Source organism: Thunnus thynnus, chromosome 2 (assembly GCF_963924715.1).
Source record: "Thunnus thynnus chromosome 2, fThuThy2.1, whole genome shotgun sequence".
Classification (NCBI taxonomy): Eukaryota; Metazoa; Chordata; class Actinopteri; order Scombriformes; family Scombridae; genus Thunnus; species Thunnus thynnus.
In genome coordinates, this window is record NC_089518.1 from 3,768,596 (window position 1) to 3,912,774 (window position 144,179).

Here is a 144,179-nt window from a genome sequence, read left to right on the forward strand (position 1 = left end):
ATTTGACATTTACATAAAAACATGTCCTCCAGCGCATGTCGAAGTGTTGCCCAGTCGAAGGTCTTTTGTCAGTGACTTGTAGATGTTTCCGGACTCAGGCTGTTTTCAGACAAATCAAGGAGAGAAACATCACTTCCTTTGTGCACTATTTTGCCTTCAGCTGGGACTGCTGCGTTGAAATGCTGTAGGGGGCGCTATCGAGCCAGTTTGCATCACTGAATGAATATTTTAAAGTAGACATGCTCAGGCCTGGATTGATATCAAACCTGTGAAGTTTGAGGTAGATCCAACCGTGTACACTCAAGTTATATCAATTTCCTCTGTCATGGCGAAACATCAAAAGTCAACGCCACGCCACGGCGTTGATCATACACTAGTCTAGATGACACACACTGATTTTGAAGTCCTTACGATGGATTCTGTAGGAGGAGTTCTTTAAAATACAAGGTATGCGAAATGGCCAAGAAAAGGCCAAAATGTACCATTTTTTTCAAGATGGCCGACTTCCTGTTCGACTTACAATAAGGCTTCAAGAGGCTTTTTTGTGCGTGTTGACATTATACATGTGCCCTGTGAATTTCATCTTTCTACGTTAATCTGGAAGGCGGGGCTGCAATTTTGAAATTTTAAAGGGGGCGCTGTTGAGCCATTTTGCCACGCCCATTCAAAGTGACCACATAGGATTTGAGCTGACATCACTCTAGACATGTGTGTCAAGTTTCATGACTGTAGAGCAATCCCTTCTCCCTGAAAAACAGTATCGTATTTCATGGCGAAGGATGTGTCGCCATGGTAACAGCATTCAGTTTTGGGTCATGAGCTGCCAAATGTAGCATCACCAAGGTCTTGTTTATTAGCTGACTTAATTTCAGGTGCATCAGCCAAATTTCCTAGGAGTAATTAGACAAAGTACGACACATGATACTTCCTGTTGCCAGTAGGTGGCGCTATGACTTTCGCTAAATATGAGACTGAACATGTGTTCAGATCGGGACTCTTAACAAGCATATGAAATTTGGAAAAGATCAGACCACGTGGAGTCAAGTTATAAGGCATTGAAATTTCATGGCGTCACATCGAAATTCGCCGCGTCGCCATGGCAACACCTTTCGACGAAGGGTCACCAACTTCATAATATAAGATCTCCAAGGTCTTGAGGCTATTCTCTGTAAATTTCAGCTGGATTCCATCACCGTGCTGCCCACAGGGCGTCAGAGCGTAAAACATGTAACTTCCTGTTGCCAGGAGGTGGCGCTATGACTCATATCCTGTATTGTCACATGGACCCGTTCAGGGCGAGACTCTTATGAAGCACAAAAGGTTTGGCTCTCTTAGGATCATGTATGCCGGAGTTATAGCCGTTTCATTTTTTAAAGGGGGCGCTGTTGAGCCATTTTGCCACGCCCATTCAAAGCGACCACACAGGATTTTAGCTGACATCACTCTAGACATGTGTGTCAAGTTTCATGACTGTAGAGCAATCCCTTCTCCCTGAAAAACAGTATCGTATTTCATGGCGAAGGATGTGTCGCCATGGTAACAGCATTCCGTTTTGGGTCATGAGCTGCCAAATGTAGCATCACCAAGGTCTCGTTTATTAGCTGACTTAATTTCAGGTGCATCAGCCAAATTTCCTAGGAGTAATTAGACAAAGTACGACGCATGATACTTCCTGTTGCCAGTAGGTGGCGCTATGACTTTGGCTAAATATGAGACTGAACATGTGTTCAGATCGGGACTCTTAACAAGCATATGAAATTTGGAAAAGATCAGACCACGTGGAGTCAAGTTATAAGGCATTGAAATTTCATGGCGTCACATCGAAATTCGCCGCGTCGCCATGGCAACACCTTTCGACGAAGGGTCACCAACTTCATAATATAAGATCTCCAAGGTCTTGAGGCTATTCTCAGTAAATTTCAGCTGGATTCCATCACCGTGCTGCCCACAGGGCGTCAGAGCGTAAAACATGTAACTTCCTGTTGCCAGGAGGTGGCGCTATGACTCATATCCTGTATTGTCACATGGACCCGTTCAGGGCGGGACTCTTATGAAGCACAAAAGGTTTGGCTCTCTTAGGATCATGTATGCCGAAGTTATAGCCGTTTCATTTTTTAAAGGGGGCGCTGTTGAGCCATTTTGCCACGCCCATTCAAAGCGACCACACAGGATTTTAGCTGACATCACTCTAGACATGTGTGTCAAGTTTCATGACTGTAGAGCAATCCCTTCTCCCTGAAAAACAGTATCGTATTTCATGGCGAAGGATGTGTCGCCATGGTAACAGCATTCCGTTTTGGGTCATGAGCTGCCAAATGTAGCATCACCAAGGTCTCGTTTATTAGCTGACTTAATTTCAGGTGCATCAGCCAAATTTCCTAGGAGTAATTAGACAAAGTACGACGCATGATACTTCCTGTTGCCAGTAGGTGGCGCTATGACTTTGGCTAAATATGAGACTGAACATGTGTTCAGATCGGGACTCTTAACAAGCATATGAAATTTGGAAAAGATCAGACCACGTGGAGTCAAGTTATAAGGCATTGAAATTTCATGGCGTCACATCGAAATTCGCCGCGTCGCCATGGCAACACCTTTCGACGAAGGGTCACCAACTTCATAATATAAGATCTCCAAGGTCTTGAGGCTATTCTCTGTAAATTTCAGCTGGATTCCATCACCGTGCTGCCCACAGGGCGTCAGAGCGTAAAACATGTAACTTCCTGTTGCCAGGAGGTGGCGCTATGACTCATATCCTGTATTGTCACATGGACCCGTTCAGGGCGGGACTCTTATGAAGCACAAAAGGTTTGGCTCTCTTAGGATCATGTATGCCGGAGTTATAGCCGTTTCATTTTTTAAAGGGGGCGCTGTTGAGCCATTTTGCCACGCCCATTCAAAGCGACCACACAGGATTTTAGCTGACATCACTCTAGACATGTGTGTCAAGTTTCATGACTGTAGAGCAATCCCTTCTCCCTGAAAAACAGTATCGTATTTCATGGCGAAGGATGTGTCGCCATGGTAACAGCATTCCGTTTTGGGTCATGAGCTGCCAAATGTAGCATCACCAAGGTCTCGTTTATTAGCTGACTTAATTTCAGGTGCATCAGCCAAATTTCCTAGGAGTAATTAGACAAAGTACGACGCATGATACTTCCTGTTGCCAGTAGGTGGCGCTATGACTTTCGCTAAATATGAGACTGAACATGTGTTCAGATTGGGACTCTTAACAAGCATATGAAATTTGGAAAAGATCAGACCACGTGGAGTCAAGTTATAAGGCATTGAAATTTCATGGCGTCACATCGAAATTCGCCGCGTCGCCATGGCAACACCTTTCGACGAAGGGTCACCAACTTCATAATATAAGATCTCCAAGGTCTTGAGGCTATTCTCAGTAAATTTCAGCTGGATTCCATCACCGTGCTGCCCACAGGGCGTCAGAGCGTAAAACATGTAACTTCCTGTTGCCAGGAGGTGGCGCTATGACTCATATCCTGTATTGTCACATGGACCCGTTCAGGGCGGGACTCTTATGAAGCACAAAAGGTTTGGCTCTCTTAGGATCATGTATGCCGGAGTTATAGCCGTTTCATTTTTCATGGCGAAGGATCGAAATTCGCCGCCCAGCCACGCCCCCTAGGAAAGACTAATGAGAATTGTTTTAATAACTTTTAATCTCCTATGCCTGTAGATGATACGGACCGAATTTGAAAGTCCTGGGGTCAAATCTCTAGGAGGAGTTCGTTAAAGTATGCGGGCTGGAAATGACAAAATCGGTGCAAAATTTCAACTTTGATACAAAATGGCCGACTTCCTGTTGGAGTTAGGCTATGTGTCCTTGAGACTTTTTGGTGCGTCTGGTCATGATACATATGCATACCGAATTTCGTTCTCCTACGACAATCTGTATCGAGGGGCTCAATTTTCTTGACTTTCTAGGTGGCGCTGTCGAGCCATTTTGTCCCGCTTTCTTTCGAGACCCATAAAATATCGAAATTTTCGCCAGTCCTGACATCTGTGCAAATTTTCATGAGTTTTCGTGCATGTTTAGGCCCTCAAAAATGCGTTTGTTTCGGAGGAATAATAATAATAATAATAATTCCTTCAGTTTCAATAGGGCTTCGCACCGGTAGGTGCTCGGGCCCTAATTAAAGCTGCAAGCAGCGTTGGACGGGCCTTCGCGCCCTTGCGCACGTCGGGCAGCGGCGCAGTCAGTTGAGCTTGTGGGAACCAAGAAAACGTTTGGAGATGATCAGTGTGAGAGTCTTTTTACACACAATACTAACCAGTGTCTCTCTGTGAGCCCACCCCTCTGTTCACAGACAATTATGAATTATGAAATCAAAATATTGTTATCCTTAATCAATAATTCAGGTACCAACTGTAGGATCTGCGAAGAACACAGTTAATTATTTGCTATAATTATCAATGATCAATAATAATTAATTATAACAATTAACAGAATTATTAATATGAACTAACAGATACGAAGCACCACCCCGAAACCGGGACCAATAACCGAGCAAGGTAGTCTCATAAATGGGAGTTCACCTGAATGTTAATATCTGAGAGATAATCATTCAAGGGTGAACAAAGAAGGGTTGAATTCGAGCTCTGACTCCTTCAATCAGCCACTTTTCACAATATGTTACCAATAATGACTAAAGAACTTCTCTTTAAAGATATAACAGTGTTTATGAAACTTAGCAAAATTAACAAAGTTAACAAATGCTTCACTCAATAAATAGCTATTCTAAAATCTAATTCTACCAAACAAAACACAAACAGCTTTGCACAGGGTTGGACACTTGCAGGTTGGACACTTTTGTCCCACGTTATCTGACCATCAGATGTGCAAAACGATGTCGGTGCGTGTATCTGTGCGCGCGTGAGTATGGTATTAGTCACAAGAGAGGGAGGAGGGAAAGCGATGGTGAGAGAGAGAGAAGCAGTTCTTTTTCCACAGAGAGCGCACGTATGGACGGCAGTCTGTAACGCACGTTGTCTGGTTTCAGATCGACAAATCAGTTTACTTTCTCACTCACGGCAGCACAAACACAGTAGTCCCGAGCGGGACAAACACAAAATAGTCTAGCGTGGTGAACACAACTAACAGGCAGCAAACAGGCAGCAGCGGAGCGTTAACTGCAGCATGACCGAAAGAAGCACAACCAGTTAGCCTCTGCTAGCCTCTCAGCTAACCCCGGCTCTCTGTTTAGATCCAAACGGAGCACCGAGTCCCGATTTGTTATTTAGGTTAAAGCGGAGAACAGGCAGCAAACAGGCAGCAGCGGAGCGTTAATTGCAGCATGACCGAAAGAAGCACAACCAGTTAGCCTCTGCTAGCCTCTCAGCTAACCCCGGGTCTCTGTTTAGATCCAAACGGAGCACGGAGTCCCGAATTGCTATTTAGGTTAAAGCGGAGAGAATCAGCGGGTCTGTCGGCCAGCTCAGTGAAGTGAAACCTGCGGAAAAAACACCGTGACCATCAAGGTAAAACAGGTCGGCGAAAACACGGCAGCTGGCTCTGAGTGGAGTGGCAGAGAGAACAGCAGAGACGACTCGGCGAAGACGCGCAGGGCAGAGCCGGTCCACGTTATCCCGAAGTAACTTCATTTCCTCTTTCTCGGGGGAATTTGAGGACGCTGGTTGCAGCAGCGGTCTCTCTCGGGTCCAGGAATGTGTTCGGGTGAACACGGGCAAAGTCTCGTCTCGTCCGACGAGGGGAGTCTTCCATGAGGGGAAAACATGTTCGTAGGGTAGTCAAGCTAACTCACAGGGGAACAGGAGTTACCCCTAGCTCAGTGACATAGGAAAGACGTGTAGTTTGGGCGTGCTCGCTTATAAAGGGGTGGTGATGTCATGGCTGCGTCCTCAGGACGCTCCGCTGTGCAGGAGCGTCTCCGCCAATGAGGGACCGATGTTGACTGGTCCCTGCTGAGGTGTGAAAATCGCAAAGCATCCTTGGAAATGGAGTTTGCTCCACCCTCATGACAGGTCCATTACAGTTTTAATACGGAGCTCCGGAACTCCAGCCTTCCTGAGTTTTTCCCTCATATAGGCTATAGTTTTTCTTAATCATTACTACAATATTTGATCACATGTGTAATAGTCTCCTCAGCCAAGTTAGAAAAAATATGTGCATGTATGAACAACAGCAATTGGAGAAGATGACAGTCAAAAAGTAATCATGTTAAATAATCATGATCTCAATATTGAACAAAAATGATTGTGATTATAATTTTTGCCATAATCAAGCACCCCTAAAAACAGCAAATTGTGATTTACATACACACACACACACACACAATTTAAATATGTATGTGATAAATTGTAAATATGTATGTAATGAATTGTTTTCTTTAAGAAACTCTTACTTGAACATTTTTCAGTGTGCTCCTAAAGTTATATGTATGCTCCTAATTTCTGTCATTTAGGAGCACATGTACTCCTTGAAAAAAAGTAAGGATTGAACACTGCTGTCAGATATGTAGAAGCATTAAGTAACTGGAGTGTGGTGCAGTCCAAGGGCTTCTGTCACAGGCAGTAGATGTTTACTTTACCCATCCCCCCCCCTCCCATTCTCTCTCTCTCCCTCACAGTTGGAAGGAAAGATTTCAAAGTGATCTTCTTGTGAAAAATTCTCATAAATCCCATAACTTTGGCCAAATCCTACATAAAAATATCATTTTTTTGTAGGAATTTTCGTCGCGAATCCATTGATACAGGTTTGAAAGTGGTGGGACTTATAGTTTAGACGCCAGATGCCCCAGTTTGGCACAAAGTCCATGCCCAGAATTTGCCTCCCCATTGGTTTACATTGTAAGGTGTAATGTCGCACTCCAACTTTCAGGGCTTACTAAATCAAAACCGTTCGAGTTATTACAAAGTTTTTAATAACTTTTGCTCAACACAGTGTGATAAGTCATGTATTAAAGTTTGAAGCTGATACCATTAACGCCCTAGGAGGAGATAGCGTTTATTCAAGGTCCAAAATTGGCAAAAAATCGTATATTGAAATTGACATTGCGGATTTCCTGTTGGATTTAGGTCAGGGGTGTCAGCGTATGATTTGAAGGTCTTGATGAGAAGAATAATTAAGTTTTGGTTTGATCTGTCTACGACATTCCTACGGGCCGTGATGGCCATTTTAGATACATAGGTGGCGCTAGAGAGCACATTTTGGCACTTTGGGGTTTAATTTTTACATTTTATCAAATTTTTCACCATTCCTGATGTGCGTGCCAAATTTGGTGAGTTTTTGAGCATGTTTAGGGGGTCAAATTTAGAGTTAAAGTGGCGTAACAAGAAAGAATAATAAAGAAACAAACGCACGAAAAACAATAGGGTCTTCGCCCTTTGGGCTCAGGCCCTAATTAAAGCTGCAAGCAGCGTTGAACGGGCCTTCGCGCCCTTGCGCACAGCGGGCCGCGGCGCAGTCAGTTGAGCTTGTGGGAACCAAGAAAGCGTTTGGAGATGATCAGTGTGAGAGTCTTTTTACACACAATACTAACCAGTGTCTCTCTGTGAGCCCACCCCTCCGTTCACAGACAATTATGAATTATGACATCAAAATATTGTTAACCTTAATCAGTAATTCAGGTACCAACTGTAGGAATCTGCGAAGAACACAGTTAATTATTTGCTATAATTATCAATTATCAATAATAATTAATTATAACAATTAACAGAATTATTAATATGAACTAACAGATACGAAGCACCACCCCGAAACCGGGGCCAATAACCGAGCAAGGTAGTCTCATAAATGGGAGTTCACCTAGAATGTTAATATCTGAGAGATAATCAGTCAAGGGTGAACAAAGAAGGGTTGAATTCGAGCTCTGACTCCTTCAATCAGCCACTTTTCACAATATGTTACCAATAATGACTAAAGAACTTCTCTTTAAAGATATAACAGTGTTTATTAAACTTAGCAAAATTAACAAAGTTAACAAATGCTTCATTCAATAAATAGCTATTCTAAAATCTAATTCTACCAAACAAAACACAAACAGCTTTGCACAGGGTTGGACACTTGCAGGTTGGACACTTTTGTCCGACGTTATCTGACCATCAGATGTGCAAAACGATGTCGGTGCGTGTATCTGTGCGCGCGTGAGTATGGTGTTAGTCACAAGAGAGGGAGGAGGGAAAGCGATCGTGAGAGAGAGAGAAGCGGTTCTTTTTCCACAGAGAGCGCACGTATGGACGGCAGTCTGTAACGCACGTTGTCTGGTTTAAGATCGACAAATCAGTTTACTTTCTCACTCACGGCAGCACAAACACAGTAGTCCCGAGCGGGACAAACACAAAATAGTCAAGCGTGGTGAACACAACTAACAGGCAGCAAACAGGCAGCAGCGGAGCGTTAACTGCAGCATGACCGAAAGAAGCACAACCAGTTCGCCTCTGCTAGCCTCTCAGCTAACCCCGGCTCTCTGTTTAGATCCAAACGGAGCACCGAGTCCCGATTTGTTATTTAGGTTAAAGCGGAGAACAGGCAGCAGCGGAGCGTTAATTGCAGCATGACCGAAAGAAGCACAACCAGTTAGCCTCTGCTAGCCTCTCAGCTAACCCCGGGTCTCTGTTTAGATCCAAACGGAGCACGGAGTCCCGAATTACTATTTAGGTTAAAGCGGAGAGAATCAGCGGGTCTGTCGGCCAGCTGAGTGAAGTGAAACCTGCGGAAAAAACACCGTGACCATCAAGGTAAAACAGGTCGGCGAAAACACGGCAGCTGGCTCTGAGTGGAGTGGCGGAGAGAACAGCAGAGACAACTCGGCGAAGACGCGCAGGGTAGAGCCGGTCCACGTTATCCCGAAGTAACTTCATTTCCTCTTTCTCGGGGGAATTTGAGGACGATGGTTGCAGCAGCGGTCTCTCTCGGGTCCAGGAATGTGTTCGGGTGAACACGGGCAAAGTCTCGTCTCGTCCGACGAGGGGAGTCTTCGATGAGGGGAAAACATGTTCGTGGGGTAGTCAAGCTAACTCACACGGGAACAGGAGTTACCCCTAGCTCAGTGACATGGGAAAGACGTGTAGTTTGGGCGTGCTCGCTTATAAAGGGGTGGTGATGTCATGGCTGCGTCCTCAGGACGCTCCGCTGTGCAGGAGCGTCTCCGCCAATGAGGGACCGATGTTGACTGCTCCCTGCTGAAGTGTGAAAATCGCAAAGCATCCTTGGAAATGGAGTTTGCTCCACCCTCATGGCAGGTCCATTACAGTTTTAATACGGAGCTCCGGAACTCCAGCCTTCCTGAGTTTTTCCCTCATATAGGCTATAGTTTTTCTTAATCATTACTACAATATATGATTACATATGTAATAGTCTCCTCAGCTAAGTTAGAAAAAATATGTGCATGTATGAACAACAGCAATTGGAGAAGATGACAGTCAAAAAGTAATCATGTTAAATAATCATGATCTCAATATTGAACAAAAATGATTGTGATTATAATTTTTGCCATAATCAAGCACCCCTAAAAACAGCAAATTGTGATTTACACACACACACACACAGAGTTTAAATATGTATGTGATCAATTGTAAATATGTATGTAATGAATTGTTTTCTTTAAGAAACTCTTACTTGAACATTTTTCAGTGTGCTCCTAAAGTTATATGTATGCTCCTAATTTCTTTCATTTAGGAGCACATGCGCTCCTTGAAAAGAAGTAAGGATTGAACACTGCTGTCACATGTGTGAAAGCACTAAGTAAGTGGAGTGTGGTGCAGTCCAAGGGCTTCTGTCACAGGCAGTAGATGTTTACTTTACCCATCCCCCCCCTCCCATTCTCTCTCTCTCCCTCACAGTTGGAAGGAAAGATTTCAAAGTGATCTTCTTGTGAAAAATCCTCATAAATCCCATAACTTTGGCCAAATCCTACATAAAAATATCATTTTTTTGTAGGAATTTTCGTCGCGAATCCATTGATACAGGTTTGAAAGTGGTGGGACTTATAGTTTAGACGCCAGATGCCCCAGTTTGGCACAAAGTCCATGCCCAGAATTTGCCTCCCCATTGGTTTACATTGTAAGGTGTAATGTCGCACTCCAACTTTCAGGGCTTACTAAATCTAAACCGTTCGAGTTATTACAAAGTTTTTAATAACTTTTGCTCAACACAGTGTGATAAGTCATGTATTAAAGTTTGAAGCCGATACCATTAACGCCCTAGGAGGAGATAGCGTTTATTCAAGGTCCAAAATTGGCAAAAAATCATACTTTGAAATGGACATTGCAGATTTCCTGTTGGATTTAGGTCAGGGGTGTCAGCGTATGATTTGTAGGTCTTGATGAGACGAATAATTGAGTTTTGGTTCGATCTCTCTACGACATTCCTACGGGCCGTGGCGGCCGTTTTAGATACATAGGTGGCGCTAGAGAGCACATTTTGGCACTTCGGGGGTTAATTTTTACATTTTATCAAATTTTTCACCAGACCTGATGTGCGTGCCAAATTTGGTGAGTTTTTGAGCATGTTTAGGGGGTCAAATTTAGAGTTAAAGTGGCGTAACAAGAAAGAAAGAAACAAAAACACGAAAAACAATAGGGTCTTCGCCCTTTGGGCTCAGGCCCTAATTAAAGCTGCAAGCAGCGATGATCGGGCCCTCGCACCCCAGCGCATGTCGAAGTGACGCTCAGTCGAAGGGCTTTTGTCAGTGACTTGTTGTGTAAAGTTTGAGGCAGATCCAACCGTGTACACTCAAGTTATATCAATTTCCTCTTTCATGGCGAAACATCAAAACTCAACGCCACGCCACGGCCAAACCATCATGATCATACACTAGTCTAGATGACACACACTGATTTTTAAGTCCTTACGATGGATTCTGTAGGAGGAGTTCTTTAAAATACAAGGTATGCGAAATGGCCAAGAAAAGGCGAAAATGTACCATTTTTTTCAAGATGGCCGACTTCCTGTTCGACTTACAATAAGGCTTCAAGAGGCTTTTTTGTGCGTGTTGACATTATACATGTGCCCTGTGAATTTCATCTTTCTACGTTAATCTGGAAGGCGGGGCTGCAATTTTGAAATTTTAAAGGAGGCGCTGTTGAGCCATTTTGCCACGCCCGTTCAAAGCGACCACATAGGATTTTAGCTGACATCACTCTAGACATGTGTGTCAAGTTTCATGACTGTAGAGCAATCCCTTCTCCCTGAAAAACAGTATCGTATTTCATGGCGAAGGATGTGTCGCCATGGTAACAGCATTCAGTTTTGGGTCATGAGCTGCCAAATGTAGCATCACCAAGGTCTTGTTTATTAGCTGACTTAATTTCAGGTGCATCAGCCAAATTTCCTAGGAGTAATTAGACAAAGTACGACGCATGATACTTCCTGTTGCCAGTAGGTGGCGCTATGACTTTCGCTAAATATGAGACTGAACATGTGTTCAGATTGGGACTCTTAACAAGCATATGAAATTTGGAAAAGATCAGACCACGTGGAGTCAAGTTATAAGGCATTGAAATTTCATGGCGTCACATCGAAATTCGCCGCGTCGCCATGGCAACACCTTTCGACGAAGGGTCACCAACTTCATAATATAAGATCTCCAAGGTCTTGAGGCTATTCTCAGTAAATTTCAGCTGGATTCCATCACCGTGCTGCCCACAGGGCGTCAGAGCGTAAAACATGTAACTTCCTGTTGCCAGGAGGTGGCGCTATGACTCATATCCTGTATTGTCACATGGACCCGTTCAGGGCGGGACTCTTATGAAGCACAAAAGGTTTGGCTCTCTTAGGATCATGTATGCCGGAGTTATAGCCGTTTCATTTTTCATGGCGAAGGATCGAAATTCGCCGCCCAGCCACGCCCCCTAGGAAAGACTAATGAGAATTGTTTTAATAACTTTTAATCTCCTATGCCTGTAGATGATACGGACCGAATTTGAAAGTCCTGGGGTCAAATCTCTAGGAGGAGTTCGTTAAAGTATGCGGGCTGGAAATGACAAAATCGGTGCAAAATTTCAACTTTGATACAAAATGGCCGACTTCCTGTTGGAGTTAGGCTATGTGTCCTTGAGACTTTTTGGTGCGTCTGGTCATGATACATATGCATACCGAATTTCGTTCTCCTACGACAATCTGTATCGAGGGGCTCAATTTTCTTGACTTTCTAGGTGGCGCTGTCGAGCCATTTTGTCCCGCTTTCTTTCGAGACCCATAAAATATCGAAATTTTCGCCAGTCCTGACATCTGTGCAAATTTTCATGAGTTTTCGTGCATGTTTAGGCCCTCAAAAATGCGTTTGTTTCGGAGGAATAATAATAATAATAATTAAAGCTGCAAGCAGCGATGATCGGGCCCTCGCACCCCAGCGCATGTCGAAGTGACGCTCAGTCGAAGGGCTTTTGTCAGTGACTTGTGTAAAGTTTGAGGCAGATCCAACCGTGTACACTCAAGTTATATCAATTTCCTCTGTCATGGCGAAACATCAAAACTCAACGCCACGCCACGGCCAAACCATCATGATCATACACTAGTCTAGATGACACACACTGATTTTTAAGTCCTTACCATGGATTCTGTAGGAGGAGTTCTTTAAAATACAAGGTATGCGAAATGGCCAAGAAAAGGCGAAAATGTACCATTTTTTTCAAGATGGCCGACTTCCTGTTCCACTTACAATAAGGCTTCAAGAGGCTTTTTTGTGCGTGTTGACATTATACATGTGCCCTGTGAATTTCATCTTTCTACGTTAATCTGGAAGGCGGGGCTGCAATTTTGAAATTTTAAAGGGGGCGCTGTTGAGCCATTTTGCCACGCCCATTCAAAGTGACCACATAGGATTTTAGCTGACATCACTCTAGACATGTGTGTCAAGTTTCATGACTGTAGAGCAATCCCTTCTCCCTGAAAAACAGTATCGTATTTCATGGCAAAGGATGTGTCGCCATGGTAACAGCATTCAGTTTTGGGTCATGAGCTGCCAAATGTAGCATCACCAAGGTCTTGTTTATTAGCTGACTTAATTTCAGGTGCATCAGCCAAATTTCCTAGGAGTAATTAGACAAAGTACGACGCATGATACTTCCTGTTGCCAGTAGGTGGCGCTATGACTTTCGCTAAATATGAGACTGAACATGTGTTCAGATCGGGACTCTTAACAAGCATATGAAATTTGGAAAAGATCAGACCACGTGGAGTCAAGTTATAAGGCATTGAAATTTCATGGCGTCACATCGAAATTGGCCGCGTCGCCATGGCAACACCTTTCAACGAAAGGTCACCAACTTCATAATATAAGATCTCCAAGGTCTTGAGGCTATTCACAGTAAATTTCAGCTGGATTCCATCACCGTGCTGCCCACAGGGCGTCAGAGCGTAAAACATGTAACTTCCTGTTGCCAGGAGGTGGCGCTATGACTCATATCCTGTATTGTCACATGGACCCGTTCAGGGCGGGACTCTTATGAAGCACAAAAGGTTTGGCTCTCTTAGGATCATGTATGCCGGAGTTATAGCCGTTTCATTTTTTAAAGGGGGCGCTGTTGAGCCATTTTGCCACGCCCATTCAAAGTGACCACATAGGATTTTAGCTGACATCACTCTAGACATGTGTGTCAAGTTTCATGACTGTAGAGCAATCCCTTCTCCCTGAAAAACAGTATCATATTTCATGGCGAAGGATGTGTCGCCATGGTAACAGCATTCAGTTTTGGGTCATGAGCTGCCAAATGTAGCATCACCAAGGTCTTGTTTATTAGCTGACTTAATTTCAGGTGCATCAGCCAAATTTCCTAGGAGTAATTAGACAAAGTACGACGCATGATACTTCCTGTTGCCAGTAGGTGGCGCTATGACTTTGGCTAAATATGAGACTGAACATGTGTTCAGATCGGGACTCTTAACAAGCATATGAAATTTGGAAAAGATCAGACCACGTGGAGTCAAGTTATAAGGCATTGAAATTTCATGGCGTCACATCGAAATTCGCCGCGTCGCCATGGCAACACCTTTCAACGAAGGGTCACCAACTTCATAATATAAGATCTCCAAGGTCTTGAGGCTATTCTCAGTAAATTTCAGCTGGATTCCATCACCGTGCTGCCCACAGGGCGTCAGAGCGTAAAACATGTAACTTCCTGTTGCCAGGAGGTGGCGCTATGACTCATATCCTGTATTGTCACATGGACCCGTTCAGGGCGGGACTCTTATGAAGCACAAAAGGTTTGGCTCTCTTAGGATCATGTATGCCGGAGTTATAGCCGTTTCATTTTTCATGGCGAAGGATCGAAATTCGCCGCCCAGCCACGCCCCCTAGGAAAGACTAATGAGAATTGTTTTAATAACTTTTAATCTCCTATGCCTGTAGATGATACGGACCGAATTTGAAAGTCCTGGGGTCAAATCTCTAGGAGGAGTTCGTTAAAGTATGCGGGCTGGAAATGACAAAATCGGTGCAAAATTTCAACTTTGATACAAAATGGCCGACTTCCTGTTGGAGTTAGGCTATGTGTCCTTGAGACTTTTTGGTGCGTCTGGTCATGATACATATGCATACCGAATTTCGTTCTCCTACGACAATCTGTATCGAGGGGCTCAATTTTCTTGACTTTCTAGGTGGCGCTGTCGAGCCATTTTGTCCCGCTTTATTTCGAGACCCATAAAATATCGCAATTTTCGCCAGTCTTGACATCTGTGCAAATTTTCATGAGTTTTCGTGCATGTTTAGGCCCTCAAAAATGCGTTTGTTTCGGAGGAATAATAATAATAATAATAATAATAATAATAATAATAATAACTCCTTCAGTTTCAATAGGGCTTCGCACCGGTCGGTGCTCGGGCCCTAATTAAAGCTGCAAGCAGCGATGATCGGGCCCTCGCACCCCAGCGCATGTCGAAGTGACGCTCAGTCGAAGGGCTTTTGTCAGTGACTTGTTGTGTAAAGTTTGAGGCAGATCCAACCATGTACACTCAAGTTATATCAATTTCCTCTGTCATGGCGAAACATCAAAACTCAACGCCACGCCACGGCCAAACCATCATGATCATACACTACTCTAGATGACACACACTGATTTTGAAGTCCTTACGATGACATCTGTAGGAGGAGTGCGTTAAAATACAAGGTATGCGAAATGGCCAAAAAAAGGCGAAAATTGACCAGTTTTTCCAGATGGCCGACTTCCTGTTCGACTTACAATAAGGCGTCAACAGACTTTTTTGTGCGTCTTGACATTATACATGTGCCCTGTGAATTTCATCTCTCTACGTTAATCTGGAAGGCGGGGCTGCAATTTTGAAATTTTAAAGGGGGCGCTGTTGAGCCATTTTGCCACGCCCATTCAAAGCGACCACATAGGATTTTAGCTGACATCACTCTAGACATGTGTGTCAAGTTTCATGACTGTAGAGCAATCCCTTCTCCCTGAAAAACAGTATCATATTTCATGGCGAAGGATGTGTCGCCATGGTAACAGCATTCAGTTTTGGGTCATGAGCTGCCAAATGTAGCATCACCAAGGTCTTGTTTATTAGCTGACTTAATTTCAGGTGCATCAGCCAAATTTCCTAGGAGTAATTAGACAAAGTACGACGCATGATACTTCCTGTTGCCAGTAGGTGGCGCTATGACTTTCGCTAAATATGAGACTGAACATGTGTTCAGATTGGGACTCTTAACAAGCATATGAAATTTGGAAAAGATCAGACCACGTGGAGTCAAGTTATAAGGCATTGAAATTTCATGGCGTCACATCGAAATTCGCCGCGTCGCCATGGCAACACCTTTCAACGAAGGGTCACCAACTTCATAATATAAGATCTCCAAGGTCTTGAGGCTATTCTCAGTAAATTTCAGCTGGATTCCATCACCGTGCTGCCCACAGGGCGTCAGAGCGTAAAACATGTAACTTCCTGTTGCCAGGAGGTGGCGCTATGACTCATATCCTGTATTGTCACATGGACCCGTTCAGGGCGGGACTCTTATGAAGCACAAAAGGTTTGGCTCTCTTAGGATCATGTATGCCGGAGTTATAGCCGTTTCATTTTTCATGGCGAAGGATCGAAATTCGCCGCCCAGCCACGCCCCCTAGGAAAGACTAATGAGAATTGTTTTAGCAACTTTTAATCTCCTATGCCTGTAGATGATACGGACCGAATTTGAAAGTCCTGGGGTCAAATCTCTAGGAGGAGTTCGTTAAAGTATGCGGGCTGGAAATGATAAAATCGGTGCAAAATTTCAACTTTGATACAAAATGGCCGACTTCCTGTTGGAGTTAGGCTATGTGTCCTTGAGACTTTTTGGTGCGTCTGGTCATGATACATATGCATACCGAATTTCGTTCTCCTACGACAATCTGTATCGAGGGGCTCAATTTTCTTGACTTTCCAGGTGGCGCTGTCGAGCCATTTTGTCCCGCTTTATTTCGAGACCCATAAAATATCGAAATTTTCGCCAGTCCTGACATCTGTGCAAATTTTCATGAGTTTTCGTGCATGTTTAGGCCCTCAAAAATGCGTTTGTTTCGGAGGAATAATAATAATAATAATAATAATAATAATAATTCCTTCAGTTCCAATAGGGCTTCGCACCGGTCGGTGCTCGGGCCCTAATAATTCCTTCAGTTTCAATAGGGCTTCGCACCGGTCGGTGCTCGGGCCCTAATAATAATAATTCCTTCAGTTTCAATAGGGCTTCGCACCGGTCGGTGCTCGGGCCCTAATAATTCCTTCAGTTTCAATAGGGCTTCACACCGGTCGGTGCTCGGGCCCTAATAATAATAATAACTCCTTCAGTTTCAATAGGGCTTCGCACCGGTCGGTGCTCGGGCCCTAATAATTCCTTCAGTTTCAATAGGGCTTTGCACCGGTCGGTGCTCGGGCCCTAATAATTCCTTCAGTTTCAATAGGGCTTCGCACCGGTCGGTGCTCGGGCCCTAATAATAACTCCTTCAGTTTCAATAGGGCTTCGCACCGGTCGGTGCTCGGGCCCTAATAACTCCTTCAGTTTCAATAGGGCTTCGCACCGGTCGGTGCTCGGGCCCTAATAACTCCTTCAGTTTCAATAGGGCTTCGCACCGGTCGGTGCTCGGGCCCTAATTAAAGCTGCAAGCAGCGTTGGACGGGCCTTCGCGCCCTTGCGCACGTCAAGCCGCGGCGCAGTCAGTTGAGCTTGTGGGAACCAAGAAAACGTTTGGAGATGATTAGTGTGAGAGTCTTTTTACACACAATACTAACCAGTGTCTCTCTGTGAGCCCACCCCTCTGTTCACAGACAATTATGAATTATGAAATCAAAATATTGTTAACCTTAATCAATAATTCAGGTACCAACTGTAGGATCTGCGAAGAACACAGTTAATTATTTGCTATAATTATCAATTATCAATAATAATTAATTATAACAATTAACAGAATTATTAATATGAACTAACAGATACGAAGCACCACCCCGAAACCGGGACCAATAACCGAGCGAGGTAGTCTCATAAATGGGAGTTCACCTAGAATGTTAATATCTGAGAGATAATCATTCAAGGGTGAACAAAGAAGGGTTGAATTCGAGCTCTGACTCCTTCAATCAGCCACTTTTCACAATATGTTACCAATAATGACTAAAGAACTTCTCTTTAAAGATATAACAGTGTTTATTAAACTTAGCAAAATTAACAAAGTTAACAAATGCTTCATTCAATAAATAGCTATTCTAAAATCTAATTCTACCAAACAAAACACAAACAGCTTTGCACAGGGTTGGACACTTGCAGGTTGGACACTTTTGTCCCACGTTATCTGACCATCAGATGTGCAAAACGATGTCGGTGCGTGTATCTGTGCGCACGTGAGTATGGTGTTAGTCACAAGAGAGGGAGGAGGGAAAGCGATCGTGAGAGAGAGAGAAGCGGTTCTTTTTCCACAGAGAGCGCACGTATGGACGGCAGTCTGTAACGCACGTTGTCTGGTTTAAGATCGACAAATCAGTTTACTTTCTCACTCACGGCAGCACAAACACAGTAGTCCCGAGCGGGACAAACACAAAATAGTCTAGCGTGGTGAACACAACTAACAGGCAGCAAACAGGCAGCAGCGGAGCGTTAACTGCAGCATGACCGAAAGAAGCACAACCAGTTAGCCTCTGCTAGCCTCTCAGCTAACCCCGGCTCTCTGTTTAGATTCAAACGGAGCACCGAGTCCCGATCTGTTATTTAGGTTAAAGCGGAGAACAGGCAGCAGCGGAGCGTTAATTGCAGCATGACCGAAAGAAGCACAACCAGTTAGCCTCTGCTAGCCTCTCAGCTAACCCCGGCTCTCTGTTTAGATCCAAACGGAGCACCGAGTCCCGATTTGTTATTTAGGTTAAAGCGGAGAGAATCAGCGGGTCTGTCGGCCAGCTGAGTGAAGTGAAACCTGCGGAAAAAACACCGTGACCATCAAGGTAAAACAGGTCGGCGAAAACACGGCAGCTGGCTCTGAGTGGAGTGGCGGAGAGAACAGCAGAGACGACTCGGCGAAGACGCGCAGGGCAGAGCCGGTCCACGTTATCCCGAAGTAACTTCATTTCCTCTTTCTCGGGGGAATTTGAGGACGCTGGTTGCAGCAGCGGTCTCTCTCGGGTCCAGGAATGTGTTCGGGTGAACACGGGTAAAGTCTCGTCTCGTCCGACGAGGGGAGTCTTCGATGAGGGGAAAACATGTTCGTGGGGTAGTCAAGCTAACTCACAGGGGAACAGGAGTCACCCCTAGCTCAGTGACATGGGAAAGACGTGTAGTTTGGGCGTGCTCGCTTATAAAGAGGTGGTGATGTCATGGCTGCGTCCTCAGGACGCTCCGCTGTGCAGGAGCGTCTCCGCCAATGAGGGACCGATGTTGACTGCTCCCTGCTGAAGTGTGAAAATCGAAAAGCATCCTTGGAAATGGAGTTTGCTCCACCCTCATGGCAGGTCCATTACAGTTTTAATACGGAGCTCCGGAACTCCAGCCTTCCTGAGTTTTTCCCTCATATAGGCTATAGTTTTTCTTAATCATTACTACAATATATGATTACATATGTAATAGTCTCCTCAGCCAAGTTAGAAAAAATATGTGCATGTATGAACAACAGCAATTGGAGAAGATGACAGTCGCAAAGTAATCATGTTAAATAATCATGATCTCAATATTGAACAAAAATGATTGTGATTATAATTTTTGCCATAATCAAGCACCCCTAAAAACAGCAAATTGTGATTTACATACACACACACACAGAGAGTTTAAATATGTATGTAATGAATTGTTTTCTTTAAGAAACTCTTACTTGAACATTTTTCAGTGTGCTCCTAAAGTTATATGTATGCTCCTAATTTCTGTCATTTAGGAGCACATGTACTCTATGAAAAAAAGTAAGGATTGAACACTGCTGTCAGATATGTAGAAGCATTAAGTAACTGGAGTGTGGTGCAGTCCAAGGGCTTCTGTCACAGGCAGTAGATGTTTACTTTACCCATCCCCCCCCTCCCATTCTCTCTCTCTCCCTCACAGTTGGAAGGAAAGATTTCAAAGTGATCTTCTTGTGACATATCCTCATAAATCCCATAACTTTGGCCAAATCCTACATAAAAATATCATTTTTTTGTAGGAATTTTCGTCGCGAATCCATTGATACAGGTTTGAAAGTGGTGGGACTTAAAGTTTAGACGCCAGATGCCCCAGTTTGGCACAAAGTCCATGCCAAGAATTTGCCTCCCCATTGGTTTACATTGTAAGGTGTAATGTCGCACTCCAACTTTCAGGGCTTACTAAATCTAAACCGTTCGAGTTATTACAAAGTTTTTAATAACTTTTGCTCAACACAGTGTGATAAGTCATGTATTAAAGTTTGAAGCCGATACCATTAACGCCCTAGGAGGAGATAGCGTTTATTCAAGGTCCAAAATTGGCAAAAAATCGTACTTTGAAATGGACATTGCAGATTTCCTGTTGGATTTAGGTCAGGGGTGTCAGCGTATGATTTGTAGGTCTTGATGAGACGAATAATTGGATTTTGGTTCGATCTCTCTACGACATTCCTACGGGCCGTGGCGGCCGTTTTAGATACATAGGTGGCGCTAGAGAGCACATTTTGGCACTTTGGGGTTTATTTTTTACATTTTATCAAATTTTTCACCATTCCTGATGTGCGTTCCAAATTTGGTGAGTTTTTGAGCATGTTTAGGGGGTCAAATTTAGAGTTAAAGTGGCGTAATAATAAAGAATAATAAGAAGAAAGAAACAAACACACGAAAAACAATAGGGTCTTCGCCCTTTGGGCTCAGGCCCTAATTAAAGCTGCAAGCAGCGTTGGACGGGCCTTCGCGCCCTTGCGCACGGCGGGCGGCGGCGCAGTCAGCTAAGCTTCTGGGAACCAAGAAAACGTTTGGAGATGATCAGTGTGAGAGTCTTTTGACACATAATACTAACCAGTGTCTCTCTGTGAGCCCACCCCTCTGCTCACAGACAATTATGGATTATGAAATCAAAATATTGTTAACCTTAATCAATAATTCAGGCACCAACTGTAGGATCTGCAAGGAACACAGTTGATTATTTGCTATAATTATCAATTATCAATAATAAATAATTATAACAAATAACAGAATTATTAATATGAACTAACAAATACGAAGCACCATCCCGAAACCGGGACCAATAACCGAACAAGGTAATCTCATAAATGGGAGTTCACCTAGAATGTTAATATCTGAGAGATAATCATTCAAGGGTGAACAAAGAAGGGTTGAATTCGAGCTCTGACTCCTTCAATCAGCCACTTTTCACAATATGTTACCAATAATGACTAAAGAACTTCTCTTTAAAGATATAACAGTGTTAATTAAACTCAGCAAAATTAACAAAGTTAACAAATGCTTCATTCAATAAATAGCTATTCTAAAATCTAATTCTACCAAACAAAACACAAACAGCTTTGCACAGGGTTGGACACTTGCAGGTTGGACACTTTTGTCCGACGTTATCTGACCATCAGATGTGCAAAACGATGTCGGTGCGTGTATCTGTGCGCGCGTGAGTGTAGTGTTAGTCACAAGAGGGAGTAGGGAAAACGATCGTGAGAGAGAGAGAAGCGGTTCTTTTTCCACAGAGAGCGCAAGTACGGACAGCAGTCTGTAACGCACGTTGTCTGGTTTCAGATCGACAAATCAGTTTACTTTCTCACTCACGGCAGCACAAACACAGTAGTCCCGAGCGGGACAAACACAAAATAGTCTAGCGTGGTGAACACAACTAACAGGCAGCAAACAGGCAGCAGCGGAGCGTTAACTGCAGCATGACCGAAAGAAGCACAACCAGTTAGCCTCTGCTAGCCTCTCAGCTAACCCCGGCTCTCTGTTTAGATCCAAACGGAGCACCGAGTCCCGATTTGTTATTTAGGTTAAAGCCGAGAACAAGCAGCAGCGGAGCGTTAATTGCAGCATGACCGAAAGAAGCACAACCAGTTAGCCTCTGCTAGCCTCTCAGCTAACCCCGGCTCTCTGTTTAGATCCAAACGGAGCACCGAGTCCCGATTTGTTATTTAGGTTAAAGCGGAGAACAGGCAGCAAACAGGCAGCAGCGGAGCGTTAACTGCAGCATGACCGAAAGAAGCACAACCAGTTAGCCTCTGCTAGCCTCTCAGCTAACCCCGGGTCTCTGTTTAGATCCAAACGGAGCACCGAGTCCCGAATTGCTATTTAGGTTAAAGCGGAGAGAATCAGCGGGTCTGTCGGCCAGCTGAGTGAAGTGAAACCTGCGGAAAAAAGGAATGTAAGTAACTTCATTTCCTCTTTCTCGGGGGAATTTGAGGACGCTGGTTGCAGCAGCGGTCTCTCTCGGCTCCAGGAATGTGTTCGGGTGAACACGGGCAAAGTCTCGTCTCGTCCGACGAGGGGAGTCTTCGATGAGGGGAAAACATGTTCGTGGGGTAGTCAAGCTAACTCACAGGGGAACAGGAGTTACCCCGAGCTCAGTGACATGGGAAAGACGTGTATTTCGGGCGTGCTCGCTTATAAAGGGGTGGTGATGTCATGGCTGTGCAGGAGCGTCTCCGCCAATGAGGGACCGATGTTGACTGCTCCCTGCTGAGGTGTGAAAATCGCAAAGCATCCTTGGAAATGGAGTAGATGTTTACTTTACCCATCCCCCCCCCTCCCATTCTCTCTCTCTCCCTCACAGTTGGAAGGACAGATTTTAAACTGATCTTCTTGTGAAAAATCCTCATAAATCCCATAACTTTGACCAAATCCTACATAAAAATCACATTTTTTTGTAGGAATTTTCGTCGCGAATCCATTGATACAGGTTTGAAAGTGGTGGGACTTATAGTTTAGACGCCAGATGCCCCAGTTTGGCACAAAGTCCATGCCCAGAATTTGCCTCCCCATTGGTTTACATTGTAAGGTGTAATGTCGCACTCCAACTTTCAGGGCTTACTAAATCTAAACCGTTCGAGTTATTACAAAGTTTTTAATAACTTTTGCTCAACACAGTGTGATAAGTCATGTATTAAAGTTTGAAGCCGATACCATTAACGCCCTAGGAGGAGATAGCGTTTATTCAAGGTCCAAAATTGGCAAAAAATCATACTTTGAAATTGACATTGCGGATTTCCTGTTGGATTTAGGTCAGGGGTGTCAGCGTATGATTTGTAGGTCTTGATGAGACGAATAATTGAGTTTTGGTTCGATCTCTCTACGACATTCCTACGGGCCGTGGCGGCCGTTTTAGATACATAGGTGGCGCTAGAGAGCACATTTTGGCACTTTGGGGTTTAATTTTTACATTTTATCAAATTTTTCACCATTCCTGATGTGCGTGCCAAATTTGGTGAGTTTTTGAGCATGTTTAGGGGGTCAAATTTAGAGTTAAAGTGGCGTAATAATAAAGAATAATAAGAAGAAAGAAACAAACACACGAAAAACAATAGGGTCTTCGCCCTTTGGGCTCAGGCCCTAATAAAGAAACAAACGCACGAAAAACAATAGGGTCTTCGCCCTTTGGGCTCAGGCCCTAATTAAAGCTGCAAGCAGCGTTGGACGGGCCTTCGCGCCCTTGCGCACGTCGGGCCGCGGCGCAGTCAGTTGAGCTTGTGGGAACCAAGAAAACGTTTGGAGATGATCAGTGTGAGAGTCTTTTGACACACAATACTAACTACTTTCTCTCCGTGAGCGCACGCCTCTGTTTATCACAGATAATTATGGCTTATGAAATTAAAATATTGTCAACCTTAATCAATAATTCAGGCACCAACTGTAGCATGTATGAGGAACACAGTTGATTATTTGCCATAATTATCAATTATCTAAGATAATTAACTAATTATAATAATTAATAGAATTATTAATATGAACTAACAAGCACGGAGCACCACCCGGAAACCAGGACCAATAACCGAACAAGGTAATCTCATAAATGGGATTTCACCTAGAATGCTAATATCTGCGAGATATCAACATTCAAGGGTGAACAAAGAAGGGTTGAATTCAAGCTCTGACTCCTTTAATCAGCCACTTCTCACAATATGTTACACACAATAATGACAAAAGAACTTCTCTTTAAAGATATAACATTGTTTATTAAACTTAGCAAAATTAACAAAGTTAACAAATACTTCATTCAATAAACAGCTATTCTAAAATCTAATTCTACCAAACAAAACACAAACAGCTTTGCACAGAGTTGGACACTTGCAGGGGAATGCGTGTGTGTGTGTGTGTGTGTGTGTGTGTGTGTGTGTGTTAGTAGCAAGAGAGGAAGGAGGGAAAGCGATCGTGAGAGGGAGAGAAGCGGCTCTTTTGACCACAGAGAGCGCACGTACGGACGGCAGTCTGTAACGTACGTTGTCTGGTTTCTGATCGACAAATCAATTTACTTTCTCACTCACGGTGGCACAAAAGTAGCAGTTGTCCCGACCGGGAAAAACACAAAATAGTCTAGCGTGGTGAACACAACTAACAGGCAGCAAACTTAAAATACTCCTCAGAGTAAAGCAGAGAAAAATGGACTCGGCGGTCCGTCAACTCACACAACAAGAACAACAGCGATAAAGCTAAAAAGGCTAAATGCTAAACAACAGCAACTGATGCTGAAAAGAACACACAACTAACACTGCCTATGCCCAGACTTATGCCTCTTACTTGGTCGCTTCAGAAAGTGCGCAGGTTGTGTGTGTGTGTAGTCCGTCTTAATGTCCATCTTTGTTCTTGGCTCGGAGGCAGACGGTGCCGTTCTCGCACGTCGTCGAAAACACGGCAGCTGGCTCTGAGTGGAATGGCGGAGAGAACAGCAGAGACAACTCGGCGAAGACGCGCAGGGCAGAGCCGGTCCACGTTATCCCGAAGTAACTTCATTTCCTCTTTCTCGGGGGAATTTGAGGACGCTGGTTGCAGCAGCGGTCTCTCTCGGGTCCAGGAATGTGTTCGGGTGAACACGGGCAAAGTCTCGTCTCGTCCGACGAGGGGAGTCTTCGATGAGGGGAAAACATGTTCGTGGGGTAGTCAAGCTAACTCACAGGGGAACAGGAGTTACCCCTAGCTCAGTGACATGGGAAAGACGTGTAGTTTGGGCGTGCTCGCTTATAAAGGGGTGGTGATGTCATGGCTGCGTCCTCAGGACGCTCCGCTGTGCAGGAGCGTCTCCGCCAATGAGGGACCGATGTTGACTGCTCCCTGCTGAAGTGTGAAAATCGCAAAGCATCCTTGGAAATGGAGTTTGCTCCACCCTCATGGCAGGTCCATTACAGTTTTAATACGGAGCTCCGGAACTCCAGCCTTCCTGAGTTTTTCCCTCATATAGGCTATAGTTTTTCTTAATCATTACTACAATATATGATTACATATGTAATAGTCTCCTCAGCCAAGTTAGAAAAAGTATGTGCATGTATGAACAACAGCAATTGGAGAAGATGACAGTCAAAAAGTAATCATGTTAAATAATCATGATCTCAATATTGAACAAAAATGATTGTGATTATAATTTTTGCCATAATCAAGCACCCCTAAAAACAGCAAATTGTGATTTACATACACATACACACACACACACACACACACACACACACACAGAGTTTAAATATGTATGTGATCAATTGTAAATATGTATGTAATGAATTGTTTTCTTTAAGAAACTCTTACTTGAACATTTTTCAGTGTGCTCCTAAAGTTATATGTATGCTCCTAATTTCTGTCATTTAGGAGCACATGTACTCCTTGAAAAAAAGTAAGGATTGAACACTGCTGTCACTGCTGCAGTCCAAGGGCTTCTGTCACAGGCAGTAGATGTTTACTTTACCCATCCCCCCCCTCCCATTCTCTCTCTCTCCCTCACAGCTGCAGAGAAGATTTTAGTGTACTCTACTTGTGAAATATGCTCATAAATCCCATAACTTTGGCCAAATCCTACATAAAAATATCATTTTTTTGTAGGAATTTTCGTCGCGAATCCATTGATACAGGTTTGAAAGTGGTGGGACTTATAGTTTAGACGCCAGATGCCCCAGTTTGGCACAAAGTCCATGCCCAGAATTTGCCTCCCCATTGGTTTACATTGTAAGGTGTAATGTCGCACTCCAACTTTCAGGGCTTACTAAATCTAAACCGTTCGAGTTATTACAAAGTTTTTAATAACTTTTGCTCAACACAGTGTGATAAGTCATGTATTCAAGTTTGAAGCCGATACCATTAACGCCCTAAGAGGAGATAGCGTTTATTCAAGGTCCAAAATTGGCAAAAAATCATACTTTGAAATGGACATTGCGGATTTCCTGTTGGATTTAGGTCAGGGGTGTCAGCGTATGATTTGTAGGTCTTGATGAGACGAATAATTGGGTTTTGGTTCGATCTCTCTACGACATTCCTACGGGCCGTGGCGGCCGTTTTAGATACATAGGTGGCGCTAGAGAGCACATTTTGGAACTTTGGGGTTTAATTTTTACATTTTATCAAATTTTTCACCATTCCTGATGTGCGTGCCAAATTTGGTGAGTTTTTGAGCATGTTTAGGGGGTCAAATTTAGAGTTAAAGTGGCGTAACAAGAAAGAAAGAATAATAATAATTAAAGCTGCAAGCAGCGTTGAACGGGCCTTCGCGCCCTTGCGCACAGCGGGCCGCGGCGCAGTCAGCTGAGCTTCTGGGAACCAAGAAAACGTTTGATGATGATCAGTGTGAGAGTCTTTAGACACACAATACTAACCAGTGTCTCTCTGTGAGCCCACCCCTCTGTTCACAGACAATTATGAATTATGAAATCAAAATATTGTTAACCTTAATCAATAATTCAGGTACCAACTGTAGGATCTGCGAAGAACACAGTTAATTATTTGCTATAATTATCAATTATCAATAATAATTAATTATAACAATTAACAGAATTATTAATATGAACTAACAGATGGGAAGCACCACCCCGAAACCGGGACCAATAACTGAGCAAGGTAGTCTCATAAATGGGAGTTCACCTAGAATGTTAATATCTGAGAGATAATCATTCAAGGGTGAACAAAGAAGGGTTGAATTCGAGCTCTGACTCCTTCAATCAGCCACTTTTCACAATATGTTACACACAATAATGACTAAAGAACTTCTCTTTAAAGATATAACAGTGTTTATTAAACTTAGCAAAATTAACAAAGTTAACAAATGCTTCATTCAATAAATAGGCCTAGTTATTCTAAAATCTAATTCTGCCAAACAAAACACAAACAGCTTTGCACAGGGTTGGACACTTGCAGGTTGGACACTTTTGTCCGACGTTATCTGACCATCAGATGTGCAAAACGATGTCGGTGCGTGTATCTGTGCGCACGTGAGTATGGTGTTAGTCACAAGAGAGGGAGGAGGGAGAGCGATCGTGAGAGAGAGAGAAGCGGTTTCTTTTCCACAGAGAGCGCACGTATGGACGGCAGTCTGTAACGCACGTTGTCTGGTTTAAGATCGACAAATCAGTTTACTTTCTCACTCACGGCAGCACAAACACAGTAGTCCCGAGCGGGACAAACACAAAATAGTCAAGCGTGGTGAACACAACTAACAGGCAGCAAACAGGCAGCAGCGGAGCGTTAACTGCAGCATGACCGAAAGAAGCACAACCAGTTAGCCTCTGCTAGCCTCTCAGCTAACCCCGGCTCTCTGTTTAGATCCAAACGGAGCACCGAGTCCCGAATTGCTATTTAGGTTAAAGCGGAGAGAATCAGCGGGTCTGTCGGCCAGCTGAGTGAAGTGAAACCTGCGGAAAAAACACCGTGAGCATCACGGTAAAACAGGTCGGCGAAAACACGGCAGCTGGCTCTGAGTGGAGTGGCGGAGAGAACAGCAGAGATGACACGGCGAAGACGCGCAGGGCAGAGCCGGTCCACGTTATCCCGAAGTAACTTCATTTCCTCTTTCTCGGGGGAATTTGAGGACGCTGGTTGCAGCAGCGGTCTCTCTCGGGTCCAGGAATGTGTTCGGGTAAACACGGGCAAAGTCTCGTCTCGTCCGACGAGGGGAGTCTTCGATGAGGGGAAAACATGTTCGTGAGGTAGTCAAGCTAACTCACAGGGGAACAGGAGTTAACCCTAGCTCAGTGACATGGGAAAGACGTGTATTTTGGGCGTGCTCGCTTATAAAGGGGTGGTGATGTCATGGCTGCGTCCTCAGGACGCTCCGCTGTGCAGGAGCGTCTCCGCCGTGCAGGAGCGTCTCCGCCAATGAGGGACCGATGTTGACTGCTCCCTGCTGAGGTGTGAAAATCGCAAAGCATCCTTGGAAATGGAGTTTGCTCCACCCTCATGGCAGGTCCATTACAGTTTTAATACGGAGCTCCGGAACTCCAGCCTTCTTCCTGAGTTTTTCCCTCATATAGGCTATACTTTTTCTTAATAATTACTACAATATATGATTAGATGTGTAATAGTCTCCTCAGCCAAGTTAGAAAAAATATGTGCATGTATGAACAACAGCAATTGGAGAAGATGACAGGCAAAAAGTAATCATGTTAAATAATCATGATCTCAATATTGAACAAAAATTATTGTGATTATAATTTTTGCCATAATCAAGCACCCCTAAAAACAGCAAATTGTGATTTACATACACACACACACACACACACACACACACACACAGAGTTTAAATATGTATGTGATCAATTGTAAATATGTATGAAATTAATTGTTTTCTGTAAGAAACTCTTACTTGAACATTTTTCAGTGTGCTCCTAAAGTTATATGTATGCTCCTAATTTCTTTCATTTAGGAGCACATGCGCTCCTTGAAAAGAAGTAAGGATTGAACACTGCTGTCACATGTGTGAAAGCACTAAGTAAGTGGAGTGTGGTGCAGTCCAAGGGCTTCTGTCACAGGCAGTAGATGTTTACTTTACCCATCCCCCCCCTCCCATTCTCTCTCTCTCCCTCACAGTTGGAAGGAAAGATTTCAAAGTGATCTTCTTGTGAAAAATCCTCATAAATCCCATAACTTTGGCCAAATCCTACATAAAAATATCATTTTTTTGTAGGAATTTTCGTCGCGAATCCATTGATACAGGTTTGAAAGTGGTGGGACTTATAGTTTAGACGCCAGATGCCCCAGTTTGGCACAAAGTCCATGCCCAGAATTTGCCTCCCCATTGGTTTACATTGTAAGGTGTAATGTCACACTCCAACTTTCAGGGCTTACTAAATCTAAACCGTTCGAGTTATTACAAAGTTTTTAATAACTTTTGCTCAACACAGTGTGATAAGTCATGTATTAAAGTTTGAAGCCGATACCATTAACGCCCTAGGAGGAGATAGCGTTTATTCAAGGTCCAAAATTGGCAAAAAATCATACTTTGAAATTGACATTGCAGATTTCCTGTTGGATTTAGGTCAGGGGTGTCAGCGTATGATTTGTAGGTCTTGATGAGACGAATAATTGGGTTTTGGTTCGATCTCTCTACGACATTCCTACGGGCCGTGGTGGCCGTTTTAGATACATAGGTGGCGCTAGAGAGCACATTTTGGCACTTTGGGGTTTAATTTTTACATTTTATCAAATTTTTCACCATTCCTGATGTGCGTGCCAAATTTGGTGAGTTTTTGAGCAGGTTTAGGGGGTCAAATTTAGAGTTAAAGTGGCGTAATAATAAAGAATAATAATAATAATAATAAGAAACAAACAAACACACGAAAAACAAGAGGGTCTTCGCCCTTTGGGCTCAGGCCCTAATTAAAGCTGCAAGCAGCGTTGAACGGGCCTTCGCGCCCATGCGCACATCGGCCGCGGCGCAGTCAGCTGAGCTTCTGGGAACCAAGAAAACGTTTGGAGATGATCAGTGTGAGAGTCTTTTGACACACAATACTAACCACTTTCTCTCTGTGAGCCTCCCCTCTGTTTATCACAGGTAATTATAGATTATGAAATCAAAATATTGTTAACCTTAATCAATAATTCAGGCACCAACTGTAGGATCTGCAAGGAACACAGTTGATTATTTGCTATAATTATCAATTATCAATAATAATTAATTATAACAATTAACAGAATTATTAATATGAACTAACAAATACGAAGCACCATCCCGAAACCGGTAATAATAACCGAACAGGGTAATCTCATAAATGGGAGTTCACCTAGAATGTTAATATCTGCGAGATATCAACATTCAAGGGTGAACAAAGAAGGGTTGAATTCGAGCTCTGACTCCTTCAATCAGCCACTTTTCACAATATGTTACCAATAATGACTAAAGAACTTCTCTTCAAAGATATAACAGTGTTTATTAAACTTAGCAAAATTAACAAAGTTAACAAATGCTTCATTCAATAAATAGCTATTCTAAAATCTAATTCTACCAAACAAAACACAAACAGCTTTGCACAGGGTTGGACACTTGCAGGTTGGACACTTTTGTCCGACGTTATCTGACCATCAGATGTGCAAAACGATGTCGGTGCGTGTATCTGTGCGCGCGTGAGTATGGTGTTAGTCACAAGAGAGGGAGGAGGGAAAGCGATCGTGAGAGAGAGAGAAGCGGTTCTTTTTCCACAGAGAGCGCACGTATGGACGGCAGTCTGTAACGCACGTTGTCTGGTTTAAGATCGACAAATCAGTTTACTTTCTCACTCACGGCAGCACAAACACAGTAGTCCCGAGCGGGACAAACACAAAATAGTCAAGCGTGGTGAACACAACTAACAGGCAGCAAACAGGCAGCAGCGGAGCGTTAACTGCAGCATGACCGAAAGAAGCACAACCAGTTAGCCTCTGCTAGCCTCTCAGCTAACCCCGGCTCTCTGTTTAGATCCAAACGGAGCACCGAGTCCCGATTTGTTATTTAGGTTAAAGCGGAGAACAGGCAGCAAACAGGCAGCAGCGGAGCGTTAACTGCAGCATGACCGAAAGAAGCACAACCAGTTAGCCTCTGCTAGCCTCTCAGCTAACCCCGGCTATCTGTTTAGATCCAAACGGAGCACCGAGTCCCGATTTGTTATTTAGGTTAAAGCGGAGAACAGGCAGCAAACAGGCAGCAGCGGAGCGTTAACTGCAGCATGACCGAAAGAAGCACAACCAGTTCGCCTCTGCTAGCCTCTCAGCTAACCCTGGCTCTCTGTTTAGATCCAAACGGAGCACTGAGTCCCGATTTGTTATTTAGGTTAAAGCGGAGAACAGGCAGCAGCGGAGCGTTTATTGCAGCATGACCGAAAGAAGCACAACCAGTTCGCCTCTGCTAGCCTCTCAGCTAACCCCGGCTCTCTGTTTAGATCCAAACGGAGCACCGAGTCCCGATTTGTTATTTAGGTTAAAGCGGACAGAATCAGCGGGTCTGTCGGCCAGCTGAGTGAAGTGAAACCTGCGGAAAAAACACCGTAACCATCACGGTAAAACAGGTCGGCGAAAACACGGCAGCTGGCTCTGTGTGGAGTGGCGGAGAGAACAGCAGAGACGGAAAAATATTTTACCCTCGCCTTTTTGGTTGGCAACAACGGTTGGCAACCAGCATATTGGGTGCATTACTGCCACCCTCTTCCTGAGTTTTTCCCTCATATCAGCTATAGTCTTTCTTGATCATTAGTACAATATATGATCACATATGTAATAGTCCCCTCAGCCAAGTCAGAAAAAATATGTGCATGTATGAACAACAGCAATTGGAGAAGATGACAGTCAAAAAGTAATCATGTTAAATAATCATGATCTCAATATTGAAAAAAAATGATCGTGATTATATTTTTTGCCATAATCAAGCACCCCTAAAAACAGCAAATTGTGATTTACATACACACGCGCACACACACACACACACACATACACACACACAGAGTTTAAATATGTATGTGATCAATTGTAAATATGTTATAATGAATTGTTTTCTTTAAGAAACTCTTACTTGCACATTTTTCAGTGTGCTCCTAAAGTTATATGTATGCTCCTAATTTCTGTCATTTAGGAGCACATGTACTCCTTGAAAAAAAGTAAGGATTGAACACTGCTGTCACTGCTGCAGTCCAAGGGCTTCTGTCACAGGCAGTAGATGTTTACTTTACCCATCCCCCCCCTCCCATTCTCTCTCTCTCCCTCACAGCTGCAGAGAAGATTTTAGTGTACTCTACTTGTGAAATATGCTCATAAATCCCATAACTTTGGCCAAATCCTTCATAAAAATATCATTTTTTTGTAGGAATTTTCGTCGCGAATCCATTGATACAGGTTTGAAAGTGGTGGGACTTATAGTTTAGACGCCAGATGCCCCAGTTTGGCACAAAGTCCATGCCCAGAATTTGCCTCCCCATTGGTTTACATTGTAAGGTGTAATGTCGCACTCCAACTTTCAGGGCTTACTAAATCTAAACCGTTCGAGTTATTACAAAGTTTTTAATAACTTTTGCTCAACACAGTGTGATAAGTCATGTATTAAAGTTTGAAGCCGATACCATTAACGCCCTAGGAGGAGATAGCGTTTATTCAAGGTCCAAAATTGGCAAAAATTCGTATTTTGAAATTGACATTGCAGATTTCCTGTTGGATTTAGATCAGGGGTGTCAGCGTATGATTTGTAGGTCTTGATGAGACGAATAATTGAGTTTTGGTTCGATCTCTCTACGACATTCCTACGGGCCGTGGTGGCCGTTTTAGATACATAGGTGGCGCTAGAGAGCACATTTTGGCACTTTGGGGTTTAATTTTTACATTTTATCAAATTTTTCACCATTCCTGATGTGCGTGCCAAATTTGGTGAGTTTTTGAGCATGTTTAGGGGGTCAAATTTAGAGTTAAAGTGGCGTAACAAGAAAGAAAGAATAATAATTAAAGCTGCAAGCAGCGTTGGACGGGCCTTCGCGCCCTTGCGCACGTCGAGCCGCGGCGCAGTCAGTTGAGCTTGTGGGAACCAAGAAAACATTTGGAGATGATTAGTGTGAGAGTCTTTTGACACACAATACTAACCAGTGTCTCTCTGTGAGCCCACCCCTCTGTTCACAGACAATTATGAATTATGAAATCAAAATATTGTTAACCTTAATCAATAATTCAGGTACCAACTGTAGGATCTGCGAAGAACACAGTTAATTATTTGCTATAATTATCAATTATCAATAATAATTAACTATAACAATTAACAGAAATATTAATATGAACTAACAGATACGAAGCACCACCCCGAAACCGGGACCAATAACCGAGCAAGGTAGTCTCATAAATGGGAGTTCACCTAGAATGTTCATATCTGAGAGATAATCATTCAAGGGTGAACAAAGAAGGGTTGAATTCGAGCTCTGACTCCTTCAATCAGCCACTTTTCACAATATGTTACCAATAATGACTAAAGAACTTCTCTTTAAAGATATAACAGTGTTTATTAAACTTAGCAAAATTAACAAAGTTAACAAATGCTTCACTCAATAAATAGCTATTCTAAAATCTAATTCTACCAAACAAAACACAAACAGCTTTGCACGGGGTTGGACACCTGCAGGTTGGACACTTTTGTCCGACGTTATCTGACCATCAGATGTGCAAAACGATGTCGGTGCGTGTATCTGTGCGCGCGTGAGTGTGGTGTTAGTCACAAGAGAGGGAGGACGGAAAGCGATCGTGAGAGAGAGAGAGAGAAGCGGTTCTTTTTCCACAGAGAGCGCACGTATGGACGGCAGTCTGTAACGCACGTTGTCTGGTTTAAGATCGACAAATCAGTTTACTTTTTCACTCACGGCAGCACAAACACAGTAGTCCCGAGCGGGACAAACACAAAATAGTCTAGCGTGGTGAACACAACTAACAGGCAGCAAACAGGCAGCAGCGGAGCGTTAACTGCAGCATGACCGAAAGAAGCACAACCAGTTCGCCTCTGCTAGCCTCTCAGCTAACCCTGGCTCTCTGTTTAGACCCAAACGGAGCACCGAGTCCCGATTTGTTATTTAGGTTAAAGCGGAGAGAATCCGCGGGTCTGTCGGCCAGCTGAGTGAAGTGAAACCTGCGGAAAAAACACCGTGACCATCACGGTAAAACAGTCCGTAGAGAACTACCGTGTTCAGCTGCACAGATAGGAAATCCCTCGGCTGACAGGATGTACCACTCGGTGAGGAAAAATATTTTACCCTCGCCTTTTTGGTTGGCAACAACGGTTGGCAACCAGCATATTGGGTGCATTACTGCCACCCTCTTCCTGAGTTTTTCCCTCATATCAGCTATAGTCTTTCTTGATCATTAGTACAATATATGATGACATATGTAATAGTCCCCTCAGCCAAGTCAGAAAAAATATGTGCATGTATGAACAACAGCAATTGGAGAAGATGACAGTCAAAAAGTAATCATGTTAAATAATCATGATCTCAATATTGAACAAAAATGATCGTGATTTTTTGCCATAATCAAGCACCCCTAAAAACAGCAAATTGTGATTTACATATACACACACATACACACACACACACACACAGAGTTTAAATATGTATGTGATAAATTGTAAATATGTATGTAATGAATTGTTTTCTTTAAGAAACTCTTACTTGAACATTTTTCAGTGTGCTCCTAAAGTTATATGTATGCTCCTAATTTCTGTCATTTAGGAGCACATGTACTCCTTGAAAAAAAGTAAGGATTGAACACTGCTGTCAGATATGTAGAAGCATTAAGTAACTGGAGTGTGGTGCAGTCCAAGGGCTTCTGTCACAGGCAGTAGATGTTTACTTTACCCATCCCCCCCCTCCCATTCTCTCTCTCTCCCTCACAGTTGGAAGGAAAGATTTTAAAGTGATCTTCTTGTGAAAAATCCTCATAAATCCCATAACTTTGGCCAAATCCTACATAAAAATATCATTTTTTTGTAGGAATTTTCGTCGCGAATCCATTGATACAGGTTTGAAAGTGGTCGGACTTATGGTTTAGACGCCAGATGCCCCAGTTTGGCACAAAGTCCATGCCCAGAATTTGCCTCCCCATTGGTTTACATTGTAAGGTGTAATGTCGCACTCCAACTTTCAGGGCTTACTAAATCTAAACCGTTCGAGTTATTACAAAGTTTTTAATAACTTTTGCTCAACACAGTGTGATAAGTCATGTATTCAAGTTTGAAGCCGATACCATTAACGCCCTAAGAGGAGATAGCGTTTATTCAAGGTCCAAAATTGGCAAAAAATCGTACTTTGAAATTGACATTGCAGATTTCCTGTTGGATTTAGGTCAGGGGTGTCAGCGTATGATTTGTAGGTCTTGATGAGACGAATAATTGAGCTTTGGTTCGATCTCTCTACGACATTCCTACGGGCCGTGGCGGCCGTTTTAGATACATAGGTGGCGCTAGAGAGCACATTTTGGCACTTTGGGGTTTAATTTTTACATTATATCAAATTTTTCACCATTCCTGATGTGCGTGCCAAATTTGGTGAGTTTTTGAGCATGTTTAGGGGGTCAAATTTAGATTTAAAGTGGCGTATTAATAAAGAATAATAATAATTAAAGCTGCAAGCAGCGTTGAACGGGCCTTCGCGCCCATGCGCACATCGGCCGCGGCGCACTCAGCTGAGCTTCTGGGAACCAAGAAAACGTTTGGAGATGATCAGTGTGAGAGTCTTTTGACACACAATACTAACCACTTTCTCTCCGTGAGCGCACCCCTCTGTTTATCACAGGTAATTATAGATTATGAAATCAAAATATTGTTAACCTTAATCAATAATTCAGGCACCAACTGTAGGATCTGCAAGGAACACAGTTGATTATTTGCTATAATTATCAATTATCAATAATAAATAATTATAACAATTAACAGATTTATTAATATGAACTAACAAATACGAAGCACCATCCCGAAACCAGGACTAATAACCGAACAGGGTAATCTCATAAATGGGAGTTCACCTAGAATGTTAATATCTGAGAGATATCAACATTCAAGGGTAAAAAGAACGGTTAAATTCGAGCTCTGACTCCTTCAATCAGCCACTTTTCACAATATGTTACCAATAATGACAAAAGAACTTCTCTTTAAAGATATAACAGTGTTTATGAAACTTAGCAAAATTAACAAAGTTAACAAATGCTTCATTCAATAAATAGCTATTCTAAAATCTAATTCTACCAAACAAAACACAAACAGCTTTGCACAGGGTTGGACACTTGCAGGGGAATGCGTGTATGTATGTATGTATGTATATATGTATGTGTGTGTGTGTGTGTGTGTGTGTGTGTGTGTGTGTGTGTGTGTGTTAGTAGCAAGAGAGGAAGGAGGGAAAGCGATCGTGAGAGGGAGAGAAGCGGCTCTTTTTCCACAGAGAGCGCACGTATGGACGGCAGTCTGTAACGCACGTTGTCTGGTTTCAGATCGACAAATCAGTTTACTTTCTCACTCACGGCAGCACAAACACAGTAGTCCCGAGCGGGACAAACACAAAATAGTCTAGCGTGGTGAACACAACTAACAGGCAGCAAACAGGCAGCAGCGGAGCGTTAACTGCAGCATGACCGAAAGAAGCACAAACAGTTAGCCTCTGCTAGCCTCTCAGCTAACCCCGGCTCTCTGTTTAGATCCAAACGGAGCACCGAGTCCCGATTTGTTATTTAGGTTAAAGCGGAGAACAGGCAGCAAACAGGCAGCAGCGGAGCGTTAACTGCAGCATGACCGAAAGAAGCACAACCAGTTCGCCTCTGCTAGCCTCTCAGCTAACCCCGGCTCTCTGTTTAGATCCAAACGGAGCACCGAGTCCCGATTTGTTATTTAGGTTAAAGCGGAGAACAGGCAGCAAACAGGCAGCAGCGGAGCGTTAATTGCAGCATGACCGAAAGAAGCACAACCAGTTAGCCTCTGCTAGCCTCTCAGCTAACCCCGGCTCTCTGTTTAGATCCAAACGGAGCACCGAGTCCCGAATTGCTATTTAGGTTAAAGCGGAGAGAATCAGCGGGTCTGTCGGCCAGCTGAGTGAAGTGAAACCTGCGGAAAAAACACCGTGACCATCAAGGTAAAACAGGTCGGCGAAAACACGGCAGCTGGCTCTGAGTGGAGTGGCGGAGAGAACAGCAGAGATGACTCGGCGAAGACGCGCAGGGCAGAGCCGGTCCACGTTATCCCGAAGTAACTTCATTTCCTCTTTCTCGGGGGGAATTTGAGGACGCTGGTTGCAGCAGCGGTCTCTCTCGGGTCCAGGAATGTGTTCGGGTGAACACGGGCAAAGTCTCGTCTCGTCCGACGAGGGGAGTCTTCGATGAGGGGAAAACATGTTCGTGGGGTAGTCAAGCTAACTCACAGGGAAACAGGAGTTACCCCTAGCTCAGTGACATGGGAAAGACGTATATTTCGGGCGTGCTCGCTTATAAAGGGGTGGTGATGTCATGGCTGCGTCCTCAGGACGCTCCGCTGTGCAGGAGCGTCTCCGCCAATGAGGGACCGATGTTGACTGCTCCCTGCTGAAGTGTGAAAATCGCAAAGCATCCTTGGAAATGGAGTTTGCTCATGGCAGGTCCATTACAGTTTTAATACGGAGCTCCGGAACTCCAGCCTTCCTGAGTTTTTCCCTCATATAGGCTATAGTTTTTCTTAATCATTACTACAATATATGATTACATATGTAATAGTCTCCTCAGCCAAGTTAGAAAAAATATGTGCATGTATGAACAACAGCAATTGGAGAAGATGACAGTCAAAAAGTGATCATGTTAAATAATCATGATCTCAATATTGAACAAAAATGATTGTGATTATAATTTTTACCATAATCAAGCACCCCTAAAAACAGCAAATTGTGATTTACATACACACACACACACACACACACACAGAGTTTAAATATGTATGTGATAAATTGTAAATATGTATGAAATGAATTGTTTTCTGTAAGAAACTCTTACTTGAACATTTTTCAGTGTGCTCCTAAAGTTATATGTATGCTCCTAATTTCTTTCATTTAGGAGCACATGCGCTCCTTGAAAAGAAGTAAGGATTGAACACTGCTGTCACATGTGTGAAAGCACTAAGTAAGTGGAGTGTGGTGCAATCCAAGGGCTTCTGTCACAGGCAGTAGATGTTTACTTTACCCATCCCCCCCCTCCCATTCTCTCTCTCTCCCTCACAGTTGGAAGGAAAGATTTCAAAGTGATCTTCTTGTGAAAAATCCTCATAAATCCCATAACTTTGGCCAAATCCTACATAAAAATCACATTTTTTTGTAGGAATTTTCGTCGCGAATCCATTGATACAGGTTTGAAAGTGGTGGGACTTATAGTTTAGACGCCAGATGCCCCAGTTTGGCACAAAGTCCATGCCCAGAATTTGCCTCCCCATTGGTTTACATTGTAAGGTGTAATGTCGCACTCCAACTTTCAGGGCTTACTAAATCAAAACCGTTCGAGTTATTACAAAGTTTTTAATAACTTTTGCTCAACACAGTGTGATAAGTCATGTATTCAAGTTTGAAGCCGATACCATTAACGCCCTAGGAGGAGATAGCGTTTATTCAAGGTCCAAAATTGGCAAAAAATCGTACTTTGAAATGGACATTGCAGATTTCCTGTTGGATTTAGGTCAGGGGTGTCAGCGTATGATTTGTAGGTCTTGATGAGACGAATAATTGAGTTTTGGTTCGATCTCTCTACGACATTCCTACGGGCCGTGGCGGCCGTTTTAGATACATAGGTGGCGCTAGAGAGCACATTTTGGCACTTTGGGGTTTAATTTTTACATTTTATCAAATTTTTCACCATTCCTGATGTGCGTGCCAAATTTGGTGAGTTTTTGAGCATGTTTAGGGGGTCAAATTTAGAGTTAAAGTGGCGTAACAAGAAAGAAAGAATAATAATAATAATAATAATAATAATAATAAAGAAATAAACACACGAAAAACAAGAGGGTCTTCGCCCTTTGGGCTCAGGCCCTAATAATAATAAGAAAGAAACAAACACACGAAAAACAATAGGGTCTTCGCCCTTTGGGCTCAGGCCCTAATTAAAGCTGCAAGCAGCGTTGAACGGGCCTTCGCGCCCATGCGCACATCGGCCGCGGCGCACTCAGCTGAGCTTCTGGGAACCAAGAAAACGTTTGGAGATGATCAGTGTGAGAGTCTTTTGACACACAATACTAACCACTTTCTCTCCGTGAGCGCACCCCTCTGTTTATCACAGGTAATTATAGATTATGAAATCAAAATATTGTTAACCTTAATCAATAATTCAGGCACCAACTGTAGGATCTGCAAGGAACACAGTTGATTATTTGCTATAATTATCAATTATCAATAATAAATAATTATAACAATTAACAGATTTATTAATATGAACTAACAAATACGAAGCACCATCCCGAAACCAGGACTAATAACCGAACAGGGTAATCTCATAAATGGGAGTTCACCTAGAATGTTAATATCTGAGAGATATCAACATTCAAGGGTAAAAAGAACGGTTAAATTCGAGCTCTGACTCCTTCAATCAGCCACTTTTCACAATATGTTACCAATAATGACAAAAGAACTTCTCTTTAAAGATATAACAGTGTTTATGAAACTTAGCAAAATTAACAAAGTTAACAAATGCTTCATTCAATAAATAGCTATTCTAAAATCTAATTCTACCAAACAAAACACAAACAGCTTTGCACAGGGTTGGACACTTGCAGGGGAATGCGTGTATGTATGTATGTATGTATATATGTATGTGTGTGTGTGTGTGTGTGTGTGTGTGTGTGTGTGTGTGTGTTAGTAGCAAGAGAGGAAGGAGGGAAAGCGATCGTGAGAGGGAGAGAAGCGGCTCTTTTTCCACAGAGAGCGCACGTATGGACGGCAGTCTGTAACGCACGTTGTCTGGTTTCAGATCGACAAATCAGTTTACTTTCTCACTCACGGCAGCACAAACACAGTAGTCCCGAGCGGGACAAACACAAAATAGTCTAGCGTGGTGAACACAACTAACAGGCAGCAAACAGGCAGCAGCGGAGCGTTAACTGCAGCATGACCGAAAGAAGCACAACCAGTTAGCCTCTGCTAGCCTCTCAGCTAACCCCGGCTCTCTGTTTAGATCCAAACGGAGCACCGAGTCCCGATTTGTTATTTAGGTTAAAGCGGAGAACAGGCAGCAAACAGGCAGCAGCGGAGCGTTAACTGCAGCATGACCGAAAGAAGCACAACCAGTTCGCCTCTGCTAGCCTCTCAGCTAACCCCGGCTCTCTGTTTAGATCCAAACGGAGCACCGAGTCCCGATTTGTTATTTAGGTTAAAGCGGAGAACAGGCAGCAAACAGGCAGCAGCGGAGCGTTAATTGCAGCATGACCGAAAGAAGCACAACCAGTTAGCCTCTGCTAGCCTCTCAGCTAACCCCGGCTCTCTGTTTAGATCCAAACGGAGCACCGAGTCCCGAATTGCTATTTAGGTTAAAGCGGAGAGAATCAGCGGGTCTGTCGGCCAGCTGAGTGAAGTGAAACCTGCGGAAAAAACACCGTGACCATCAAGGTAAAACAGGTCGGCGAAAACACGGCAGCTGGCTCTGAGTGGAGTGGCGGAGAGAACAGCAGAGATGACTCGGCGAAGACGCGCAGGGCAGAGCCGGTCCACGTTATCCCGAAGTAACTTCATTTCCTCTTTCTCGGGGGGAATTTGAGGACGCTGGTTGCAGCAGCGGTCTCTCTCGGGTCCAGGAATGTGTTCGGGTGAACACGGGCAAAGTCTCGTCTCGTCCGACGAGGGGAGTCTTCGATGAGGGGAAAACATGTTCGTGGGGTAGTCAAGCTAACTCACAGGGAAACAGGAGTTACCCCTAGCTCAGTGACATGGGAAAGACGTATATTTCGGGCGTGCTCGCTTATAAAGGGGTGGTGATGTCATGGCTGCGTCCTCAGGACGCTCCGCTGTGCAGGAGCGTCTCCGCCAATGAGGGACCGATGTTGACTGCTCCCTGCTGAAGTGTGAAAATCGCAAAGCATCCTTGGAAATGGAGTTTGCTCCACCCTCATGGCAGGTCCATTACAGTTTTAATACGGAGCTCCGGAACTCCAGCCTTCCTGAGTTTTTCCCTCATATAGGCTATAGTTTTTCTTAATCATTACTACAATATATGATTACATATGTAATAGTCTCCTCAGCCAAGTTAGAAAAAATATGTGCATGTATGAACAACAGCAATTGGAGAAGATGACAGTCAAAAAGTGATCATGTTAAATAATCATGATCTCAATATTGAACAAAAATGATTGTGATTATAATTTTTACCATAATCAAGCACCCCTAAAAACAGCAAATTGTGATTTACATACACACACACACACACACACACACAGAGTTTAAATATGTATGTGATAAATTGTAAATATGTATGAAATGAATTGTTTTCTGTAAGAAACTCTTACTTGAACATTTTTCAGTGTGCTCCTAAAGTTATATGTATGCTCCTAATTTCTTTCATTTAGGAGCACATGCGCTCCTTGAAAAGAAGTAAGGATTGAACACTGCTGTCACATGTGTGAAAGCACTAAGTAAGTGGAGTGTGGTGCAGTCCAAGGGCTTCTGTCACAGGCAGTAGATGTTTACTTTACCCATCCCCCCCCTCCCATTCTCTCTCTCTCCCTCACAGTTGGAAGGAAAGATTTCAAAGTGATCTTCTTGTGAAAAATCCTCATAAATCCCATAACTTTGGCCAAATCCTACATAAAAATATCATTTTTTTGTAGGAATTTTCGTCGCGAATCCATTGATACAGGTTTGGAAGTGGTCGGACTTACAGTTTAGACGCCAGATGCCCCAGTTTGGCACAAAGTCCATGCCCAGAATTTGCCTCCCCATTGGTTTACATTGTAAGGTGTAATGTCGCACTCCAACTTTCAGGGCTTACTAAATCTAAACCGTTCGAGTTATTACAAAGTTTTTAATAACTTTTGCTCAACACAGTGTGATAAGTCATGTATTAAAGTTTGAAGCCGATACCATTAACGCCCTAGGAGGAGATAGCGTTTATTCAAGGTCCAAAATTGGCAAAAAATCGTACTTTGAAATGGACATTGCAGATTTCCTGTTGGATTTAGGTCAGGGGTGTCAGCGTATGATTTGTAGGTCTTGATGAGACGAATAATTGAGTTTTGGTTCGATCTCTCTACGACATTCCTACGGGCCGTGGCGGCCGTTTTAGATACATAGGTGGCGCTAGAGAGCACATTTTGGCACTTTGGGGTTTAATTTTTACATTTTATCAAATTTTTCACCATTCCTGATGTGCGTGCCAAATTTGGTGAGTTTTTGAGCATGTTTAGGGGGTCAAATTTAGAGTTAAAGTGGCGTAACAAGAAAGAAAGAATAATAATAATAATAATAATAATAATAATAAAGAAATAAACACACGAAAAACAAGAGGGTCTTCGCCCTTTGGGCTCAGGCCCTAATTATTAATATGAACTAACAAGCACGGAGCACCACCCGGAAACCAGGACCAATAACCGAACAAGGTAATCTCATAAATGGGATTTCACCTAGAATGTTAATATCTGCGAGATATCAACATTCAAGGGTGAACAAAGAAGGGTTGAATTCAAGCTCTGACTCCTTCAATCAGCCACTTCTCACAATATGTTACACACAATAATGACAAAAGAACTTCTCTTTAAAGATATAACATTGTTTATTAAACTTAGCAAAATTAACAAAGTTAACAAATACTTCATTCAATAAACAGCTATTCTAAAATCTAATTCTACCAAACAAAACACAAACAGCTTTGCACAGAGTTGGACACTTGCAGGGGAATGCGTGTATGTATGTATGTGTGTGTGTGTGTGTGTGTGTGTGTGTGTGTGTGTGTGTGTATGTGTGTGTGTGTGTGTGTTAGTAGCAAGAGAGGAAGGAGGGAAAGCGATCGTGAGAGGGAGAGAAGCGGCTCTTTTGTCCACAGAGAGCGCACGTACGGACGGCAGTCTGTAACGTACGTTGTCTGGTTTCTGATCGACAAATCAGTTTACTTTCTCACTCACGGTGGCACAGAAGTAGCAGTTGTCCCGACCGGGAAAAACACAAAATAGTCTAGCGTGGTGAACACAACTAACAGGAAGCAAACTTAAAATACTCCTCAGAGTAAAGCAGAGAAAAATGGACTCGGCGGTCCGTCAACTCACACAACAAGAACAATAGCGATAAAGCTAAAAAGGCTAAATGCTAAACAACAGCAACTGATGCTGAAAAGAACACACAACTAACACTGCCTATGCCCAGACTTATGCCTCTTACTTGGTCGCTTCAGAAAGTGCGCAGGTTGTGTGTGTGTGTAGTCCGTCTTAATGTCCATCTTTGTTCTTGGCTCGGAGGCAGACGGTGCCGTTCTCGCACGTCGTCGAAAACAAGGCAGCTGGCTCTGAGTGGAGTGGCGGATAGAACAGCAGAGACGACTCGGCGAAGACGCGCAGGGCAGAGCCGGTCCACGTTATCCCGAAGTAACTTCATTTCCTCTTTCTCGGGGGAATTTGAGGACGCTGGTTGCAGCAGCGGTCTCTCTCGGGTCCAGGAATGTGTTCGGGTGAACACGGGCAAAGTCTCGTCTCGTCCGACGAGGGGAGTCTTCGATGAGGGGAAAACATGTTCGTGGGGTAGTCAAGCTAACTCACAGGGAAACAGGAGTTACCCCTAGCTCAGTGACATGGGAAAGACGTGTAGTTTGGGCGTGCTCGCTTATAAAGGGGTGGTGATGTCATGGCTGCGTCCTCAGGACGCTCCGCTGTGCAGGAGCGTCTCCGCCAATGAGGGACCGATGTTGACTGCTCCCTGCTGAGGTGTGAAAATCGCAAAGCATCCTTGGAAATGGAGTTTGCTCCACCCTCATGGCAGGTCCATTACAGTTTTAATACGGAGCTCCGGAACTCCAGCCTTCCTGAGTTTTTCCCTCATATAGGCTATAGTTTTTCTTAATCATTACTACAATATATGATTACATATGTAATAGTCTCCTCAGCCAAGTTAGAAAAAATATGTGCATGTATGAACAACAGCAATTGGAGAAGATGACAGTCAAAAAGTAATCATGTTAAATAATCATGATCTCAATATTGAACAAAAATGATTGTGATTATAATTTTTGCCATAATCAAGCACCCCTAAAAACAGCAAATTGTGATTTACATACACATACACACACACACACACACACACACACACACACACAGTTTAAATATGTATGTGATAAATTGTAAATATGTATGTAATGAATTGTTTTATTTAAGAAACTCTTACTTGAACATTTTTCAGTGTGCTCCTAAAGTTATATGTATGCTCCTAATTTCTGTCATTTAGGAGCACATGTACTCCTTGAAAAGAAGTAAGGATTGAACACTGCTGTCACTGCTGCAGTCCAAGGGCTTCTGTCACAGACAGTAGATGTTTACTTTACCCATCCCCCCCCTCCCATTCTCTCTCTCTCCCTCACAGCTGCAGAGAAGATTTTAGTGTACTCTACTTGTGAAATATGCTCATAAATCCCATAACTTTGGCCAAATCCTACATAAAAATATCATTTTTTTGTAGGAATTTTCGTCGCGAATCCATTGATACAGGTTTGAAAGTGGTGGGACTTATAGTTTAGACGCCAGATGCCCCAGTTTGGCACAAAGTCCATGCCCAGAATTTGCCTCCCCATTGGTTTACATTGTAAGGTGTAATGTCGCACTCCAACTTTCAGGGCTTACTAAATCTAAACCGTTCGAGTTATTACAAAGTTTTTAATAACTTTTGCTCAACACAGTGTGATAAGTCATGTATTAAAGTTTGAAGCCGATACCATTAACGCCCTAGGAGGAGATAGCGTTTATTCAAGGTCCAAAATTGGCAAAAAATCATACTTTGAAATGGACATTGCAGATTTCCTGTTGGATTTAGGTCAGGGGTGTCAGCGTATGATTTGTAGGTCTTGATGAGACGAATAATTGGGTTTTGGTTCGATCTCTCTACGACATTCCTACGGGCCGTGGTGGCCGTTTTAGATACATAGGTGGCGCTAGAGAGCACATTTTGGCACTTTGGGGTTTAATTTTTACATTTTATCAAATTTTTCACCATTCCTGATGTGCGTGCCAAATTTGGTGAGTTTTTGAGCATGTTTAGGGGGTCAAATTTAGAGTTAAAGTGGCGTAATAATAAAGAATAATAATAATAATAATAATAATTAAAGCTGCAAGCAGCGTTGAACGGGCCTTCGCGCCCTTGCGCACGTCGGGCCGCGGCGCAGTCAGTTGAGCTTGTGGGAACCAAGAAAACGTTTGGAGATGATCAGTGTGAGAGTCTTTTGACACACAATACTAACTACTTTCTCTCCGTGAGCGCACCCCTCTGTTTATCACAGATAATTATGGCTTATGAAATTAAAATATTGTTAACCTTAATCAATAATTCAGGCACCAACTGTAGCATATATGAGGAACACAGTTGATTATTTGCCATAATTATCAATTATCTAAGATAAATTAACTAATTATAATAATTAATAGAATTATTAATATGAACTAACAAGCACGGAGCACCACCCGGAAACCAGGACCAATAACCGAACAAGGTAATCTCATAAATGGGATTTCACCTAGAATGTTAATATCTGCGAGATATCAACATTCAAGGGTGAACAAAGAAGGGTTGAATTCAAGCTCTGACTCCTTCAATCAGCCACTTCTCACAATATGTTACACACAATAATGACAAAAGAACTTCTCTTTAAAGATATAACATTGTTTATTAAACTTAGCAAAATTAACAAAGTTAACAAATACTTCATTCAATAAACAGCTATTCTAAAATCTAATTCTACCAAACAAAACACAAACAGCTTTGCACAGAGTTGGACACTTGCAGGGGAATGCGTGTATGTATGTATGTGTGTGTGTGTGTGTGTGTGTGTGTGTGTGTGTGTGTGTGTATGTGTGTGTGTGTGTGTGTTAGTAGCAAGAGAGGAAGGAGGGAAAGCGATCGTGAGAGGGAGAGAAGCGGCTCTTTTGTCCACAGAGAGCGCACGTACGGACGGCAGTCTGTAACGTACGTTGTCTGGTTTCTGATCGACAAATCAGTTTACTTTCTCACTCACGGTGGCACAGAAGTAGCAGTTGTCCCGACCGGGAAAAACACAAAATAGTCTAGCGTGGTGAACACAACTAACAGGAAGCAAACTTAAAATACTCCTCAGAGTAAAGCAGAGAAAAATGGACTCGGCGGTCCGTCAACTCACACAACAAGAACAATAGCGATAAAGCTAAAAAGGCTAAATGCTAAACAACAGCAACTGATGCTGAAAAGAACACACAACTAACACTGCCTATGCCCAGACTTATGCCTCTTACTTGGTCGCTTCAGAAAGTGCGCAGGTTGTGTGTGTGTGTAGTCCGTCTTAATGTCCATCTTTGTTCTTGGCTCGGAGGCAGACGGTGCCGTTCTCGCACGTCGTCGAAAACAAGGCAGCTGGCTCTGAGTGGAGTGGCGGATAGAACAGCAGAGACGACTCGGCGAAGACGCGCAGGGCAGAGCCGGTCCACGTTATCCCGAAGTAACTTCATTTCCTCTTTCTCGGGGGAATTTGAGGACGCTGGTTGCAGCAGCGGTCTCTCTCGGGTCCAGGAATGTGTTCGGGTGAACACGGGCAAAGTCTCGTCTCGTCCGACGAGGGGAGTCTTCGATGAGGGGAAAACATGTTCGTGGGGTAGTCAAGCTAACTCACAGGGAAACAGGAGTTACCCCTAGCTCAGTGACATGGGAAAGACGTGTAGTTTGGGCGTGCTCGCTTATAAAGGGGTGGTGATGTCATGGCTGCGTCCTCAGGACGCTCCGCTGTGCAGGAGCGTCTCCGCCAATGAGGGACCGATGTTGACTGCTCCCTGCTGAGGTGTGAAAATCGCAAAGCATCCTTGGAAATGGAGTTTGCTCCACCCTCATGGCAGGTCCATTACAGTTTTAATACGGAGCTCCGGAACTCCAGCCTTCCTGAGTTTTTCCCTCATATAGGCTATAGTTTTTCTTAATCATTACTACAATATATGATTACATATGTAATAGTCTCCTCAGCCAAGTTAGAAAAAATATGTGCATGTATGAACAACAGCAATTGGAGAAGATGACAGTCAAAAAGTAATCATGTTAAATAATCATGATCTCAATATTGAACAAAAATGATTGTGATTATAATTTTTGCCATAATCAAGCACCCCTAAAAACAGCAAATTGTGATTTACGTACACACATACACACACACAAAGTTTAAATATGTATGTGATAAATTGTAAATATGTATGTAATGAATTGTTTTCTTTAAGAAACTCTTACTTGAACATTTTTCAGTGTGCTCCTAAAGTTATATGTATGCTCCTAATTTCTGTCATTTAGGAGCACATGTACTCCTTGAAAAAAAGTAATGATTGAACACTGCTGTCACTGCTGCAGTCCAAGGGCTTCTGTCACAGGCAGTAGATGTTTACTTTACCCATCCCCCCCCCTCCCATTCTCTCTCTCTCCCTCACAGTTGGAAGGAAAGATTTCAAAGTGATCTTCTTGTGAAAAATCCTCATAAATCCCATAAATTTGGCCAAATCCTACATAAAAATATCATTTTTTTGTAGGAATTTTCGTCGCGAATCCATTGATACAGGTTTGAAAGTGGTGGGACTTATAGTTTAGACGCCAGATGCCCCAGTTTGGCACAAAGTCCATGCCCAGAATTTGCCTCCCCATTGGTTTACATTGTAAGGTGTAATGTCGCACTCCAACTTTCAGGGCTTACTAAATCTAAACCGTTCGAGTTATTACAAAGTTTTTAATAACTTTTGCTCAACACAGTGTGATAAGTCATGTATTCAAGTTTGAAGCCGATACCATTAACGCCCTAGGAGGAGATAGCGTTTATTCAAGGTCCAAAATTGGCAAAAAATCATACTTTGAAATTGACATTGCAGATTTCCTGTTGGATTTAGGTCAGGGGTGTCAGCGTATGATTTGTAGGTCTTGATGAGACGAATAATTGGGTTTTGGTTCGATCTCTCTACGACATTCCTACGGGCCGTGGTGGCCGTTTTAGATACATAGGTGGCGCTAGAGAGCACATTTTGGCACTTTGGGGTTTAATTTTTACATTTTATCAAATTTTTCACCATTCCTGATGTGCGTGCCAAATTTGGTGAGTTTTTGAGCATGTTTAGGGGGTCAAATTTAGAGTTAAAGTGGCGTAATAATAAAGAATAATAATAATAATAATAATAATAATAAGAAACAAACAAACACACGAAAAACAAGAGGGTCTTCGCCCTTTGGGCTCAGGCCCTAATAATAATAAGAAACAAACAAACACACGAAAAACAAGAGGGTCTTCGCCCTTTGGGCTCAGGCCCTAATTAAAGCTGCAAGCAGCGTTGGACGGGCCTTCGCGCCCTTGCGCACGTCGGGCCGCGGCGCAGTCAGTTGAGCTTGTGGGAACCAAGAAAACGTTTGGAGATGATCATTGTGAGAGTCTTTTTACACACAATACTAACCAGTGTCTCTCTGTGAGCCCACCCCTCTGTTCACAGACAATTATGAATTATGAAATCAAAATATTGTTAACCTTAATCAGTAATTCAGGTACAAACTGTAGGATCTGCGAAAAACACAGTTAATTATTTGCTATAATTATCAATGATCAATAATAATTAATTATAACAATTAACAGAATTATTAATATGAACTAACAGATACGAAGCACCACCCCGAAACCGGGACCAATAACCGAGCAAAATAGTCTCATAAATGGGAGTTCACCTAGAATGTTAATATCTGAGAGATAATCATTCAAGGGTGAACAAAGAAGGGTTGAATTCGAGCTCTGACTCCTTCAATCAGCCACTTTTCACAATATGTTACCAATAATGACTAAAGAACTTCTCTTTGAAGATATAACAGTGTTTATTAAACTTAGCAAAATTAACAAAGTTAACAAATGCTTCATTCAATAAATAGCTATTCAAAAATCTAATTCTACCAAACAAAACACAAACAGCTTTGCACAGGGTTGGACACTTGCAAGTTGGACACTTTTGTCCGACGTTATCTGACCATCAGATGTGCAAAACGATGTCGGTGCGTGTATCTGTGCGCGCGTGAGTATGGTGTTAGTCACAAGAGAGGGAGGAGGGAAAGCGATCGTGAGAGAGAGAGAAGCGGTTCTTTTTCCACAGAGAACGCACGTATGGACGGCAGTCTGTAACGCACGTTGTCTGGTTTAAGATCGACAAATCAGTTTACTTTCTCACTCACGGCAGCACAGACACAGTAGTCCCGAGCGGGACAAACACAAAATAGTCTAGCGTGGTGAACACAACTAACAGGCAGCAAACTTAAAATACTCCTCAGAGTAAAGCAGAGAAAAATGGACTCGGCGGTCCGTCAACTCACACAACAAGAACAACAGCAATAAAGCTAAAAAGGCTAAATGCTAAACAACAGCAACTGATGCTGAAAAGAACACACAACTAACACTGCCTATGCCCAGACTTATGCCTCTTACTTGGTCGCTTCAGAAAGTGCGCAGGTTGTGTGTGTGTGTAGTCCGTCTTAATGTCCATCTTTGTTCTTGGCTCGGAGGCAGACGGTGCCGTTCTCGCACGTCGTCGAAAACAAGGCAGCTGGCTCTGAGTGGAATGGCGGAGAGAACAGCAGAGACAACTCGGCGAAGACGCGCAGGGCAGAGCCGGTCCACGTTATCGCGAAGTAACTTCATTTCCTCTTTCTCGGGGGAATTTGAGGACGCTGGTTGCAGCAGCGGTCTCTCTCGGGTCCAGGAATGTGTTCGGGTGAACACGGGCAAAGTCTCGTCTCGTCCGACGAGGGGAGTCTTCGATGAGGGGAAAACATGTTCGTGGGGTAGTCAAGCTAACTCACAGGGGAACAGGAGTTACCCCTAGCTCAGTGACATGGGAAAGACGTGTAGTTTGGGCGTGCTCGCTTATAAAGGGGTGGTGATGTCATGGCTGCGTCCTCAGGACGCTCCGCTGTGCAGGAGAGTCTCCGCCAATGAGGGACCGATGTTGACTGCTCCCTGCTGAGGTGTGAAAATCGCAAAGCATCCTTGGAAATGGAGTTTGCTCCACCCTCATGGCAGGTCCATTACAGTTTTAATACGGAGCTCCGGAACTCCAGCCTTCCTGAGTTTTTCCCTCATATAGGCTATAGTTTTTCTTAATCATTACTACAATATATGATTACATATGTAATAGTCTCCTCAGCCAAGTTAGAAAAAGTATGTGCATGTATGAACAACAGCAATTGGAGAAGATGACAGTCAAAAAGTAATCATGTTAAATAATCATGATCTCAATATTGAACAAAAATGATTGTGATTATAATTTTTGCCATAATCAAGCACCCCTAAAAACAGCAAATTGTGATTTACATACACATACACACACACACACACACACACACACACACACACACAGTTTAAATATGTATGTGATAAATTGTAAATATGTATGTAATGAATTGTTTTATTTAAGAAACTCTTACTTGAACATTTTTCAGTGTGCTCCTAAAGTTATATGTATGCTCCTAATTTCTGTCATTTAGGAGCACATGTACTCCTTGAAAAGAAGTAAGGATTGAACACTGCTGTCACTGCTGCAGTCCAAGGGCTTCTGTCACAGGCAGTAGATGTTTACTTTACCCATCCCCCCCTCCCATTCTCTCTCTCTCCCTCACAGCTGCAGAGAAGATTTTAGTGTACTCTACTTGTGAAATATGCTCATAAATCCCATAACTTTGGCCAAATCCTACATAAAAATATCATTTTTTTGTAGGAATTTTCGTCGCGAATCCATTGATACAGGTTTGAAAGTGGTGGGACTTATAGTTTAGACGCCAGATGCCCCAGTTTGGCACAAAGTCCATGCCCAGAATTTGCCTCCCCATTGGTTTACATTGTAAGGTGTAATGTCGCACTCCAACTTTCAGGGCTTACTAAATCTAAACCGTTCGAGTTATTACAAAGTTTTTAATAACTTTTGCTCAACACAGTGTGATAAGTCATGTATTCAAGTTTGAAGCCGATACCATTAACGCCCTAGGAGGAGATAGCGTTTATTCAAGGTCCAAAATTGGCAAAAAATCATACTTTGAAATGGACATTGCAGATTTCCTGTTGGATTTAGGTCAGGGGTGTCAGCGTATGATTTGTAGGTCTTGATGAGACGAATAATTGGGTTTTGGTTCGATCTCTCTACGACATTCCTATGGGCCGTGGTGGCCGTTTTAGATACATAGGTGGCGCTAGAGAGCACATTTTGGCACTTTGGGGTTTAATTTTTACATTTTATCAAATTTTTCACCATTCCTGATGTGCGTGCCAAATTTGGTGAGTTTTTGAGCATGTTTAGGGGGTCAAATTTAGAGTTAAAGTGGCGTAATAATAAAGAATAATAATAATAATAATAATAATAATAATAAGAAACAAACAAACACACGAAAAACAAGAGGGTCTTCGCCCTTTGGGCTCAGGCCCTAATTAAAGCTGCAAGCAGCGTTGAACGGGCCTTCGCGCCCTTGCGCACATCGGGCCGCGGCGCAGTCAGTTGAGCTTGTGGGAACCAAGAAAACGTTTGGAGATGATTAGTGTGAGAGTCTTTTGACACACAATACTAACCAGTGTCTCTCTGTGAGCCCACCCCTCTGTTCACAGACAATTATGAATTATGAAATCAAAATATTGTTAACCTTAATCAATAATTCAGGTACCAACTGTAGGATCTGCGAAGAACACAGTTAATTATTTGCTATAATTATCAATTATCAATAATAATTAATTATAACAATTAACAGAATTATTAATATGAACTAACAGATACGAAGCACCACCCCGAAACCGGGACCAATAACCGAGCAAGGTAGTCTCATAAATGGGAGTTCACCTAGAATGTTAATATCTGAGAGATAATCATTCAAGGGTGAACAAAGAAGGGTTGAATTCGAGCTCTGACTCCTTCAATCAGCCACTTTTCACAATATGTTACCAATAATGACTAAAGAACTTCTCTTTAAAGATATAACAGTGTTTATTAAACTTAGCAAAATTAACAAAGTTAACAAATGCTTCACTCAATAAATAGCTATTCTAAAATCTAATTCTACCAAACAAAACACAAACAGCTTTGCACGGGGTTGGACACCTGCAGGTTGGACACTTTTGTCCGACGTTATCTGACCATCAGATGTGCAAAACGATGTCGGTACGTGTATCTGTGCGCGCGTGAGTGTGGTGTTAGTCACAAGAGAGGGAGGAGGGAAAGCGATCGTGAGAGAGAGAGAGAAGCGGTTCTTTTTCCACAGAGAGCGCACGTACGGACGGCAGTCTGTAACGCACGTTGTCTGGTTTCAGATCGACAAATCAGTTTACTTTCTCACTCACGGCAGCACAAACACAGTAGTCCCGAGCGGGACAAACACAAAATAGTCAAGCGTGGTGAACACAACTAACAGGCAGCAAACAGGCAGCAGCGGAGCGTTAACTGCAGCATGACCGAAAGAAGCACAACCAGTTAGCCTCTGCTAGCCTCTCAGCTAACCCCGGCTATCTGTTTAGATCCAAACGGAGCACCGAGTCCCGATTTGTTATTTAGGTTAAAGCGGAGAACAGGCAGCAAACAGGCAGCAGCGGAGCGTTAACTGCAGCATGACCGAAAGAAGCACAACCAGTTCGCCTCTGCTAGCCTCTCAGCTAACCCTGGCTCTCTGTTTAGATCCAAACGGAGCACTGAGTCCCGATTTGTTATTTAGGTTAAAGCGGAGAACAGGCAGCAGCGGAGCGTTAATTGCAGCATGACCGAAAGAAGCACAACCAGTTCGCCTCTGCTAGCCTCTCAGCTAACCCCGGCTCTCTGTTTAGATCCAAACGGAGCACCGAGTCCCGATTTGTTATTTAGGTTAAAGCGGACAGAATCAGCGGGTCTGTCGGCCAGCTGAGTGAAGTGAAACCTGCGGAAAAAACACCGTGACCATCACGGTAAAACAGGTCGGCGAAAACACGGCAGCTGGCTCTGAGTGGAGTGGCGGAGAGAACAGCAGAGCCGGAAAAATATTTTACCCTCGCCTTTTTGGTTGGCAACAACGGTTGGCAACCAGCATATTGGGTGCATTACTGCCACCCTCTTCCTGAGTTTTTCCCTCATATCAGCTATAGTCTTTCTTGATCATTAGTACAATATATGATCACATATGTAATAGTCCCCTCAGCCAAGTCAGAAAAAATATGTGCATGTATGAACAACAGCAATTGGAGAAGATGACAGTCAAAAAGTAATCATGTTAAATAATCATGATCTCAATATTGAAAAAAAATGATCGTGATTATATTTTTTGCCATAATCAAGCACCCCTAAAAACAGCAAATTGTGATTTACATACACACGCGCACACACACACACACACACACACACAGAGTTTAAATATGTATGTGATCAATTGTAAATATGTTATAATGAATTGTTTTCTTTAAGAAACTCTTACTTGCACATTTTTCAGTGTGCTCCTAAAGTTATATATATGCTCCTAATTTCTTTCATTTAGGAGCACATGTACTCCTTGAAAAGAAGTAGGGATTGAACACTGCTGTCAGATATGTGGAAACACTAAGTAAGTGGAGTGTGGCCAGTCCAAGGGCTTCTGTCACAGGCAGTAGATGTTTACTTTACCCATCCCCCCCTCCCATTCTCTCTCTCTCCCTCACAGCTGCAGAGAAGGATATTAGTGTACTCTACTTGTGAAAAATCCTCATAAATCCCCTAACTTTGGCCAAATCCTACATAAAAATATCATTTTTTTGTAGGAATTTTCGTCGCGAATCCATTGATACAGGTTTGAAAGTGGTCGGACTTACAGTTTAGACGCCAGATGCCCCAGTTTGGCACAAAGTCCATGCCCAGAATTTGCCTCCCCATTGGTTTACATTGTAAGGTGTAATGTCGCACTCCAACTTTCAGGGCTTACTAAATCTAAACCGTTCGAGTTATTACAAAGTTTTTAATAACTTTTGCTCAACACAGTGTGATAAGTCATGTATTAAAGTTTGAAGCCGATACCATTAACGCCCTAGGAGGAGATAGCGTTTATTCAAGGTCCAAAATTGGCAAAAAATCGTACTTTGAAATGGACATTGCAGATTTCCTGTTGGATTTAGGTCAGGGGTGTCAGCGTATGATTTGTAGGTCTTGATGAGACGAATAATTGGATTTTGGTTCGATCTCTCTACGACATTCCTACGGGCCGTGGCGGCCGTTTTAGATACATAGGTGGCGCTAGAGAGCACATTTTGGCACTTTGGGGTTTATTTTTTACATTTTATCAAATTTTTCACCATTCCTGATGTGCGTTCCAAATTTGGTGAGTTTTTGAGCATGTTTAGGGGGTCAAATTTAGAGTTAAAGTGGCGTAATAATAAAGAATTAAAGCTGCAAGCAGCGATGATCGGGCCCTCGCACCCCAGCGCATGTCCAAGTGACGCTCAGTCGAAGGGCTTTTGTCAGTGACTTGTGTAAAGTTTGAGGCAGATCCAACCGTGTACACTCAAGTTATATCAATTTCCTCTGTCATGGCGAAACATCAAAACTCAATGCCACGCCACGGCCAAACCATCATGATCATACACTAGTCTAGATGACACACACTGATTTTGAAGTCCTTACCATGGATTCTGTAGGAGGAGTTCTTTAAAATACAAGGTATGCGAAATGGCCAAGAAAAGGCGAAAATGTACCATTTTTTTCAAGATGGCCGACTTCCTGTTCGACTTACAATAAGGCTTCAAGAGGCTTTTTTGTGCGTGTTGACATTATACATGTGCCCTGTGAATTTCATCTTTCTACGTTAATCTGGAAGGCGGGGCTGCAATTTTGAAATTTTAAAGGGGGCGCTGTTGAGCCATTTTGCCACGCCCATTCAAAGTGACCACATAGGATTTTAGCTGACATCACTCTAGACATGTGTGTCAAGTTTCATGACTGTAGAGCAATCCCTTCTCCCTGAAAAACAGTATCGTATTTCATGGCGAAGGATGTGTCGCCATGGTAACAGCATTCCGTTTTGGGTCATGAGCTGCCAAATGTAGCATCACCAAGGTCTCGTTTATTAGCTGACTTAATTTCAGGTGCATCAGCCAAATTTCCTAGGAGTAATTAGACAAAGTACGACGCATGATACTTCCTGTTGCCAGTAGGTGGCGCTATGACTTTGGCTAAATATGAGACTGAACATGTGTTCAGATCGGGACTCTTAACAAGCATATGAAATTTGGAAAAGATCAGACCACGTGGAGTCAAGTTATAAGGCATTGAAATTTCATGGCGTCACATCGAAATTCGCCGCGTCGCCATGGCAACACCTTTCGACGAAGGGTCACCAACTTCATAATATAAGATCTCCAAGGTCTTGAGGCTATTCTCTGTAAATTTCAGCTGGATTCCATCACCGTGCTGCCCACAGGGCGTCAGAGCGTAAAACATGTAACTTCCTGTTGCCAGGAGGTGGCGCTATGACTCATATCCTGTATTGTCACATGGACCCGTTCAGGGCGGGACTCTTATGAAGCACAAAAGGTTTGGCTCTCTTAGGATCATGTATGCCGGAGTTATAGCCGTTTCATTTTTTAAAGGGGGCGCTGTTGAGCCATTTTGCCACGCCCATTCAAAGCGACCACACAGGATTTTAGCTGACATCACTCTAGACATGTGTGTCAAGTTTCATGACTGTAGAGCAATCCCTTCTCCCTGAAAAACAGTATCGTATTTCATGGCGAAGGATGTGTCGCCATGGTAACAGCATTCCGTTTTGGGTCATGAGCTGCCAAATGTAGCATCACCAAGGTCTCGTTTATTAGCTGACTTAATTTCAGGTGCATCAGCCAAATTTCCTAGGAGTAATTAGACAAAGTACGACGCATGATACTTCCTGTTGCCAGTAGGTGGCGCTATGACTTTGGCTAAATATGAGACTGAACATGTGTTCAGATCGGGACTCTTAACAAGCATATGAAATTTGGAAAAGATCAGACCACGTGGAGTCAAGTTATAAGGCATTGAAATTTCATGGCGTCACATCGAAATTCGCCGCGTCGCCATGGCAACACCTTTCGACGAAGGGTCACCAACTTCATAATATAAGATCTCCAAGGTCTTGAGGCTATTCTCTGTAAATTTCAGCTGGATTCCATCACCGTGCTGCCCACAGGGCGTCAGAGCGTAAAACATGTAACTTCCTGTTGCCAGGAGGTGGCGCTATGACTCATATCCTGTATTGTCACATGGACCCGTTCAGGGCGGGACTCTTATGAAGCACAAAAGGTTTGGCTCTCTTAGGATCATGTATGCCGGAGTTATAGCCGTTTCATTTTTTAAAGGGGGCGCTGTTGAGCCATTTTGCCACGCCCATTCAAAGCGACCACACAGGATTTTAGCTGACATCACTCTAGACATGTGTGTCAAGTTTCATGACTGTAGAGCAATCCCTTCTCCCTGAAAAACAGTATCGTATTTCATGGCGAAGGATGTGTCGCCATGGTAACAGCATTCCGTTTTGGGTCATGAGCTGCCAAATGTAGCATCACCAAGGTCTCGTTTATTAGCTGACTTAATTTCAGGTGCATCAGCCAAATTTCCTAGGAGTAATTAGACAAAGTACGACGCATGATACTTCCTGTTGCCAGTAGGTGGCGCTATGACTTTGGCTAAATATGAGACTGAACATGTGTTCAGATCGGGACTCTTAACAAGCATATGAAATTTGGAAAAGATCAGACCACGTGGAGTCAAGTTATAAGGCATTGAAATTTCATGGCGTCACATCGAAATTCGCCGCGTCGCCATGGCAACACCTTTCGACGAAGGGTCACCAACTTCATAATATAAGATCTCCAAGGTCTTGAGGCTATTCTCTGTAAATTTCAGCTGGATTCCATCACCGTGCTGCCCACAGGGCGTCAGAGCGTAAAACATGTAACTTCCTGTTGCCAGGAGGTGGCGCTATGACTCATATCCTGTATTGTCACATGGACCCGTTCAGGGCGGGACTCTTATGAAGCACAAAAGGTTTGGCTCTCTTAGGATCATGTATGCCGGAGTTATAGCCGTTTCATTTTTTAAAGGGGGCGCTGTTGAGCCATTTTGCCACGCCCATTCAAAGCGACCACACAGGATTTTAGCTGACATCACTCTAGACATGTGTGTCAAGTTTCATGACTGTAGAGCAATCCCTTCTCCCTGAAAAACAGTATCGTATTTCATGGCGAAGGATGTGTCGCCATGGTAACAGCATTCCGTTTTGGGTCATGAGCTGCCAAATGTAGCATCACCAAGGTCTCGTTTATTAGCTGACTTAATTTCAGGTGCATCAGCCAAATTTCCTAGGAGTAATTAGACAAAGTACGACGCATGATACTTCCTGTTGCCAGTAGGTGGCGCTATGACTTTGGCTAAATATGAGACTGAACATGTGTTCAGATCGGGACTCTTAACAAGCATATGAAATTTGGAAAAGATCAGACCACGTGGAGTCAAGTTATAAGGCATTGAAATTTCATGGCGTCACATCGAAATTCGCCGCGTCGCCATGGCAACACCTTTCGACGAAGGGTCACCAACTTCATAATATAAGATCTCCAAGGTCTTGAGGCTATTCTCTGTAAATTTCAGCTGGATTCCATCACCGTGCTGCCCACAGGGCGTCAGAGCGTAAAACATGTAACTTCCTGTTGCCAGGAGGTGGCGCTATGACTCATATCCTGTATTGTCACATGGACCCGTTCAGGGCGGGACTCTTATGAAGCACAAAAGGTTTGGCTCTCTTAGGATCATGTATGCCGGAGTTATAGCCGTTTCATTTTTCATGGCGAAGGATCGAAATTCGCCGCCCAGCCACGCCCCCTAGGAAAGACTAATGAGAATTGTTTTAATAACTTTTAGTCTCCTATGCCTGTAGATGATACGGACCGAATTTGAAAGTCCTGGGGTCAAATCTCTAGGAGGAGTTCGTTAAAGTATGCGGGCTGGAAATGACAAAATTTCAACTTTGATACAAAATGGCCGACTTCCTGTTGGAGTTAGGCTATGTGTCCTTGAGACTTTTTGGTGCGTCTGGTCATGATACATATGCATACCGAATTTCGTTCTCCTACGACAATCTGTATCGAGGGGGTCAATTCTAGGTGGCGCTGTCGAGCCATTTTGTCCCGCTTTATTTCGAGACCCATAAAATATCGCAATTTTCGCTAGTCCTGACATCTGTGCAAATTTTCATGAGTTTTCGTGCATGTTTAGGCCCTCAAAAATGCGTTTGTTTCGGAGGAATAATAATAATAATTAAAGCTGCAAGCAGCGATGATCGGGCCCTCGCACCCCAGCGCATGTCGAAGTGACGCTCAGTCGAAGGGCTTTTGTCAGTGACTTGTTGTGTAAAGTTTGAGGCAGATCCAACCGTGTACACTCAAGTTATATCAATTTCCTCTGTCATGGCGAAACATCAAAACTCAACGCCACGCCACGGCCAAACCATCATGATCATACACTAGTCTAGATGACACACACTGATTTTTAAGTCCTTACGATGGATTCTGTAGGAGGAGTTCTTTAAAATACAAGGTATGCGAAATGGCCAAGAAAAGGCGAAAATGTACCATTTTTTTCAAGATGGCCGACTTCCTGTTCGACTTACAATAAGGCTTCAAGAGGCTTTTTTGTGCGTGTTGACATTATACATGTGCCCTGTGAATTTCATCTTTCTACGTTAATCTGGAAGGCGGGGCTGCAATTTTGAAATTTTAAAGGGGGCGCTGTTGAGCCATTTTGCCACGCCCATTCAAAGCGACCACATAGGATTTTAGCTGACATCACTCTAGACATGTGTGTCAAGTTTCATGACTGTAGAGCAATCCCTTCTCCCTGAAAAACAGTATCATATTTCATGGCGAAGGATGTGTCGCCATGGTAACAGCATTCAGTTTTGGGTCATGAGCTGCCAAATGTAGCATCACCAAGGTCTTGTTTATTAGCTGACTTCATTTCAGGTGCATCAGCCAAATTTCCTAGGAGTAATTAGACAAAGTACGACGCATGATACTTCCTGTTGCCAGTAGGTGGCGCTATGACTTTCGCTAAATATGAGACTGAACATGTGTTCAGATTGGGACTCTTAACAAGCATATGAAATGTGGAAAAGATCAGACCACGTGGAGTCAAGTTATAAGGCATTGAAATTTCATGGCGTCACATCGAAATTCGCCGCGTCGCCATGGCAACACCTTTCGACGAAGGGTCACCAACTTCATAATATAAGATCTCCAAGGTCTTGAGGCTATTCTCTGTAAATTTCAGCTGGATTCCATCACCGTGCTGCCCACAGGGCGTCAGAGCGTAAAACATGTAACTTCCTGTTGCCAGGAGGTGGCGCTATGACTCATATCCTGTATTGTCACATGGACCCGTTCAGGGCGGGACTCTTATGAAGCACAAAAGGTTTGGCTCTCTTAGGATCATGTATGCCGGAGTTATAGCCGTTTCATTTTTCATGGCGAAGGATCGAAATTCGCCGCCCAGCCACGCCCCCTAGGAAAGACTAATGAGAATTGTTTTAATAACTTTTAATCTCCTATGCCTGTAGATGATACGGACCGAATTTGAAAGTCCTGGGGTCAAATCTCTAGGAGGAGTTCGTTAAAGTATGCGGGCTGGAAATGACAAAATCGGTGCAAAATTTCAACTTTGATACAAAATGGCCGACTTCCTGTTGGAGTTAGGCTATGTGTCCTTGGGACTTTTTGGTGCGTCTGGTCATGATACATATGCATACCGAATTTCGTTCTCCTACGACAATCTGTATCGAGGGGCTCACTTTTCTTGACTTTCTAGGTGGCGCTGTCGAGCCATTTTGTCCCGCTTTATTTCGAGACCCATAAAATATCGCAATTTTCGCCAGTCCTGACATCTGTGCAAATTTTCATGAGTTTTCGTGCATGTTTAGGCCCTCAAAAATGCGTTTGTTTCGGAGGAATAATAATAATAATAATAATAATAATTCCTTCAGTTTCAATAGGGCTTCGCACCGGTCGGTGCTCGGGCCCTAATTAAAGCTGCAAGCAGCGTTGGACGGGCCTTCGCGCCCTTGCGCACGTCGGGCCGCGGCGCAGTCAGTTGAGCTTGTGGGAACCAAGAAAACGTTTGGAGATGATCAGTGTGAGAGTCTTTTGACACACAATACTAACTACTATCTCTCCGTGAGCGCACGCCTCTGTTTATCACAGATAATTATGGCTTATGAAATTAAAATATTGTTAACCTTAATCAATAATTCAGGCACCAACTGTAGCATGTATGAGGAACACAGTTGATTATTTGCCATAATTATCAATTATCTAAGATAATTAACTAATTATAATAATTAATAGAATTATTAATATGAACTAACAAGCACGGAGCACCACCCGGAAACCAGGACCAATAACCGAACAAGGTAATCTCATAAATGGGATTTCACCTAGAATGCTAATATCTGCGAGATATCAACATTCAAGGGTGAACAAAGAAGGGTTGAATTCAAGCTCTGACTCCTTTAATCAGCCACTTCTCACAATATGTTACACACAATAATGACAAAAGAACTTCTCTTTAAAGATATAACATTGTTTATTAAACTTAGCAAAATTAACAAAGTTAACAAATACTTCATTCAATAAACAGCTATTCTAAAATCTAATTCTACCAAACAAAACACAAACAGCTTTGCACAGAGTTGGACACTTGCAGGGGAATGCGTGTGTGTGTGTGTGTGTGTGTGTGTGTGTGTGTGTGTGTTAGTAGCAAGAGAGGAAGGAGGGAAAGCGATCGTGAGAGGGAGAGAAGCGGCTCTTTTGACCACAGAGAGCGCACGTACGGACGGCAGTCTGTAACGTACGTTGTCTGGTTTCTGATCGACAAATCAATTTACTTTCTCACTCACGGTGGCACAAAAGTAGCAGTTGTCCCGACCGGGAAAAACACAAAATAGTCTAGCGTGGTGAACACAACTAACAGGCAGCAAACTTAAAATACTCCTCAGAGTAAAGCAGAGAAAAATGGACTCGGCGGTCCGTCAACTCACACAACAAGAACAACAGCGATAAAGCTAAAAAGGCTAAATGCTAAACAACAGCAACTGATGCTGAAAAGAACACACAACTAACACTGCCTATGCCCAGACTTATGCCTCTTACTTGGTCGCTTCAGAAAGTGCGCAGGTTGTGTGTGTGTGTAGTCCGTCTTAATGTCCATCTTTGTTCTTGGCTCGGAGGCAGACGGTGCCGTTCTCGCACGTCGTCGAAAACACGGCAGCTGGCTCTGAGTGGAATGGCGGAGAGAACAGCAGAGACAACTCGGCGAAGACGCGCAGGGCAGAGCCGGTCCACGTTATCCCGAAGTAACTTCATTTCCTCTTTCTCGGGGGAATTTGAGGACGCTGGTTGCAGCAGCGGTCTCTCTCGGGTCCAGGAATGTGTTCGGGTGAACACGGGCAAAGTCTCGTCTCGTCCGACGAGGGGAGTCTTCGATGAGGGGAAAACATGTTCGTGGGGTAGTCAAGCTAACTCACAGGGGAACAGGAGTTACCCCTAGCTCAGTGACATGGGAAAGACGTGTAGTTTGGGCGTGCTCGCTTATAAAGGGGTGGTGATGTCATGGCTGCGTCCTCAGGACGCTCCGCTGTGCAGGAGCGTCTCCGCCAATGAGGGACCGATGTTGACTGCTCCCTGCTGAAGTGTGAAAATCGCAAAGCATCCTTGGAAATGGAGTTTGCTCCACCCTCATGGCAGGTCCATTACAGTTTTAATACGGAGCTCCGGAACTCCAGCCTTCCTGAGTTTTTCCCTCATATAGGCTATAGTTTTTCTTAATCATTACTACAATATATGATTACATATGTAATAGTCTCCTCAGCCAAGTTAGAAAAAGTATGTGCATGTATGAACAACAGCAATTGGAGAAGATGACAGTCAAAAAGTAATCATGTTAAATAATCATGATCTCAATATTGAACAAAAATGATTGTGATTATAATTTTTGCCATAATCAAGCACCCCTAAAAACAGCAAATTGTGATTTACATACACATACACACACACACACACACACACACACACACACACAGTTTAAATATGTATGTGATAAATTGTAAATATGTATGTAATGAATTGTTTTCTTTAAGAAACTCTTACTTGAACATTTTTCAGTGTGCTCCTAAAGTTATATGTATGCTCCTAATTTCTGTCATTTAGGAGCACATGTACTCCTTGAAAAAAAGTAAGGATTGAACACTGCTGTCACTGCTGCAGTCCAAGGGCTTCTGTCACAGGCAGTAGATGTTTACTTTACCCATCCCCCCCCTCCCATTCTCTCTCTCTCCCTCACAGCTGCAGAGAAGGATATTAGTGTACTCTACTTGTGAAAAATCCTCATAAATCCCATAACTTTGGCCAAATCCTACATAAAAATATCATTTTTTTGTAGGAATTTTCGTCGCGAATCCATTGATACAGGTTTGAAAGTGGTGGGACTTATAGTTTAGACGCCAGATGCCCCAGTTTGGCACAAAGTCCATGCCCAGAATTTGCCTCCCCATTGGTTTACATTGTAAGGTGTAATGTCGCACTCCAACTTTCAGGGCTTACTAAATCTAAACCGTTCGAGTTATTACAAAGTTTTTAATAACTTTTGCTCAACACAGTGTGATAAGTCATGTATTAAAGTTTGAAGCCGATACCATTAACGCCCTAGGAGGAGATAGCGTTTATTCAAGGTCCAAAATTGGCAAAAAATCATACTTTGAAATTGACATTGCAGATTTCCTGTTGGATTTAGGTCAGGGGTGTCAGCGTATGATTTGTAGGTCTTGATGAGACGAATAATTGGGTTTTGGTTCGATCTCTCTACGACATTCCTACGGGCCGTGGTGGCCGTTTTAGATACATAGGTGGCGCTAGAGAGCACATTTTGGCACTTTGGGGTTTAATTTTTACATTTTATCAAATTTTTCACCATTCCTGATGTGCGTGCCAAATTTGGTGAGTTTTTGAGCATGTTTAGGGGGTCAAATTTAGAGTTAAAGTGGCGTAACAAGAAAGAAAGAATAATAATAATAATAAAGAAACAAACGGACGAAAAACAAGAGGGTCTTCGCCCTTTGGGCTCAGGCCCTAATTAAAGCTGCAAGCAGCGTTGAACGGGCCTTCGCGCCCTTGCGCACATCGGGCCGCGGCGCAGTCAGTTGAGCTTGTGGGAACCAAGAAAGCGTTTGGAGATGATCAGTGTGAGAGTCTTTTTACACACAATACTAACCAGTGTCTCTCTGTGAGCCCACCCCTCCGTTCACAGACAATTATGAATTATGACATCAAAATATTGTTAACCTTAATCAGTAATTCAGGTACCAACTGTAGGAATCTGCGAAGAACACAGTTAATTATTTGCTATAATTATCAATTATCAATAATAATTAATTATAACAATTAACAGAATTATTAATATGAACTAACAGATACGAAGCACCACCCCGAAACCGGGACCAATAACCGAGCAAGGTAGTCTCATAAATGGGAGTTCACCTAGAATGTTAATATCTGAGAGATAATCAGTCAAGGGTGAACAAAGAGGGGTTGAATTTGAGCTCTGACTCCTTCAATCAGCCACTTTTCACAATATGTTACCAATAATGACTAAAGAACTTCTCTTTAAAGATATAACAGTGTTTATGAAACTTAGCAAAATTAACAAAGTTAACAAATGCTTCATTCAATAAATAGCTATTCTAAAATCTAATTCTACCAAACAAAACACAAACAGCTTTGCACAGGGTTGGACACTTGCAGGTTGGACACTTTTGTCCGACGTTATCTGACCATCAGATGTGCAAAACGATGTCGGTGCGTGTATCTGTGCGCGCGTGAGTATGGTGTTAGTCACAAGAGAGGGAGGAGGGAAAGCGATCGTGAGAGAGAGAGAAGCGGTTCTTTTTCCACAGAGAGCGCACGTACGGACGGCAGTCTGTAACGCACGTTGTCTGTTTTAAGATCGACAAATCAGTTTACTTTCTCACTCACGGCAGCACAAACACAGTAGTCCCGAGCGGGACAAACACAAAATAGTCAAGCGTGGTGAACACAACTAACAGGCAGCAAACAGGCAGCAGCGGAGCGTTAACTGCAGCATGACCGAAAGAAGCACAACCAGTTAGCCTCTGCTAGCCTCTCAGCTAACCCCGGCTCTTTGTTTAGATCCAAACGGAGCACCGAGTCCCGATTTGTTATTTAGGTTAAAGCGGAGAACAGGCAGCAGCGGAGCGTTAATTGCAGCATGACCGAAAGAAGCACAACCAGTTAGCCTCTGCTAGCCTCTCAGCTAACCCCGGCTCTCTGTTTAGATCCAAACGGAGCACCGAGTCCCGAATTGCTATTTAGGTTAAAGCGGAGAGAATCAGCGGGTCTGTCGGCCAGCTGAGTGAAGTGAAACCTGCGGAAAAAACACCGTGACCATCAAGGTAAAACAGGTCGGCGAAAACACGGCAGCTGGCTCTGAGTGGAGTGGCGGAGAGAACAGCAGAGATGACTCGGCGAAGACGCGCAGGGCAGAGCCGGTCCACGTTATCCCGAAGTAACTTCATTTCCTCTTTCTCGGGGGAATTTGAGGACGCTGGTTGCAGCAGCGGTCTCTCTCGGGTCCAGGAATGTGTTCGGGTGAACACGGGCAAAGTCTCGTCTCGTCCGACGAGGGGAGCCTTCGATGAGGGGAAAACATGTTCGTGGGGTAGTTAAGCTAACTCACAGGGGAACAGGAGTTACCCCTAGCTCAGTGACATGGGAAAGACGTATATTTCGGGCGTGCTCGCTTATAAAGGAGTGGTGATGTCATGGCTGCGTCCTCAGGACGCTCCGCTGTGCAGGAGCGTCTCCGCCAATGAGGGACCGATGTTGACTGCTCCCTGCTGAAGTGTGAAAATCGCAAAGCATCCTTGGAAATGGAGTTTGCTCCACCCTCATGGCAGGTCCATTACAGTTTTAATACGGAGCTCCGGAACTCCAGCCTTCCTGAGTTTTTCCCTCATATAGGCTATAGTTTTTCTTAATCATTACTACAATATATGATTACATATGTAATAGTCTCCTCAGCCAAGTTAGAAAAAATATGTGCATGTATGAACAACAGCAATTGGAGAAGATGACAGTCAAAAAGTGATCATGTTAAATAATCATGATCTCAGTATTGAACAAAAATGATTGTGATTATAATTTTTACCATAATCAAGCACCCCTAAAAACAGCAAATTGTGATTTACATACACACACACACACACACACACACACACACACACAAAGAGTTTAAATATGTATGTGATCAATTGTAAATATGTATGTAATGAATTGTTTTCTTTAAGAAACTCTTACTTGAACATTTTTCAGTGTGCTCCTAAAGTTATATGTATGCTCCTAATTTCTGTCGTTTAGGAGCACATGTACTCCTTGAAAAAAAGTAAGGATTGAACACTGCTGTCAGATATGTAGAAGCATTAAGTAGCTGGAGTGTGGTGCAGTCCAAGGGCTTCTGTCACAGGCAGTAGATGTTTACTTTACCCATCCCCCCCCTCCCATTCTCTCTCTCTCCCTCACAGTTGGAAGGAAAGATTTCAAAGTGATCTTCTTGTGAAAAATCCTCATAAATCCCATAACTTTAGCCAAATCCTACATAAAAATATCATTTTTTTGTAGGAATTTCCGTCGCGAATCCATTGATACAGGTTTGAAAGTGGTCGGACTTATAGTTTAGACGCCAGATGCCCCAGTTTGGCACAAAGTCCATGCCAAGAATTTGCCTCCCCATTGGTTTACATTGTAAGGTGTAATGTCGCACTCCAACTTTCAGGGCTTACTAAATCTAAACCGTTCGAGTTATTACAAAGTTTTTAATAACTTTTGCTCAACACAGTGTGATAAGTCATGTATTAAAGTTTGAAGCCGATACCATTAACGCCCTAGGAGGAGATAGCGTTTATTCAAGGTCCAAAATTGGCAAAAAAATCATACTTTAAATTGACATTGCAGATTTCCTGTTGGATTTAGGTCAGGGGTGTCAGCGTATGATTTGTAGGTCTTGATGAGACGAATAATTGAGTTTTGGTTCGATCTCTCTACGACATTCCTACGGGCCGTGGTGGCCGTTTTAGATACGTAGGTGGCGCTAGAGAGCACATTTTGGCACTTTGGGGTTTAATTTTTACATTTTATCAAATTTTTCACCATTCCTGATGTGCGTGCCAAATTTGGTGAGTTTTTGAGCATGTTTAGGGGGTCAAATTTAGAGTTAAAGTGGCGTAACAAGAAAGAATAATAATAAACAAACAAACGCACGAAAAACAATAGGGTCTTCGCCCTTTGGGCTCAGGCCCTAATTAAAGCTGCAAGCAGCGTTGGACGGGCCTTCGCGCCCTTGCGCACGTCAAGCCGCGGCGCAGTCAGTTGAGCTTGTGGGAACCAAGAAAACGTTTGGAGATGATTAGTGTGAGAGTCTTTTTACACACAATACTAACCAGTGTCTCTCTGTGAGCCCACCCCTCTGTTCACAGACAATTATGAATTATGAAATCAAAATATTGTTAACCTTAAAAAATAATTCAGGTACCAACTGTAGGATCTGCGAAGAACACAGTTAATTATTTGCTATAATTATCAATGATCAATAATAATTAATTATAACAATTAACAGAATTATTAATATGAACTAACAGATACGAAGCACCACCCCGAAACCGGGACCAATAACCGAGCAAGGTAGTCTCATAAATGGGAGTTCACCTAGAATGTTCATATCTGAGAGATAATCATTCAAGGGTGAACAAAGAAGGGTTGAATTCGAGCTCTGACTCCTTCAATCAGCCACTTTTCACAATATGTTACCAATAATGACTAAAGAACTTCTCTTTAAAGACATAACAGTGTTTATTAAACTTAGCAAAATTAACAAAGTTAACAAATGCTTCATTCAATAAATAGCTATTCTAAAATCTAATTCTACCAAACAAAACACAAACAGCTTTGCACAGGGTTGGACACTTGCAGGTTGGACACTTTTGTCCGACGTTATCTGACCATCAGATGTGCAAAACGATGTCGGTGCGTGTATCTGTGCGCGCGTGAGTATGGTGTTAGTCACAAGAGAGGGAGGAGGGAAAGCGATCGTGAGAGAGAGAGAAGCGGTTCTTTTTCCACAGAGAGCGCACGTACGGACGGCAGTCTGTAACGCACGTTGTCTGTTTTAAGATCGACAAATCAGTTTACTTTCTCACTCACGGCAGCACAAACACAGTAGTCCCGAGCGGGACAAACACAAAATAGTCAAGCGTGGTGAACACAACTAACAGGCAGCAAACAGGCAGCAGCGGAGCGTTAACTGCAGCATGACCGAAAGAAGCACAACCAGTTAGCCTCTGCTAGCCTCTCAGCTAACCCCGGCTCTCTGTTTAGATCCAAACGGAGCACCGAGTCCCGATTTGTTATTTAGGTTAAAGCGGAGAACAGGCAGCAGCGGAGCGTTAATTGCAGCATGACCGAAAGAAGCACAACCAGTTAGCCTCTGCTAGCCTCTCAGCTAACCCCGGCTCTCTGTTTAGATCCAAACGGAGCACCGAGTCCCGAATTGCTATTTAGGTTAAAGCGGAGAGAATCAGCGGGTCTGTCGGCCAGCTGAGTGAAGTGAAACCTGCGGAAAAAACACCGTGACCATCAAGGTAAAACAGGTCGGCGAAAACACGGCAGCTGGCTCTGAGTGGAGTGGCGGAGAGAACAGCAGAGATGACTCGGCGAAGACGCGCAGGGCAGAGCCGGTCCACGTTATCCCGAAGTAACTTCATTTCCTCTTTCTCGGGGGAATTTGAGGACGCTGGTTGCAGCAGCGGTCTCTCTCGGGTCCAGGAATGTGTTCGGGTGAACACGGGCAAAGTCTCGTCTCGTCCGACGAGGGGAGTCTTCGATGAGGGGAAAACATGTTCGTGGGGTAGTCAAGCTAACTCACAGGGAAACAGGAGTTACCCCTAGCTCAGTGACATGGGAAAGACGTATATTTCGGGCGTGCTCGCTTATAAAGGGGTGGTGATGTCATGGCTGCGTCCTCAGGACGCTCCGCTGTGCAGGAGCGTCTCCGCCAATGAGGGACCGATGTTGACTGCTCCCTGCTGAAGTGTGAAAATCGCAAAGCATCCTTGGAAATGGAGTTTGCTCCACCCTCATGGCAGGTCCATTACAGTTTTAATACGGAGCTCCGGAACTCCAGCCTTCCTGAGTTTTTCCCTCATATAGGCTATAGTTTTTCTTAATCATTACTACAATATATGATTACATATGTAATAGTCTCCTCAGCCAAGTTAGAAAAAATATGTGCATGTATGAACAACAGCAATTGGAGAAGATGACAGTCAAAAAGTGATCATGTTAAATAATCATGATCTCAATATTGAACAAAAATGATTGTGATTATAATTTTTACCATAATCAAGCACCCCTAAAAACAGCAAATTGTGATTTACATACACACACACACACACACACACACACACACACACAAAGAGTTTAAATATGTATGTGATCAATTGTAAATATGTATGTAATGAATTGTTTTCTTTAAGAAACTCTTACTTGAACATTTTTCAGTGTGCTCCTAAAGTTATATGTATGCTCCTAATTTCTGTCGTTTAGGAGCACATGTACTCCTTGAAAAAAAGTAAGGATTGAACACTGCTGTCAGATATGTAGAAGCATTAAGTAGCTGGAGTGTGGTGCAGTCCAAGGGCTTCTGTCACAGGCAGTAGATGTTTACTTTACCCATCCCCCCCCTCCCATTCTCTCTCTCTCCCTCACAGTTGGAAGGAAAGATTTCAAAGTGATCTTCTTGTGAAAAATCCTCATAAATCCCATAACTTTAGCCAAATCCTACATAAAAATATCATTTTTTTGTAGGAATTTCCGTCGCGAATCCATTGATACAGGTTTGAAAGTGGTCGGACTTATAGTTTAGACGCCAGATGCCCCAGTTTGGCACAAAGTCCATGCCAAGAATTTGCCTCCCCATTGGTTTACATTGTAAGGTGTAATGTCGCACTCCAACTTTCAGGGCTTACTAAATCTAAACCGTTCGAGTTATTACAAAGTTTTTAATAACTTTTGCTCAACACAGTGTGATAAGTCATGTATTAAAGTTTGAAGCCGATACCATTAACGCCCTAGGAGGAGATAGCGTTTATTCAAGGTCCAAAATTGGCAAAAAAATCATACTTTAAATTGACATTGCAGATTTCCTGTTGGATTTAGGTCAGGGGTGTCAGCGTATGATTTGTAGGTCTTGATGAGACGAATAATTGAGTTTTGGTTCGATCTCTCTACGACATTCCTACGGGCCGTGGTGGCCGTTTTAGATACGTAGGTGGCGCTAGAGAGCACATTTTGGCACTTTGGGGTTTAATTTTTACATTTTATCAAATTTTTCACCATTCCTGATGTGCGTGCCAAATTTGGTGAGTTTTTGAGCATGTTTAGGGGGTCAAATTTAGAGTTAAAGTGGCGTAACAAGAAAGAATAATAATAAACAAACAAACGCACGAAAAACAATAGGGTCTTCGCCCTTTGGGCTCAGGCCCTAATTAAAGCTGCAAGCAGCGTTGGACGGGCCTTCGCGCCCTTGCGCACGTCAAGCCGCGGCGCAGTCAGTTGAGCTTGTGGGAACCAAGAAAACGTTTGGAGATGATTAGTGTGAGAGTCTTTTTACACACAATACTAACCAGTGTCTCTCTGTGAGCCCACCCCTCTGTTCACAGACAATTATGAATTATGAAATCAAAATATTGTTAACCTTAAAAAATAATTCAGGTACCAACTGTAGGATCTGCGAAGAACACAGTTAATTATTTGCTATAATTATCAATGATCAATAATAATTAATTATAACAATTAACAGAATTATTAATATGAACTAACAGATACGAAGCACCACCCCGAAACCGGGACCAATAACCGAGCAAGGTAGTCTCATAAATGGGAGTTCACCTAGAATGTTCATATCTGAGAGATAATCATTCAAGGGTGAACAAAGAAGGGTTGAATTCGAGCTCTGACTCCTTCAATCAGCCACTTTTCACAATATGTTACCAATAATGACTAAAGAACTTCTCTTTAAAGACATAACAGTGTTTATTAAACTTAGCAAAATTAACAAAGTTAACAAATGCTTCATTCAATAAATAGCTATTCTAAAATCTAATTCTACCAAACAAAACACAAACAGCTTTGCACAGGGTTGGACACTTGCAGGTTGGACACTTTTGTCCGACGTTATCTGACCATCAGATGTGCAAAACGATGTCGGTGCGTGTATCTGTGCGCGCGTGAGTATGGTGTTAGTCACAAGAGAGGGAGGAGGGAAAGCGATCGTGAGAGAGAGAGAAGCGGTTCTTTTTCCACAGAGAGCGCACGTACGGACGGCAGTCTGTAACGCACGTTGTCTGTTTTAAGATCGACAAATCAGTTTACTTTCTCACTCACGGCAGCACAAACACAGTAGTCCCGAGCGGGACAAACACAAAATAGTCAAGCGTGGTGAACACAACTAACAGGCAGCAAACAGGCAGCAGCGGAGCGTTAACTGCAGCATGACCGAAAGAAGCACAACCAGTTAGCCTCTGCTAGCCTCTCAGCTAACCCCGGCTCTCTGTTTAGATCCAAACGGAGCACCGAGTCCCGATTTGTTATTTAGGTTAAAGCGGAGAACAGGCAGCAGCGGAGCGTTAATTGCAGCATGACCGAAAGAAGCACAACCAGTTAGCCTCTGCTAGCCTCTCAGCTAACCCCGGCTCTCTGTTTAGATCCAAACGGAGCACCGAGTCCCGAATTGCTATTTAGGTTAAAGCGGAGAGAATCAGCGGGTCTGTCGGCCAGCTGAGTGAAGTGAAACCTGCGGAAAAAACACCGTGACCATCAAGGTAAAACAGGTCGGCGAAAACACGGCAGCTGGCTCTGAGTGGAGTGGCGGAGAGAACAGCAGAGATGACTCGGCGAAGACGCGCAGGGCAGAGCCGGTCCACGTTATCCCGAAGTAACTTCATTTCCTCTTTCTCGGGGGAATTTGAGGACGCTGGTTGCAGCAGCGGTCTCTCTCGGGTCCAGGAATGTGTTCGGGTGAACACGGGCAAAGTCTCGTCTCGTCCGACGAGGGGAGTCTTCGATGAGGGGAAAACATGTTCGTGGGGTAGTCAAGCTAACTCACAGGGAAACAGGAGTTACCCCTAGCTCAGTGACATGGGAAAGACGTATATTTCGGGCGTGCTCGCTTATAAAGGGGTGGTGATGTCATGGCTGCGTCCTCAGGACGCTCCGCTGTGCAGGAGCGTCTCCGCCAATGAGGGACCGATGTTGACTGCTCCCTGCTGAAGTGTGAAAATCGCAAAGCATCCTTGGAAATGGAGTTTGCTCCACCCTCATGGCAGGTCCATTACAGTTTTAATACGGAGCTCCGGAACTCCAGCCTTCCTGAGTTTTTCCCTCATATAGGCTATAGTTTTTCTTAATCATTACTACAATATATGATTACATATGTAATAGTCTCCTCAGCCAAGTTAGAAAAAATATGTGCATGTATGAACAACAGCAATTGGAGAAGATGACAGTCAAAAAGTGATCATGTTAAATAATCATGATCTCAATATTGAACAAAAATGATTGTGATTATAATTTTTACCATAATCAAGCACCCCTAAAAACAGCAAATTGTGATTTACATACACACACACACACACACACACACAGAGTTTAAATATGTATGTGATAAATTGTAAATATGTATGAAATGAATTGTTTTCTGTAAGAAACTCTTACTTGAACATTTTTCAGTGTGCTCCTAAAGTTATATGTATGCTCCTAATTTCTTGCATTTAGGAGCACATGCGCTCCTTGAAAAGAAGTAAGGATTGAACACTGCTGTCACATGTGTGAAAGCACTAAGTAAGTGGAGTGTGGTGCAGTCCAAGGGCTTCTGTCACAGGCAGTAGATGTTTACTTTACCCATCCCCCCCCTCCCATTCTCTCTCTCTCCCTCACAGTTGGAAGGAAAGATTTCAAAGTGATCTTCTTGTGAAAAATCCTCATAAATCCCATAACTTTGGCCAAATCCTACATAAAAATATCATTTTTTTGTAGGAATTTTCATCGCGAATCCATTGATACAGGTTTGGAAGTGGTGGGACTTATAGTTTAGACGCCAGATGCCCCAGTTTGGCACAAAGTCCATGCCCAGAATTTGCCTCCCCATTGGTTTACATTGTAAGGTGTAATGTCGCACTCCAACTTTCAGGGCTTACTAAATCTAAACCGTTCGAGTTATTACAAAGTTTTTAATAACTTTTGCTCAACACAGTGTGATAAGTCATGTATTCAAGTTTGAAGCCGATACCATTAACGCCCTAGGAGGAGATAGCGTTTATTCAAGGTCCAAAATTGGCAAAAAATCATACTTTGAAATGGACATTGCAGATTTCCTGTTGGATTTAGGTCAGGGGTGTCAGCGTATGATTTGTAGGTCTTGATGAGACGAATAATTGAGTTTTGGTTCGATCTCTCTACGACATTCCTACGGGCCGTGGCAGCCGTTTTAGATACATAGGTGGCGCTAGAGAGCACATTTTGGCACTTTGGGGTTTAATTTTTACATTTTATCAAATTTTTCACCATTCCTGATGTGCGTGCCAAATTTGGTGAGTTTTTGAGCATGTTTAGGGGGTCAAATTTAGAGTTAAAGTGGCGTAACAAGAAAGAATAATAATAATAATAATAAAGAAACAAACGCACGAAAAACAAGAGCCCGTCCAACGCTGCTTGCAGCTTTAAAGCTGCAAGCAGCGTTGGACGGGCCTTCGCGCCCTTGCGCACGTCGGGCCGCGGCGCAGTCAGTTGAGCTTGTGGGAACCAAGAAAACGTTTGGAGATGATCAGTGTGAGAGTCTTTTGACACACAATACTAACTACTTTCTCTCCGTGAGCGCACGCCTCTGTTTATCACAGATAATTATGGCTTATGAAATTAAAATATTGTTAACCTTAATCAATAATTCAGGCACCAACTGTAGCATGTATGAGGAACACAGTTGATTATTTGCCATAATTATCAATTATCTAAGATAATTAACTAATTATAATAATTAATAGAATTATTAATATGAACTAACAAGCACGGAGCACCACCCGGAAACCAGGACCAATAACCGAACAAGGTAATCTCATAAATGGGATTTCACCTAGAATGCTAATATCTGCGAGATATCAACATTCAAGGGTGAACAAAGAAGGGTTGAATTCAAGCTCTGACTCCTTTAATCAGCCACTTCTCACAATATGTTACACACAATAATGACAAAAGAACTTCTCTTTAAAGATATAACATTGTTTATTAAACTTAGCAAAATTAACAAAGTTAACAAATACTTCATTCAATAAACAGCTATTCTAAAATCTAATTCTACCAAACAAAACACAAACAGCTTTGCACAGAGTTGGACACTTGCAGGGGAATGCGTGTGTGTGTGTGTGTGTGTGTGTGTGTGTGTTAGTAGCAAGAGAGGAAGGAGGGAAAGCGATCGTGAGAGGGAGAGAAGCGGCTCTTTTGACCACAGAGAGCGCACGTACGGACGGCAGTCTGTAACGTACGTTGTCTGGTTTCTGATCGACAAATCAATTTACTTTCTCACTCACGGTGGCACAAAAGTAGCAGTTGTCCCGACCGGGAAAAACACAAAATAGTCTAGCGTGGTGAACACAACTAACAGGCAGCAAACTTAAAATACTCCTCAGAGTAAAGCAGAGAAAAATGGACTCGGCGGTCCGTCAACTCACACAACAAGAACAACAGCGATAAAGCTAAAAAGGCTAAATGCTAAACAACAGCAACTGATGCTGAAAAGAACACACAACTAACACTGCCTATGCCCAGACTTATGCCTCTTACTTGGTCGCTTCAGAAAGTGCGCAGGTTGTGTGTGTGTGTAGTCCGTCTTAATGTCCATCTTTGTTCTTGGCTCGGAGGCAGACGGTGCCGTTCTCGCACGTCGTCGAAAACACGGCAGCTGGCTCTGAGTGGAATGGCGGAGAGAACAGCAGAGACAACTCGGCGAAGACGCGCAGGGCAGAGCCGGTCCACGTTATCCCGAAGTAACTTCATTTCCTCTTTCTCGGGGGAATTTGAGGACGCTGGTTGCAGCAGCGGTCTCTCTCGGGTCCAGGAATGTGTTCGGGTGAACACGGGCAAAGTCTCGTCTCGTCCGACGAGGGGAGTCTTCGATGAGGGGAAAACATGTTCGTGGGGTAGTCAAGCTAACTCACAGGGGAACAGGAGTTACCCCTAGCTCAGTGACATGGGAAAGACGTGTAGTTTGGGCGTGCTCGCTTATAAAGGGGTGGTGATGTCATGGCTGCGTCCTCAGGACGCTCCGCTGTGCAGGAGCGTCTCCGCCAATGAGGGACCGATGTTGACTGCTCCCTGCTGAAGTGTGAAAATCGCAAAGCATCCTTGGAAATGGAGTTTGCTCCACCCTCATGGCAGGTCCATTACAGTTTTAATACGGAGCTCCGGAACTCCAGCCTTCCTGAGTTTTTCCCTCATATAGGCTATAGTTTTTCTTAATCATTACTACAATATATGATTACATATGTAATAGTCTCCTCAGCCAAGTTAGAAAAAGTATGTGCATGTATGAACAACAGCAATTGGAGAAGATGACAGTCAAAAAGTAATCATGTTAAATAATCATGATCTCAATATTGAACAAAAATGATTGTGATTATAATTTTTGCCATAATCAAGCACCCCTAAAAACAGCAAATTGTGATTTACATACCCATACACACACACACACACACACACACACACACACACAGTTTAAATATGTATGTGATAAATTGTAAATATGTATGTAATGAATTGTTTTCTTTAAGAAACTCTTACTTGAACATTTTTCAGTGTGCTCCTAAAGTTATATGTATGCTCCTAATTTCTGTCATTTAGGAGCACATGTACTCCTTGAAAAAAAGTAAGGATTGAACACTGCTGTCACTGCTGCAGTCCAAGGGCTTCTGTCACAGGCAGTAGATGTTTACTTTACCCATCCCCCCCCTCCCATTCTCTCTCTCTCCCTCACAGCTGCAGAGAAGATTTTAGTGTACTCTACTTGTGAAATATGCTCATAAATCCCATAACTTTGGCCAAATCCTACATAAAAATATCATTTTTTTGTAGGAATTTTCGTCGCGAATCCATTGATACAGGTTTGAAAGTGGTGGGACTTATAGTTTAGACGCCAGATGCCCCAGTTTGGCACAAAGTCCATGCCCAGAATTTGCCTCCCCATTGGTTTACATTGTAAGGTGTAATGTCGCACTCCAACTTTCAGGGCTTACTAAATCTAAACCGTTCGAGTTATTACAAAGTTTTTAATAACTTTTGCTCAACACAGTGTGATAAGTCATGTATTCAAGTTTGAAGCCGATACCATTAACGCCCTAAGAGGAGATAGCGTTTATTCAAGGTCCAAAATTGGCAAAAAATCATACTTTGAAATGGACATTGCGGATTTCCTGTTGGATTTAGGTCAGGGGTGTCAGCGTATGATTTGTAGGTCTTGATGAGACGAATAATTGGGTTTTGGTTCGATCTCTCTACGACATTCCTACGGGCCGTGGCGGCCGTTTTAGATACATAGGTGGCGCTAGAGAGCACATTTTGGAACTTTGGGGTTTAATTTTTACATTTTATCAAATTTTTCACCATTCCTGATGTGCGTGCCAAATTTGGTGAGTTTTTGAGCATGTTTAGGGGGTCAAATTTAGAGTTAAAGTGGCGTAACAAGAAAGAAAGAATAATAATAATAATAATAAAGAAACAAACGCACGAAAAACAAGAGGGTCTTCGCCCTTTGGGCTCAGGCCCTAATAATAAGAAACAAACAAACACACGAAAAACAAGAGGGTCTTCGCCCTTTGGGCTCAGGCCCTAATTAAAGCTGCAAGCAGCGTTGAACGGGCCTTCGCGCCCTTGCGCACGTCGGGCCGCGGCGCAGTCAGTTGAGCTTGTGGGAACCAAGAAAACGTTTGGAGATGATCAGTGTGAGAGTCTTTTTACACACAATACTAACCAGTGTCTCTCTGTGAGCCCACCCCTCTGTTTATCACAGACAATTATGAATTATGAAATCAAAATATTGTTAACCTTAATCAATAATTCAGGCACCCACTGTCGGATCTGTGAGGAACACAGTTGATTATTTGCCATAATTATCAATTATCTAAGATAATTAACTAATTATAATAACTAATAGAATTATTAATATGAACTAACAGATACGAAGCACCACCCGGAAACCAGGACCAATAACCGAACAAGGTAATCTCATAAATGGGAGTTCACCTAGAATGTTAATATCTACGAGATATCAACATTCAAGGGTGAACAAAGAAGGGTTGAATTCAAGCTCTGACTCCTTTAATCAGCCACTTCTCACAATATGTTACACACAATAATGACAAAAGAACTTCTCTTTAAAGATATAACATTGTTTATTAAACTTAGCAAAATTAACAAAGTTAACAAATACTTCATTCAATAAACAGCTATTCTAAAATCTAATTCTACCAAACAAAACACAAACAGCTTTGCACAGAGTTGGACACTTGCAGGGGAATGCGTGTGTGTGTGTGTGTGTGTGTGTGTGTGTGTGTGTGTTAGTAGCAAGAGAGGAAGGAGGGAAAGCGATCGTGAGAGGGAGAGAAGCGGCTCTTTTGACCACAGAGAGCGCACGTACGGACGGCAGTCTGTAACGTACGTTGTCTGGTTTCTGATCTCACGGTGGCACAAAAGTAGCAGTTGTCCCGACCGGGAAAAACACAAAATAGTCTAGCGTGGTGAACACAACTAACAGGCAGCAAACTTAAAATACTCCTCAGAGTAAAGCAGAGAAAAATGGACTCGGCGGTCCGTCAACTCACACAACAAGAACAACAGCAATAAAGCTAAAAAGGCTAAATGCTAAACAACAGCAACTGATGCTGAAAAGAACACACAACTAACACTGCCTATGCCCAGAGTTATGCCTCTTACTTGGTCGCTTCAGAAAGTGCGCAGGTTGTGTGTGTGTGTAGTCCGTCTTAATGTCCATCTTTGTTCTTGGCTCGGAGGCAGACGGTGCCGTTCTCGCACGTCGTCGAAAACACGGCAGCTGGCTCTGAGTGGAGTGGCGGAGAGAACAGCAGAGACAACTCGGCGAAGACGCGCAGGGCAGAGCCGGTCCACGTTATCCCGAAGTAACTTCATTTCCTCTTTCTCGGGGGAATTTGAGGACGCTGGTTGCAGCAGCGGTCTCTCTCGGGTCCAGGAATGTGTTCGGGTGAACACGGGCAAAGTCTCGTCTCGTCCGACGAGGGGAGTCTTCGATGAGGGGAAAACATGTTCGTGGGGTAGTCAAGCTAACTCACAGGGGAACAGGAGTTACCCCTAGCTCAGTGACATGGGAAAGACGTGTAGTTTGGGCGTGCTCGCTTATAAAGGGGTGGTGATGTCATGGCTGCGTCCTCAGGACGCTCCGCTGTGCAGGAGCGTCTCCGCCAATGAGGGACCGATGTTGACTGCTCCCTGCTGAAGTGTGAAAATCGCAAAGCATCCTTGGAAATGGAGTTTGCTCCACCCTCATGGCAGGTCCATTACAGTTTTAATACGGAGCTCCGGAACTCCAGCCTTCCTGAGTTTTTCCCTCATATAGGCTATAGTTTTTCTTAATCATTACTACAATATATGATTACATATGTAATAGTCTCCTCAGCCAAGTTAGAAAAAGTATGTGCATGTATGAACAACAGCAATTGGAGAAGATGACAGTCAAAAAGTAATCATGTTAAATAATCATGATCTCAATATTGAACAAAAATGATTGTGATTATAATTTTTGCCATAATCAAGCACCCCTAAAAACAGCAAATTGTGATTTACATACACATACACACACACACACACACACACACAGTTTAAATATGTATGTGATCAATTGTAAATATGTATGTAATGAATTGTTTTCTTTAAGAAACTCTTACTTGAACATTTTTCAGTGTGCTCCTAAAGTTATATGTATGCTCCTAATTTCTGTCATTTAGGAGCACATGTACTCCTTGAAAAAAAGTAAGGATTGAACACTGCTGTCACTGCTGCAGTCCAAGGGCTTCTGTCACAGGCAGTAGATGTTTACTTTACCCATCCCCCCCCTCCCATTCTCTCTCTCTCCCTCACAGCTGCAGAGAAGATTTTAGTGTACTCTACTTGTGAAATATGCTCATAAATCCCATAACTTTGGCCAAATCCTACATAAAAATATCATTTTTTTGTAGGAATTTTCGTCGCGAATCCATTGATACAGGTTTGAAAGTGGTGGGACTTATAGTTTAGACGCCAGATGCCCCAGTTTGGCACAAAGTCCATGCCCAGAATTTGCCTCCCCATTGGTTTACATTGTAAGGTGTAATGTCGCACTCCAACTTTCAGGGCTTACTAAATCTAAACCGTTCGAGTTATTACAAAGTTTTTAATAACTTTTGCTCAACACAGTGTGATAAGTCATGTATTCAAGTTTGAAGCCGATACCATTAACGCCCTAAGAGGAGATAGCGTTTATTCAAGGTCCAAAATTGGCAAAAAATCATACTTTGAAATGGACATTGCGGATTTCCTGTTGGATTTAGGTCAGGGGTGTCAGCGTATGATTTGTAGGTCTTGATGAGACGAATAATTGGGTTTTGGTTCGATCTCTCTACGACATTCCTACGGGCCGTGGCGGCCGTTTTAGATACATAGGTGGCGCTAGAGAGCACATTTTGGAACTTTGGGGTTTAATTTTTACATTTTATCAAATTTTTCACCATTCCTGATGTGCGTGCCAAATTTGGTGAGTTTTTGAGCATGTTTAGGGGGTCAAATTTAGAGTTAAAGTGGCGTAACAAGAAAGAAAGAATAATAATAATAATAATAAAGAAACAAACGCACGAAAAACAAGAGGGTCTTCGCCCTTTGGGCTCAGGCCCTAATAATAAGAAACAAACAAACACACGAAAAACAAGAGGGTCTTCGCCCTTTGGGCTCAGGCCCTAATTAAAGCTGCAAGCAGCGTTGAACGGGCCTTCGCGCCCTTGCGCACGTCGGGCCGCGGCGCAGTCAGTTGAGCTTGTGGGAACCAAGAAAACGTTTGGAGATGATCAGTGTGAGAGTCTTTTTACACACAATACTAACCAGTGTCTCTCTGTGAGCCCACCCCTCTGTTTATCACAGACAATTATGAATTATGAAATCAAAATATTGTTAACCTTAATCAATAATTCAGGCACCCACTGTCGGATCTGTGAGGAACACAGTTGATTATTTGCCATAATTATCAATTATCTAAGATAATTAACTAATTATAATAACTAATAGAATTATTAATATGAACTAACAGATACGAAGCACCACCCGGAAACCAGGACCAATAACCGAACAAGGTAATCTCATAAATGGGAGTTCACCTAGAATGTTAATATCTACGAGATATCAACATTCAAGGGTGAACAAAGAAGGGTTGAATTCAAGCTCTGACTCCTTTAATCAGCCACTTCTCACAATATGTTACACACAATAATGACAAAAGAACTTCTCTTTAAAGATATAACATTGTTTATTAAACTTAGCAAAATTAACAAAGTTAACAAATACTTCATTCAATAAACAGCTATTCTAAAATCTAATTCTACCAAACAAAACACAAACAGCTTTGCACAGAGTTGGACACTTGCAGGGGAATGCGTGTGTGTGTGTGTGTGTGTGTGTGTGTGTGTGTGTGTGTTAGTAGCAAGAGAGGAAGGAGGGAAAGCGATCGTGAGAGGGAGAGAAGCGGCTCTTTTGACCACAGAGAGCGCACGTACGGACGGCAGTCTGTAACGTACGTTGTCTGGTTTCTGATCTCACGGTGGCACAAAAGTAGCAGTTGTCCCGACCGGGAAAAACACAAAATAGTCTAGCGTGGTGAACACAACTAACAGGCAGCAAACTTAAAATACTCCTCAGAGTAAAGCAGAGAAAAATGGACTCGGCGGTCCGTCAACTCACACAACAAGAACAACAGCAATAAAGCTAAAAAGGCTAAATGCTAAACAACAGCAACTGATGCTGAAAAGAACACACAACTAACACTGCCTATGCCCAGAGTTATGCCTCTTACTTGGTCGCTTCAGAAAGTGCGCAGGTTGTGTGTGTGTGTAGTCCGTCTTAATGTCCATCTTTGTTCTTGGCTCGGAGGCAGACGGTGCCGTTCTCGCACGTCGTCGAAAACACGGCAGCTGGCTCTGAGTGGAGTGGCGGAGAGAACAGCAGAGACAACTCGGCGAAGACGCGCAGGGCAGAGCCGGTCCACGTTATCCCGAAGTAACTTCATTTCCTCTTTCTCGGGGGAATTTGAGGACGCTGGTTGCAGCAGCGGTCTCTCTCGGGTCCAGGAATGTGTTCGGGTGAACACGGGCAAAGTCTCGTCTCGTCCGACGAGGGGAGTCTTCGATGAGGGGAAAACATGTTCGTGGGGTAGTCAAGCTAACTCACAGGGGAACAGGAGTTACCCCTAGCTCAGTGACATGGGAAAGACGTGTAGTTTGGGCGTGCTCGCTTATAAAGGGGTGGTGATGTCATGGCTGCGTCCTCAGGACGCTCCGCTGTGCAGGAGCGTCTCCGCCAATGAGGGACCGATGTTGACTGCTCCCTGCTGAAGTGTGAAAATCGCAAAGCATCCTTGGAAATGGAGTTTGCTCCACCCTCATGGCAGGTCCATTACAGTTTTAATACGGAGCTCCGGAACTCCAGCCTTCCTGAGTTTTTCCCTCATATAGGCTATAGTTTTTCTTAATCATTACTACAATATATGATTACATATGTAATAGTCTCCTCAGCCAAGTTAGAAAAAGTATGTGCATGTATGAACAACAGCAATTGGAGAAGATGACAGTCAAAAAGTAATCATGTTAAATAATCATGATCTCAATATTGAACAAAAATGATTGTGATTATAATTTTTGCCATAATCAAGCACCCCTAAAAACAGCAAATTGTGATTTACATACACATACACACACACACACACACACACACAGTTTAAATATGTATGTGATCAATTGTAAATATGTATGTAATGAATTGTTTTATTTAAGAAACTCTTACTTGAACATTTTTCAGTGTGCTCCTAAAGTTATATGTATGCTCCTAATTTCTGTCATTTAGGAGCACATGTACTCCTTGAAAAGAAGTAAGGATTGAACACTGCTGTCACTGCTGCAGTCCAAGGGCTTCTGTCACAGGCAGTAGATGTTTACTTTACCCATCCCCCCCCTCCCATTCTCTCTCTCTCCCTCACAGCTGCAGAGAAGATTTTAGTGTACTCTACTTGTGAAATATGCTCATAAATCCCATAACTTTGGCCAAATCCTACATAAAAATATCATTTTTTTGTAGGAATTTTTGTTGCGAATCCATTGATACAGGTTTGAAAGTGGTGGGACTTATAGTTTAGACGCCAGATGCCCCAGTTTGGCACAAAGTCCATGCCCAGAATTTGCCTCCCCATTGGTTTACATTGTAAGGTGTAATGTCGCACTCCAACTTTCAGGGCTTACTAAATCTAAACGGTTCGAGTTATTACAAAGTTTTTAATAACTTTTGCTCAACACAGTGTGATAAGTCATGTATTAAAGTTTGAAGCCGATACCGTTAACGCCCTAGGAGGAGATAGCGTTTATTCAAGGTCCAAAATTGGCAAAAAATCATACTTTGAAATGCACATTGCAGATTTCCTGTTGGATTTAGGTCAGGGGTGTCAGCGTATGATTTGTAGGTCTTGATGAGACGAATAATTGGGTTTTGGTTCGATCTCTCTACGACATTCCTACGGGCCGTGGCGGCCGTTTTAGATACATAGGTGGCGCTAGAGAGCACATTTTGGCACTTTGGGGTTTAATTTTTACATTTTATCAAATTTTTCACCATTCCTGATGTGCGTGCCTAATTTGGTGAGTTTTTGAGCATGTTTAGGGGGTCAAATTTAGAGTTAAAGTCGCGTAACAAGAAAGAAAGAATAATAATAATAAAGAAACAAACGCACGAAAAACAATAGGGTCTTCGCCCTTTGGGCTCAGGCCCTAATTAAAGCTGCAAGCAGCGATGATCGGGCCCTCGCACCCCAGCGCATGTCCAAGTGACGCTCAGTCGAAGGGCTTTTGTCAGTGACTTGTGTAAAGTTTGAGGCAGATCCAACCGTGTACACTCAAGTTATATCAATTTCCTCTGTCATGGCGAAACATCAAAACTCAATGCCACGCCACGGCCAAACCATCATGATCATACACTAGTCTAGATGACACACACTGATTTTGAAGTCCTTACCATGGATTCTGTAGGAGGAGTTCTTTAAAATACAAGGTATGCGAAATGGCCAAGAAAAGGCGAAAATGTACCATTTTTTTCAAGATGGCCGACTTCCTGTTCGACTTACAATAAGGCTTCAAGAGGCTTTTTTGTGCGTGTTGACATTATACATGTGCCCTGTGAATTTCATCTTTCTACGTTAATCTGGAAGGCGGGGCTGCAATTTTGAAATTTTAAAGGGGGCGCTGTTGAGCCATTTTGCCACGCCCATTCAAAGTGACCACATAGGATTTTAGCTGACATCACTCTAGACATGTGTGTCAAGTTTCATGACTGTAGAGCAATCCCTTCTCCCTGAAAAACAGTATCGTATTTCATGGCGAAGGATGTGTCGCCATGGTAACAGCATTCCGTTTTGGGTCATGAGCTGCCAAATGTAGCATCACCAAGGTCTCGTTTATTAGCTGACTTAATTTCAGGTGCATCAGCCAAATTTCCTAGGAGTAATTAGACAAAGTACGACGCATGATACTTCCTGTTGCCAGTAGGTGGCGCTATGACTTTGGCTAAATATGAGACTGAACATGTGTTCAGATCGGGACTCTTAACAAGCATATGAAATTTGGAAAAGATCAGACCACGTGGAGTCAAGTTATAAGGCATTGAAATTTCATGGCGTCACATCGAAATTCGCCGCGTCGCCATGGCAACACCTTTCGACGAAGGGTCACCAACTTCATAATATAAGATCTCCAAGGTCTTGAGGCTATTCTCTGTAAATTTCAGCTGGATTCCATCACCGTGCTGCCCACAGGGCGTCAGAGCGTAAAACATGTAACTTCCTGTTGCCAGGAGGTGGCGCTATGACTCATATCCTGTATTGTCACATGGACCCGTTCAGGGCGGGACTCTTATGAAGCACAAAAGGTTTGGCTCTCTTAGGATCATGTATGCCGGAGTTATAGCCGTTTCATTTTTTAAAGGGGGCGCTGTTGAGCCATTTTGCCACGCCCATTCAAAGCGACCACACAGGATTTTAGCTGACATCACTCTAGACATGTGTGTCAAGTTTCATGACTGTAGAGCAATCCCTTCTCCCTGAAAAACAGTATCGTATTTCATGGCGAAGGATGTGTCGCCATGGTAACAGCATTCCGTTTTGGGTCATGAGCTGCCAAATGTAGCATCACCAAGGTCTCGTTTATTAGCTGACTTAATTTCAGGTGCATCAGCCAAATTTCCTAGGAGTAATTAGACAAAGTACGACGCATGATACTTCCTGTTGCCAGTAGGTGGCGCTATGACTTTGGCTAAATATGAGACTGAACATGTGTTCAGATCGGGACTCTTAACAAGCATATGAAATTTGGAAAAGATCAGACCACGTGGAGTCAAGTTATAAGGCATTGAAATTTCATGGCGTCACATCGAAATTCGCCGCGTCGCCATGGCAACACCTTTCGACGAAGGGTCACCAACTTCATAATATAAGATCTCCAAGGTCTTGAGGCTATTCTCTGTAAATTTCAGCTGGATTCCATCACCGTGCTGCCCACAGGGCGTCAGAGCGTAAAACATGTAACTTCCTGTTGCCAGGAGGTGGCGCTATGACTCATATCCTGTATTGTCACATGGACCCGTTCAGGGCGGGACTCTTATGAAGCACAAAAGGTTTGGCTCTCTTAGGATCATGTATGCCGGAGTTATAGCCGTTTCATTTTTTAAAGGGGGCGCTGTTGAGCCATTTTGCCACGCCCATTCAAAGCGACCACACAGGATTTTAGCTGACATCACTCTAGACATGTGTGTCAAGTTTCATGACTGTAGAGCAATCCCTTCTCCCTGAAAAACAGTATCGTATTTCATGGCGAAGGATGTGTCGCCATGGTAACAGCATTCCGTTTTGGGTCATGAGCTGCCAAATGTAGCATCACCAAGGTCTCGTTTATTAGCTGACTTAATTTCAGGTGCATCAGCCAAATTTCCTAGGAGTAATTAGACAAAGTACGACGCATGATACTTCCTGTTGCCAGTAGGTGGCGCTATGACTTTGGCTAAATATGAGACTGAACATGTGTTCAGATCGGGACTCTTAACAAGCATATGAAATTTGGAAAAGATCAGACCACGTGGAGTCAAGTTATAAGGCATTGAAATTTCATGGCGTCACATCGAAATTCGCCGCGTCGCCATGGCAACACCTTTCGACGAAGGGTCACCAACTTCATAATATAAGATCTCCAAGGTCTTGAGGCTATTCTCTGTAAATTTCAGCTGGATTCCATCACCGTGCTGCCCACAGGGCGTCAGAGCGTAAAACATGTAACTTCCTGTTGCCAGGAGGTGGCGCTATGACTCATATCCTGTATTGTCACATGGACCCGTTCAGGGCGGGACTCTTATGAAGCACAAAAGGTTTGGCTCTCTTAGGATCATGTATGCCGGAGTTATAGCCGTTTCATTTTTTAAAGGGGGCGCTGTTGAGCCATTTTGCCACGCCCATTCAAAGCGACCACACAGGATTTTAGCTGACATCACTCTAGACATGTGTGTCAAGTTTCATGACTGTAGAGCAATCCCTTCTCCCTGAAAAACAGTATCGTATTTCATGGCGAAGGATGTGTCGCCATGGTAACAGCATTCCGTTTTGGGTCATGAGCTGCCAAATGTAGCATCACCAAGGTCTCGTTTATTAGCTGACTTAATTTCAGGTGCATCAGCCAAATTTCCTAGGAGTAATTAGACAAAGTACGACGCATGATACTTCCTGTTGCCAGTAGGTGGCGCTATGACTTTGGCTAAATATGAGACTGAACATGTGTTCAGATCGGGACTCTTAACAAGCATATGAAATTTGGAAAAGATCAGACCACGTGGAGTCAAGTTATAAGGCATTGAAATTTCATGGCGTCACATCGAAATTCGCCGCGTCGCCATGGCAACACCTTTCGACGAAGGGTCACCAACTTCATAATATAAGATCTCCAAGGTCTTGAGGCTATTCTCTGTAAATTTCAGCTGGATTCCATCACCGTGCTGCCCACAGGGCGTCAGAGCGTAAAACATGTAACTTCCTGTTGCCAGGAGGTGGCGCTATGACTCATATCCTGTATTGTCACATGGACCCGTTCAGGGCGGGACTCTTATGAAGCACAAAAGGTTTGGCTCTCTTAGGATCATGTATGCCGGAGTTATAGCCGTTTCATTTTTCATGGCGAAGGATTGAAATTCGCCGCCCAGCCACGCCCCCTAGGAAAGACTAATGAGAATTGTTTTAATAACTTTTAGTCTCCTATGCCTGTAGATGATACGGACCGAATTTGAAAGTCCTGGGGTCAAATCTCTAGGAGGAGTTCGTTAAAGTATGCGGGCTGGAAATGACAAAATTTCAACTTTGATACAAAATGGCCGACTTCCTGTTGGAGTTAGGCTATGTGTCCTTGAGACTTTTTGGTGCGTCTGGTCATGATACATATGCATACCGAATTTCGTTCTCCTACGACAATCTGTATCGAGGGGGTCAATTCTAGGTGGCGCTGTCGAGCCATTTTGTCCCGCTTTATTTCGAGACCCATAAAATATCGCAATTTTCGCTAGTCCTGACATCTGTGCAAATTTTCATGAGTTTTCGTGCATGTTTAGGCCCTCAAAAATGCGTTTGTTTCGGAGGAATAATAATAATAATAATTAAAGCTGCAAGCAGCGATGATCGGGCCCTCGCACCCCAGCGCATGTCGAAGTGACGCTCAGTCGAAGGGCTTTTGTCAGTGACTTGTTGTGTAAAGTTTGAGGCAGATCCAACCATGTACACTCAAGTTATATCAATTTCCTCTGTCATGGCGAAACATCAAAACTCAACGCCACGCCACGGCCAAACCATCATGATCATACACTAGTCTAGATGACACACACTGATTTTGAAGTCCTTACGATGGATTCTGTAGGAGGAGTTCTTTAAAATACAAGGTATGCGAAATGGCCAAGAAAAGGCGAAAATGTACCATTTTTTTCAAGATGGCCGACTTCCTGTTCGACTTACAATAAGGCTTCAAGAGGCTTTTTTGTGCGTGTTGACATTATACATGTGCCCTGTGAATTTCATCTTTCTACGTTAATCTGGAAGGCGGGGCTGCAATTTTGAAATTTTAAAGGGGGCGCTGTTGAGCCATTTTGCCACGCCCATTCAAAGCGACCACATAGGATTTTAGCTGACCTCACTCTAGACATGTGTGTCAAGTTTCATGACTGTAGAGCAATCCCTTCTCCCTGAAAAACAGTATCATATTTCATGGCGAAGGATGTGTCGCCATGGTAACAGCATTCAGTTTTGGGTCATGAGCTGCCAAATGTAGCATCACCAAGGTCTTGTTTATTAGCTGACTTAATTTCAGGTGCATCAGCCAAATTTCCTAGGAGTAATTAGACAAAGTACGACGCATGATACTTCCTGTTGCCAGTAGGTGGCGCTATGACTTTCGCTAAATATGAGACTGAACATGTGTTCAGATTGGGACTCTTAACAAGCATATGAAATTTGGAAAAGATCAGACCACGTGGAGTCAAGTTATAAGGCATTGAAATTTCATGGCGTCACATCGAAATTCGCCGCGTCGCCATGGCAACACCTTTCAACGAAGGGTCACCAACTTCATAATATAAGATCTCCAAGGTCTTGAGGCTATTCTCAGTAAATTTCAGCTGGATTCGATCACCGTGCTGCCCACAGGGCGTCAGAGCGTAAAACATGTAACTTCCTGTTGCCAGGAGGTGGCGCTATGACTCATATTCTTTATTGTCACATGGACCCGTTCAGGGCGGGACTCTTATGAAGCACAAAAGGTTTGGCTCTCTTAGGATCATGTATGCCGGAGTTATAGCCGTTTCATTTTTCATGGCGAAGGATCGAAATTCGCCGCCCAGCCACGCCCCCTAGGAAAGACTAATGAGAATTGTTTTAACAACTTTTAATCTCCTATGCCTGTAGATGATACGGACCGAATTTGAAAGTCCTGGGGTCAAATCTCTAGGAGGAGTTCGTTAAAGTATGCGGGCTGGAAATGACAAAATCGGTGCAAAATTTCAACTTTGATACAAAATGGCCGACTTCCTGTTGGAGTTAGGCTATGTGTCCTTGAGACTTTTTGGTGCGTCTGGTCATGATACATATGCATACCGAATTTCGTTCTCCTACGACAATCTGTATCGAGGGGCTCAATTTTCTTGACTTTCTAGGTGGCGCTGTCGAGCCATTTTGTCCCGCTTTATTTCGAGACCCATAAAATATCGAAATTTTCGCCAGTCCTGACATCTGTGCAAATTTTCATGAGTTTTCGTGCATGTTTAGGCCCTCAAAAATGCGTTTGTTTCGGAGGAATAATAATAATAATAATAATAATAATTCCTTCAGTTCCAATAGGGCTTCGCACCGGTCGGTGCTCGGGCCCTAATAATTAAAGCTGCAAGCAGCGATGATCGGGCCCTCGCACCCCAGCGCATGTCCAAGTGACGCTCAGTCGAAGGGCTTTTGTCAGTGACTTGTGTAAAGTTTGAGGCAGATCCAACCGTGTACACTCAAGTTATATCAATTTCCTCTGTCATGGCGAAACATCAAAACTCAACGCCACGCCACGGCCAAACCATCATGATCATACACTAGTCTAGATGACACACACTGATTTTTAAGTCCTTACCATGGATTCTGTAGGAGGAGTTCTTTAAAATACAAGGTATGCGAAATGGCCAAGAAAAGGCGAAAATGTACCATTTTTTTCAAGATGGCCGACTTCCTGTTCCACTTACAATAAGGCTTCAAGAGGCTTTTTTGTGCGTGTTGACATTATACATGTGCCCTGTGAATTTCATCTTTCTACGTTAATCTGGAAGGCGGGGCTGCAATTTTGAAATTTTAAAGGGGGCGCTGTTGAGCCATTTTGCCACGCCCATTCAAAGTGACCACATAGGATTTTAGCTGACATCACTCTAGACATGTGTGTCAAGTTTCATGACTGTAGAGCAATCCCTTCTCCCTGAAAAACAGTATCATATTTCATGGCGAAGGATGTGTCGCCATGGTAACAGCATTCAGTTTTGGGTCATGAGCTGCCAAATGTAGCATCACCAAGGTCTTGTTTATTAGCTGACTTAATTTCAGGTGCATCAGCCAAATTTCCTAGGAGTAATTAGACAAAGTACGACGCATGATACTTCCTGTTGCCAGTAGGTGGCGCTATGACTTTGGCTAAATATGAGACTGAACATGTGTTCAGATCGGGACTCTTAACAAGCATATGAAATTTGGAAAAGATCAGACCACGTGGAGTCAAGTTATAAGGCATTGAAATTTCATGGCGTCACATCGAAATTCGCCGCGTCGCCATGGCAACACCTTTCAACGAAGGGTCACCAACTTCATAATATAAGATCTCCAAGGTCTTGAGGCTATTCTCAGTAAATTTCAGCTGGATTCCATCACCGTGCTGCCCACAGGGCGTCAGAGCGTAAAACATGTAACTTCCTGTTGCCAGGAGGTGGCGCTATGACTCATATCCTGTATTGTCACATGGACCCGTTCAGGGCGGGACTCTTATGAAGCACAAAAGGTTTGGCTCTCTTAGGATCATGTATGCCGGAGTTATAGCCGTTTCATTTTTCATGGCGAAGGATCGAAATTCGCCGCCCAGCCACGCCCCCTAGGAAAGACTAATGAGAATTGTTTTAATAACTTTTAATCTCCTATGCCTGTAGATGATACGGACCGAATTTGAAAGTCCTGGGGTCAAATCTCTAGGAGGAGTTCGTTAAAGTATGCGGGCTGGAAATGACAAAATCGGTGCAAAATTTCAACTTTGATACAAAATGGCCGACTTCCTGTTGGAGTTAGGCTATGTGTCCTTGAGACTTTTTGGTGCGTCTGGTCATGATACATATGCATACCGAATTTCGTTCTCCTACGACAATCTGTATCGAGGGGCTCAATTTTCTTGACTTTCTAGGTGGCGCTGTCGAGCCATTTTGTCCCGCTTTATTTCGAGACCCATAAAATATCGCAATTTTCGCCAGTCTTGACATCTGTGCAAATTTTCATGAGTTTTCGTGCATGTTTAGGCCCTCAAAAATGCGTTTGTTTCGGAGGAATAATAATAATAATAATAATTAAAGCTGCAAGCAGCGTTGGACGGGCCTTCGCGCCCTTGCGCACGTCGGGCCGCGGCGCAGTCAGTTGAGCTTGTGGGAACCAAGAAAACGTTTGGAGATGATCAGTGTGAGAGTCTTTTGACACACAATACTAACTACTTTCTCTCCGTGAGCGCACGCCTCTGTTTATCACAGATAATTATGGCTTATGAAATTAAAATATTGTTAACCTTAATCAATAATTCAGGCACCAACTGTAGCATGTATGAGGAACACAGTTGATTATTTGCCATAATTATCAATTATCTAAGATAATTAACTAATTATAATAATTAATAGAATTATTAATATGAACTAACAAGCACGGAGCACCACCCGGAAACCAGGACCAGTAACCGAACAAGGTAATCTCATAAATGGGATTTCACCTAGAATGCTAATATCTGCGAGATATCAACATTCAAGGGTGAACAAAGAAGGGTTGAATTCAAGCTCTGACTCCTTTAATCAGCCACTTCTCACAATATGTTACACACAATAATGACAAAAGAACTTCTCTTTAAAGATATAACATTGTTTATTAAACTTAGCAAATTTAACAAAGTTAACAAATACTTCATTCAATAAACAGCTATTCTAAAATCTAATTCTACCAAACAAAACACAAACAGCTTTGCACAGAGTTGGACACTTGCAGGGGAATGCGTGTGTGTGTGTGTGTGTGTGTGTGTTAGTAGCAAGAGAGGAAGGAGGGAAAGCGATCGTGAGAGGGAGAGAAGCGGCTCTTTTGACCACAGAGAGCGCACGTACGGACGGCAGTCTGTAACGTACGTTGTCTGGTTTCTGATCGACAAATCAATTTACTTTCTCACTCACGGTGGCACAAAAGTAGCAGTTGTCCCGACCGGGAAAAACACAAAATAGTCTAGCGTGGTGAACACAACTAACAGGCAGCAAACTTAAAATACTCCTCAGAGTAAAGCAGAGAAAAATGGACTCGGCGGTCCGTCAACTCACACAACAAGAACAACAGCGATAAAGCTAAAAAGGCTAAATGCTAAACAACAGCAACTGATGCTGAAAAGAACACACAACTAACACTGCCTATGCCCAGACTTATGCCTCTTACTTGGTCGCTTCAGAAAGTGCGCAGGTTGTGTGTGTGTGTAGTCCGTCTTAATGTCCATCTTTGTTCTTGGCTCGGAGGCAGACGGTGCCGTTCTCGCACGTCGTCGAAAACACGGCAGCTGGCTCTGAGTGGAATGGCGGAGAGAACAGCAGAGACAACTCGGCGAAGACGCGCAGGGCAGAGCCGGTCCACGTTATCCCGAAGTAACTTCATTTCCTCTTTCTCGGGGGAATTTGAGGACGCTGGTTGCAGCAGCGGTCTCTCTCGGGTCCAGGAATGTGTTCGGGTGAACACGGGCAAAGTCTCGTCTCGTCCGACGAGGGGAGTCTTCGATGAGGGGAAAACATGTTCGTGGGGTAGTCAAGCTAACTCACAGGGGAACAGGAGTTACCCCTAGCTCAGTGACATGGGAAAGACGTGTAGTTTGGGCGTGCTCGCTTATAAAGGGGTGGTGATGTCATGGCTGCGTCCTCAGGACGCTCCGCTGTGCAGGAGCGTCTCCGCCAATGAGGGACCGATGTTGACTGCTCCCTGCTGAAGTGTGAAAATCGCAAAGCATCCTTGGAAATGGAGTTTGCTCCACCCTCATGGCAGGTCCATTACAGTTTTAATACGGAGCTCCGGAACTCCAGCCTTCCTGAGTTTTTCCCTCATATAGGCTATAGTTTTTCTTAATCATTACTACAATATATGATTACATATGTAATAGTCTCCTCAGCCAAGTTAGAAAAAGTATGTGCATGTATGAACAACAGCAATTGGAGAAGATGACAGTCAAAAAGTAATCATGTTAAATAATCATGATCTCAATATTGAACAAAAATGATTGTGATTATAATTTTTGCCATAATCAAGCACCCCTAAAAACAGCAAATTGTGATTTACATACCCATACACACACACACACACACACACACACACAGTTTAAATATGTATGTGATAAATTGTAAATATGTATGTAATGAATTGTTTTCTTTAAGAAACTCTTACTTGAACATTTTTCAGTGTGCTCCTAAAGTTATATGTATGCTCCTAATTTCTGTCATTTAGGAGCACATGTACTCCTTGAAAAAAAGTAAGGATTGAACACTGCTGTCACTGCTGCAGTCCAAGGGCTTCTGTCACAGGCAGTAGATGTTTACTTTACCCATCCCCCCCCTCCCATTCTCTCTCTCTCCCTCACAGCTGCAGAGAAGATTTTAGTGTACTCTACTTGTGAAATATGCTCATAAATCCCATAACTTTGGCCAAATCCTACATAAAAATATCATTTTTTTGTAGGAATTTTCGTCGCGAATCCATTGATACAGGTTTGAAAGTGGTGGGACTTATAGTTTAGACGCCAGATGCCCCAGTTTGGCACAAAGTCCATGCCCAGAATTTGCCTCCCCATTGGTTTACATTGTAAGGTGTAATGTCGCACTCCAACTTTCAGGGCTTACTAAATCTAAACCGTTCGAGTTATTACAAAGTTTTTAATAACTTTTGCTCAACACAGTGTGATAAGTCATGTATTCAAGTTTGAAGCCGATACCATTAACGCCCTAAGAGGAGATAGCGTTTATTCAAGGTCCAAAATTGGCAAAAAATCATACTTTGAAATGGACATTGCGGATTTCCTGTTGGATTTAGGTCAGGGGTGTCAGCGTATGATTTGTAGGTCTTGATGAGACGAATAATTGGGTTTTGGTTCGATCTCTCTACGACATTCCTACGGGCCGTGGCGGCCGTTTTAGATACATAGGTGGCGCTAGAGAGCACATTTTGGAACTTTGGGGTTTAATTTTTACATTTTATCAAATTTTTCACCATTCCTGATGTGCGTGCCAAATTTGGTGAGTTTTTGAGCATGTTTAGGGGGTCAAATTTAGAGTTAAAGTGGCGTAACAAGAAAGAAAGAATAATAATAATTAAAGCTGCAAGCAGCGTTGGACGGGCCTTCGCGCCCTTGCGCACGTCGAGCCGCGGCGCAGTCAGTTGAGCTTGTGGGAACCAAGAAAACATTTGGAGATGATTAGTGTGAGAGTCTTTTGACACACAATACTAACCAGTGTCTCTCTGTGAGCCCACCCCTCTGTTCACAGACAATTATGAATTATGAAATCAAAATATTGTTAACCTTAATCAATAATTCAGGTACCAACTGTAGGATCTGCGAAGAACACAGTTAATTATTTGCTATAATTATCAATTATCAATAATAATTAACTATAACAATTAACAGAAATATTAATATGAACTAACAGATACGAAGCACCACCCCGAAACCGGGACCAATAACCGAGCAAGGTAGTCTCATAAATGGGAGTTCACCTAGAATGTTCATATCTGAGAGATAATCATTCAAGGGTGAACAAAGAAGGGTTGAATTCGAGCTCTGACTCCTTCAATCAGCCACTTTTCACAATATGTTACCAATAATGACTAAAGAACTTCTCTTTAAAGATATAACAGTGTTTATTAAACTTAGCAAAATTAACAAAGTTAACAAATGCTTCACTCAATAAATAGCTATTCTAAAATCTAATTCTACCAAACAAAACACAAACAGCTTTGCACGGGGTTGGACACCTGCAGGTTGGACACTTTTGTCCGACGTTATCTGACCATCAGATGTGCAAAACGATGTCGGTGCGTGTATCTGTGCGCGCGTGAGTGTGGTGTTAGTCACAAGAGAGGGAGGACGGAAAGCGATCGTGAGAGAGAGAGAGAGAAGCGGTTCTTTTTCCACAGAGAGCGCACGTATGGACGGCAGTCTGTAACGCACGTTGTCTGGTTTAAGATCGACAAATCAGTTTACTTTTTCACTCACGGCAGCACAAACACAGTAGTCCCGAGCGGGACAAACACAAAATAGTCTAGCGTGGTGAACACAACTAACAGGCAGCAAACAGGCAGCAGCGGAGCGTTAACTGCAGCATGACCGAAAGAAGCACAACCAGTTCGCCTCTGCTAGCCTCTCAGCTAACCCTGGCTCTCTGTTTAGACCCAAACGGAGCACCGAGTCCCGATTTGTTATTTAGGTTAAAGCGGAGAGAATCCGCGGGTCTGTCGGCCAGCTGAGTGAAGTGAAACCTGCGGAAAAAACACCGTGACCATCACGGTAAAACAGTCCGTAGAGAACTACCGTGTTCAGCTGCACAGATAGGAAATCCCTCGGCTGACAGGATGTACCACTCGGTGAGGAAAAATATTTTACCCTCGCCTTTTTGGTTGGCAACAACGGTTGGCAACCAGCATATTGGGTGCATTACTGCCACCCTCTTCCTGAGTTTTTCCCTCATATCAGCTATAGTCTTTCTTGATCATTAGTACAATATATGATGACATATGTAATAGTCCCCTCAGCCAAGTCAGAAAAAATATGTGCATGTATGAACAACAGCAATTGGAGAAGATGACAGTCAAAAAGTAATCATGTTAAATAATCATGATCTCAATATTGAACAAAAATGATCGTGATTTTTTGCCATAATCAAGCACCCCTAAAAACAGCAAATTGTGATTTACATATACACACACATACACACACACACACACACAGAGTTTAAATATGTATGTGATAAATTGTAAATATGTATGTAATGAATTGTTTTCTTTAAGAAACTCTTACTTGAACATTTTTCAGTGTGCTCCTAAAGTTATATGTATGCTCCTAATTTCTGTCATTTAGGAGCACATGTACTCCTTGAAAAAAAGTAAGGATTGAACACTGCTGTCAGATATGTAGAAGCATTAAGTAACTGGAGTGTGGTGCAGTCCAAGGGCTTCTGTCACAGGCAGTAGATGTTTACTTTACCCATCCCCCCCCTCCCATTCTCTCTCTCTCCCTCACAGTTGGAAGGAAAGATTTTAAAGTGATCTTCTTGTGAAAAATCCTCATAAATCCCATAACTTTGGCCAAATCCTACATAAAAATATCATTTTTTTGTAGGAATTTTCGTCGCGAATCCATTGATACAGGTTTGAAAGTGGTCGGACTTATGGTTTAGACGCCAGATGCCCCAGTTTGGCACAAAGTCCATGCCCAGAATTTGCCTCCCCATTGGTTTACATTGTAAGGTGTAATGTCGCACTCCAACTTTCAGGGCTTACTAAATCTAAACCGTTCGAGTTATTACAAAGTTTTTAATAACTTTTGCTCAACACAGTGTGATAAGTCATGTATTCAAGTTTGAAGCCGATACCATTAACGCCCTAAGAGGAGATAGCGTTTATTCAAGGTCCAAAATTGGCAAAAAATCGTACTTTGAAATTGACATTGCAGATTTCCTGTTGGATTTAGGTCAGGGGTGTCAGCGTATGATTTGTAGGTCTTGATGAGACGAATAATTGAGCTTTGGTTCGATCTCTCTACGACATTCCTACGGGCCGTGGCGGCCGTTTTAGATACATAGGTGGCGCTAGAGAGCACATTTTGGCACTTTGGGGTTTAATTTTTACATTATATCAAATTTTTCACCATTCCTGATGTGCGTGCCAAATTTGGTGAGTTTTTGAGCATGTTTAGGGGGTCAAATTTAGATTTAAAGTGGCGTATTAATAAAGAATAATAATAATAATAATAAGAAAGAAACAAACACACGAAAAACAATAGGGTCTTCGCCCTTTGGGCTCAGGCCCTAATTAAAGCTGCAAGCAGCGTTGAACGGGCCTTCGCGCCCATGCGCACATCGGCCGCGGCGCAGTCAGCTGAGCTTCTGGGAACCAAGAAAACGTTTGGAGATGATCAGTGTGAGAGTCTTTTGACACACAATACTAACCACTTTCTCTCCGTGAGCGCACCCCTCTGTTTATCACAGGTAATTATAGATTATGAAATCAAAATATTGTTAACCTTAATCAATAATTCAGGCACCAACTGTAGGATCTGCAAGGAACACAGTTGATTATTTGCTATAATTATCAATTATCAATAATAAATAATTATAACAATTAACAGATTTATTAATATGAACTAACAAATACGAAGCACCATCCCGAAACCAGGACTAATAACCGAACAGGGTAATCTCATAAATGGGAGTTCACCTAGAATGTTAATATCTGAGAGATATCAACATTCAAGGGTAAAAAGAACGGTTAAATTCGAGCTCTGACTCCTTCAATCAGCCACTTTTCACAATATGTTACCAATAATGACAAAAGAACTTCTCTTTAAAGATATAACAGTGTTTATGAAACTTAGCAAAATTAACAAAGTTAACAAATGCTTCATTCAATAAATAGCTATTCTAAAATCTAATTCTACCAAACAAAACACAAACAGCTTTGCACAGGGTTGGACACTTGCAGGGGAATGCGTGTATGTATGTATGTATGTATGTATATATGTATGTGTGTGTGTGTGTGTGTGTGTGTGTGTGTGTGTTAGTAGCAAGAGAGGAAGGAGGGAAAGCGATCGTGAGAGGGAGAGAAGCGGCTCTTTTTCCACAGAGAGCGCACGTATGGACGGCAGTCTGTAACGCACGTTGTCTGGTTTCAGATCGACAAATCAGTTTACTTTCTCACTCACGGCAGCACAAACACAGTAGTCCCGAGCGGGACAAACACAAAATAGTCTAGCGTGGTGAACACAACTAACAGGCAGCAAACAGGCAGCAGCGGAGCGTTAACTGCAGCATGACCGAAAGAAGCACAACCAGTTAGCCTCTGCTAGCCTCTCAGCTAACCCCGGCTCTCTGTTTAGATCCAAACGGAGCACCGAGTCCCGATTTGTTATTTAGGTTAAAGCGGAGAACAGGCAGCAAACAGGCAGCAGCGGAGCGTTAACTGCAGCATGACCGAAAGAAGCACAACCAGTTCGCCTCTGCTAGCCTCTCAGCTAACCCCGGCTCTCTGTTTAGATCCAAACGGAGCACCGAGTCCCGATTTGTTATTTAGGTTAAAGCGGAGAACAGGCAGCAAACAGGCAGCAGCGGAGCGTTAATTGCAGCATGACCGAAAGAAGCACAACCAGTTAGCCTCTGCTAGCCTCTCAGCTAACCCCGGGTCTCTGTTTAGATCCAAACGGAGCACGGAGTCCCGAATTGCTATTTAGGTTAAAGCGGAGAGAATCAGCGGGTCTGTCGGCCAGCTCAGTGAAGTGAAACCTGCGGAAAAAACACCGTGACCATCAAGGTAAAACAGGTCGGCGAAAACACGGCAGCTGGCTCTGAGTGGAGTGGCGGAGAGAACAGCAGAGATGACTCGGCGAAGACGCGCAGGGCAGAGCCGGTCCACGTTATCCCGAAGTAACTTCATTTCCTCTTTCTCCGGGGGAATTTGAGGACGCTGGTTGCAGCAGCGGTCTCTCTCGGGTCCAGGAATGTGTTCGGGTGAACACGGGCAAAGTCTCGTCTCGTCCGACGAGGGGAGTCTTCGATGAGGGGAAAACATGTTCGTGGGGTAGTCAAGCTAACTCACAGGGGAACAGGAGTTAACCCTAGCTCAGTGACATGGGAAAGACGTATATTTCGGGCGTGCTCGCTTATAAAGGGGTGGTGATGTCATGGCTGCGTCCTCAGGACGCTCCGCTGTGCAGGAGCGTCTCCGCCAATGAGGGACCGATATTGACTGCTCCCTGCTGAGGTGTGAAAATCGCAAAGCATTCTTGGAAATGGAGTTTGCTCCACCCTCATGGCAGGTCCATTACAGTTTTAATACGGAGCTCCGGAGCTCCAGCCTTCCTGAGTTTTTCCCTCATATAGGCTATACTTTTTCTTAATCATTACTACAATATATGATTAGATGTGTAATAGTCTCCTCAGCCAAGTTAGAAAAAATATGTGCATGTATGAACAACAGCAATTGGAGAGGATGACAGTCAAAAAGTAATCATGTTAAATAATCATGATCTCAATATTGAACAAAAATGATTGTGATTATAATTTTTGCCATAATCAAGCACCCCTAAAAACAGCTAATTGTGATTTACATACACACACACACACACACACACACACACACACACAGAGTTTAAATATGTATGTGATAAATTGTAAATATGTATGAAATGAATTGTTTTCTGTAAGAAACTCTTACTTGAACATTTTTCAGTGTGCTCCTAAAGTTATATGTATGCTCCTAATTTCTTTCATTTAGGAGCACATGCGCTCCTTGAAAAGAAGTAAGGATTGAACACTGCTGTCACATGTGTGAAAGCACTAAGTAAGTGGAGTGTGGTGCAGTCCAAGGGCTTCTGTCACAGGCAGTAGATGTTTACTTTACCCATCCCCCCCCTCCCATTCTCTCTCTCTCCCTCACAGTTGGAAGGAAAGATTTCAAAGTGATCTTCTTGTGAAAAATCCTCATAAATCCCATAACTTTGGCCAAATCCTACATAAAAATATCATTTTTTTGTAGGAATTTTCGTCGCGAATCCATTGATACAGGTTTGAAAGTGGTGGGACTTATAGTTTAGACGCCAGATGCCCCAGTTTGGCACAAAGTCCATGCCCAGAAATTGCCTCCCCATTGGTTTACATTGTAAGGTGTAATGTCGCACTCCAACTTTCAGGGCTTACTAAATCTAAACCGTTCGAGTTATTACAAAGTTTTTAATAACTTTTGCTCAACACAGTGTGATAAGTCATGTATTAAAGTTTGAAGCCGATACCATTAACGCCCTAGGAGGAGATAGCGTTTATTCATGGTCCAAAATTGGCAAAAAATCATACTTTGAAATGGACATTGCAGATTTCCTGTTGGATTTAGGTCAGGGGTGTCAGCGTATGATTTGTAGGTCTTGACGAGACGAATAATTGGGTTTTGGTTCGATCTCTCTACGACATTCCTACGGGCCGTGGCGGCAGTTTTAGATACATAGGTGGCGCTAGAGAGCACATTTTGGCACTTTGGGGTTTAATTTTTACATTTTATCAAATTTTTCACCATTCCTGATGTGCGTGCCAAATTTGGTGAGTTTTTGAGCATGTTTAGGGGGTCAAATTTAGAGTTAAAGTGGCGTAATAATAAAGAATAATAATAATTAAAGCTGCAAGCAGCGTTGGACGGGCCTTCGCGCCCTTGCGCACAGCGGGCCGCGGCGCAGTCAGTTGAGCTTGTGGGAACCAAGAAAACGTTTGGAGATGATCAGTGTGAGAGTCTTTTTACACACAATACTAACCAGTGTCTCTCTGTGAGCCCACCCCTCTGTTCACAGACAATTATGAATTATGAAATCAAAATATTGTTAACCTTAATCAATAATTCAGGTACCAACTGTAGGATCTGCGAAAAACACAGTTAATTATTTGCTATAATTATCAATGATCAATAATAATTAATTATAACAATTAACAGAATTATTAATATGAACTAACAGATACGAAGCACCACCCCGAAACCGGGACCAATAACCGAGCAAAATAGTCTCATAAATGGGAGTTCACCTAGAATGTTAATATCTGAGAGATAATCATTCAAGGGTGAACAAAGAAGGGTTGAATTCGAGCTCTGACTCCTTCAATCAGCCACTTTTCACAATATGTTACCAATAATGACTAAAGAACTTCTCTTTGAAGATATAACAGTGTTTATTAAACTTAGCAAAATTAACAAAGTTAACAAATGCTTCATTCAATAAATAGCTATTCAAAAATCTAATTCTACCAAACAAAACACAAACAGCTTTGCACAGGGTTGGACACTTGCAAGTTGGACACTTTTGTCCGACGTTATCTGACCATCAGATGTGCAAAACGATGTCAGCAGGCAGCAGCGGAGCGTTAACTGCAGCATGACCGAAAGAAGCACAACCAGTTAGCCTCTGCTAGCCTCTCAGCTAACCCCGGCTATCTGTTTAGATCCAAACGGAGCACCGAGTCCCGATTTGTTATTTAGGTTAAAGCGGAGAACAGGCAGCAAACAGGCAGCAGCGGAGCGTTAACTGCAGCATGACCGAAAGAAGCACAACCAGTTCGCCTCTGCTAGCCTCTCAGCTAACCCTGGCTCTCTGTTTAGATCCAAACGGAGCACTGAGTCCCGATTTGTTATTTAGGTTAAAGCGGAGAACAGGCAGCAGCGGAGCGTTAACTGCAGCATGACCGAAAGAAGCACAACCAGTTCGCCTCTGCTAGCCTCTCAGCTAACCCCGACTCTCTGTTTAGATCCAAACGAAGCACCAACTCCCGATTTGTTATTTAAGTTAAAGCGCAGAGAATCAGCGGATCTGTCGGCCAGCTGAGTGAAGTGAAACCTGCGGAAAAAACACCGTGACCATCACGGTAAAACAGTCCGTAGAGAACTACCGTGTTCAGCTGCACAGATAGGAAATCCCTCGGCTGACAGGATGTACCACTCGATGAGGAAAAATATTTTACCCTCGCCTTTTTGGTTGGCAACAACGGTTGGCAACCAGCATATTGGGTGCATTACTGCCACCCTCTCCCTGAGTTTTTCCCTCATATCAGCTATAGTCTTTCTTGATCATTAGTACAATATATGATCACATATGTAATAGTCCCCTCAGCCAAGTTAGAAAAAATATGTGCATGTATGAACAACAGCAATTGGAGAAGATGACAGTCAAAAAGTAATCATGTTAAATAATCATGATCTTAATATTGAAAAAAAATGATCGTGATTATATTTTTTGCCATAATCAAGCACCCCTAAAAACAGCAAATTGTGATTTACATACACACGCACACACACACACACACACACACATACACACACACAGAGTTTAAATATGTATGTGATCAATTGTAAATATGTTATAATGAATTGTTTTCTTTAAGAAACTCTTACTTGCACATTTTTCAGTGTGCTCCTAAAGTTATATATATGCTCCTAATTTCTTTCATTTAGGAGCACATGTACTCCTTGAAAAGAAGTAGGGATTGAACACTGCTGTCAGATATGTGGAAACACTAAGTGGAGTGTGGCCAGTCCAAGGGCTTCTGTCACAGGCAGTAGATGTTTACTTTACCCATCCCCCCCTCCCATTCTCTCTCTCTCCCTCACAGCTGCAGAGAAGGATATTAGTGTACTCTACTTGTGAAAAATCCTCATAAATCCCATAACTTTGGCCAAATTCTACATAAAAATCACATTTTTTTGTAGGAATTTTCGTCGCGAATCCATTGATACAGGTTTGAAAGTGGTGGGACTTATAGTTTAGACGCCAGATGCCCCAGTTTGGCACAAAGTCCATGCCCAGAATTTGCCTCCCCATTGGTTTACATTGTAAGGTGTAATGTCGCACTCCAACTTTCAGGGCTTACTAAATCTAAACCGTTCGAGTTATTACAAAGTTTTTAATAACTTTTGCTCAACACAGTGTGATAAGTCATGTATTAAAGTTTGAAGCCGATACCATTAACGCCCTAGGAGGAGATAGCGTTTATTCAAGGTCCAAAATTGGCAAAAAATCGTACTTTGAAATGGACATTGCAGATTTCCTGTTGGATTTAGGTCAGGGGTGTCAGCGTATGATTTGTAGGTCTTGATGAGACGAATAATTGGGTTTTGGTTCGATCTCTCTACGACATTCCTACGGGCCGTGGTGGCCGTTTTAGATACATAGGTGGCGCTAGAGAGCACATTTTGGCACTTTGGGGTTTAATTTTTACATTTTATCAAATTTTTCACCATTCCTGATGTGCGTGCCAAATTTGGTGAGTTTTTGAGCATGTTTAGGGGGTCAAATTTAGAGTTAAAGTCGCGTAACAAGAAAGAAAGAATAATAATAATAATAATAAAGAAACAAACGCACGAAAAACAATAGGGTCTTCGCCCTTTGGGCTCAGGCCCTAATAATAATAAGAAACAAACAAACACACGAAAAACAATAGGGTCTTCGCCCTTTGGGCTCAGGCCCTAATTAAAGCTGCAAGCAGCGTTGGACGGGCCTTCGCGCCCTTGCGCACGTCGGGCCGCGGCGCAGTCAGTTGAGCTTGTGGGAACCAAGAAAACGTTTGGAGATGATTAGTGTGAGAGTCTTTTGACACACAATACTAACCAGTGTCTCTCTGTGAGCCCACCCCTCTGTTCACAGACAATTATGAATTATGAAATCAAAATATTGTTAACCTTAATCAACAATTCAGGTACCAACTGTAGGATCTGCGAAGAACACAATTAATTATATGCTATAATTATCAATTATCAATAATAATTAACTATAACAATTAACAGAATTATTAATATGAACTAACAAGCACAGAGCACCACCCGGAAACCAGGACCAATAACCGAACAAGGTAATCTCATAAATGGGAGTTCACCTAGAATGTTAATATCTGCGAGATATCAACATTCAAGGGTGAACAAAGAAGGGTTGAATTCGAGCTCTGACTCCTTCAATCAGCCACTTCTCACAATATGTTACACACAATAATGACAAAATAACTTCTCTTTAAAGATATAACATTGTTTATTAAACTTAGCAAAATTAACAAAGTTAACAAATACTTCATTCAATAAACAGCTATTCTAAAATCTAATTCTACCAAACAAAACACAAACAGCTTTGCACAGAGTTGGACACTTGCAGGGGAATGCGTGTATGTATGTATGTATGTGTGTGTGTGTGTGTGTGCGTGTGTGTTAGTAGCAAGAGAGGAAGGAGGGAAAGCGATCGTGAGAGGGAGAGAAGCGGCTCTTTTTCCACAGAGAGCGCACGTACGGACGGCAGTCTGTAACGCACGTTGTCTGGTTTCTGATCGACAAATCAATTTACTTTCTCACTCACGGTGGCACAAAAGTAGCAGGTGTCCCGACCGGGAAAAACACAAAATAGTCTAGCGCGGTGAACACAACTAACAGGAAGCAAACTTAAAATACTCCTCAGAGTAAAGCAGAGAAAAATGGACTCGGCGGTCCGTCAACTCACACAACAAGAAAAATAGCAATAAAGCTAAAAAGGCTAAATGCTAAACAACAGCAACTGATGTTGAAAAGAACACACAACTCGCACTGCCTATGCCCAGACTTATGCCTCTTACTTGGTCGCTTCAGAAAGTGCGCAGGTTGTGTGTGTGTGTAGTCCGTCTTAATGTCCATCTTTGTTCTTGGCTCGGAGGCAGACAGTGCCGTTCTCGCACGTCGGCGAAAACACGGCAGCTGGCTCTGAGTGGAATGGCGGAGAGAACAGCAGAGACAACTCGGCGAAGACGCGCAGGGCAGAGCCGGTCCACGTTATCCCGAAGTAACTTCATTTCTTCTTTCTCGGGGGAATTTGAGGACGCTGGTTGCAGCAGCGGTCTCTCTCGGATCCAGGAATGTGTTCGGGTGAACACGGGCAAAGTCTCGTCTCGTCCGACGAGGGGAGTCTTCGATGAGGGGAAAACATGTTCGTGGGGTAGTTAAGCTAACTCACAGGGGAACAGGAGTTACCCCTAGCTCAGTGACATGGGAAAGACGTGTAGTTTGGGCGTGCTCGCTTATAAAGGGGTGGTGATGTCATGGCTGTGTCCTCGAGACGCTCCGCTGTACAGGAGCGTCTCCGCCAATGAGGGACCAATGTGGACTGCTCCCTGCTGAGGTGTGAAAATCGCAAAGCATCCTTGGAAATGGAGTTTGCTCCACCCTCTGTCACAGGCAGTAGATGTTTACTTTACCCATCCCCCCCCTCCCATTCTCTCTCTCTCCCTCACAGTTGGAAGGAAAGATTTCAAAGTGATCTTCTTGTGGAAAATCGTCATAAATCCCATAACTTTGGCCAAATCCTACATAAAAATATCATTTTTTTGTAGGAATTTTCGTCGCGAATCCATTGATACAGGTTTGAAAGTGGTCGGACTTATAGTTTAGACGCCAGATGCCCCAGTTTGGCACAAAGGCCATGCCCAGAATTTGCCTCCCCATTGGTTTACATTGTAAAGTGTAATGTCGCACTCCAACTTTCAGGGCTTACTAAATCTAAACCGTTCGAGTTATTACAAAGTTTTTAATAACTTTTGCTCAACACAGTGTGATAAGTCATGTATTCAAGTTTGAAGCCGATACCATTAACGCCCTAGGAGGATATAGCGTTTATTCAAGGTCCAAAATTGGCAAAAAATCATACTTTGAAATGGACATTGCAGATTTCCTGTTGGATTTAGGTCAGGGGTGTCAGCGTATGATTTGTAGGTCTTGATGAGACGAATAATTGGGTTTTGGTTCGATCTCTCTACGACATTCCTACGGGCCGTGGCGGCCGTTTTAGATACATAGGTGGCGCTAGAGAGCACATTTTGGCACTTTGGGGTTTAATTTTTACATTTTATCAAATTTTTCACCATTCCTGATGTGCGTGCCAAATTTGGTGAGTTTTTGAGCATGTTTAGGGGGTCAAATTTAGAGTTAAAGTGGCGTAATAATAAAGAATAATAATAATAATAATAATAATAATAAGAAACAAACAAACACACGAAAAACAAGAGGGTCTTCGCCCTTTGGGCTCAGGCCCTAATTAAAGCTGCAAGCAGCGTTGAACGGGCCTTCGCGCCCATGCGCACATCGGCCGCGGCGCACTCAGCTGAGCTTCTGGGAACCAAGAAAACGTTTGGAGATGATCAGTGTGAGAGTCTTTTGACACACAATACTAACCACTTTCTCTCCGTGAGCGCACCCCTCTGTTTATCACAGGTAATTATAGATTATGAAATCAAAATATTGTTAACCTTAATCAATAATTCAGGCACCAACTGTAGGATCTGCAAGGAACACAGTTGATTATTTGCTATAATTATCAATTATCAATAATAAATAATTATAACAATTAACAGATTTATTAATATGAACTAACAAATACGAAGCACCATCCCGAAACCAGGACTAATAACCGAACAGGGTAATCTCATAAATGGGAGTTCACCTAGAATGTTAATATCTGAGAGATATCAACATTCAAGGGTAAAAAGAACGGTTAAATTCGAGCTCTGACTCCTTCAATCAGCCACTTTTCACAATATGTTACCAATAATGACAAAAGAACTTCTCTTTAAAGATATAACAGTGTTTATGAAACTTAGCAAAATTAACAAAGTTAACAAATGCTTCATTCAATAAATAGCTATTCTAAAATCTAATTCTACCAAACAAAACACAAACAGCTTTGCACAGGGTTGGACACTTGCAGGGGAATGCGTGTATGTATGTATGTATGTATATATGTATGTGTGTGTGTGTGTGTGTGTGTGTGTGTGTGTGTGTGTGTGTGTTAGTAGCAAGAGAGGAAGGAGGGAAAGCGATCGTGAGAGGGAGAGAAGCGGCTCTTTTTCCACAGAGAGCGCACGTATGGACGGCAGTCTGTAACGCACGTTGTCTGGTTTCAGATCGACAAATCAGTTTACTTTCTCACTCACGGCAGCACAAACACAGTAGTCCCGAGCGGGACAAACACAAAATAGTCTAGCGTGGTGAACACAACTAACAGGCAGCAAACAGGCAGCAGCGGAGCGTTAACTGCAGCATGACCGAAAGAAGCACAACCAGTTAGCCTCTGCTAGCCTCTCAGCTAACCCCGGCTCTCTGTTTAGATCCAAACGGAGCACCGAGTCCCGATTTGTTATTTAGGTTAAAGCGGAGAACAGGCAGCAAACAGGCAGCAGCGGAGCGTTAACTGCAGCATGACCGAAAGAAGCACAACCAGTTCGCCTCTGCTAGCCTCTCAGCTAACCCCGGCTCTCTGTTTAGATCCAAACGGAGCACCGAGTCCCGATTTGTTATTTAGGTTAAAGCGGAGAACAGGCAGCAAACAGGCAGCAGCGGAGCGTTAATTGCAGCATGACCGAAAGAAGCACAACCAGTTAGCCTCTGCTAGCCTCTCAGCTAACCCCGGCTCTCTGTTTAGATCCAAACGGAGCACCGAGTCCCGAATTGCTATTTAGGTTAAAGCGGAGAGAATCAGCGGGTCTGTCGGCCAGCTGAGTGAAGTGAAACCTGCGGAAAAAACACCGTGACCATCAAGGTAAAACAGGTCGGCGAAAACACGGCAGCTGGCTCTGAGTGGAGTGGCGGAGAGAACAGCAGAGATGACTCGGCGAAGACGCGCAGGGCAGAGCCGGTCCACGTTATCCCGAAGTAACTTCATTTCCTCTTTCTCGGGGGGAATTTGAGGACGCTGGTTGCAGCAGCGGTCTCTCTCGGGTCCAGGAATGTGTTCGGGTGAACACGGGCAAAGTCTCGTCTCGTCCGACGAGGGGAGTCTTCGATGAGGGGAAAACATGTTCGTGGGGTAGTCAAGCTAACTCACAGGGAAACAGGAGTTACCCCTAGCTCAGTGACATGGGAAAGACGTATATTTCGGGCGTGCTCGCTTATAAAGGGGTGGTGATGTCATGGCTGCGTCCTCAGGACGCTCCGCTGTGCAGGAGCGTCTCCGCCAATGAGGGACCGATGTTGACTGCTCCCTGCTGAAGTGTGAAAATCGCAAAGCATCCTTGGAAATGGAGTTTGCTCCACCCTCATGGCAGGTCCATTACAGTTTTAATACGGAGCTCCGGAACTCCAGCCTTCCTGAGTTTTTCCCTCATATCGGCTATAGTTTTTCTTAATCATTACTACAATATATGATTACATATGTAATAGTCTCCTCAGCCAAGTTAGAAAAAATATGTGCATGTATGAACAACAGCAATTGGAGAAGATGACAGTCAAAAAGTGATCATGTTAAATAATCATGATCTCAATATTGAACAAAAATGATTGTGATTATAATTTTTACCATAATCAAGCACCCCTAAAAACAGCAAATTGTGATTTACATACACACACACACACACACACACACACAGAGTTTAAATATGTATGTGATAAATTGTAAATATGTATGAAATGAATTGTTTTCTGTAAGAAACTCTTACTTGAACATTTTTCAGTGTGCTCCTAAAGTTATATGTATGCTCCTAATTTCTTTCATTTAGGAGCACATGCGCTCCTTGAAAAGAAGTAAGGATTGAACACTGCTGTCACATGTGTGAAAGCACTAAGTAAGTGGAGTGTGGTGCAGTCCAAGGGCTTCTGTCACAGGCAGTAGATGTTTACTTTACCCATCCCCCCCCTCCCATTCTCTCTCTCTCCCTCACAGTTGGAAGGAAAGATTTCAAAGTGATCTTCTTGTGAAAAATCCTCATAAATCCCATAACTTTGGCCAAATCCTACATAAAAATATCATTTTTTTGTAGGAATTTTCGTCGCGAATCCATTGATACAGGTTTGGAAGTGGTCGGACTTACAGTTTAGACGCCAGATGCCCCAGTTTGGCACAAAGTCCATGCCCAGAATTTGCCTCCCCATTGGTTTACATTGTAAGGTGTAATGTCGCACTCCAACTTTCAGGGCTTACTAAATCTAAACCGTTCGAGTTATTACAAAGTTTTTAATAACTTTTGCTCAACACAGTGTGATAAGTCATGTATTAAAGTTTGAAGCCGATACCATTAACGCCCTAGGAGGAGATAGCGTTTATTCAAGGTCCAAAATTGGCAAAAAATCGTACTTTGAAATGGACATTGCAGATTTCCTGTTGGATTTAGGTCAGGGGTGTCAGCGTATGATTTGTAGGTCTTGATGAGACGAATAATTGAGTTTTGGTTCGATCTCTCTACGACATTCCTACGGGCCGTGGTGGCCGTTTTAGATACATAGGTGGCGCTAGAGAGCACATTTTGGCACTTTGGGGTTTAATTTTTACATTTTATCAAATTTTTCACCATTCCTGATGTGCGTGCCAAATTTGGTGAGTTTTTGAGCATGTTTAGGGGGTCAAATTTAGAGTTAAAGTGGCGTAATAATAAAGAATAATAATAATAATAATAAGAAACAAACAAACACACGAAAAACAAGAGGGTCTTCGCCCTTTGGGCTCAGGCCCTAATAATAATAATTAAAGCTGCAAGCAGCGTTGGACGGGCCTTCGCGCCCTTGCGCACAGCAGGCCGCGGCGCAGTCACCTAAGCTTCTGGGAACCAAGAAAACCTTTGGAGATGATCAGTGTGAGAGTCTTTAGACACACAATACTAACCAGTGTCTCTCTGTGAGCCCACCCCTCTGTTCACAAACAATTATGGGTAATTATAGATTATGAAATCAAAATATTGTTCACCTTAATCAATAATTCAGGCACCAACTGTAGGATCTGCAAGGAACACAGTTGCTATAATTATCAATTATCAACAAGAAAGAAGAAAGAAACAAACACACGAAAAACAATAGGGTCTTCGCCCTTTGGGCTCAGGCCCTAATAATAAATAATTATAACAATTAACAGATTTATTAATATGAACTAACAAATACGGAGCACCACCCGGAAACCGGGACTAATAACCGAACAAGGTAATCTCATAAATGGGAGTTCACCTAGAATGTTAATATCTGAGAGATATCAACATTCAAGGGTAAACAAAGAACGGTTGAATTCGAGCTCTGACTCCTTCAATCAGCCACTTTTCACAATATGTTACCAATAATGACAAAAGAACTTCTCTTTAAAGATATAACAGTGTTTATGAAACTTAGCAAAATTAACAAAGTTAACAAATGCTTCATTCAATAAATAGCTATTCTAAAATCTAATTCTACCAAACAAAACACAACCAGCTTTGCACAGGGTTGGACACTTGCAGGTTGGACACTTTTGTCCGACGTTATCTGACCATCAGATGTGCAAAACGATGTCGGTGTGTGTATCTGTGCGCGCGTGAGTGTGGTGTTAGTCACAAGAGAGGGAGGAGGGAAAGCGATCGTGAGAGAGAGAGAGAAGCGGTTCTTTTTCCACAGAGAGCGCACGTATGGACGGCAGTCTGTAACGCACGTTGTCTGGTTTCAGGTCGACAAATCAGTTTACTTTCTCACTCAAGGCAGCACAAACACAGTAGTCCCGAGCGAGACAAACACAAAATAGTCTAGCGTGGTGAACACAACTAACAGGCAGCAAACAGGCAGCAGCGGAGCGTTAACTGCAGCATGACCGAAAGAAGCACAACCAGTTAGCCTCTGCTAGCCTCTCAGCTAACCCCGGCTCTCTGTTTAGATCCAAACGGAGCACCGAGTCCCGATTTGTTATTTAGGTTAAAGCGGAGAACAGGCAGCAAACAGGGAGCAGCGGAGCGTTAACTGCAGCATGACCGGAAAGAAGCACAACCAGTTAGCCTCTGCTAGCCTCTTAGCTAACCCTGGCTATCTGTTTAGATCCAACCGGAGCACCGAGCCCCGATATGTTATTTAGGTTAAGGTGGAGAGAACCAGCGGGTCTGTCGGCCAGCTGAGTAAGTGAAACCTACGGAAAAAACACCGTGACCATCACGGTAAAACAGTACGTAGAGAACTGCTGTGTTCAGCTGCACAGATAGGAAATCCCTCGGCTGACAGGATGTACCACTCTGTGCGGGAAAATATTTTACCCTCCTATTTCTGGTTTATAACAATGATTGACAACCAGAATATTAGGTGCATTACTGCCACCCTCCGCTTCAGGCTGTGAACCAATGATTAAATCCTACACATTATTCCTGTCTGTCTAATAAACTACATAACGAACCTGCTGCTCCACCCATCCCCCCCCCCCCCATTCTCTCTCTCTCCCTCTCAACTGCAGAGAAGGATATTAGTGTACTCTACTTGTGAAATATCCTCATAAATCCCATAACTTTGGCCAAATTCTACATAAAAATGACATTTTTTTGTAGGAATTTTCGTCGCGAATCCATTGATACAGGTTTGAAAGTGGTCGGACTTATAGTTTAGACACCAGATGCCCCAGTTTGGCACAAAGTTCATGCCCAGAGATTGCCTCCCCATTGGTTTACATTGTAAGGTGTAATGTCGCACTCCAACTTTCAGGGCTTACTAAATCTAAACCGTTCGAGTTATTACAAAGTTTTTAATAACTTTTGCTCAACACAGTGTGATAAGTTAAGTATTAAAGTTTGAAGCCGATACCATTAACGCCCAAGGAGGAGATAGCGTTTATTCAAGGTCCAAAATTGGCACAAAATTGAGATTGCGGACAATGATGAGATACATAAACGCGAAAAATGACCACTTTTATCAAGATGGCCGACTTCCTGTAGGACTTACAATACGGCTCCAAGAGGCTTTTTTGTGCGTCTTCACATGATACATAAGCCTCCCGAATTTCTTTTTCCTAGGTTAATCTGGAAGGCGGGGCTACAATTTTGAAAATTTCAAAAGGGCGCTGTTGAGCCATATTGTCACGTCTATGCAAATGAAGTTTCGAGGATTTTAACTGGTGTCACTCCAGACATGTGTGCCAAGTTTTGTGATTGTAGACCCATCCCTTGTCCCTAAAATACAGCATCGTATTTCATGGCGAAGGATGTGTCGCCATGGCAACGGCGTTTGGTCATGGGTCATGACCTGCCCAATGTAGCATCACCAAGGTCTTACATCTTAGCTGAGTCAATTTCAGGTGCATCGGCCAAATTTCCTAGGAGCAATACAACAAAGAACGACGCATGATACTTCCTGTTGCGCTCTGGCCCGTCGGGATCAGATCACGCTTTTTAAAAATGAGGGATATTTCTTACAAGTGTGGTGTGCTTTTATTTTGAAAGTTTGATTGACATGTGTACTGTCAGGTGTGTAGAGACAATAAGTAACTGCAGCTGGACACAGAAAAATACTCATATATTTGAATGGAGAGTGTGAGCGAACCCACACCTTTTTGAACATTTACTGCTTCCACATAATTTTAGATACAAACTTCATTTGAACTTTAAATGAGTCACGAGACTTTGACCTACAAATCTTGAATTTACATGTGTTTTCTATCTTTTATTGTTTTTGAGATATTAGAGTGTGAGTTTTAAGGTCTTTTCTTGCTCCTCCTGTGATTTTATAATGAGTGTGTATTGCGGAATGTTTCACAGCACTGAGGGAGTGACATCACCAGGAGCAGTTGGAGAGGAGGATATTAGAGAACACTTCTTGTGAAATATCCTCATAAATCCCATGACTTTGGCCAAATCCTACATAAAAATCACATTTTTTTGTAGGAATTTTCGTCGCGAATCCATTGATACAGGTTTGAAAGTGGTCGGACTTATAGTTTAGACGCCAGATGCCCCAGTTTGGCACAAAGTCCATGCCCAGAGATTGCCTCCCCATTGGTTTACATTGTAAGGTGTAATGTCGCACTCCAACTTTCAGGGCTTACTAAATCTAAACCGTTCAAGTTATTACAAAGTTTTTAATAACTTTTGCTCAACACAGTGTGATAAGTCATGTTTTCAAGTTTGAAGCCGATACCATTAACGCCCTCGGAGGAGATAGCGTTTGTTCGGGGGCCAAAATTGGGGCAAAGTCTTATTTTGAAAAGCTGATTGCAGACTTCCTGTTGGATTTAGGTCAGGGGTGTCAGCTTATGATTTGTAGGTCTTGATGAGACGAATAATTGAGTTTTGGTTCGATCTCTCTACGACATTCCTACGGGCCGTGGCGGCCGTTTTAGATACATAGGTGGCGCTAGAGAGCACATTTTGGCACTTTGGGGGTTAATTTTTACATTTTATCAAATTTTTCACCAGACCTGATGTGCGTGCCAAATTTGGTGAGTTTTTGAACATGTTTAGGGGGTCAAATTAAGGATTGAAGTGGCGTATTAATAAAGAATAATAAAGAAACAAACGCACGAAAAACAATAGGGTCTTCGCCCTTTGGGCTCAGGCCCTAATAATAAAGAAACAAACGCACGAAAAACAAGAGGGTCTTCGCCCTTTGGGCTCAGGCCCTAATTAAAGCTGCAAGCAGCGATGATCGGGCCCTCGCACCCCAGCGCATGTCGAAGTGACGCTCAGTCGAAGGGCTTTTGTCAGTGACTTGTGTAAAGTTTGAGGCAGATCCAACCGTGTACACTCAAGTTATATCAATTTCCTCTGTCATGGCGAAACATCAAAACTCAACGCCACGCCACGGCCAAACCATCATGATCATACACTAGTCTAGATGACACACACTGATTTTTAAGTCCTTACCATGGATTCTGTAGGAGGAGTTCTTTAAAATACAAGGTATGCGAAATGGCCAAGAAAAGGCGAAAATGTACCATTTTTTTCAAGATGGCCGACTTCCTGTTCCACTTACAATAAGGCTTCAAGAGGCTTTTTTGTGCGTGTTGACATTATACATGTGCCCTGTGAATTTCATCTTTCTACGTTAATCTGGAAGGCGGGGCTGCAATTTTGAAATTTTAAAGGGGGCGCTGTTGAGCCATTTTGCCACGCCCATTCAAAGTGACCACATAGGATTTTAGCTGACATCACTCTAGACATGTGTGTCAAGTTTCATGACTGTAGAGCAATCCCTTCTCCCTGAAAAACAGTATCGTATTTCATGGCAAAGGATGTGTCGCCATGGTAACAGCATTCAGTTTTGGGTCATGAGCTGCCAAATGTAGCATCACCAAGGTCTTGTTTATTAGCTGACTTAATTTCAGGTGCATCAGCCAAATTTCCTAGGAGTAATTAGACAAAGTACGACGCATGATACTTCCTGTTGCCAGTAGGTGGCGCTATGACTTTCGCTAAATATGAGACTGAACATGTGTTCAGATCGGGACTCTTAACAAGCATATGAAATTTGGAAAAGATCAGACCACGTGGAGTCAAGTTATAAGGCATTGAAATTTCATGGCGTCACATCGAAATTGGCCGCGTCGCCATGGCAACACCTTTCAACGAAGGGTCACCAACTTCATAATATAAGATCTCCAAGGTCTTGAGGCTATTCTCAGTAAATTTCAGCTGGATTCCATCACCGTGCTGCCCACAGGGCGTCAGAGCGTAAAACATGTAACTTCCTGTTGCCAGGAGGTGGCGCTATGACTCATATCCTGTATTGTCACATGGACCCGTTCAGGGCGGGACTCTTATGAAGCACAAAAGGTTTGGCTCTCTTAGGATCATGTATGCCGGAGTTATAGCCGTTTCATTTTTTAAAGGGGGCGCTGTTGAGCCATTTTGCCACGCCCATTCAAAGTGACCACATAGGATTTTAGCTGACATCACTCTAGACATGTGTGTCAAGTTTCATGACTGTAGAGCAATCCCTTCTCCCTGAAAAACAGTATCATATTTCATGGCGAAGGATGTGTCGCCATGGTAACAGCATTCAGTTTTGGGTCATGAGCTGCCAAATGTAGCATCACCAAGGTCTTGTTTATTAGCTGACTTAATTTCAGGTGCATCAGCCAAATTTCCTAGGAGTAATTAGACAAAGTACGACGCATGATACTTCCTGTTGCCAGTAGGTGGCGCTATGACTTTCGCTAAATATGAGACTGAACATGTGTTCAGATCGGGACTCTTAACAAGCATATGAAATTTGGAAAAGATCAGACCACGTGGAGTCAAGTTATAAGGCATTGAAATTTCATGGCGTCACATCGAAATTCGCCGCGTCGCCATGGCAACACCTTTCAACGAAGGGTCACCAACTTCATAATATAAGATCTCCAAGGTCTTGAGGCTATTCTCAGTAAATTTCAGCTGGATTCCATCACCGTGCTGCCCACAGGGCGTCAGAGCGTAAAACATGTAACTTCCTGTTGCCAGGAGGTGGCGCTATGACTCATATCCTGTATTGTCACATGGACCCGTTCAGGGCGGGACTCTTATGAAGCACAAAAGGTTTGGCTCTCTTAGGATCATGTATGCCGGAGTTATAGCCGTTTCATTTTTCATGGCGAAGGATCGAAATTCGCCGCCCAGCCACGCCCCCTAGGAAAGACTAATGAGAATTGTTTTAATAACTTTTAATCTCCTATGCCTGTAGATGATACGGACCGAATTTGAAAGTCCTGGGGTCAAATCTCTAGGAGGAGTTCGTTAAAGTATGCGGGCTGGAAATGACAAAATCGGTGCAAAATTTCAACTTTGATACAAAATGGCCGACTTCCTGTTGGAGTTAGGCTATGTGTCCTTGAGACTTTTTGGTGCGTCTGGTCATGGTACATATGCATACCGAATTTCGTTCTCCTACGACAATCTGTATCGAGGGGCTCAATTTTCTTGACTTTCTAGGTGGCGCTGTCGAGCCATTTTGTCCCGCTTTATTTCGAGACCCATAAAATATCGCAATTTTCGCCAGTCTTGACATCTGTGCAAATTTTCATGAGTTTTCGTGCATGTTTAGGCCCTCAAAAATGCGTTTGTTTCGGAGGAATAATAATAATAATAATAATAATTAAAGCTGCAAGCAGCGTTGGACGGGCCTTCGCGCCCTTGCGCACGTCGGGCCGCGGCGCAGTCAGTTGAGCTTGTGGGAACCAAGAAAACGTTTGGAGATGATCAGTGTGAGAGTCTTTTGACACACAATACTAACTACTATCTCTCCGTGAGCGCACGCCTCTGTTTATCACAGATAATTATGGCTTATGAAATTAAAATATTGTTAACCTTAATCAATAATTCAGGCACCAACTGTAGCATGTATGAGGAACACAGTTGATTATTTGCCATAATTATCAATTATCTAAGATAATTAACTAATTATAATAATTAATAGAATTATTAATATGAACTAACAAGCACGGAGCACCACCCGGAAACCAGGACCAATAACCGAACAAGGTAATCTCATAAATGGGATTTCACCTAGAATGCTAATATCTGCGAGATATCAACATTCAAGGGTGAACAAAGAAGGGTTGAATTCAAGCTCTGACTCCTTTAATCAGCCACTTCTCACAATATGTTACACACAATAATGACAAAAGAACTTCTCTTTAAAGATATAACATTGTTTATTAAACTTAGCAAAATTAACAAAGTTAACAAATACTTCATTCAATAAACAGCTATTCTAAAATCTAATTCTACCAAACAAAACACAAACAGCTTTGCACAGAGTTGGACACTTGCAGGGGAATGCGTGTGTGTGTGTGTGTGTGTGTGTGTGTGTGTGTGTGTTAGTAGCAAGAGAGGAAGGAGGGAAAGCGATCGTGAGAGGGAGAGAAGCGGCTCTTTTGACCACAGAGAGCGCACGTACGGACGGCAGTCTGTAACGTACGTTGTCTGGTTTCTGATCGACAAATCAATTTACTTTCTCACTCACGGTGGCACAAAAGTAGCAGTTGTCCCGACCGGGAAAAACACAAAATAGTCTAGCGTGGTGAACACAACTAACAGGCAGCAAACTTAAAATACTCCTCAGAGTAAAGCAGAGAAAAATGGACTCGGCGGTCCGTCAACTCACACAACAAGAACAACAGCGATAAAGCTAAAAAGGCTAAATGCTAAACAACAGCAACTGATGCTGAAAAGAACACACAACTAACACTGCCTATGCCCAGACTTATGCCTCTTACTTGGTCGCTTCAGAAAGTGCGCAGGTTGTGTGTGTGTGTAGTCCGTCTTAATGTCCATCTTTGTTCTTGGCTCGGAGGCAGACGGTGCCGTTCTCGCACGTCGTCGAAAACACGGCAGCTGGCTCTGAGTGGAATGGCGGAGAGAACAGCAGAGACAACTCGGCGAAGACGCGCAGGGCAGAGCCGGTCCACGTTATCCCGAAGTAACTTCATTTCCTCTTTCTCGGGGGAATTTGAGGACGCTGGTTGCAGCAGCGGTCTCTCTCGGGTCCAGGAATGTGTTCGGGTGAACACGGGCAAAGTCTCGTCTCGTCCGACGAGGGGAGTCTTCGATGAGGGGAAAACATGTTCGTGGGGTAGTCAAGCTAACTCACAGGGGAACAGGAGTTACCCCTAGCTCAGTGACATGGGAAAGACGTGTAGTTTGGGCGTGCTCGCTTATAAAGGGGTGGTGATGTCATGGCTGCGTCCTCAGGACGCTCCGCTGTGCAGGAGCGTCTCCGCCAATGAGGGACCGATGTTGACTGCTCCCTGCTGAAGTGTGAAAATCGCAAAGCATCCTTGGAAATGGAGTTTGCTCCACCCTCATGGCAGGTCCATTACAGTTTTAATACGGAGCTCCGGAACTCCAGCCTTCCTGAGTTTTTCCCTCATATAGGCTATAGTTTTTCTTAATCATTACTACAATATATGATTACATATGTAATAGTCTCCTCAGCCAAGTTAGAAAAAGTATGTGCATGTATGAACAACAGCAATTGGAGAAGATGACAGTCAAAAAGTAATCATGTTAAATAATCATGATCTCAATATTGAACAAAAATGATTGTGATTATAATTTTTGCCATAATCAAGCACCCCTAAAAACAGCAAATTGTGATTTACATACACATACACACACACACACACACACACACACACACACACACAGTTTAAATATGTATGTGATAAATTGTAAATATGTATGTAATGAATTGTTTTCTTTAAGAAACTCTTACTTGAACATTTTTCAGTGTGCTCCTAAAGTTATATGTATGCTCCTAATTTCTGTCATTTAGGAGCACATGTACTCCTTGAAAAAAAGTAAGGATTGAACACTGCTGTCACTGCTGCAGTCCAAGGGCTTCTGTCACAGGCAGTAGATGTTTACTTTACCCATCCCCCCCCTCCCATTCTCTCTCTCTCCCTCACAGCTGCAGAGAAGGATATTAGTGTACTCTACTTGTGAAAAATCCTCATAAATCCCATAACTTTGGCCAAATCCTACATAAAAATATCATTTTTTTGTAGGAATTTTCGTCGCGAATCCATTGATACAGGTTTGAAAGTGGTGGGACTTATAGTTTAGACGCCAGATGCCCCAGTTTGGCACAAAGTCCATGCCCAGAATTTGCCTCCCCATTGGTTTACATTGTAAGGTGTAATGTCGCACTCCAACTTTCAGGGCTTACTAAATCTAAACCGTTCGAGTTATTACAAAGTTTTTAATAACTTTTGCTCAACACAGTGTGATAAGTCATGTATTAAAGTTTGAAGCCGATACCATTAACGCCCTAGGAGGAGATAGCGTTTATTCAAGGTCCAAAATTGGCAAAAAATCATACTTTGAAATTGACATTGCAGATTTCCTGTTGGATTTAGGTCAGGGGTGTCAGCGTATGATTTGTAGGTCTTGATGAGACGAATAATTGGGTTTTGGTTCGATCTCTCTACGACATTCCTACGGGCCGTGGTGGCCGTTTTAGATACATAGGTGGCGCTAGAGAGCACATTTTGGCACTTTGGGGTTTAATTTTTACATTTTATCAAATTTTTCACCATTCCTGATGTGCGTGCCAAATTTGGTGAGTTTTTGAGCATGTTTAGGGGGTCAAATTTAGAGTTAAAGTGGCGTAACAAGAAAGAAAGAATAATAATAATAATAATAATAATAAAGAAACAAACGGACGAAAAACAAGAGGGTCTTCGCCCTTTGGGCTCAGGCCCTAATTAAAGCTGCAAGCAGCGTTGGACGGGCCTTCGCGCCCTTGCGCACGTCAAGCCGCGGCGCAGTCAGTTGAGCTTGTGGGAACCAAGAAAACGTTTGGAGATGATCAGTGTGAGAGTCTTTTTACACACAATACTAACCAGTGTCTCTCTGTGAGCCCACCCCTCTGTTCACAGACAATTATGAATTATGAAATCAAAATATTGTTAACCTTAATCAATAATTCAGGTACCGACTGTAGGATCTGCGAAGAACACAGTTAATTATTTGCTATAATTATCAATTATCAATAATAATTAATTATAACAATTAACAGAGTTATTAATATGAACTAACAGATACGAAGCACCACCCCGAAACCGGGACCAATAACCGAGCAAGGTAGTCTCATAAATGGGAGTTCACCTAGAATGTTCATATCTGAGAGATAATCATTCAAGGGTGAACAAAGAAGGGTTGAATTCGAGCTCTGACTCCTTCAATCAGCCACTTTTCACAATATGTTACCAATAATGACTAAAGAACTTCTCTTTAAAGATATAACAGTGTTTATTAAACTTAGCAAAATTAACAAAGTTAACAAATGCTTCACTCAATAAATAGCTATTCTAAAATCTAATTCTACCAAACAAAACACAAACAGCTTTGCACGGGGTTGGACACCTGCAGGTTGGACACTTTTGTCCGACGTTATCTGACCATCAGATGTGCAAAACGATGTCGGTGCGTGTATCTGTGCGCGCGTGAGTGTGGTGTTAGTCACAAGAGACGGAGGAGGGAAAGCGATCGTGAGAGAGAGAGAGAAGCGGTTCTTTTTCCACAGAGAGCGCACGTACGGACGGCAGTCTGTAACGCACGTTGTCTGGTTTCAGATCGACAAATCAGTTTACTTTTTCACTCACGGCAGCACAAACACAGTAGTCCCGAGCGGGACAAACACAAAATAGTCTAGCGTGGTGAACACAACTAACAGGCAGCAAACAGGCAGCAGCGGAGCGTTAACTGCAGCATGACCGAAAGAAGCACAACCAGTTCGCCTCTGCTAGCCTCTCAGCTAACCCTGGCTCTCTGTTTAGATCCAAACGGAGCACTGAGTCCCGATTTGTTATTTAGGTTAAAGCGGAGAACAGGCAGCAAACAGGCAGCAGCGGAGCGTTAACTGCAGCATGACCGAAAGAAGCACAACCAGTTCGCCTCTGCTAGCCTCTCAGCTAACCCTGGCTCTCTGTTTAGATCCAAACGGAGCACTGAGTCCCGATTTGTTATTTAGGTTAAAGCGGAGAACAGGCAGCAGCGGAGCGTTAATTGCAGCATGACCGAAAGAAGCACAACCAGTTCGCCTCTGCTAGCCTCTCAGCACCGAGTCCCGATTTGTTATTTAGGTTAAAGCGGACAGAATCAGCGGGTCTGTCGGCCAGCTGAGTGAAGTGAAACCTGCGGAAAAAACACCGTGACCATCACGGTAAAACAGTCCGTAGAGAACTACCGTGTTCAGCTGTACAGATAGGAGGGAAAGCGATCGTGAGAGAGAGAGAAGCGGTTCTTTTTCCACAGAGAGCGCACGTATGGACGGCAGTCTGTAACGCACGTTGTCTGGTTTAAGATCGACAAATCAGTTTACTTTCTCACTCACGGCAGCACAAACACAGTAGTCCCGAGCGGGACAAACACAAAATAGTCAAGCGTGGTGAACACAACTAACAGGCAGCAAACAGGCAGCAGCGGAGCGTTAACTGCAGCATGACCGAAAGAAGCACAACCAGTTAGCCTCTGCTAGCCTCTCAGCTAACCCCGGCTCTCTGTTTAGATCCAAACGGAGCACCGAGTCCCGAATTGCTATTTAGGTTAAAGCGGAGAGAATCAGCGGGTCTGTCGGCCAGCTCAGTGAAGTGTAACCTGCGGAAAAAACACCGTGACCATCAAGGTAAAACAGGTCGGCGAAAACACGGCAGCTGGCTCTGAGTGGAGTGGCGGAGAGAACAGCAGAGATGACTCGGCGAAGACGCGCAGGGCAGAGCCGGTCCACGTTATCCCGAAGTAACTTCATTTCCTCTTTCTCCGGGGGAATTTGAGGACGCTGGTTGCAGCAGCGGTCTCTCTCGGGTCCAGGAATGTGTTCGGGTGAACACGGGCAAAGTCTCGTCTCGTCCGACGAGGGGAGTCTTCGATGAGGGGAAAACATGTTCGTGGGGTAGTCAAGCTAACTCACAGGGGAACAGGAGTTACCCCTAGCTCAGTGACATGGGAAAGACGTGTAGTTTGGGCGTGCTCGCTTATAAAGGGGTGGTGATGTCATGGCTGCGTCCTCAGGACGCTCCGCTGTGCAGGAGCGTCTCCGCCAATGAGGGACCGATGTTGACTGCTCCCTGCTGAAGTGTGAAAATCGCAAAGCATCCTTGGAAATGGAGTTTGCTCCACCCTCATGGCAGGTCCATTACAGTTTTAATACGGAGCTCCGGAACTCCAGCCTTCCTGAGTTTTTCCCTCATATAGGCTATAGTTTTTCTTAATCATTACTACAATATATGATTACATATGTAATAGTCTCCTCAGCCAAGTTAGAAAAAGTATGTGCATGTATGAACAACAGCAATTGGAGAAGATGACAGTCAAAAAGTAATCATGTTAAATAATCATGATCTCAATATTGAACAAAAATGATTGTGATTATAATTTTTGCCATAATCAAGCACCCCTAAAAACAGCAAATTGTGATTTACATACACATACACACACACACACACACACACACACACACACACACAGTTTAAATATGTATGTGATAAATTGTAAATATGTATGTAATGAATTGTTTTCTTTAAGAAACTCTTACTTGAACATTTTTCAGTGTGCTCCTAAAGTTATATGTATGCTCCTAATTTCTGTCATTTAGGAGCACATGTACTCCTTGAAAAAAAGTAAGGATTGAACACTGCTGTCACTGCTGCAGTCCAAGGGCTTCTGTCACAGGCAGTAGATGTTTACTTTACCCATCCCCCCCCTCCCATTCTCTCTCTCTCCCTCACAGCTGCAGAGAAGGATATTAGTGTACTCTACTTGTGAAAAATCCTCATAAATCCCATAACTTTGGCCAAATCCTACATAAAAATATCATTTTTTTGTAGGAATTTTCGTCGCGAATCCATTGATACAGGTTTGAAAGTGGTGGGACTTATAGTTTAGACGCCAGATGCCCCAGTTTGGCACAAAGTCCATGCCCAGAATTTGCCTCCCCATTGGTTTACATTGTAAGGTGTAATGTCGCACTCCAACTTTCAGGGCTTACTAAATCTAAACCGTTCGAGTTATTACAAAGTTTTTAATAACTTTTGCTCAACACAGTGTGATAAGTCATGTATTAAAGTTTGAAGCCGATACCATTAACGCCCTAGGAGGAGATAGCGTTTATTCAAGGTCCAAAATTGGCAAAAAATCATACTTTGAAATTGACATTGCAGATTTCCTGTTGGATTTAGGTCAGGGGTGTCAGCGTATGATTTGTAGGTCTTGATGAGACGAATAATTGGGTTTTGGTTCGATCTCTCTACGACATTCCTACGGGCCGTGGTGGCCGTTTTAGATACATAGGTGGCGCTAGAGAGCACATTTTGGCACTTTGGGGTTTAATTTTTACATTTTATCAAATTTTTCACCATTCCTGATGTGCGTGCCAAATTTGGTGAGTTTTTGAGCATGTTTAGGGGGTCAAATTTAGAGTTAAAGTGGCGTAACAAGAAAGAAAGAATAATAATAATAATAATAATAATAAAGAAACAAACGGACGAAAAACAAGAGGGTCTTCGCCCTTTGGGCTCAGGCCCTAATTAAAGCTGCAAGCAGCGTTGGACGGGCCTTCGCGCCCTTGCGCACGTCAAGCCGCGGCGCAGTCAGTTGAGCTTGTGGGAACCAAGAAAACGTTTGGAGATGATCAGTGTGAGAGTCTTTTTACACACAATACTAACCAGTGTCTCTCTGTGAGCCCACCCCTCTGTTCACAGACAATTATGAATTATGAAATCAAAATATTGTTAACCTTAATCAATAATTCAGGTACCGACTGTAGGATCTGCGAAGAACACAGTTAATTATTTGCTATAATTATCAATTATCAATAATAATTAATTATAACAATTAACAGAGTTATTAATATGAACTAACAGATACGAAGCACCACCCCGAAACCGGGACCAATAACCGAGCAAGGTAGTCTCATAAATGGGAGTTCACCTAGAATGTTCATATCTGAGAGATAATCATTCAAGGGTGAACAAAGAAGGGTTGAATTCGAGCTCTGACTCCTTCAATCAGCCACTTTTCACAATATGTTACCAATAATGACTAAAGAACTTCTCTTTAAAGATATAACAGTGTTTATTAAACTTAGCAAAATTAACAAAGTTAACAAATGCTTCACTCAATAAATAGCTATTCTAAAATCTAATTCTACCAAACAAAACACAAACAGCTTTGCACGGGGTTGGACACCTGCAGGTTGGACACTTTTGTCCGACGTTATCTGACCATCAGATGTGCAAAACGATGTCGGTGCGTGTATCTGTGCGCGCGTGAGTGTGGTGTTAGTCACAAGAGACGGAGGAGGGAAAGCGATCGTGAGAGAGAGAGAGAAGCGGTTCTTTTTCCACAGAGAGCGCACGTACGGACGGCAGTCTGTAACGCACGTTGTCTGGTTTCAGATCGACAAATCAGTTTACTTTTTCACTCACGGCAGCACAAACACAGTAGTCCCGAGCGGGACAAACACAAAATAGTCTAGCGTGGTGAACACAACTAACAGGCAGCAAACAGGCAGCAGCGGAGCGTTAACTGCAGCATGACCGAAAGAAGCACAACCAGTTCGCCTCTGCTAGCCTCTCAGCTAACCCTGGCTCTCTGTTTAGATCCAAACGGAGCACTGAGTCCCGATTTGTTATTTAGGTTAAAGCGGAGAACAGGCAGCAAACAGGCAGCAGCGGAGCGTTAACTGCAGCATGACCGAAAGAAGCACAACCAGTTCGCCTCTGCTAGCCTCTCAGCTAACCCTGGCTCTCTGTTTAGATCCAAACGGAGCACTGAGTCCCGATTTGTTATTTAGGTTAAAGCGGAGAACAGGCAGCAGCGGAGCGTTAATTGCAGCATGACCGAAAGAAGCACAACCAGTTCGCCTCTGCTAGCCTCTCAGCACCGAGTCCCGATTTGTTATTTAGGTTAAAGCGGACAGAATCAGCGGGTCTGTCGGCCAGCTGAGTGAAGTGAAACCTGCGGAAAAAACACCGTGACCATCACGGTAAAACAGTCCGTAGAGAACTACCGTGTTCAGCTGTACAGATAGGAGGGAAAGCGATCGTGAGAGAGAGAGAAGCGGTTCTTTTTCCACAGAGAGCGCACGTATGGACGGCAGTCTGTAACGCACGTTGTCTGGTTTAAGATCGACAAATCAGTTTACTTTCTCACTCACGGCAGCACAAACACAGTAGTCCCGAGCGGGACAAACACAAAATAGTCAAGCGTGGTGAACACAACTAACAGGCAGCAAACAGGCAGCAGCGGAGCGTTAACTGCAGCATGACCGAAAGAAGCACAACCAGTTAGCCTCTGCTAGCCTCTCAGCTAACCCCGGCTCTCTGTTTAGATCCAAACGGAGCACCGAGTCCCGAATTGCTATTTAGGTTAAAGCGGAGAGAATCAGCGGGTCTGTCGGCCAGCTCAGTGAAGTGTAACCTGCGGAAAAAACACCGTGACCATCAAGGTAAAACAGGTCGGCGAAAACACGGCAGCTGGCTCTGAGTGGAGTGGCGGAGAGAACAGCAGAGATGACTCGGCGAAGACGCGCAGGGCAGAGCCGGTCCACGTTATCCCGAAGTAACTTCATTTCCTCTTTCTCCGGGGGAATTTGAGGACGCTGGTTGCAGCAGCGGTCTCTCTCGGGTCCAGGAATGTGTTCGGGTGAACACGGGCAAAGTCTCGTCTCGTCCGACGAGGGGAGTCTTCGATGAGGGGAAAACATGTTCGTGGGGTAGTCAAGCTAACTCACAGGGGAACAGGAGTTACCCCTAGCTCAGTGACATGGGAAAGACGTATATTTCGGGCGTGCTCGCTTATAAAGGGGTGGTGATGTCATGGCTGCGTCCTCAGGACGCTCCGCTGTGCAGGAGCGTCTCCGCCAATGAGGGACCGATGTTGACTGCTCCCTGCTGAGGTGTGAAAATCGCAAAGCATTCTTGGAAATGGAGTTTGCTCCACCCTCATGGCAGGTCCATTACAGTTTTAATACGGAGCTCCGGAGCTCCAGCCTTCCTGAGTTTTTCCCTCATATAGGCTATACTTTTTCTTAATCATTACTACAATATATGATTAGATGTGTAATAGTCTCCTCAGCCAAGTTAGAAAAAATATGTGCATGTATGAACAACAGCAATTGCAGAAGATGACAGGCAAAAAGTAATCATGTTAAATAATCATGATCTCAATATTGAACAAAAATGATTGTGATTATAATTTTTGCCATAAACAAGCACCCCTAAAAACAGCTAATTGTGATTTACATACACACACACACACACACACACACACACACAGAGTTTAAATATGTATGTGATAAATTGTAAATATGTATGAAATGAATTGTTTTCTGTAAGAAACTCTTACTTGAACATTTTTCAGTGTGCTCCTAAAGTTATATGTATGCTCCTAATTTCTTTCATTTAGGAGCACATGCGCTCCTTGAAAAGAAGTAAGGATTGAACACTGCTGTCACATGTGTGAAAGCACTAAGTAAGTGGAGTGTGGTGCAGTCCAAGGGCTTCTGTCACAGGCAGTAGATGTTTACTTTACCCATCCCCCCCCTCCCATTCTCTCTCTCTCCCTCACAGTTGGAAGGAAAGATTTCAAAGTGATCTTCTTGTGAAAAATCCTCATAAATCCCATAACTTTGGCCAAATCCTACATAAAAATATCATTTTTTTGTAGGAATTTTCGTCGCGAATCCATTGATACAGGTTTGGAAGTGGTCGGACTTACAGTTTAGACGCCAGATGCCCCAGTTTGGCACAAAGTCCATGCCCAGAATTTGCCTCCCCATTGGTTTACATTGTAAGGTGTAATGTCGCACTCCAACTTTCAGGGCTTACTAAATCTAAACCGTTCGAGTTATTACAAAGTTTTTAATAACTTTTGCTCAACACAGTGTGATAAGTCATGTATTAAAGTTTGAAGCCGATACCATTAACGCCCTAGGAGGAGATAGCGTTTATTCAAGGTCCAAAATTGGCAAAAAATCGTACTTTGAAATGGACATTGCAGATTTCCTGTTGGATTTAGGTCAGGGGTGTCAGCGTATGATTTGTAGGTCTTGATGAGACGAATAATTGAGTTTTGGTTCGATCTCTCTACGACATTCCTACGGGCCGTGGCGGCCGTTTTAGATACATAGGTGGCGCTAGAGAGCACATTTTGGCACTTTGGGGTTTAATTTTTACATTTTATCAAATTTTTCACCATTCCTGATGTGCGTGCCAAATTTGGTGAGTTTTTGAGCATGTTTAGGGGGTCAAATTTAGAGTTAAAGTGGCGTAACAAGAAAGAAAGAATAATAATAATAATAATAATAATAATAATAAAGAAATAAACACACGAAAAACAAGAGGGTCTTCGCCCTTTGGGCTCAGGCCCTAATAATAATAATAATAATAATAATAACTCCTTCAGTTTCAATAGGGCTTCGCACCGGTCGGTGCTCGGGCCCTAATAATAATAATAATAATAACTCCTTCAGTTTCAATAGGGCTTCGCACCGGTCGGTGCTCGGGCCCTAATAACTCCTTCAGTTTCAATAGGGCTTCGCACCGGTCGGTGCTCGGGCCCTAATTAAAGCTGCAAGCAGCGTTGGACGGGCCTTCGCGCCCTTGCGCACGGCGGGCGGCGGCGCAGTCAGCTAAGCTTCTGGGAACCAAGAAAACGTTTGGAGATGATCAGTGTGAGAGTCTTTTGACACATAATACTAACCAGTGTCTCTCTGTGAGCCCACCCCTCTGCTCACAGACAATTATGGATTATGAAATCAAAATATTGTTAACCTTAATCAATAATTCAGGCACCAACTGTAGGATCTGCAAGGAACACAGTTGATTATTTGCTATAATTATCAATTATCAATAATAAATAATTATAACAAATAACAGAATTATTAATATGAACTAACAAATACGAAGCACCATCCCGAAACCGGGACCAATAACCGAACAAGGTAATCTCATAAATGGGAGTTCACCTAGAATGTTAATATCTGAGAGATAATCATTCAAGGGTGAACAAAGAAGGGTTGAATTCGAGCTCTGACTCCTTCAATCAGCCACTTTTCACAATATGTTACCAATAATGACAAAAGAACTTGTCTTTAAAGATATAACAGTGTTAATGAAACTCAGCAAAATTAACAAAGTTAACAAATGCTTCATTCAATAAATAGCTATTCTAAAATCTAATTCTACCAAACAAAACACAAACAGCTTTGCACAGGGTTGGACACTTGCAGGTTGGACACTTTTGTCCGACGTTATCTGACCATCAGATGTGCAAAACGATGTCGGTGCGTGTATCTGTGCGCGCGTGAGTGTAGTGTTAGTCACAAGAGGGAGTAGGGAAAACGATCGTGAGAGAGAGAGAAGCGGTTCTTTTTCCACAGAGAGCGCAAGTACGGACAGCAGTCTGTAACGCACGTTGTCTGGTTTCAGATCGACAAATCAGTTTACTTTCTCACTCACGGCAGCACAAACACAGTAGTCCCGAGCGGGACAAACACAAAATAGTCTAGCGTGGTGAACACAACTAACAGGCAGCAAACAGGCAGCAGCGGAGCGTTAACTGCAGCATGACCGAAAGAAGCACAACCAGTTCGCCTCTGCTAGCCTCTCAGCTAACCCTGGCTCTCTGTTTAGATCCAAACGGAGCACTGAGTCCCGATTTGTTATTTAGGTTAAAGCGGAGAACAGGCAGCAGCGGAGCGTTAACTGCAGCATGACCGAAAGAAGCACAACCAGTTCGCCTCTGCTAGCCTCTCAGCTAACCCCGACTCTCTGTTTAGATCCAAACGAAGCACCAACTCCCGATTTGTTATTTAAGTTAAAGCGCAGAGAATCAGCGGATCTGTCGGCCAGCTGAGTGAAGTGAAACCTGCGGAAAAAACACCGTGACCATCACGGTAAAACAGTCCGTAGAGAACTACCGTGTTCAGCTGCACAGATAGGAAATCCCTCGGCTGACAGGATGTACCACTCGATGAGGAAAAATATTTTACCCTCGCCTTTTTGGTTGGCAACAACGGTTGGCAACCAGCATATTGGGTGCATTACTGCCACCCTCTCCCTGAGTTTTTCCCTCATATCAGCTATAGTCTTTCTTGATCATTAGTACAATATATGATCACATATGTAATAGTCCCCTCAGCCAAGTTAGAAAAAATATGTGCATGTATGAACAACAGCAATTGGAGAAGATGACAGTCAAAAAGTAATCATGTTAAATAATCATGATCTCAATATTGAAAAAAAATGATCGTGATTATATTTTTTGCCATAATCAAGCACCCCTAAAAACAGCAAATTGTGATTTACATACACACGCACACACACACACACACACACACATACACACACACACAGAGTTTAAATATGTATGTGATCAATTGTAAATATGTTATAATGAATTGTTTTCTTTAAGAAACTCTTACTTGCACATTTTTCAGTGTGCTCCTAAAGTTATATATATGCTCCTAATTTCTTTCATTTAGGAGCACATGTACTCCTTGAAAAGAAGTAGGGATTGAACACTGCTGTCAGATATGTGGAAACACTAAGTGGAGTGTGGTGCAGTCCAAGGGCTTCTGTCACAGGCAGTAGATGTTTACTTTACCCATCCCCCCCTCCCATTCTCTCTCTCTCCCTCACAGCTGCAGAGAAGGATATTAGTGTACTCTACTTGTGAAAAATCCTCATAAATCCCATAACTTTGGCCAAATTCTACATAAAAATCACATTTTTTTGTAGGAATTTTCGTCGCGAATCCATTGATACAGGTTTGAAAGTGGTGGGACTTATAGTTTAGACGCCAGATGCCCCAGTTTGGCACAAAGTCCATGCCCAGAATTTGCCTCCCCATTGGTTTACATTGTAAGGTGTAATGTCGCACTCCAACTTTCAGGGCTTACTAAATCTAAACCGTTCGAGTTATTACAAAGTTTTTAATAACTTTTGCTCAACACAGTGTGATAAGTCATGTATTAAAGTTTGAAGCCGATACCATTAACGCCCTAGGAGGAGATAGCGTTTATTCAAGGTCCAAAATTGGCAAAAAATCATACTTTGAAATGGACATTGCGGATTTCCTGTTGGATTTAGGTCAGGGGTGTCAGCGTATGATTTGTAGGTCTTGATGAGACGAATAATTGGGTTTTGGTTCGATCTCTCTACGACATTCCTACGGGCCGTGGTGGCCGTTTTAGATACATAGGTGGCGCTAGAGAGCACATTTTGGCACTTTGGGGTTTAATTTTTACATTTTATCAAATTTTTCACCATTCCTGATGTGCGTGCCAAATTTGGTGAGTTTTTGAGCATGTTTAGGGGGTCAAATTTAGAGTTAAAGTCGCGTAACAAGAAAGAAAGAATAATAATAATAATAATAAAGAAACAAACGCACGAAAAACAATAGGGTCTTCGCCCTTTGGGCTCAGGCCCTAATAATTAAAGCTGCAAGCAGCGATGATCGGGCCCTCGCACCCCAGCGCATGTCGAAGTGACGCTCAGTCGAAGGGCTTTTGTCAGTGACTTGTTGTGTAAAGTTTGAGGCAGATCCAACCGTGTACACTCAAGTTATATCAATTTCCTCTGTCATGGCGAAACATCAAAACTCAACGCCACGCCACGGCCAAACCATCATGATCATACACTAGTCTAGATGACACACACTGATTTTTAAGTCCTTACGATGGATTCTGTAGGAGGAGTTCTTTAAAATACAAGGTATGCGAAATGGCCAAGAAAAGGCGAAAATGTACCATTTTTTTCAAGATGGCCGACTTCCTGTTCGACTTACAATAAGGCTTCAAGAGGCTTTTTTGTGCGTGTTGACATTATACATGTGCCCTGTGAATTTCATCTTTCTACGTTAATCTGGAAGGCGGGGCTGCAATTTTGAAATTTTAAAGGAGGCGCTGTTGAGCCATTTTGCCACGCCCATTCAAAGCGACCACATAGGATTTTAGCTGACATCACTCTAGACATGTGTGTCAAGTTTCATGACTGTAGAGCAATCCCTTCTCCCTGAAAAACAGTATCATATTTCATGGCGAAGGATGTGTCGCCATGGTAACAGCATTCAGTTTTGGGTCATGAGCTGCCAAATGTAGCATCACCAAGGTCTTGTTTATTAGCTGACTTAATTTCAGGTGCATCAGCCAAATTTCCTAGGAGTAATTAGACAAAGTACGACGCATGATACTTCCTGTTGCCAGTAGGTGGCGCTATGACTTTCGCTAAATATGAGACTGAACATGTGTTCAGATTGGGACTCTTAACAAGCATATGAAATTTGGAAAAGATCAGACCACGTGGAGTCAAGTTATAAGGCATTGAAATTTCATGGCGTCACATCGAAATTCGCCGCGTCGCCATGGCAACACCTTTCAACGAAGGGTCACCAACTTCATAATATAAGATCTCCAAGGTCTTGAGGCTATTCTCAGTAAATTTCAGCTGGATTCCATCACCGTGCTGCCCACAGGGCGTCAGAGCGTAAAACATGTAACTTCCTGTTGCCAGGAGGTGGCGCTATGACTCATATCCTGTATTGTCACATGGACCCGTTCAGGGCGGGACTCTTATGAAGCACAAAAGGTTTGGCTCTCTTAGGATCATGTATGCCGGAGTTATAGCCGTTTCATTTTTCATGGCGAAGGATCGAAATTCGCCGCCCAGCCACGCCCCCTAGGAAAGACTAATGAGAATTGTTTTAATAACTTTTAATCTCCTATGCCTGTAGATGATACGGACCGAATTTGAAAGTCCTGGGGTCAAATCTCTAGGAGGAGTTCGTTAAAGTATGCGGGCTGGAAATGACAAAATCGGTGCAAAATTTCAACTTTGATACAAAATGGCCGACTTCCTGTTGGAGTTAGGCTATGTGTCCTTGAGACTTTTTGGTGCGTCTGGTCATGATACATATGCATACCGAATTTCGTTCTCCTACGACAATCTGTATCGAGGGGCTCAATTTTCTTGACTTTCTAGGTGGCGCTGTCGAGCCATTTTGTCCCGCTTTATTTCGAGACCCATAAAATATCGAAATTTTCGCCAGTCCTGACATCTGTGCAAATTTTCATGAGTTTTCGTGCATGTTTAGGCCCTCAAAAATGCGTTTGTTTCGGAGGAATAATAATAATAATAATAATAATAATAATAATAACTCCTTCAGTTTCAATAGGGCTTCGCACCGGTCGGTGCTCGGGCCCTAATAATAATTAAAGCTGCAAGCAGCGTTGGACGGGCCTTCGCGCCCTTGCGCACGTCGGGCCGCGGCGCAGTCAGTTGAGCTTGTGGGAACCAAGAAAACGTTTGGAGATGATCAGTGTGAGAGTCTTTTGACACACAATACTAACTACTTTCTCTCCGTGAGCGCACGCCTCTGTTTATCACAGATAATTATGGCTTATGAAATTAAAATATTGTTAACCTTAATCAATAATTCAGGCACCAACTGTAGCATGTATGAGGAACACAGTTGATTATTTGCCATAATTATCAATTATCTAAGATAATTAACTAATTATAATAATTAATAGAATTATTAATATGAACTAACAAGCACGGAGCACCACCCGGAAACCAGGACCAATAACCGAACAAGGTAATCTCATAAATGGGATTTCACCTAGAATGCTAATATCTGCGAGATATCAACATTCAAGGGTGAACAAAGAAGGGTTGAATTCAAGCTCTGACTCCTTTAATCAGCCACTTCTCACAATATGTTACACACAATAATGACAAAAGAACTTCTCTTTAAAGATATAACATTGTTTATTAAACTTAGCAAAATTAACAAAGTTAACAAATACTTCATTCAATAAACAGCTATTCTAAAATCTAATTCTACCAAACAAAACACAAACAGCTTTGCACAGAGTTGGACACTTGCAGGGGAATGCATGTGTGTGTGTGTGTGTGTGTGTTAGTAGCAAGAGAGGAAGGAGGGAAAGCGATCGTGAGAGGGAGAGAAGCGGCTCTTTTGACCACAGAGAGCGCACGTACGGACGGCAGTCTGTAACGTACGTTGTCTGGTTTCTGATCGACAAATCAATTTACTTTCTCACTCACGGTGGCACAAAAGTAGCAGTTGTCCCGACCGGGAAAAACACAAAATAGTCTAGCGTGGTGAACACAACTAACAGGCAGCAAACTTAAAATACTCCTCAGAGTAAAGCAGAGAAAAATGGACTCGGCGGTCCGTCAACTCACACAACAAGAACAACAGCGATAAAGCTAAAAAGGCTAAATGCTAAACAACAGCAACTGATGCTGAAAAGAACACACAACTAACACTGCCTATGCCCAGACTTATGCCTCTTACTTGGTCGCTTCAGAAAGTGCGCAGGTTGTGTGTGTGTGTAGTCCGTCTTAATGTCCATCTTTGTTCTTGGCTCGGAGGCAGACAGTGCCGTTCTCGCACGTCGGCGAAAACACGGCAGCTGGCTCTGAGTGGAATGGCGGAGAGAACAGCAGAGACAACTCGGCGAAGACGCGCAGGGCAGAGCCGGTCCACGTTATCCCGAAGTAACTTCATTTCTTCTTTCTCGGGGGAATTTGAGGACGCTGGTTGCAGCAGCGGTCTCTCTCGGGTCCAGGAATGTGTTCGGGTGAACACGGGCAAAGTCTCGTCTCGTCCGACGAGGGGAGTCTTCGATGAGGGGAAAACATGTTCGTGGGGTAGTCAAGCTAACTCACAGGGGAACAGGAGTCACCCCTAGCTCAGTGACATGGGAAAGACGTGTAGTTTGGGCGTGCTCGCTTATAAAGGGGTGGTGATGTCATGGCTGTGTCCTCGAGACGCTCCGCTGTACAGGAGCGTCTCCGCCAATGAGGGACCAATGTGGACTGCTCCCTGCTGAGGTGTGAAAATCGCAAAGCATCCTTGGAAATGGAGTTTGCTCCACCCTCTGTCACAGGCAGTAGATGTTTACTTTACCCATCCCCCCCTCCCATTCTCTCTCTCTCCCTCACAGTTGGAAGGAAAGATTTCAAAGTGTGGAAAATCCTCATAAATCCCATAACTTTGGCCAAATCCTACATAAAAATATCATTTTTTTGTAGGAATTTTCGTCGCGAATCCATTGATACAGGTTTGAAAGTGGTGGGACTCATAGTTTAGACGCCAGATGCCCCAGTTTGGCACAAAGTCCATGCCCAGAATTTGCCTCCCCATTGGTTTACATTGTAAGGTGTAATGTCGCACTCCAACTTTCAGGGCTTACTAAATCTAAACCGTTCGAGTTATTACAAAGTTTTTAATAACTTTTGCTCAACACAGTGTGATAAGTCATGTATTAAAGTTTGAAGCCGATACCATTAACGCCCTAGGAGGAGATAGCGTTTATTCAAGGTCCAAAATTGGCAAAAAATCATACTTTGAAATGGACATTGCAGATTTCCTGTTGGATTTAGGTCAGGGGTGTCAGCGTATGATTTGTAGGTCTTGATGAGACGAATAATTGGGTTTTGGTTCGATCTCTCTACGACATTCCTACGGGCCGTGGCGGCCGTTTTAGATACATAGGTGGCGCTCTCGAGCACATTTTGGCACTTTGGGGTTTAACTTTTACATTTTATCAAATTTTTCACCATTCCTGATGTGCGTGCCAAATTTGGTGAGTTTTTGAGCATGTTTAGGGGGTCAAATTTAGAGTTAAAGTGGCGTAACAAGAAAGAATAATAATAAAGAAACAAACGGACGAAAAACAATAGGGTCTTCGCCCTTTGGGCTCAGGCCCTAATAATAATAAAGAAACAAACGCACGAAAAACAAGAGGGTCTTCGCCCTTTGGGCTCAGGCCCTAATTAAAGCTGCAAGCAGCGTTGGACGGGCCTTCGCGCCCTTGCGCACGTCGGGCCGCGGCGCAGTCAGTTGAGCTTGTGGGAACCAAGAAAGCGTTTGGAGATGATCAGTGTGAGAGTCTTTTGACACACAATACTAACCAGCGTCTCTCTGTGAGCCCACCCCTCTGTTCACAGACAATTATGGATTATGAAATCAAAATATTGTTAACCTTAATCAATAATTCAGGTACCAATTGTAGGATCTGCGAAGAACACAGTTAATTATTTGCTATAATTATCAATGATCAATAATAATTAATTATAACAATTAACAGAATTATCAATATGAACTAACAGATACGAAGCATCACCCCGAAACCGGGACCAATAACCGAGCAAGGTAGTCTCATAAATGGGAGTTCACCTAGAATGTTAATATCTGAGAGATAATCATTCAAGGGTGAACAAAGAAGGGTTGAATTCGAGCTCTGACTCCTTCAATCAGCCACTTTTCACAATATGTTACACACAATAATGACTAAAGAACTTCTCTTTAAAGATATAACAGTGTTTATTAAACTTAGCAAAATTAACAAAGTTAACAAATGCTTCATTCAATAAATAGGCCTAGTTATTCTAAAATCTAATTCTGCCAAACAAAACACAAACAGCTTTGCACAGGGTTGGACACTTGCAGGTTGGACACTTTTGTCCGACGTTATCTGACCATCAGATGTGCAAAACGATGTCGGTGCGTGTATGTGTGCGCACGTGAGTATGGTGTTAGTCACAAGAGAGGGAGGAGGGAAAGCGATCGTGATAGAGAGAGAAGCGGTTCTTTTTCCACAGAGAGCGCACGTATGGACGGCAGTCTGTAACGCACGTTGTCTGGTTTCAGATCGACAAATCAGTTTACTTTCTCACTCACGGCAGCACAAACACAGTAGTCCCGAGCGGGACAAACACAAAATAGTCAAGCGTGGTGAACACAACTAACAGGCAGCAAACAGGCAGCAGCGGAGCGTTAACTGCAGCATGACCGGAAGAAGCACAACCAGTTAGCCTCTGCTAGCCTTTCAGCTAACCCCGGCTCTCTGTTTAGATCCAAACGGAGCACCGAGTCCCGAATTGCTATTTAGGTTAAAGCGGAGAGAATCAGCGGGTCTGTCGGCCAGCTGAGTGAAGTGAAACCTGCGGAAAAAACACCGTGACCATCAAGGTAAAACAGGTCGGCGAAAACACGGCAGCTGGTTCTGAGTGGAATGGCGGAGAGAACAGCAGAGACAACTCTGCGAAGACGCGCAGGGCAGAGCCGGTCCACGTTATCCCGAAGTAACTTCATTTCCTCTTTCTCGGGGGAATTTGAGGACGCTGGTTGCAGCAGCGGTCTCTCTTGGGTCCAGGAATGTGTTCGGGTTAACACGGGAAAAGTCTCGTCTCGTCCGACGAGGGGAGTCTTCGATGAGGGGAAAACATGTTCGTGGGGTAGTCAAGCTAACTCACAGGGGAACAGGAGTTACCCCTAGCTCAGTGACATGGGAAAGACGTGTAGTTTGGGCGTGCTCGCTTATAAAGGGGTGGTGATGTCATGGCTGCGTCCTCAGGACGCTCCGCTGTGCAGGAGCGTCTCCGCCAATGAGGGACCGATGTTGACTGCTCCCTGCTGAAGTGTGAAAATCGCAAAGCATCCTTGGAAATGGAGTTTGCTCCACCCTCATGGCAGGTCCATTACAGTTTTAATACGGAGCTCCGGAACTCCAGCCTTCCTGAGTTTTTCCCTCATATAGGCTATAGTTTTTCTTAATCATTACTACAATATATGATTACATATGTAATAGTCTCCTCAGCCAAGTTAGAAAAAATATGTGCATGTATGAACAACAGCAATTGCAGAAGATGACAGGCAAAAAGTAATCATGTTAAATAATCATGATCTCAATATTGAACAAAAATGATTGTGATTATAATTTTTGCCATAAACAAGCACCCCTAAAAACAGCTAATTGTGATTTACATACACACACACACACACACACACACACACAGAGTTTAAATATGTATGTGATAAATTGTAAATATGTATGAAATGAATTGTTTTCTGTAAGAAACTCTTACTTGAACATTTTTCAGTGTGCTCCTAAAGTTATATGTATGCTCCTAATTTCTTTCATTTAGGAGCACATGCGCTCCTTGAAAAGAAGTAAGGATTGAACACTGCTGTCACATGTGTGAAAGCACTAAGTAAGTGGAGTGTGGTGCAGTCCAAGGGCTTCTGTCACAGGCAGTAGATGTTTACTTTACCCATCCCCCCCCTCCCATTCTCTCTCTCTCCCTCACAGTTGGAAGGAAAGATTTCAAAGTGATCTTCTTGTGAAAAATCCTCATAAATCCCATAACTTTGGCCAAATCCTACATAAAAATATCATTATTTTGTAGGAATTTTCGTCGCGAATCCATTGATACAGGTTTGAAAGTGGTGGGACTTATAGTTTAGACACCAGATGCCCCAGTTTGGCACAAAGTCCATGCCCAGAATTTGCCTCCCCATTGGTTTACATTGTAAGGTGTAATGTCGCACTCCAACTTTCAGGGCTTACTAAATCTAAACCGTTCGAGTTATTACAAAGTTTTTAATAACTTTTGCTCAACACAGTGTGATAAGTCATGTATTCAAGTTTGAAGCCGATACCATTAACGCCCTAGAAGGAGATAGCGTTTATTCAAGGTCCAAAATTGGCAAAAAATCGTACTTTGAAATGGACATTGCGGATTTCCTGTTGGATTTAGGTCAGGGGTGTCAGCGTATGATTTGTAGGTCTTGATGAGACGAATAATTGAGTTTTGGTTCGATCTCTCTACGACATTCCTACGGGCCGTGGTGGCCGTTTCAGATACATAGGTGGCGCTAGAGAGCACATTTTGGCACTTTGGGGTTTAATTTTTACATTTTATCAAATTTTTCACCATTCCTGATGTGCGTGCCAAATTTGGTGAGTTTTTGAGCATGTTTAGGGGGTCAAATTTAGAGTTAAAGTGGCGTAATAATAAAGAATAATAATAATTAAAGCTGCAAGCAGCGATGATCGGGCCCTCGCACCCCAGCGCATGTCGAAGTGACGCTCAGTCGAAGGGCTTTTGTCAGTGACTTGTTGTGTAAAGTTTGAGGCAGATCCAACCGTGTACACTCAAGTTATATCAATTTCCTCTGTCATGGCGAAACATCAAAACTCAACGCCACGCCACGGCCAAACCATCATGATCATACACTAGTCTAGATGACACACACTGATTTTGAAGTCCTTACCATGGATTCTGTAGGAGGAGTTCTTTAAAATACAAGGTATGCGAAATGGCCAAGAAAAGGCGAAAATGTATCATTTTTTTCAAGATGGCCGACTTCCTGTTCCACTTCCAATAAGGCTTCAAGAGGCTTTTTTGTGCGTGTTGACATTATACATGTGCCCTGTGAATTTCATCTTTCTACGTTAATCTGGAAGGCGGGGCTGCAATTTTGAAAGTTTAAAGGGGGCGCTGTTGAGCCATTTTGCCACGCCCATTCAAAGCGACCACATAGGATTTGAGCTGACATCACTCTAGACATGTGTGTCAAGTTTCATGACTGTAGAGCAATCCCTTCTCCCTGAAAAACAGTATGATATTTCATGGCGAAGGATGTGTCGCCATGGTAACAGCATTCAGTTTTGGGTCATGAGCTGCCAAATGTAGCATCACCAAGGTCTTGTTTATTAGCTGACTTAATTTCAGGTGCATCAGCCAAATTTCCTAGGAGTAATTAGACAAAGTACTACGCATGATACTTCCTGTTGCCAGTAGGTGGCGCTATGACTTTCGCTAAATATGAGACTGAACATGTGTTCAGATTGGGACTCTTAACAAGCATATGAAATTTGGAAAAGATCAGACCACGTGGAGTCAAGTTATAAGGCATTGAAATTTCATGGCGTCACATCGAAATTCGCCGCGTCGCCATGGCAACACCTTTCAACGAAGGGTCACCAACTTCATAATATAAGATCTCCAAGGTCTTGAGGCTATTCTCAGTAAATTTCAGCTGGATTCCATCACCGTGCTGCCCACAGGGCGTCAGAGCGTAAAACATGTAACTTCCTGTTGCCAGGAGGTGGCGCTATGACTCATATCCTGTATTGTCACATGGACCCGTTCAGGGCGGGACTCTTATGAAGCACAAAAGGTTTGGCTCTCTTAGGATCATGTATGCCGGAGTTATAGCCGTTTCATTTTTCATGGCGAAGGATCGAAATTCGCCGCCCAGCCACGCCCCCTAGGAAAGACTAATGAGAATTGTTTTAATAACTTTTAGTCTCCTATGCCTGTAGATGATACGGACCGAATTTGAAAGTCCTGGGGTCAAATCTCTAGGAGGAGTTCGTTAAAGTATGCGGGCTGGAAATGACAAAATTTCAACTTTGATACAAAATGGCCGACTTCCTGTTGGAGTTAGGCTATGTGTCCTTGAGACTTTTTGGTGCGTCTGGTCATGATACATATGCATACCGAATTTCGTTCTCCTACGACAATCTGTATCGAGGGGGTCAATTCTAGGTGGCGCTGTCGAGCCATTTTGTCCCGCTTTATTTCGAGACCCATAAAATATCGCAATTTTCGCTAGTCCTGACATCTGTGCAAATTTTCATGAGTTTTCGTGCATGTTTAGGCCCTCAAAAATGCGTTTGTTTCGGAGGAATAATAATAATAATTAAAGCTGCAAGCAGCGATGATCGGGCCCTCGCACCCCAGCGCATGTCGAAGTGACGCTCAGTCGAAGGGCTTTTGTCAGTGACTTGTTGTGTAAAGTTTGAGGCAGATCCAACCGTGTACACTCAAGTTATATCAATTTCCTCTGTCATGGCGAAACATCAAAACTCAACGCCACGCCACGGCCAAACCATCATGATCATACACTAGTCTAGATGACACACACTGATTTTTAAGTCCTTACGATGGATTCTGTAGGAGGAGTTCTTTAAAATACAAGGTATGCGAAATGGCCAAGAAAAGGCGAAAATGTACCATTTTTTTCAAGATGGCCGACTTCCTGTTCGACTTACAATAAGGCTTCAAGAGGCTTTTTTGTGCGTGTTGACATTATACATGTGCCCTGTGAATTTCATCTTTCTACGTTAATCTGGAAGGCGGGGCTGCAATTTTGAAATTTTAAAGGGGGCGCTGTTGAGCCATTTTGCCACGCCCATTCAAAGCGACCACACAGGATTTTAGCTGACATCACTCTAGACATGTGTGTCAAGTTTCATGACTGTAGAGCAATCCCTTCTCCCTGAAAAACAGTATCGTATTTCATGGCGAAGGATGTGTCGCCATGGTAACAGCATTCAGTTTTGGGTCATGAGCTGCCAAATGTAGCATCACCAAGGTCTTGTTTATTAGCTGACTTAATTTCAGGTGCATCAGCCAAATTTCCTAGGAGTAATTAGACAAAGTACGACGCATGATACTTCCTGTTGCCAGTAGGTGGCGCTATGACTTTGGCTAAATATGAGACTGAACATGTGTTCAGATCGGGACTCTTAACAAGCATATGAAATTTGGAAAAGATCAGACCACGTGGAGTCAAGTTATAAGGCATTGAAATTTCATGGCGTCACATCGAAATTCGCCGCGTCGCCATGGCAACACCTTTCGACGAAGGGTCACCAACTTCATAATATAAGATCTCCAAGGTCTTGAGGCTATTCTCTGTAAATTTCAGCTGGATTCCATCACCGTGCTGCCCACAGGGCGTCAGAGCGTAAAACATGTAACTTCCTGTTGCCAGGAGGTGGCGCTATGACTCATATCCTGTATTGTCACATGGACCCGTTCAGGGCGGGACTCTTATGAAGCACAAAAGGTTTGGCTCTCTTAGGATCATGTATGCCGGAGTTATAGCCGTTTCATTTTTTAAAGGGGGCGCTGTTGAGCCATTTTGCCACGCCCATTCAAAGCGACCACACAGGATTTTAGCTGACATCACTCTAGACATGTGTGTCAAGTTTCATGACTGTAGAGCAATCCCTTCTCCCTGAAAAACAGTATCGTATTTCATGGCGAAGGATGTGTCGCCATGGTAACAGCATTCAGTTTTGGGTCATGAGCTGCCAAATGTAGCATCACCAAGGTCTCGTTTATTAGCTGACTTAATTTCAGGTGCATCAGCCAAATTTCCTAGGAGTAATTAGACAAAGTACGACGCATGATACTTCCTGTTGCCAGTAGGTGGCGCTATGACTTTGGCTAAATATGAGACTGAACATGTGTTCAGATCGGGACTCTTAACAAGCATATGAAATTTGGAAAAGATCAGACCACGTGGAGTCAAGTTATAAGGCATTGAAATTTCATGGCGTCACATCGAAATTCGCCGCGTCGCCATGGCAACACCTTTCGACGAAGGGTCACCAACTTCATAATATAAGATCTCCAAGGTCTTGAGGCTATTCTCTGTAAATTTCAGCTGGATTCCATCACCGTGCTGCCCACAGGGCGTCAGAGCGTAAAACATGTAACTTCCTGTTGCCAGGAGGTGGCGCTATGACTCATATCCTGTATTGTCACATGGACCCGTTCAGGGCGGGACTCTTATGAAGCACAAAAGGTTTGGCTCTCTTAGGATCATGTATGCCGGAGTTATAGCCGTTTCATTTTTCATGGCGAAGGATCGAAATTCGCCGCCCAGCCACGCCCCCTAGGAAAGACTAATGAGAATTGTTTTAATAACTTTTAGTCTCCTATGCCTGTAGATGATACGGACCGAATTTGAAAGTCCTGGGGTCAAATCTCTAGGAGGAGTTCGTTAAAGTATGCGGGCTGGAAATGACAAAATTTCAACTTTGATACAAAATGGCCGACTTCCTGTTGGAGTTAGGCTATGTGTCCTTGGGACTTTTTGGTGCGTCTGGTCATGATACATATGCATACCGAATTTCGTTCTCCTACGACAATCTGTATCGAGGGGATCAATTCTAGGTGGCGCTGTCGAGCCATTTTGTCCCACTTTATTTCGAGACCCATAAAATATCGCAATTTTCGCCAGTCCTGACATCTGTGCAAATTTTCATGAGTTTTCGTGCATGTTTAGGCCCTCAAAAATGCGTTTGTTTCGGAGGAATAATAATAATAATAATAATAATAATAATAATAATAATAACTCCTTCAGTTTCAATAGGGCTTCGCACCGGTCGGTGCTCGGGCCCTAATAATAATAACTCCTTCAGTTTCAATAGGGCTTCGCACCGGTCGGTGCTCGGGCCCTAATTAAAGCTGCAAGCAGCGTTGGACGGGCCTTCGCGCCCTTGCGCACGTCGGGCCGCGGCGCAGTCAGTTGAGCTTGTGGGAACCAAGAAAACGTTTGGAGATGATCAGTGTGAGAGTCTTTTGACACACAATACTAACTACTTTCTCTCCGTGAGCGCACGCCTCTGTTTATCACAGATAATTATGGCTTATGAAATTAAAATATTGTTAACCTTAATCAATAATTCAGGCACCAACTGTAGCATGTATGAGGAACACAGTTGATTATTTGCCATAATTATCAATTATCTAAGATAATTAACTAATTATAATAATTAATAGAATTATTAATATGAACTAACAAGCACGGAGCACCACCCGGAAACCAGGACCAATAACCGAACAAGGTAATCTCATAAATGGGATTTCACCTAGAATGCTAATATCTGCGAGATATCAACATTCAAGGGTGAACAAAGAAGGGTTGAATTCAAGCTCTGACTCCTTTAATCAGCCACTTCTCACAATATGTTACACACAATAATGACAAAAGAACTTCTCTTTAAAGATATAACATTGTTTATTAAACTTAGCAAAATTAACAAAGTTAACAAATACTTCATTCAATAAACAGCTATTCTAAAATCTAATTCTACCAAACAAAACACAAACAGCTTTGCACAGAGTTGGACACTTGCAGGGGAATGCGTGTGTGTGTGTGTGTGTGTGTGTGTGTGTGTGTGTGTGTTAGTAGCAAGAGAGGAAGGAGGGAAAGCGATCGTGAGAGGGAGAGAAGCGGCTCTTTTGACCACAGAGAGCGCACGTACGGACGGCAGTCTGTAACGTACGTTGTCTGGTTTCTGATCGACAAATCAATTTACTTTCTCACTCACGGTGGCACAAAAGTAGCAGTTGTCCCGACCGGGAAAAACACAAAATAGTCTAGCGTGGTGAACACAACTAACAGGCAGCAAACTTAAAATACTCCTCAGAGTAAAGCAGAGAAAAATGGACTCGGCGGTCCGTCAACTCACACAACAAGAACAACAGCGATAAAGCTAAAAAGGCTAAATGCTAAACAACAGCAACTGATGCTGAAAAGAACACACAACTAACACTGCCTATGCCCAGACTTATGCCTCTTACTTGGTCGCTTCAGAAAGTGCGCAGGTTGTGTGTGTGTGTAGTCCGTCTTAATGTCCATCTTTGTTCTTGGCTCGGAGGCAGACGGTGCCGTTCTCGCACGTCGTCGAAAACACGGCAGCTGGCTCTGAGTGGAATGGCGGAGAGAACAGCAGAGACAACTCGGCGAAGACGCGCAGGGCAGAGCCGGTCCACGTTATCCCGAAGTAACTTCATTTCCTCTTTCTCGGGGGAATTTGAGGACGCTGGTTGCAGCAGCGGTCTCTCTCGGGTCCAGGAATGTGTTCGGGTGAACACGGGCAAAGTCTCGTCTCGTCCGACGAGGGGAGTCTTCGATGAGGGGAAAACATGTTCGTGGGGTAGTCAAGCTAACTCACAGGGGAACAGGAGTTAACCCTAGCTCAGTGACATGGGAAAGACGTGTAGTTTGGGCGTGCTCGCTTATAAAGGGGTGGTGATGTCATGGCTGCGTCCTCAGGACGCTCCGCTGTGCAGGAGCGTCTCCGCCAATGAGGGACCGATGTTGACTGCTCCCTGCTGAAGTGTGAAAATCGCAAAGCATCCTTGGAAATGGAGTTTGCTCCACCCTCATGGCAGGTCCATTACAGTTTTAATACGGAGCTCCGGAACTCCAGCCTTCCTGAGTTTTTCCCTCATATAGGCTATAGTTTTTCTTAATTATTACTACAATATATGATTACATATGTAATAGTCTCCTAAGCCAAGTTAGAAAAAGTATGTGCATGTATGAACAACAGCAATTGGAGAAGATGACAGTCAAAAAGTAATCATGTTAAATAATCATGATCTCAATATTGAACAAAAATGATTGTGATTATAATTTTTGCCATAATCAAGCACCCCTAAAAACAGCAAATTGTGATTTACATACACACACACACACACACAGTTTAAATATGTATGTGATAAATTGTAAATATGTATGTAATGAATTGTTTTCTTTAAGAAACTCTTACTTGAACATTTTTCAGTGTGCTCCTAAAGTTATATGTATGCTCCTAATTTCTGTCATTTAGGAGCACATGTACTCCTTGAAAAAAAGTAAGGATTGAACACTGCTGTCACTGCTGCAGTCCAAGGGCTTCTGTCACAGGCAGTAGATGTTTACTTTACCCATCCCCCCCCTCCCATTCTCTCTCTCTCCCTCACAGCTGCAGAGAAGATTTTAGTGTACTCTACTTGTGAAATATGCTCATAAATCCCATAACTTTGGCCAAATCCTACATAAAAATATCATTTTTTTGTAGGAATTTTCGTCGCGAATCCATTGATACAGGTTTGAAAGTGGTGGGACTTATAGTTTAGACGCCAGATGCCCCAGTTTGGCACAAAGTCCATGCCCAGAATTTGCCTCCCCATTGGTTTACATTGTAAGGTGTAATGTCGCACTCCAACTTTCAGGGCTTACTAAATCTAAACCGTTCGAGTTATTACAAAGTTTTTAATAACTTTTGCTCAACACAGTGTGATAAGTCATGTATTAAAGTTTGAAGCCGATACCATTAACGCCCTAGGAGGAGATAGCGTTTATTCAAGGTCCAAAATTGGCAAAAAATCATACTTTGAAATTGACATTGCAGATTTCCTGTTGGATTTAGGTCAGGGGTGTCAGCGTATGATTTGTAGGTCTTGATGAGACGAATAATTGGGTTTTGGTTCGATCTCTCTACGACATTCCTACGGGCCGTGGCGGCCGTTTTAGATACATAGGTGGCGCTAGAGAGCACATTTTGGCACTTTGGGGTTTAATTTTTACATTTTATCAAATTTTTCACCATTCCTGATGTGCGTGCCAAATTTGGTGAGTTTTTGAGCATGTTTAGGGGGTCAAATTTAGAGTTAAAGTGGCGTAACAAGAAAGAATTAAAGCTGCAAGCAGCGTTGAACGGGCCTTCGCGCCCATGCGCACATCGGCCGCGGCGCACTCAGCTGAGCTTCTGGGAACCAAGAAAACGTTTGGAGATGATCAGTGTGAGAGTCTTTTGACACACAATACTAACCACTTTCTCTCCGTGAGCGCACCCCTCTGTTTATCACAGGTAATTATAGATTATGAAATCAAAATATTGTTAACCTTAATCAATAATTCAGGCACCAACTGTAGGATCTGCAAGGAACACAGTTGATTATTTGCTATAATTATCAATTATCAATAATAAATAATTATAACAATTAACAGATTTATTAATATGAACTAACAAATACGAAGCACCATCCCGAAACCAGGACTAATAACCGAACAGGGTAATCTCATAAATGGGAGTTCACCTAGAATGTTAATATCTGAGAGATATCAACATTCAAGGGTAAAAAGAACGGTTAAATTCGAGCTCTGACTCCTTCAATCAGCCACTTTTCACAATATGTTACCAATAATGACAAAAGAACTTCTCTTTAAAGATATAACAGTGTTTATGAAACTTAGCAAAATTAACAAAGTTAACAAATGCTTCATTCAATAAATAGCTATTCTAAAATCTAATTCTACCAAACAAAACACAAACAGCTTTGCACAGGGTTGGACACTTGCAGGGGAATGCGTGTATGTATGTATGTATGTATATATGTATGTGTGTGTGTGTGTGTGTGTGTGTGTGTGTGTGTGTGTGTGTGTGTGTGTTAGTAGCAAGAGAGGAAGGAGGGAAAGCGATCGTGAGAGGGAGAGAAGCGGCTCTTTTTCCACAGAGAGCGCACGTATGGACGGCAGTCTGTAACGCACGTTGTCTGGTTTCAGATCGACAAATCAGTTTACTTTCTCACTCACGGCAGCACAAACACAGTAGTCCCGAGCGGGACAAACACAAAATAGTCTAGCGTGGTGAACACAACTAACAGGCAGCAAACAGGCAGCAGCGGAGCGTTAACTGCAGCATGACCGAAAGAAGCACAACCAGTTAGCCTCTGCTAGCCTCTCAGCTAACCCCGGCTCTCTGTTTAGATCCAAACGGAGCACCGAGTCCCGATTTGTTATTTAGGTTAAAGCGGAGAACAGGCAGCAAACAGGCAGCAGCGGAGCGTTAACTGCAGCATGACCGAAAGAAGCACAACCAGTTCGCCTCTGCTAGCCTCTCAGCTAACCCCGGCTCTCTGTTTAGATCCAAACGGAGCACCGAGTCCCGATTTGTTATTTAGGTTAAAGCGGAGAACAGGCAGCAAACAGGCAGCAGCGGAGCGTTAATTGCAGCATGACCGAAAGAAGCACAACCAGTTAGCCTCTGCTAGCCTCTCAGCTAACCCCGGCTCTCTGTTTAGATCCAAACGGAGCACCGAGTCCCGAATTGCTATTTAGGTTAAAGCGGAGAGAATCAGCGGGTCTGTCGGCCAGCTGAGTGAAGTGAAACCTGCGGAAAAAACACCGTGACCATCAAGGTAAAACAGGTCGGCGAAAACACGGCAGCTGGCTCTGAGTGGAGTGGCGGAGAGAACAGCAGAGATGACTCGGCGAAGACGCGCAGGGCAGAGCCGGTCCACGTTATCCCGAAGTAACTTCATTTCCTCTTTCTCGGGGGGAATTTGAGGACGCTGGTTGCAGCAGCGGTCTCTCTCGGGTCCAGGAATGTGTTCGGGTGAACACGGGCAAAGTCTCGTCTCGTCCGACGAGGGGAGTCTTCGATGAGGGGAAAACATGTTCGTGGGGTAGTCAAGCTAACTCACAGGGAAACAGGAGTTACCCCTAGCTCAGTGACATGGGAAAGACGTATATTTCGGGCGTGCTCGCTTATAAAGGGGTGGTGATGTCATGGCTGCGTCCTCAGGACGCTCCGCTGTGCAGGAGCGTCTCCGCCAATGAGGGACCGATGTTGACTGCTCCCTGCTGAAGTGTGAAAATCGCAAAGCATCCTTGGAAATGGAGTTTGCTCCACCCTCATGGCAGGTCCATTACAGTTTTAATACGGAGCTCCGGAACTCCAGCCTTCCTGAGTTTTTCCCTCATATAGGCTATAGTTTTTCTTAATCATTACTACAATATATGATTACATATGTAATAGTCTCCTCAGCCAAGTTAGAAAAAATATGTGCATGTATGAACAACAGCAATTGGAGAAGATGACAGTCAAAAAGTGATCATGTTAAATAATCATGATCTCAATATTGAACAAAAATGATTGTGATTATAATTTTTACCATAATCAAGCACCCCTAAAAACAGCAAATTGTGATTTACATACACACACACACACACACACACACAGAGTTTAAATATGTATGTGATAAATTGTAAATATGTATGAAATGAATTGTTTTCTGTAAGAAACTCTTACTTGAACATTTTTCAGTGTGCTCCTAAAGTTATA